Source organism: Neomonachus schauinslandi, chromosome 6 (genome assembly GCF_002201575.2).
Source record: "Neomonachus schauinslandi chromosome 6, ASM220157v2, whole genome shotgun sequence".
In the NCBI taxonomy this organism is placed as follows: Eukaryota; Metazoa; Chordata; class Mammalia; order Carnivora; family Phocidae; genus Neomonachus; species Neomonachus schauinslandi.
This window is the reverse complement of record NC_058408.1, coordinates 145518797-145635302: the sequence shown is the minus strand read 5'-3', so window position 1 is coordinate 145635302 and position 116506 is coordinate 145518797. Positions and strand designations below refer to the sequence as shown.

Genomic DNA, 116506 nt, shown 5'->3' with positions numbered 1-116506 from the left:
TCCAGCAACCCTCAGTTTGTTTCCTGAGATTAAGAATTCCTCATATCAGTGAGGTCATATGATACATGTCTTTCTCTGACTTATTTCGCTCAACATAATACCCTCCACTTCCATCCACGTCGTTGCAAATGGCAAGATCTCATTCCTTTTGATGGCTGCATAATATTCCATTGTGTATATATACCACATCTTCTTTATCCATTCATCTGTCGATGGACATCTTGTCTCTTTCCACAGTTTGGCTATTGTGGACGTTGCTGCTATAAACATCGGGGTGCACGTACCCTTTCGGATCCCTACTTTTGTATCTTTGGGGTAAATACCCAGTAGTGCAATTCCTGGATCATATGGTAGCTCTATTTTCAACTTTTTGAGGAACCTCCATACTGTTTTCCAGAGTGGCTGCACCAACTTGCATTCCTACCAACAGTGTAGCAAGGTTCCCCTTTCTCAGCATCCCCGCCAACATCTGTCATTTCCTGACTTGTTAATTTTAGCCATTCTGACTGGTGTGAGGTGGTATCTCATTGAGGTTTTGATTTGGATTTCCCTGATGCCGAGCAATATTGAGCACTTTTTCATGTGTCTGTTGGCCATTTGGATGTCTTCTTTGGAAAAATGTCTGTTCATGTCTTCTGTCCATTTCTTGATTGGATTCTTTGTTCTTTGGGTGTTGAGTTTGATGAGTTCTTTATAGATTTTGGATACCAGTCCTTTATCTGATATGTCATTTGCAAATATCATCTCCCATTCTGTCGGTTGTCCTTTGGTTTTGTTGACTGTTTCCTTTGCTTTGCAAAAGCTTTTTATCTTGATGAAGTCCCAATAGTTCATTTTTGCCCTTGCTTCCCTTGCCTTTGGCGATGTTTCTAGGAAGAAGTTGCTGCGGCTGAGGTCGAAGAGGTTGCTGCCTGTGTTCTCCTTTAGGATTTTGAGGGACTCCTGTCTCACATTTAGGTCTTTCAGTCATTTGGAGTCTATTTTTGTGTGTGGTGTAAGGAAATGGTCCAGTTTCATTCTTCTGCATGTGGCTGTCCAATTTTCCCAACACAATTTGTTGAAGAGACTGTCTTTTTTCAATTGGACATTCTTTCCTGCTTTGTCGAAGATTAGCTGACCATAGAGTTGAGGGTCCATTTCTGGGCTCTCTATTCTGTTCCATTGATCTATGTGCCTGTTTTTGTGCCAGTACCATACTGTCTTGATGATGACAGCTTTGTAATAGAGCTGGAAGTCCGGAATTGTGATGCCGCCAGCTTTGCTTTTCTTTTTCAACATTCCTCTGGCTATGCGGGGTCTTTTCTGGTTCCATACAAATTTTAGGATTATTTGTTCCATTTCTTTGAAAAAAGTGGATGGTATTTTGATGGGGATTGCATTGAATGTGTAGATTGCTCTAGGTAGCATTGACATCTTCACAATATTTGTTCTTCCAATCCATGAGCATGGAATGTTTTTCCATTTCTTTGTGTCTTCCTCAATTTCTTTCATGAGTTTATAATTGTTTGTATTTCTTTGGTGTTGGTTGTGATCTCTCCTCTTTCATTCATGATTTTGTTGATTTGGGTCATTTCTCTTTTCTTTTTGATAAGTCTGGCCAGGGGTTTATCAATCTTGTTAATTCTTTCAAAGAACCAGCTCCTAGTTTCGTTGATCTGTTCTACTGTTCTTTTAGTTTCTATTTCATTGATTTCTGCTCTGATCTTTATTATTTCTCTTCTCCTGCTGGGTTTAGGTTTTATTTGCTGTTCTTTCTCCAGCTCCTTTAGGTGTAGGGTTAGGTTGTGTACTTGAGACCTTTCTTGTTTCTTGAGAAAGGCTTGTATTGCTATATACTTTCCTCTTAGGACTGCCTTTGCTGCATCCCAAAGATTTTGAATAGTTGTGTTTTATAGTTTTCTGAGTACAGATCCTTTGCCTCTTTGGTTAGATTAATTCCTAGGTATCTTATGGTTTTGGGTGCAATTGTAAATGGGATCGACTCCTTAATTTCTCTTTCTTCTGTCTTGTTGTTGGTGTATAGGAATGCCACTGACTTCTGTGCATTGATTTTATATCCTGCCACTTTACTGAATTCCTGTATGAGTTCTAGCAGTTTTGGGGTGCAGTCTTTTGGGTTTTCCACATAAAGTATCATATCATTTGCAAAGAGTGAGAGTTTGACTTCTTCTTTGCCAATTTGGATACCTTTGATTTCTTTTTGTTGTCTGATTGCTGTGGCTAGGACTTCCAATACTATGTTGAATAGCAGTGGTGATAGTGGACATCCCTGCTGCGTTCCTGACCTTAGGGGGAAAGCTCTCAGTTTTTCCCCATTGAGAATGATATTCGCTGTAGGTTTTTCATAGATGGCTTTTATGATATTGAGGTATGTACCCTCTATGCCTATACTCTGAAGAGTTTTGATCAAGAAAGGATGCTGTACTTTGTCAAATGCTTTTTCTGCATCTATTGAGAGGATCATATGCTTCTTGTTCTTTCTTTTGTTAATGTGTTGTATCACGTTGATTGATTTGCGGATGTTGAACCAACCTTGCAGCCCAGGGATCAATCCCACTTGGTCGTGGTGAATAATCCTTTTAATGTACTGTTGGATCATATTGGCTAGTATTTTGGTGAGAATTTTTGCATCCATGTTCATCAGGGATATTGGTCTGTAATTCTCCTTTTTGATGGGGTCTTTGTCTGGTTTTGGGATCAAGGTAATGGAGGCCTCATAAAATGAGTTTGGAAGTTTTCCTTCCATTTCTATTTTTTGGAACAGTTTCAGAAGAGTAGGTATTAATTCTTCTTGAAATGTTTGGTAGAATTCCCCTGGGAAGCCATCTGGCCCTGGGCTTTTGTTTTTTGGGAGATTTTTGATGACTGCTTCAATTTCCTTAATGGTTGTAGGTCTGTTCAGGTTTTCTATTTCTTCCTGGTTCAGTTTTGGTAGTTGATACATCTCTAGGAATGCATCCATTTCTTCCAGATTATCTAATTTGCTGGCATAGAGTTGCTCATAATATGTTCTTATAATTGTTTGTATTTCTTTGGTGTTGGTTGTGATCTCTCCTCTTTCATTCATGATTTTGTTGATTTGGGTCATTTCTCTTTTCTTTTTGATAAGTCTGGCCAGGGGTTTATCAATCTTGTTAATTCTTTCAAAGAACCAGCTCCTAGTTTCGTTGATCTGTTCTACTGTTCTTTTAGTTTCTATTTCATTGATTTCTGCTCTGATCTTTATTATTTCTCTTCTCCTGCTGGGTTTAGGTTTTATTTGCTGTTCTTTCTCCAGCTCCTTTAGGTGTAGGGTTAGGTTGTGTACTTGAGACCTTTCTTGTTTCTTGAGAAAGGCTTGTATTGCTATATACTTTCCTCTTAGGACTGCCTTTGCTGCATCCCAAAGATTTTGAATAGTTGTGTTTTCATTTTCATTGGTTTCCATGAATTTTTTAAATTCTTCTTTAATTTCCTGGTTGACCAATTCATTCTTCAGTAGGAAGCTCTTTAGCCTCCATGTATTTGAGTTCTTTCTGACTTGCCTCTTGTGATTGAGTTCTAGTTTCAAGGCATCGTGGTCTGAAAATAGGCAGGGAATGATCCCAATCTTTTGGTACCGGTTGAGACATGATTTATGACCTAGGATGTGATCGATTCTGGAGAATGTTCCATGGGCACTAGAGAAGAATGTGTATCCATTGCTTTGGGATGCAATGTTCTGAATATGTCTGTGAAGTCCATTTGGTCCAGTGTGTCATTTAAAGTCTTTATTTCCTTGTTGATCTTTTGCTTAGACGATCTGTCCATTTCAGTGAGGGGGGTGTTAAAGTCCCCCACTATTATTGTATTGTTGTCGATGTGTTTCTTTGCTTTTGTTATTAATTGCCTTATATAATCGGCTGCTCCCATGTTAGGGGCATAGATATTTACAATTGTTCCATCTTCTTGTTGGATAGACCCTTTAAGTAGGATATAGTGTCCTTCCTCATCTCTTATTACAATATTTGGTTTAAAATCTGATTTGTCTGATATAAGGATTGCCACCCCAGCTTTCTTTTGGTGTCCATTAGCATGGTAAATGGTTTTCCACCCCCTCACTTTCAATCTGGGGGTGTCTTTGGGTCTAAAATGAGTCTCTTGCAGACAGCATATCGATGGGTCTTGTTTTTTAATCCAATCTGATAGTCTGTGTCTTTTGGTTGGGGCATTTAGCCCATTTACATTCAGGGTAACTATTGAAAGATAGGAATTTAGTGCCATTGTATTGCCTGTAAGGTGACTGTTACTGTATATTGTCTGTGTTCCTTTCTGGTCTATGTTGCTTTTAGGCTCTGTCTTTGCTTAGAGGACCCCTTTCAGTATTTCTTGTAGGGCTGGTTTCGTGTTTGCAAATTCCTTTAGTTTTTGTTTGTCCTGGAAGCTTTTTATCTCTCCTTCAATTTTCAATGACAGCCAGCTGGATATAGTATTCTTGGCTGCATATTTTTCTCATTTAGTGCTCTGAATATATCCTGCTGGTCCTTTCTGGCCTGCCAGGTCTCTGTGGATAGGTCTGTTGCCAATCTAATGTTTCTACCCTTGTAGGTTACATATCTCTTCTCCCGAGCTGCTTTCAGGATTTTCTCTTTGTCTATGAGACTCGTAAGTTTTACTATTAGATGTTGGGGTGTTGACCTATTTTTATTAATTTTGAGGGGGGTTCTCTGTGCTTCCTGGATTTTCATGCCTGTTTCCTTCCCCAAATTAGGGAAGTTCTCTGCTATAATTTGCTCCATTATACCTTCTGCCCCTCTCTCTCTTCTTCTTCTGGGATCCCAATTATTCTAATGTTTCGTCTTATGGTGTATCGCTTATCTCTCGAATTCTGCCCTCGTGATCCAGTAGTTGTTTATCTCTCTTTTTCTCAGCTTCTTTATTTTCCATCATTTGGTCTTCTGTATCACTGATTCTCTCTTCTGCCTCATTTATCCTAGCAGTTAGCGCCCCCATATTTGATTGTACCTCATTAATAGCCTTTTTGATTTCTACTTGGTTGGATTTTAGTTCTTTTACTTCTCCAGAAAGCGTTTCTCTAATAACTTCCATGCTTTTCTCAAGCCCAGCTAGTATCTTTAAAGTGATGATTCTGAACTCTAGATCTGACATCGTACTAATATCCGTATTGAGTGGTCCCTGGCAGTCGGTACTACCTCTTGTTCTTTTTGTTGAAGTGATTTTTTCCGTCTTGTCATTTTGTGCAGAGGAGAATAGATTAATGAGAGAACAAAATGCTAGCAGAGTAACAACATCCCCAGAAAATATACTCTAAACAAATCAGAAAAGACCTGAAGTAGTGGGAAAAGAAAGGGAAAGAGAGAAAAAAGAAAAAGAAAAAAAAAAAGATAAAGATAAAGATAAAAACAAACAAAAACAGAACAAAACAAAACAACAACAAAAAAAACCAGAATGTGATCAAATATGATTAGGCTGGTATATAGATCAGTGCCTGACACACTAGATTTTGGGTGTATTTTGGTCTGTTAGAAGAAAGTGCCTCCCAAAATTTTAAAGAAAGAAAAACTTATATATATACAAAAATAAGGGTTGATATGATGAAGGGATGGAATATGACTGTAAAGATGGAAAGTATAAAAAATTTTATAAAAGGAATTGATAAGAAGTTGTTTGAAAAAAGAAAGGATTTAAAAAAAGAAAAAAAAGGGAGAGAATGTGATCAGGCAGGGGAGTAGAAAGAAAACCATATACTAGAGATTTAGCGTATATTTTGATCTGTTAGAAGAAACTATCTCAAATTTTTAAAGAGAGAACAACTTATATATATATATGCCAAAAATACGGGTAACTACTATGAAGGGATAGAATATGACTCTAAAAATGAAAAATAAAAATGTTTTTTAAAAAAGGGATTGATAAGATGTTGGTTGAAAAAGGGAAAAAGAAAAATTAAAAAAAAGAAAAAAAAAGAAAAAAAGACAGTTAAAAAAAAATTAACTTTGAAAGACTAAAGAATCATGGTAAAAAAGCCATGAATTCTATGTGTAGTATTCCCCTAGCGCTGGAGTTCTGCCGTTCTCATTGATCGGTAAACTTGGTCTTGGCTGGCTGTTCTCGCTGATCTTCTGGGGAGGGGCCTGTTGCCGTGGTTTCCAAATGTCTTTGCCGGAGGCGGAATTGCCCCGCGCTTGCCCCCTCCCGGCTAAGTAATCTGCTCCGGTTTTCTCTCCGGAGCTTTTGTTCCCTGCGAGCTTTCCGTACAGCTTTGGAGGCGGAGAGTGAAAATGGCGGCTTCCAATCTCTGCCCCGGAGGAGCCGAGAACTCGGGGCCCTGCTCCTCAGTGAGCCCCAGAGAAAAGCCGTCAGTCACTCCCGTCTCCCCGGTCTCCGGCCGCACTCCGTGCTCACCCGGCCTGTGATCGAGCGTTTCTATCTCTGGCACCCGACCCCGTGTGGAGTCTCCAAACCCAGCAGATCCCTGCGGTGCACTCCCTCCTGGGGGAGGAAGGTGAGTCTCCCCGGATCTGCCGCTTGTTGGGCCCCTGCTGGAGGAGCAGGGGCCCGACTGTGCCACGGATCACGGTTTATGGCAACCCCGAGCTGAGAGCCCGCGCCTGGGCTCCGCCTCTGCAGCCGGCTTCCCTGTTCCGTTACCTGGGAGCTCTGCCACACTCAGGCACCCCCGGTCTTTCTGTGACCCCGGGGGTCCTGAGACCACACTGTCCCGGAGGGTTCCACCCCCTGCTTAGCCACCAGAGTGACGTCCCTCAGTGGAGCAGACTTTTAAAAGTTCCGATTTTGTGCTCCGCGGCTCTATCACTTGCCAGAAGTGGCCGACGGAGGCCCCTCCCCCGCCGTCTATCCTCCCAAATATCGCCTCGGATTCACTTCTCCGCACATCCTACCTTCCAGAAAGTGGTCGCTTTTCTGTTCAGAGAGTTGTTGCTATTCTTTTCTTCAGTCTCCTATTGAGTTTGTAGGTGTTCAGAATGGTTTGATCCCTATCCAGCTGAATTCCTGAGAGGAGACGAAATCCAGGTCTCCTACTCCTCCGCCATCTTGCTCCGCCCCCTCTTTCTTTTTTTTTAATTTTTTTCCTCTCTAAATTTTTATTTAAATTCTAGTTAGTTAACATATAGTGTAATATCGGTTTCAGGAGTAGAATTTAGCGATTCATCACTTACACAATGCACCTGATCTCATCTGATCTCAGAAGCTAAGCAGGGCCAGGCCTAGTTTGTACTTGGATGGAAGACATTTTTTTCTAGAGAAAGTTTTGACCCATGAATCACACCATTCAGAGAAAACTTTGTATCCTCTCTTTTCAATATTGAAAAGACCAAACTGTGAATTTTCTAAATGTGCCATAAATTCTGTTACAGATGTAATCAAGATGAGACTTGTAAGATGTATCCCTTATCTGGACACTATGGAAGATTCCAATTTAATGCCTTTAAATTCTTGAGAAGTCTGGGCTCCGTATATCTGCAGTGTAAGATTTTGATATGTGATCATAGTGACCCTCAGTCTCGCTGCAACCAGGGTTGTGTCTCTCGAAGGAAACGAGACATTTCTTCATACAAATGGAAGACTGATTCTGTCATAGGACCTATTCGTCTGAAAAGGGATCGAAGTGCAAGTGGAAATCCAGGTAAGAAAAAAAGCTATTTCATGATCTAAGAACACCTCATGGTTCATTAAATTCTGCTCAAATGTATTCCTTCTTAAGCATGTACAGTTTAGAGATTTATGATATTTTTAACAAAGCCCTAAATAAGGTGAGCACACAAGATTAATTTTTCTTTCTATTAGTTGATAAAATGAAAACCATGTACCTTTTAAGCATATGATGCACTGATAATTCACCATTATTCACATGGCTTTTGAGTATAAATGTAATGTCCTCACTTCTAAAAACAATAGTTTCTCTTAGCTTCCTGACTTATAGACACACCATGGCAGATAACAGAATCAAAAGCAATGTATTTTAATTCCTAAATGAGTAAAATCAGATGAACCAGCGTCTCACACAAATCACCTTTTGGGGGAAAAAAAGCAATTTTTTCTAAAACAGAAAATACTATATTTTCAACACAGCCCCGCTTCTTTTTTAAAGGATGGAAAAATGAGCCCTGCCAGGTCCCATAACAGAGTGATAGCGAATGCCCAAGGACAAGCCACGGCTGAATGGCTTCGATAGACTATAATTACATGAAAACTGTTTATAAGAATTTATCTCATATGAAAATGACCCTGGCATAAGAGAATCTTATGACCTCTGTCTTTATTATTATTTGAATGGTTTGGGGAGGAGTAGGAGTCTAGTTTGTAGCAAAATATTTCTATGACAAAAACAAAAGACACAAACAAAAATTAAATCCAGTAATTTTATAAACACAGTCACTAAAAAGATGATGCATCTATGGATATTAGTCTAAATTAGTTGAAAATTTGTGAACGAAAGTTATAGAAATATCATGCACATTAGAAGAGTACCCTTTTCCTGTTTGAAGAGAAGAAACTAGTTGTTTCTCCATCGATCAAATATATTTTGGTGACTATGGGAGATAGTGACTATCAATAGATGAACCTGCAGTTGTTTTGATTTTGATACTTGAATTCCACAAGTTTCTCACCTTATGTCAGGGAAACAAATTAACTATTTAAACAAACAAATGTAAGGACATCTTGGCTTTTAAATTAAACAGAAACATAAACTAATTGAAATAGTTGCTAGAAGTTCCTGTATGTTGTTTTGGCATTAAATAGCATATATTCATGGATGCCTAAGATTTGTAGGCTATGGAGAGATACACATTCATGAAAATTTTGTAATGCCAAGTAATACTTTTCTTTAAATGATTTTTGTCTGGTTTCCAATTACAGGATTTCAGGATCAAATACACAGAGAAGAAACTCAGAATCAACCTTTCGACAGTCTGCATCTGTTTTCATTCATGGTCCTTGCTCTGAATGTTGTGATTCTGGTGGTGATCATAGCGAGGCATTTTGTGAATCAGGGAACAGACTACAGATACCAGAAGCTTCAGAATATTAACTAACCGGTTCAGCCTTCAGTGAGACACATTTCTCCCGAATGCCAAAGGAAATGCTGCCTCATGGCTACACATTATGAATAAATTAGGGAAAACCCCATAAAAATGACACACAGGTCCTGCTGTCACCGTGTTCAGAGTGTGCTGTCTTGCAGGGGTGATTGAAATGAACAAACATTATGTCCATGCTAAAGAACTGAAGCCACCAACATATTAAATGAATTAGAAGTGTCCTTTGTCACAAGCGTGAAACATTCTCAGTAAACATTAGGTGAAAAGAAGAAGGTTGTTTTTACTTAAATCTTCAACATTAGATGTATTGGTTTCCTAGATGCAAATAGGCTACCTTTTGAAACATATACAAGGGTTATAGTTGCTGAAACTAAGTGTGATGGAGAGAATTGCCATCTTGTTTATTCACTATAATGCAGAGCTTTAGCATTTTACAACTTATTCACATCTCAGAAAGGGCTTTGGAAAGAAGAAAGCTATTTCATGATCTAAGAACAGGGGAGAAGAACCTGACTATAAAAGGAGAGCCTTCTGTATAGTTTCTAGGTTAATGAATGAAAACAACAATTCTCCTCCCATTTACCATCAAACACCAAAGCCAAATGTAATCCTAACAAGGAGTAGTCCGTTCTGACTGACACTTTCCTATCTACGGTATCAAGGGCCTCGATGGGCACTAATCTTACCCATACCAAACATCATATTGAATTCTTTGTCTTAGATGGACAATACAACTCTACCCCATCACCCAACACCACCACGGATGTATATCAGGTTCTGATATAAGAGGCAACCACATTTCTGAATGCCCAAGAATGTCCCAGATGCATGGATTGGCTACACAGTGTGCCCAGGGAGTATGCCACGAGTAAGACAGCATCTCTGCCCTCATCAGACAAGTTGTTAGGGGCCTGCTGGGTTTCCAGCTCCAAATGAAAACAGATCTTCCCCATTTTTTTTTTCAATATTTCCATGTGGATCTTCCAAGCGCTTGCCCCAAGTGGCCATGCAGTTGAGTCCCCTCCCTATTCATCTGTATGACTAAAGGGAGCTACTGCAAAGCTCTTCTCTAACCTAACGTGAAAGCACTTAAGAACGTAATTAGAATGGGCAAATCAAATTCAGTCGACAGCATTTAAAAACTGCCTGGTGCCTGGCCCACCCACCATCTTTCTGCCAGGAGCTGGCTGAGCCTGTGCAGGCGGCCGGGCGTGGGGGCTGCTCAGAGGCACGCCAGGCACGACAGTGTAACACCAAGAAGACTGTCACATAGTGTGACTCAGGAGACCGTGTAAAACTACATCACCATGAGTCAGAAAACCCTTTGCAGTGCAGCTATTGAGTTACACCAATGCATCGGAGCTATCAAATAATACACAGCAGAAAGGTTTTTTCTGCAGGAGAAACTGCAGTAAAGTAAGTAAAGGTCTGGAGTTGGTGGCCTGGGCTTTAGTCCTTCCACTTACCTGGTGGGTTACCTTGGCCAGGTCACCTTCAGCCTTGATCTCCACAATTTAAAACGGGGAAGGTAGCAACTGCCCCCCCTCCCCTCGCCAAGTGTTGAGGTTGTGAGGATTAAATGAGGAAATGAGCTGCGGTCAGGGGCTACCTGTGTTCCACTCCCTGCTGGTGATGAGTCCCCACGGGCAGCCCCCAAGTTCTGTTTGAGAATTACTGCTCCCTCAGACCATACCTGGTACTGACTGTCATGCGTTGGGTCCCGGGAGGAAACCTCTGGTAGAGAGGTTTGTGGGCGGAAGGATTCCTGGGGCGTGTGCCTAGACTCCAGTCCTGGAAGTGGGGAGGGAAGCAGGCCTGGGCAGGGGGTGGTGGACGATGAAGCGGCGACAGCAAAAAGCCCGGCCACCCCCCGGAGCCCTTCAGAGATGCCCCCGCACCGGGGCGTGGTGTCCTGGCCACATGAGTGCCTCAACCGACCAGTCATCGGTTGAAGGCTGCGAACGTGTACAGGGCAGCTGCCTTGAGCTGAGGGAATCCCTGCAGAGCAGGGGGCTGGGAACCAGCAGCCCCCGACACCGCCGGCAGCCTGAAGAACCACTGCTTCCGCGGGGCGGAGATGTGGGCGTCACACCAGAGCGGTCATCATGCTCACTTCCTAAAAGTGCAGGATTTTCAGAAAGTCTCACGGTGTTCAACTCTGACTCCATGTGGTATTCAAGAGACATACTTTTTTTTTTTTTTTTAAGATTTTATTTATTTATTTATTTAAGAGAAAGAGAGAAAGGGCATGAGGGAGAGGGGGAGGGAGAAGCAGATTCCCCGCGGAGCAGGGAGCCCAAGGCAGGCTCGATCCCAGGACCCCGAGATCACAATCTGAGCTGAAGGCAGATGCTTAACCGACTGAGCCGCCCAGGCGCCCCTCAAGAGACATGTTTAACGAAGCATTTCAGCAAGGCTAAAAGCAAAATGGGCAATGGAGTACCAGCATGTTCGAACAAGATGGGAGGGTCACCTCATTTCTACTGAGCAGGGTGGAAGCCAGGCTACCCTCGTGGCCTCTGCTGTCCCTCCCCCCGGGAAGGTGGAGTCACCTCGTTACCTCTGGGTTGGGGGGGTAGAGGTCTTGGCTCTCTACGAGGTCTCCTCTGACACCATCCCAGAGTAGTCTCAAAGGGGTGGCTTATACCTGCCCACTGGGGTTGGAAGCCCAGGCTCCCTACCTGGTCTCCACCTGACCTGGGGGGTGTTGGGGAGGCCCCGGTTACTGCGCAGAGGTGATAGCACCCTGGGGAGGGGAAGGAAGATGGAAGGGATCCTGGGGGCAGGTGGAAGTCTAGGCTCCCACTTCACCTTTGTTGGCTGGGCTGGAGGTAGGGCCACAGTTTTACCCATGGCTCATGGTCTCGCCTGGCTACCACTTTACCGGTCCTTTGGCTAGAGAGGGCAGGCTTCTCTTGGGGCTTTTTTTGTCTCCACCCATTGGTGTTTCTGGATTGCAGGTTTCTCCCTGTTAAGTGCGTTTTGATCCATAAAACATGGAATGCTCAGCAGTAGCCATGGCGTTCACACTTCAACGTTCCTCAGAATCACCTGGAGTGCTATTGGAAAGGGCAGCTTCCTGGCTCCCATGTGCTGAACTGCACCCGGAGAAGCTCCCTGGAAGTTCACTGGACACTTATTTATTTATTCTTAAAAGGTCAGTCCTTTCCTTGTCAACACTTTTCACGTTAGGCGTTTGTTAAAAATAAGATTCTAACTTTGGAAGCTGTTAGCCTCCCACTTCCTCAACACATATGGGATAGATGCAGTTAATGGGTAGATAAGCTTCGGAAAGGAGAAGCTCTAGCAGCTCAGAGCTCCTTGGAAAACTCCTTAATTCATCTGAGGCATTCCTGTGAAATAGATGCCCGATGCTCAAATCATGTGACTGAAGATGAAGGTATTTGGTGACAAATGATTAACTTTTGATTTAAAGATGCTGTCTTCACCAGATTGACCAGCAACTATATTTCATCAACTTCTACCAGGTATAAACAGAGAACACCACCAAAATACCCATCAGCATCCTATTTTTATCAAGATGGCTATCGATGAAGGTCATGTTTGACATGAGACAGATGTTCCCCTTTAGGGGCAATGCCCACCCTCGGGTCATGTGTCAGATTTTCATCTCTTAGGACTTCAGGGTTAGCTCTCAGGCTCCCCAAAACCCTGTCCTCCTCCCTGGGAGACTTGATCATACTGTATTCTCATCTCATACATGCTCTTAAATGACAGAGATGGGAACAATTTCTTGGACTTGAGAACTCATATTTTAAATGTTACTATTGAATATTTCTTGACAAGCAAAAAAAAAAAAAAAAACTGACTATGTCCAAGACTCTTTCTTTCTTTCTTTCTTTCTTTCGAGAGGGAGAGAGAGAATCTTAAGCAGGCTCCATGTCCAGCGCAGAGGACTTACACAACCCTGAGATTATGACGTGAGTTGAAATCAAAAGTTGGGTGCTTAACCAACTGAGCCACCCAGGCGCCCCAAGACAGTTTCTTTAAAGATAGCTTTGAGATAACCGAGTGCAGCCCAGGCCTCTTTCTGTTAAGATACAAAGAGAACTTGGATAAAGTGGGTGCTGCCCGCCTTTTCCATGAGGGTGTGGGATATGTGAACCTTCCTTTCTGTGTTCCTCAGGTTTCCTGTGTACTTCCCAGGTTTCCTATAAAGCTTGGAGGATCTGGGACACAGACTGAGTGTGTGGTAGCTCAGAAAGCAGTCACACGATTGTGTCTCCAACTCTCATTTGCCGTCAATGTCAAAGCTGTCACCCAAACCCAACAAAGCAGAGGCACGATGTGTTCCCTCTGAAACAGGCAAGAAGAGCTTGTTTCGAGTAAGTGACAATGAGTAAATGAGCAAGTGACATGTTCAATTCAACTAGCCAGTTATTAGGGTTTAAAACAAAAAAGAACAGTGACTTCCCAACACTTAGTTTATTTTTCATAAGACTCTTTGCAAGATCTGAAAAGAAATTCTCACACCACCCAAAAGACAGAAACAAAAAGATCCATTTACTAGCATATGAATGTTAAGGAGTCAATTAAACAAAATCTTTAAATTATCAATCTGGTATATAGAGAGAACTCTGTTCTTTAGAACATGTACAGTTGAAGACAATGATCAAGTTCTTGGAAGTGAAGAATTAGAAAACACAGCATCTCCAGCCTGCAAAGTGACTGCCTTACAACTTTAATAATCAGAGAAGGTTTATGTAGCAACAAACCTCAGAGAGAACCTCCTTAGCTGTTTCTTCTACCTGTCACTCTGGGGACAACTTCTGATTTGTCAAACTTATGACTTTGCTGCAGGGAAATAGGCTTTGCTTTCTAATAACAGATTCGTGTGAAAAGTGAAGAAATCACACAAGGGTCTTACTCCGACCAGTCCCTCTGTGGATTTCCAGTGGCCCCACCACTTGGAAATGTTCAGTCTGCTCTTCTGGGGTCTCCACAGGGCCTGCATCCCTCCTACTCCGCTCTACACAGCCCTGGGAGCAGCGGGAAGAGTGGTCCCCCACTTTGCACACAGCGACCTCACACTGCAGGTAGACGACATCATAGTTGCTGAGAAAGTTGAAGGCGTTGAACTTGAACTGGGCCGTGTTCTTCTGCTGGGAGTGCAGGTTGACATAAGTATTGTCTTTGATGCACCTGATAGAAGAAAAACCCTCAGCCACAAGGATTAACTTGAAGTATGGTGGGAATTCACTCTGACTGGAATAATCAGACTGATGAATTCCAAACAGAGTTCTTCCCACTACCCACTCTTTCTTTTATAAACTTAAAACACTAGCATGAGTAGAAAAACCACTGTTCCTGAGCAGAAATAGAAGGTAATAGTAAAATAACCATAATAAAAAACGAACAAGGTAATTAAATTCTAGCTAGAGCTGTTGCCTTCTGAAGGCCTACTCTATTTTGCCCAAAGGGGAGATTAAAGGTAGTGGTTGTATTATTTGAAGGTGAAACTTAGATTATTTTAAAATGTGTTAGTCGGGGTGCCTGGGTGGCTCAGTCAGTTAAGCATCTGCCTTTGGCTCAGGTCATGATCCCGGGGTCCTGGGATTGAGCCCCAAATCAGGCTCTCTGCTCAGCGGGAAGCTTCCTTCTCCCTCTCCCTCTGCTGCTCCCCCTGCTTGTGCTCTCTTTCTCTCTCTCTCTGTCAAATAAATAAATAAAATCTGTTTAAAAAATGTGTTTTGTCAATCCTAACATAACTATGGAAAAAGTTAAGGAAAGAAGTATAAATGATCCATCAAGAGAGGAGATAAAACGGAATAATATAAAATGTTCCATTAAAACCAGAGAAGGCAGCAAAAGGAGAGTGGGGGTAGAAACAAAGAACAAATTCAACAAATAGAAAACAGTTACCAAGATGGTAGATTTTCATCCAACTATATCCATAATCACTTTATTTTAAAAAAATATTTATGTATTTATTTGAGAGAGAGAGAGAGAGAGAATGAGAGTGTGAGCTGGGGGAAGAGGGAGAGAGAGAATCTTAAGCAGGCTCCATGCTCAGTGTGGAGCGCAATGTGAGGCTCAGTCTTATGACCCCGAGATCAGGGCCTGAGCTGAAATCAAGAGTTTGATGCTTAACCCACTGATCTACCCAGGTGCCCCTCAATAATCACTTTAAGTGTGAGTGTTCTAAATATGCCAATTTAAAGATACAGACTGCCAGAGTAGATAAAATGAAAACAACAAGAAAACCCAAGATCCAACTACTGTTGTCTATAAGACATCCACTTTAAATATAAAGACCTAGAAAAGGGATGGAGAAAGATTTACCATGCTAATACTAATCAAAAGAAAGCTGGAGCAGCTACATGAATTTGAGACAAAACAGAGATCAGAGCCAGGACAGCTATCAGGAATGAAGAGGGGTATTGCATAATAATAAAGGGATCAACCCTCCAAAAAGACAGAACAAGCCTTAATGTATATACAGGTAACAACAGAGTGTCAAAATGCGTGAGACAAAAAGTAATGGAACTGCAAAGAGAAATCTACAAGCCCACTGTGTTGGCTGGAGACTCCAGCACCCCTCTGTCTGTAATGGACAGATCCACCAGAAAATCAGGAAGGATACTGTTGATCTGAAAAGCACCACTGATCAGCTAGACTTAGGGATATCTATAGAACACTCCATCCAACAACAGCAGGATACAATCCTTCTCAAGCCCATGTGGAACATTCACTGAGACGGACACCTTCTGGACCATAAACTATACCTTAGCAAATTTACAGAAAAGAAATCACACCAAACACATCCTCTGATCACCACGGAATTGAACAGGAAATCAGTCACAGAAATGTTGCTGGAAAATTCTTATTCGGAAATGAAACAACACACTTTTAAGTGGCCCAGAGGTAAAAGAAAAAGTCTCAAGAGGAATTTAAGAAATATTTCAAACTGAGTGAAAATGAATATACAATTTACCAAAATCAAATGCATGAATTGGAAAAGAAGAAAGATCTATAATCAATAGTCTAAGACTCCACCCGAGGAAATTAGAGAAAAAAAGAGCAATTTAAACCTAAAGCAAGCAGAAGAATAAAGTGTTGGCTGTTACATTCTGGCACCAAACCGTGCCTCCCTCCTTGATCTATTTGTAAGGAGAATTGAAAGGGAAGAGCTTTCTCGTTCGGAGACTCAGTGCAGTTTAAAGCCTCATCTGTACACCTCCCCTGCTATGGCTCACGCCACCTCTGCACGGTGCTGTGTCTTGCCCATCTCCGGGCTTTTGGAAGCAGGTACCACGATGATGCTTCCCATGTGGCTCTCACCACTTTAAAGCTCCCATCCGTAAGTGATGGGATTTTTGTCCTTTTGCACTGGTTGCCAATTGCCTGTCCATAATAAGTGTTTTGCTCCTGTGAGGGGGCAAAGGAGCTACAAAGGCAAACAACATCCCAAAATTCTCATTTGGTGAATCCTTTGTTTAACCAAAGGAGCAAGAATAAATCTCACCACTCTAAGAGTTCAGGCTGAGAAAACCCGCCAGCCCATTGAGGTAGGACAGACGCCCTGAGAGCCTGAACCATGAATGCGGAGTGTAATAAAGTCATAAAACACAAAGGGAAGGGAGGCACGGGTAAGAAAGGGTAAGATAGGAAAACAGGGTCCCGGACAACAAGGGCTCTGCCCAGTTGAGAAGCCACAGGTCCCCCAAAGGAATGTCATGTGAATATAACAGCCAATGCTAGAGTGCTTTCTATTTTCCTTACCCATGCCGGATCAAATCATACGTGACAGTCGTAAAATCGTGGGGATCTGGAGAAGCCATGCAGGTATCCACGAAGAGCCGCAGGCTGGGGTTGGGGCTATGGAGCGTGGCCTGGAGGAAGACCGCTTTCTTCTGACTGGCATAGTATGGCCCCATTTTCCTCACATACTGGGACGTGGGCAACTCAAGGAAGGATACGGACACGTCATAGCCAACGTTGTCCCTGGGGACATCAGCCCCTGGGATGATTTCAACTTCAGATGGGCCATCCATCCTGCAGGTGAACTTGAGCTGAGGCACCCTATGCCGCATGAAGACTCGGCCGGGGTGGCCCTGGATCCGGCCTCTGATGGAGTTGGAGTAGCTGAGGGAGCCGAGCCCTTCCTGGGAGGACGAGAAGGGAGTTTCTGGCCAGTGCTCCCAGCTCCTTTACAAACACCTTTCTGCATGGGCAGAGGCCTCTCCTTCACACCCCTGCTTGGTGCCAACTCGCCGATGAGTTGGAAGCCAGAGGCCTCGGGCCCGCAGTCTGTGGTCCCTCATGCCCTGATGGGGTGACGTTATGTCCTTGCTGCCTGGAGTTCAGGTGCATGCCAGGAGCCCCCAGTGTGTGAGCCTGGACTCCCTTCTTCCCTCTGTGAGGGCTAAAGCTGCGCTGGTGTGAGGTGGGGCAGGGGCTCCATGCTAGCTACTTGGTGCTCTCTCTGCCAAAGTCCTCCCCCATCCCATCCCCTCATCCCGTGGTAGTCTCAGGCAAGCACAGACCATGGCCCACTGGTGCTCTTCTCCTCTCTTCCGGCTCCTTCCTCTGCTTGGCTCCAGACCCGTTCTGGCTCCTTGTGAGCTGTGGGCCTGGCCCTGCTCAGCTTCAGTCTTAGCCGTGCTCCTTCAAATCCAGCATGACTTGAAGGGCTAAGGGGGTGCTGAAGGCCACCATGCAGAGTGCCATAGTCTCTGGTAGCCCAGTCCACACAGCCCTGTGTGCTGTCCAGAGACTCAGCCTCTATTCCTTAACCACCAGCTTATTTCACAGAACAATGTCACTGAAGTTAAAGAAACAAGTAGACCAGGGATATAGGAAGAGTGTCTAACTACAAAATCCTTGTTTTCAGTACATCTAACAATGTAACCTGTTCCACGACAGGATCTCCACGTTGTTCCTCTCTTCTTTTGTATCCGTATTTAGACAAACACACCTTGAACCGTGACGCTGGTTCAAGGAAGCCTCTGTTTGTGTGACTCAGATCCTTGACGTTCTGCCTTGGAACCTCCGAGGACCTCCCCGTCAGCTCAAACCAGGTCTGCCTTTCTAGGCCTTTCCTTTCCTGCTCATCCCCCGCTGCCCCTTCCCAGTCCCATTATGAAATTTTTAATACAACAAAGACACTCTTTATGTTCTGCTTGAATAACTGCTTTATCCATAAAAACAGATTTTTTTTTTGCCCCTAAGAGCAAGTATCTCCCTTGCCCCTTGAAGCAGATCTAGCCCTGAGGCACAGCTTAGAGAAGTCAACTCCTTGCCCACACGGCCCTGCCCCTTCCCAGGGGACCTAGCGCTTCCCGGTGCTGACGGCCTCTGGCCTCTTCCTCGAGCCCTCCGAACTTGCTGCTGCGGGGCCTGGGTGCTGGCTGCCCCCTGCCGGGAGCGCCCCTCCCGCTCCACTCTACCTAGTGCCATCTCCTTCTTCAGGTCTCGGCTCCTTGGCCACCCGATTCCAAGTGGCCTTCCTCCCACCCCACATCATTTCCTCTTCCCTTCCTTGTTTTGCTGTCTTCTGAGCGTCTGTAAAATGATTCTCCAATGTGCACTTGTTCAGTGCCTGTCTCCCTTTTCTCGAATGTGAGCACTGTGGAGCAGGACCCCGTCAGTCTGGTTGGCCACTGTGTCCTCAGCACCTAGAAGGTTGCTCAGCCACTCACTGAAATCACGCGTTCTGTGGCGGTGTGTTCGCCGTGGGTGGCCTGGGACCGGCCGTCACCCTGAAGGGTTCCTGACCTGCTGTGTCCTCTCTCCCCCGGGAGGTGAGAGCTGGGCCAGCCAGGGCCACAGAGGACAGCAGCAGGGTCCTCTCTGATGGCCTAGAAGCTTCCGTGGTGCCTGCCTCCCCAGACACTGGGGGGCTTCCGGCATGGCCCCTGGGGCAGAAACTGCTGAGTTAAAAACTAGATGTTTCAGAGCAAAAAGGGTAAGAATGACCGTGACAATGGATCGTGGATCACCACATCAAAAACCAATGATGTATTGTATGGTGACTAACATAACATAAAAAAAAAAAAAAAAAAAAAAAAGAATGACCGTGATCTGCATAACCAAATAGACAAAATGTGAAGTAGGGAATCGAAGTGGTCACTCGGCATCACACAGACTGTTTGAATGAATTAACCTCCAACCACTCCAAAGGTTTGCTGTTTTTGTGTGTGTGTCTAAATACAGATACAAAAGAAGAGAGGAACAACGTGGAGATCCTGTGTGGAACACGTTACATTGTTAGATGTACTGAAAACAAGGATTTTGTAGTTAGACACTCTTCCTATATCCCTGGTCTACTTGTTTCTTTAACTTCAGTGACATTGTTCTGTGAAATAAGCTGGTGGTTAAGGAACAGGAAATAAACATAAGCATTTCAGTATCCCCACCTGTCCTGGATATGTGCTTTCTAGATTGGGAAATACAGCTAGTTGCCTGGTTAGAACACAGCAGTCAGATAGATCATCTATCCTCCCCCATGCCCAGCACTGTGGCCTGCCCAGAGGACGACGTGTGCACTGAAGGTGAATAAAGAAGCATGTGGTGGAAAATGCTTGGCTTTGGAGCTAAGAGAACAGCATCCATCATCCATCCATCCGTCGGTTGTTTACCCATCCATCAGTCCATCAGCACTCAGCACTTAATACTGTGTATTCCAAATTCAGTATGTATTCCAAATTCCCAAAAGGAAGGAAGATTTCAGACAAATGAGTGAGTGCTCCAGGTCTCACTGAACTCAGAAACAAAATCAGGGTGGTGCCTTTCCTCTCTCCCTACCAGGTTTTGAACAGGTGGTTGAATTTTCCAAATAGCTCTCCTTGGCCTCCATCCACAGAAGGGTACCACCAACTCGCAGCAGTTTCTCACCTGTCTGACGGTGCCACAGCGACCATAGGGGATGCTGAAGATCAGGTAGCGCCCGGTGACTTGGGGGTGGCACAGCGCATCATTTAAGCGGATGTCCCAAGAGGAGTAGCCCAGCCTCCGGAGATAGCCTCGGTCAATGGTGACTTGGAAGAGGTGAGGCAAGCAGGAGAGCTGGGCTGCAGGAGGAGGGGCATGGGGAGAAACTCACAAAGGATTTGGCACACTGGATGTGTAGGTCTGGGATGTTGGTGTGTGCTTACTTTATAAAGCATGGGCGGTGCCTTGGGTGGGGGCTGGCTCAGCTCTCATCACCCCTTGACTTGACTTTCACTGACTTTATTATGTCCCTCCTTTTCCAGGACAGGTGGGGATACTGAAATGCTTATGTTTATTATGTCCCTCCTTTTCCCTCCTGTTCACCACATCATGGGAATCCTACCCACGGCACATGTCCCACGGTCTGAGTCAGAGCCTTGTCTAAAGATTTGAAGGACAGCCCACTTCCCATGTTGAGGACACCCGAGGTTGAACGTACATCTATCTGAGGCTTTGTATGAGAGGTAGTTTGGGAAAAGAGAGTGGAAGCAAAGCGGGAGGGAGCATGGGTATTAAGGGGTTTCTTCCCCAGCCTCCTAAAGCCCACAAGTAGATGGAGATGCCAGAGTTCTCAGCAGAGACACAGAAAAGCCCATTCTTTCTCCCCGGGACAGCTGCCCTCTGAGCTCCCCCTTCCCGCAGCCTGGAGGGGCGGGCTTACCCTTGTCCTTGGGCATAGCAGAGGCAGCGGGACCTGGTGAGGGGAGATGGGTGAGAAGCCAGTGTCAGCTGGGCAGACACACCGGATGAGCAGGCCGTAGCCGGCAGTAGACAGGCAGTGGGGGGAAATGGGCTCATTCGGTTTAGCTATTACAGCTGGGATACAATGGCTTGAAAATACTCCAGGGCGACCGGGAGGGAAAGAGGGCCCAGGGCCTCCTGATGGAGCTGTGGGGGAGGGATCTCTGCGTGTGTCAAGTAGTGTTGAGAACACTGGTGTCATCGATGCCAAGATTTGTTAGAGCAAAGGGAAGAGTCAATACGGACTTTGCAGGTTCTAAGCACTGTCGTCTGTGTGAATCTGGCTGATGTCCCTTCCCATGCACGTGGCATGCTTGGGATCTCAGGCTGGGACATAGGCAGTCTGTGGCCCTCAAAGGCCTCCCTAGCCCAGAAGCAAGGCAGGACAGTAACCCAGGGCCAGGGCCCAGCCCAGGGAGCATGGCTGGCCACATTCACTCAACCCCTTAAGATACGCTTGGCCCCAGACCTCTGGTCCTTCTGTCACTATACCCAATGGAAAGGAAACTCCTTGGTGTATAATCCAAGAGTGGAAAATGAATTACTCTTTCTAGTGGGCCTGCTGACAGCAGAAGGGATGGCTGGAACTGTGAACAGACACAGCGAGAAAGTGAGGATCCTGGAGATAAGGATCCCAAGACCCCAGGCCGACTCTTACTCATAAGGCTCTCTGCGGGATGGTTTGTCTCTGGGGGACTCTGGTGGTTTTTCTATTTATGATCCATTTCTACTTAAAACAAGAGTACCTCCCACATAAAGATAAAAGCACTGGGAGTGATTCCTTTGTTTACCTGTAAAGAACTAAGTATGGAACAAAGAAGCTCTGACTTGTTCACCAAATCTTACAATTCCGTCATTTTTTGAGATTTATCTGGGTAAATTTAGGACAAATATAAGAAAGTACTACTCCACACAGGAGAGGGTCGACTTCTGGAGGTCAGAATGCCAAGACGGGTATCGGGTAGTAATAAAAAGTACTCCAGGAAAGGGATAGGCCAAATCTTGGATGAAAGGAACACAAAGGGAGCCCAGGATATTGTGGGGTTCGGACTCCTGAGGACTGGGTCAAGGGTGTCCACCTAGGATAGTGCCCTTGATGACCTTGTCAGAAACTGAAAAAGGGTCTTTGTCGTCTGACTGATAGCCTCAATTTCTGTGTCCTTAATCACTGCATTATACTGGTACTTCTTCCTTCGACCTCAGAATCTCGTAGCCCTATTTCAGAACAAATACTGCCCTGAATTGGAATTGGACAAAACCGATGAATAAAACCACAAAGCTGTGCCATGAAAATATTCAGCACAGCGGTTGTGTGGCAAATACGCCCTTGCTATCCTAGCAGAGGGCGCCTTGGCTGACGTGCTGTCCCTTGACCTTAGGAGCGCTGGCAGGGGACGAGGCACGGAGCCCGGGGACACACCTGCGCAGATCACGCCCGCGTCCTCCCGGTGCTGGCAGTTGTGCCGGGCCCAGCCCGAGTGGCCGCAGTGGCCCAGCGCATCCTCGGTGCCCGCGCAGCGCACGTTGTCCAGCAGGATGGGCCCCAAGCCCGGGCCGAAGCGGCAGCGCCCCGGGGCAGCGAGCGCGCGGCCACAGCCCAGCAGGCGGCACACGACGCGGGCATCCCTGATGTCCCAGTGGTCGTCGCACACCGTGCCCCACACGCCCTGGTGGCGGACCTCAACCCGGCCCTCGCAGCGGCTGCGCCCGTCGGCCAGGCGCAGGGGTGGGTCTGCGGGAGGACAGAGAGCGAGTCAGGGGACAGCGGTGACAGGCGCGACCGCCGTCCTCCACTGCCCCGCATCGCTGGGTCGTGCGTCATTTGCCACGGAAGAAATGACACTGCAGTGAGAGCCACCATGCCTGGTGGTGCTGCCCTCTCTCTCTGTCTCTCTCTCCTTCTTTCCCTCCCCCTCCACCCCTGACGTAGCACTCCCTCTCTCATAAAAATTCAAACCTGCATTAACCGAAGCCCTCAAAGAACATCGGATATTGTCAGCCTAGTTGCCCAGATACCCAAGAATTTAATCCTTAAACAAAAACACTAAAAACCAAAAGAAAACAAAATGGCAAAAAACTCCAATCTTGGGAGAAGTGTTGAGGCACTGGCTTGACTTAGCGAACAAATCTATCCTATAAAATTTCTTTTACTCCTGATGAATAAAAACCCACATCTGAACTGTAAAAAGTGTCTTCTGTGACCTCGCTCTTCCACTTCCAGGTGTTTACTCTGGATAAATGAAAACTGCTGTGCACTGAAAGATTTGTACGTAGCAGAATCCTCCACTGGAGACAAAAACTGGGTAGCACCCTTATGTCCCCCCGCAGGAGAGGGGATAAATTGCAGAAGATCCACCCAATGGAATATTAGTAAGCAATAAAAAGGAGCAAAGTACCAATATAAGGAACCATCTGGACAAATCTCAAAAACAATTTGTTAAGCAAAAGAAGTCAGACACAAAAGAGCACATATTTGATTGCATTTATATGAGATTCTAGAAAAACTAATCTAATCTACAAACAGAAAGCAGACCAGTGGTTGCCTGGGGGATTTACTGCAAAGGGACATGAAGGAACTTTTCTGGGTGATGGGAACACTCCATGTCTTGATTGTGTTGGTGGTTGCACAGTTGGCTACATTAAAAAAATCTCATAGACGTTTGCAATTCAGTGTATATAATTATACTTCAAAACAGGGGATTTAAAAAGTAAAAATTGTTTTAAAAATCTATATTATGTTGGTGGTGCCACACCCATAGATGTGTGTAAAATGATTTGTCTTCGTATAAAGTGGTTGCTGATGACTGTTTCCAACTTCCTGCTCTCTTTGGTCCATAGAAGATGTTTAGTGAATGCTAATAAATACCACTAGCTGTGGTTTCTCTGTGGCTACAGTATCCTGGTTTAGGATAGTTGTTTGCTCCTCATCTAATTTGTTGCTGTGATATTGGACCAAGATAACCATGTTTGTGGGAACCATGAATAAAGGCAAATATCTCTTTGGTGAGGTCCCAGGAGATGAATGTGGGGCTTCCAACCCACAGAGGTGTGTGTGTGTGTGTGTGTGTGTGTGCACACATCTGTGTGCACATATCTACTTGTTAGCTCATAAAAGTTTTCTGTAAAGAGAAGCAACTTTGAAAAAAAAAATACGACCCTAACGGTATTAGAAATGATTTGATAATTTAAGTGCTTAGAACACTTAGCTTAAAAAGAAAAACTTAGCTTAAAAAATGCATATCCTCAAAGTCATATATTTATATTCAGAACCACACATTTTCTCGAGGTTTAGACACTAGTCGTTTTGTTTGAGTTTCTGCTTAGGTTTAGGTGCAGAAATACTGTCCACTAAGTTTTATTTTCTTATCAAAACATAGCAAGTGGTGTGTCCTGTTTATTCTCCAAAAAGAAAATAATTTGATAAATGGTCAGAAAAGAAGCCTTATAAATATACAGAATTTTTATAGGAAGAATATAAAAGCATTAGATTTTGTAGGAAAAATGTTTATTGGGGTGGCCTATGTGAGTCAGGTCAATATAAACATATTTAAAAACTCTAAGGAATAAAATAATTTGATCAGGACAATTAAATGAAGAAAACCAATCAGATTTCTCAGAAACATTTTTAGATAAGAAGAAGATCATATCTGAGAGATGTAATTCCATGTGAAATATACAGAAGGAAGCAAGGTAGGAAAAGTAACAATGGATTTTATGATAGAGTACGGTTGTATAAATTACTATACAGCTAAGGGTTACTGTAGCAACAGGCATATGATCTTTACCAGGTGATGATGTCACTTTTGTTGAAATCATATTTATGGCTGCCAAAAAAAAAGAGAGAGAGAAAAAAATTGTTTCCAGTAAAAAAGAAAGCCTTAATATTGCATGTCATTGAAATTTTATACTGTACACTTATAAGTTTATGAAAATGAGCCTGATCCATAAGCTGCATAGAATAGAATCCACCCTGCTTATTTATCTTGTGGACTTACACATCCAGGAGTAAAATGGCAAATGAGAAGTTGGCATTTTGCCAGATAGGTGAACAACTCCCATTTGGAGCATCCATGCTATGTCCTATAATTTACATCTTGAATCCCTACAACAGCTGTGCCAGGGAAATATTGTCAGTGTTTTAGAGATAAGGAAGTCTGAGACTCAGCTTGTAAACATGCCTGGGACATTTTCAGCTCTGACCTGAGAGGCCCCAAAGCATACACCCTTTCTACAGCACTCTGCCTTTCAGGAGCATAAAATGTGGGTGTTGCATTCATTCTGTGTGCTGTGAGGGGAATAGGGATAAGGGGGAAGGAAGGTAATGGGCTAATAATGGCCACCACATCTACCCTTCACTCTGCGAGGCAGGAAGTGATTTTGCTGTGATGATTTCATAAAGGAAGTAAAGTGTGTGAGTGACTCCTAATCTGCGTGACCATCAACACAGCTACCATCAACCAGGTCTGCAAAGAAAAGCTCACCTCATGTGACGTCAAGAGCCAGTGAGAATGACAAGGGAAGGAATCTTCTGCCAAAAATGAGGTCATGGTGGGGCCAGGGAAAGAAGGAAAGGAGGGAGGGATGGAAGGAGGCAGGAGGGAGGCAAACAATCCTTAAATATAAGTAAGAGGAAGTTCTAAACTTGGTTTCACTGCTTTTTACACCATTATGTCTTCAAAGTAACGAGGACTTGAAAAGAAAGGAAAGAAATAAAATACAAGAAAGCAGTAGGCCTCGCTACTGAAGAGCTCAGTATCCGCTCCATCAGATGGAGTCACATAGACAGGTTCATCAGCAAAGCCTGGGAGCAGAGAGGAAGTTGCATGGGAGCTGGGAGACCCAGCTTGCCTTGCTCTGTGACTGTTGTGGACTGAATTATGTCCCCTCAAAATTCACGTGTCAAAGCCCTAACCCCCAGCGTGGCTGTATTTGGAGATGGGGTCTCTGAGAAGTAATCATGCTCAAGTGAGGTCATAAGGGAGACCCCCATCTGATGGGACTAGTATCCTTATAAGAAGACATACCAGAGTGCTCTCCCCCGCCCCCCGCAGAGAGCATACACTGAGGAAGGGTCCTGTGAGCACTCAGTGAGAAGGTGGCCATCTTCAACCCAAGAGAAGACCCTCACTAGGCACCAACCCTGTTGGCACCTTAATCTTGGACTTCTAGTCTCCAGAACTGTGGGAAATAAATTTCTGTTGTTTAAGCCACATGGTTTGTGATATTTAGTTATGGCTGCCTGAGTTAAGACAGTGGCAAGTTTCCTCCTTCTCTGGGCCGCATTTTCCTCCAAAATGAAGGTAGTGGTTCAGCATTTTACTCCTTGAATGTGGCCCATGACCAGCAGCATGGGCATCACCTGGGAGCCTGTGAGAAATGCAGAATCCAGGCTCCACCTGGAGCCACGAGATCCGAAGCTGCATTTTAACAAGTTCTCCAGGCCGTCCACTTATACATTGACATTTGAGTATCGCTGCCATGGGGCATCTCTATGGTATCGTCCAGGGTTGACACTTAATGCTATTTTATCCTACTCATCCTGTCCCCGCATCTGCCTCCACCATGTTCAGAATCATTACCACCGTTGGCTCCAGGGGCCTGGAACCAACCAGACCTCCCTCTCCTCTCTCCTGACCTCTCTTGGGGAAATAGGAAGTGTTTTCTCTGGGTGTGTCCACTCCTGCTGGGCTGCAGTTTCTCAGTCACTCACCAAGGGCACCGCAAAGAGCAGAGAGCGTACCTGGTGAAGGCGCCTCTTCTCCTGGAGTGGGGGTTATATCTGCAAACAAAGAAGAATCAAACTCAAATATCAATGAAAAGACAATGGAATGTTTTGGTTTGAACGACAGTGTGGTAGAAGATGGAATTGCAAATGGGTAGAACCAACACTATCACAATACAGTTCTCTTGCATTTGGGTGTGCGGGATGGATCAAAGCATCACCTGTAACATAACACAGACCACCAAGCGAGTGGACGTGTGGAGCCCCTGCCCTTGCCTCCCATGGGCACATCTGATTAAGACCAGGGCAACAAGCAGAGGGTGTTTCCTAGCGGAGGGACCACTCCTGTGACTATGGATGCATGAAGAGAACATGAAGCTTCATTTCTGTGAAAAGGATGCTGGGACTTCTGTTTCCATCAGCACTTCTGCGACAGACAAAATATTCAGTATCTATGTTCATTTGCCCAACAGAAAGAGGGAGAGTTGATCATATTTAACTTAAGAAATGTGACAGGCAGAGAATATTACCAGAGGGCATGTCTGCTTCTGCTGAAGTTGAAGATACATCTGTTTAGGGACAGAGAAAATAGGATACTTAAAAATGGGAGAAAGGACACTTCAGTGTGTCTTTTCATTCAGTCTACTTTGTGGTCAACATGGTCATCACATGGGCTCATTTCCTAAATAGAACATGGCAAGTGAGAAACTGGTCTCATTGATTTAAACCACACAACAAGAGAGCATTTACCAGAGGGAGAGGTCACTTCTGCTGAGGTTGAAGAGGTATCTGTAGAAAAAGAGAAGAAAAGACCTAAACACCAACAGAGAGGAGAGGACTCCTGGGGGTCTGTTCTTACTGAGGCTGTGCTGGGGATAAACTTTCCATAGAACAGCCTAGCCTGATGAATGGAACTCTAAGAAGAGGCACTTAATGGGGCAGGAGACAGTGTCTTACCTGGTGTGGAGGTCACAGCGGTTGCTACTGAAGCTGCAGATGAACAAAAATAACAAGGCAGCAAGAAGACACCCATATCAGGCATACATGTTTGTAAGATACAGGAGACGTAAAGGTGGCCATCCTAGATCAGTATGACCTGTCTTGTCTTCTTGCTTTCCAGACAGGGGCTATGGCAGGACATCCCTAGATCCTCCATTGCCTCTAGGCCACCCCTCCACTCCTTGGGTCTCCATTCCTCTTGCCCACCCTTTACTTCTCCCCTCAGAGAAGGTGGACATTACCTACTCAGAGGGCAACAACCATTGGTCCAAGTTTCTCCCAATATGGGCTAGTCTCACAAAGATTCTGTAATTGGAAGCATTCCTTTGCCTGGTCTTCTCTCCTCTCCTCACATGGTTGGAAGACAGTGACAGAGGAAAGGGCGAGCTCTATAGACCAGAGCTTTCTCTAGGTGGGCTGTCCCAAGACCCAGACTGAGGGTAAGGAGGGGGTGGCAGGTCCATTCGCCTCTTGTACTAAGAGTTGCCCTCCAACCAAACCTTCTCAGTAATAAAGGCCATATTTTGGTATTGACTCTGGTGTTTTATTTAATTCTTTAGCACTTAGAGTAGGGGAGAGCACCCTCTTTATTGTCCTCCTCATAAATAAACCTCTAACACTCTATTTGTAAAACTATTCACCCCAAAGTCACATCAGGAACTCCTCAGATAATTGCAACCAGCATCACTCAAGATTATCGTACAAGACTAAAGTTACTTGTTACCGTGGTTGACTCTGTATCCCTCAATATCTTGGCACAGAGCCTGGCACGTGACCATCCTCATCGAATGCTGGATGAATGTCTGAGGAGGATCAATCAAAGCCATGGCTTGACTCCCCACCATCTTGCCAACACCCACACTGTGGTTGGTCTCCAGGAGAAACTCCCACCATGGGCAGTTGACGATAGACCACCAGTCAGTCCAGTGAGCGACTTATTTTTGAGTTTGGGAATTGGCTGAACTATTTTCCCTTGGCCCATGCATTTAGCTGGGCTGCCCAGAATTCATTCACCATCAGGGGGTACAGAGGTGGCCTATGTGAGTCAGGTCAGTATAAACATATTTAACAATTCTAAAGAATAAAATAACTTGATTGGGACATAAACAATTGCATAATGAGCTCCCTGGAAAATCAAATAAGATAATTTATAGCAAGTAAGATGGATAGAGCCCACAATAACATAAAAATTACCTGTTGAGGTGGTTACAGTAATACTAAAAGATTCTGGAAATGAGAAAAGGCAATTGGTCAAAACCTGCTAAATGGCAAAAATACTTGTTTTATAGTTAACTCGTTTTCTTCTCTCCATCCCTGGAGCATAGAAATCAAAGACTTCATTTATTTAATCAACAGCTTTTGATTCATCAATCTCCTCTATGGCAGACACTGTGTTAGATGCTGGAGTCAAACAATAAAGACAGCAAGACAGGGCTCCTGTTCTGTCAAAGTGCAGCTGTGACCAGCGCTATGAAGGAGAGATATGTGATGCTCTGAGAACCTATGACAGGTGATCTCACCTGGCCAGTGAGTTCCCCTCTCTGTCTTCCTGAGAGGCACCACCACCACCTCATGCCTGGCACAGGGTCTGGCCCAGACTGGGCACTCCACTCAAAGACTGTGACAACCTGACACTCCTTCCCTCCGCACCCCACCCCCCCAAAGCTGTCTTGGTTTTGGCCCTGGTGACATGGCGCAGGCAGTCTTGTTGACCCTACATTTGCAGAGGGCAGAGGGCATTACCAGGTGAAGAAGTCACTTCTGCTGAAGTAGAAATTATGCCTAAATAGGAAACACAAACAGGAAAACCAGTCAATCGATGAGAAAGTTTTTATGCATTTTCTAGTTCTACACAATTCTGCCTTTCCTAAGATCTCTTCTACCTGGTTTTGTTGTTGGAAAAATTCAAGTGTGAGGACTAGTCATTTCCCAACCTCCTGAATAAAAGTTAAGGCACCCAAAGCAAAACATGAACTGTTATAAATAAAAACTTTCCTGAAATGGAGCACATTTCCCTGCCCTGTCCTTTTATTTTAATTTTTTTAAAGATTTTATTTATTTATTTGACAGAGAGAGACACAGTGAGAGAGGGAACAAAAGCAGGGGGAGTGGGAGAGGGAGAAGCAGGCTTCCCGCTGAGCAGGGAGCCTGATGCGGGGCTGCCCTGTCCTTTTAAACAGAAGACATAGTCCACCCTGCATGATTCAGGCTCATGGGGAAGAAACCACTGTGACTCAGGGCTGTCATACAGGGGTACCTCAAAGGATGTTGAGGTTAGTGGGGACTTTGGGTCCATATCGGAATATTTAGAAAGTCTGGTGACATTTACTGGGTTTCTGAACACTTCTCTGGCTATCAGATGATCTGTTAGCATTTCCTGCAGTTGCCACTGTGGCTGTCGTATGAGCATCTCTTCTCCTTCCCCAGTTTGTTGTCTTTCATAATATACAGTCAGTGGGGAGACCAGATAGCCAGTTGTTACTCGTGTGTAAGAAGTAAAAACAACAGGCTCTGTGAATACTTTCATGTGAGCTTGAATGTTGGGACCTAAACTTGGCTGTGTAAAGGCCCTCGGTGTCTATTTCTGGATTCGAGTCTATTTTCCAAAGAATTGATTCAGCCAAGCGACCCCTGGACAAATAGTATAAGTGTACTATCTAGGTAGAATTTCAACACAGCAATAACCCCTAAAGACAGGGAGAGGACAAATCAGCAGAAAAGTTGTTGCCAGTTCCAAGGACCAAATCTGTGGCTGCAGTGGAGTCAGGAACTGTCAAAACAAGCACAATTCAAGGAAATTTTAATTAAATACGTTCCTTGTCCAACAAGTTCATTGGTAAATAATATTTTTTTTAAAAAAATCACCCTGTTTACAAATTCTGCCCCAACGGTGTTCATATTTGATTATGCTCTGTTCCTCTTTGATTTTCCTGTTCTCTGTATCATTGAGCTAAGGGAAATAAATAATGAGGAAAGTGGTATTTAGGTTTGGGACCCAAGAGACCTGGGTTCTAGTCTCTGCTCTTTGTGTAACCAAGTATATGACTTTGGACAAGTCCCTTTGCATCTCTCAGCTTCCTCTGCTGTATCTGAAGGGCTAGTCCATGGACTAGCAGCATCTGCATCACCTTGTTAGAAATGCAAACCCTCAGGACCCACCCCAGAACTACCGAATCAGAGTCTGCATTTCAAAAGATCTCCAGGTGGGGCACCTGGGTAGCTCAGTCTGTTAAACCTTTGACTCTTGGTTTCCGCTCAGGTCATGATCTCAGCATCGTGAGATCCAGCTGTGAGTCGGGCTCTGCTCTCAATGGGGAGTCTGCTTGAGATTCTCTCTCCCTCTCCCTCTGCTCCTCCCACTCATGCTCTCTGCTCTCTCTCTCTTCCTCTAAAATAAATAAATACCCAGTAGTGCAATTGCTGGGTCGTAGGATAGCTCTATTTTTAAATTTTTGAGGAACCTCCACACTGTTTTCCAAAGTGGCTGTACCAACTTGCATTCCCACCAACAGTGTAAGAGGGTTCCCCTTTCTCCACAACCTTTCCAACATTTGTTGTTTCTCTCCCTGTCCATTTTTGCCATTCTAACTGGTGTAAGGTGGTATCTCAATGTGGTTTTGATTTGAATTTCCCTGATGGCTAATGATGATGAACATTTTTTCATGTGTCTGTTAGCCATTTGTATGTCTTCTTCAGAGAAGTGTCTTTTCAGCCAAGATGTCCATCGACAGATGAATGGATAAAGAAGATGTGGTATATATATACAATGGAATATTATGCAGCCATCAAAAGGAATGAGATCTTGCCATTTGCAATGACTTGGATGGAACTGGAGGGTATTATGCTGAGCGAAATAAGTCAGTCAGAGAAAGACATGTATCATATGACCTCACTGATATGAGGAATTCTTTTTTTTTTTTTTAAAGATTTTATTTATTTATTTGAGAGAGAGACTGAGAGAGAGAGAGCATGAGAGGGGGGAGGGTCGGGAGGGTCAGAGGGAGAAGCAGACTCCCCGCTGAGCAGGGAGTCCGATGCGGGACTCGATCCAGGGACTCCAGGATCATGACCTGAGCCGAAGGCAGTCGCTTAACCACTGAGCCACCCAGGCGCCCTGATATGAGGAATTCTTAATCTCAGGAAACAAACTAAGGGTTGCTGGAGTGGGGGTTGGGGTGGGAGGGATGGGTGGCTGGGTGATAGACACTGGGGAGGGCATGTGCTATGGTGAGTGCTGTGAATTGTGCAAGACTGTTGAATCACAGATCTGTACCTCTGAAACATATAATACATTATATGTTAAGGAAAAAAAAAAGAAGAAGATAGCAGGAGAGGAAGAATGAAGGGGGGAAATCGGAGGGCAAGACGAACCATGAGAGACGATGGACTCTGAAAAACAAACTGAGGGTTCTAGAGGGGAGGGGGGCGGGAGAATGGGTTAGCCTGGTGATGGGTATTAAAGAGGGCACATTCTGCATGCAGCACTGGGTGTTATGCACAAACAATGAATCATGGAACACTACATCAAAAACTAATGATGTAATGTATGGTGATTAACATAACAATAAAAAAATTTAAAAAAATTAAAAAAATAAAACAAAAAATAAAAAAATAAAAAAAACAGAGAAGTGTCTTTTCATATCTTCTGCCCACTTTTTGACTTGATTATTTGTTTTTTGGGTGTTGAGTTTGAGAAGTTCTTTATAGATCTTGGATACCAGCCCTTTATCTGTAGTGTCATTTGCAAATATCTTCTCCCATTCTCTGGGTTGCCTCTTTGTTTTGTTGACTGTTTCCTTTGCTGTGCAGAAGTTTTTTATCTTGATGAACACAGATGTAGTGAAAAGAAGGGCCATATGCACCCCAATGTTCATAGCAGCAATGTCCGCAATAGCCAAACTGTGGAAAGAGCCGAGATGCCCTTCAACAGATGAATGGATAAAAAAGATGTGGTCCATATATACAATGGAATATTACTCAGCCATTAGAAAGGATGATATCCAACTTTTACAACATGGATGGGACTGGAGGAGATTATGCTAAGTGAAATAAGTCAAGCAGAGAAAGTCAATTATCATATGGTTTCACTTATCTGTGGAACATAAGGAATAGCATGGAGGACATTAGGAGAAGGAAGGGAAAAATGAGGGGGGGGAATTGGAGGGAGAGATGAACCATGAGAGACTATGGACCTGAGAAACAAACAGGGTTCTAGAGGGGAGCGGGGAGGGGGGATTGGTTAGCCCGGTGATGGGTATTAAGGAGGGCACGTACTGCATGGAGCACTGGGTGTTATACGAAAACAATGGATCGTGGATCACCACATCAAAAACCAATGATGTATTGTATGGTGACTAACATAACATAATAAAATTTAAAAAAAAAAATAAATCTTTAAAAAAAAAAAAATCTCCAGGTGATTTATTTGAACATTGATGTTTGGGAGGCACCAAGCATCCAAATGGAGATGCCTCTAGCCCTAGAAATAATTGGCACAGGCCAGGAAGAAACCAGACAGCAATGCCCATGTAAAGGGTCCCTTTTCTGCTCAACCCCAGACAATTGGTGCCTTGACAAAATTCATGCTAGCACTTCCTATCCTCTGGATTCTCCAAAAGAGCTTGAAATCTGGACTTTTATATGAAATTGCTCATTTGTAAAATGTGGTATTAAAAGAAAATTAAACATTGCATAGGCAAAACTCTATTTAGTCTGAATCAAAACCTCTCCCTGCGTTGAAACTGGCCCAATGGGCTGCCTGTTTGTGATTTCAGATCTGAACAGTCTCTAAGGTTTCTTGCAAATCTTGAAAAAAAATGTTATACGGTGATGGTGCCATATTGAACTTGACCTTGCCCGAGAGAGCTAGCAGTTGATTCTCACAAATCCAACCACGAAGAGACAAATTGATTTCATTGTCTGATTTTCTTAGAGGTCAGTTTCTCCCAAGCCTGGCAGAGGGCTCTGAGATTTTGGAAAAATGGACCAAGAACTACTTTCATGAGTGTTTACTGTCGGAGAAAACTTGACTTGAATTGATTTGTTTTGAGATGGTATTTCTCCAACTTACTTAGCCATATATTGATCAACTCAAGCCCTAGGATGGTCCCCAAAGTCCCCAAGAGGGAAGTTTACAAAAAGACACATGTGTTGCTTAAATCAGAGCCAAGTCGGACTCAGCAGACATTAGCTCACACATCCCTTAGTGGTGTGACCACCAAGCTCCTGTGACCGTGTGCTTGCACTGGTGTGTGCCACCTAATCTCCAGGACAAGCTTCCTTATCCTGTTCTACAGATGAAGAAAGGAGGCTCTGGGAGGTAAGGGAACTTGCCCACTGTCACCCAATTGGTTAAGGCTAGAGCCAGAATATAAGCCAAGATTCTTGGGCTCCAAATTCTGTGATGCTGCATTTCTACTATAAAAGTTTCAGTGGTCAAAGAAATTTGAGAAACACTGGGTCAAGCCAAGTGTTAAAAAAGATCCTTTACCACAGGTCTTGTCCGAGACTTTAATGGACTAACAGACTGTGAATCTTCAAGACAAAGATATGGTATTTCCCCAACTTATTTAGTCATGTAAATTATATCTAAAAATTTGCATTTGACTGGGTTGATGTACTGTGTTGTGAAACACACATGGGAGATGTGCTACTCTACTATTTTCTGAAAATGCAGATTACAGGGATAACTTTGCCCATGATGCCCAAAGTCCTGTGCTGTTAAAAAAATGAACTCATTGAATTCCCAAATGTGTGAATCTGAAGGAGGCTCATGTCACTATAACTTGATCTCAGAGACCTGCAGGTACACCAAGGGCCAAGGGTGCACACTGGGCAAATGATGTCTCCATACAGAAGGGATGTAAGCCCTATCTGTCCAAGTTACTAAGCATCCAATGAATATGTGAGAACCTTATATTAGTTTGATATGAGCTTGATATTTAGTTTCTGGTGATGTATAAACTTTAACCCTAACCATATGCAAGACCATCCGGCCATCTATGATATATACAAAGCAAGAACGAAAATAAAATTATCAGGGGAAGTGGTCATTTCTGTGGCTGATGCTGAAATTGTAAAACAAAAACAAAACCAAAATAAGAGAAAATCCAGACAAAAATCCCACCCATGAACAGAAAATTTAGAAGATACCTTTTTACTTAAAACATTTATGCTCCAGATGTACTAAAATTAGACACAAAAATGACTTCTGAAATGTGAAATTACAAATAAGAAAGGCCTCTTGGATGAGATTGAATTGGAGCTAGGGCTTTGTGAAGGTGGAGGTGAGAATCATCATTGGTTGTGAGGACAGTATCATCTCCCTGCATGAGTCAGAATGGTTGTTTCTCTGATGCTGTGCAGAGCAAATATTTCCTAGGGTTGAAAAGTATAGAAATCTTTCTAATTCTGACCTTAGGTTTCCAACACTGATTGCTCATTTTCACCAACCTAACATCTAGTTTACACCATAGCACCAAGGTCTGACTACGAAAGGAGAGTGACTCCTCAACATAATCAAGCATACTATGACTCCTGATTCAATGTTACCTTTGTGAATGACCTATTGTGGTTAAAATGCACAAATGATCCTGACCCCTCGCCCTGGTAAGGAAGCCCAATGAGGGCAGGATTGTCATCTGTTGTGCTCACTTCTATGTCTCCACGTAGAGTTGTGCCTGGCGCAGGGAAAGAGCTCAAGAACTGTTATATAAATGGATGTATTCACTGAATCCTACCATTCTTGTCTTTGCTCTATAAAATTAAGATAAGCCGGGCAGTGGGTATTTTCATTTCATCTGACCTGCTTTTGTAATCCTACTTGTTTGGCAGCCCGAGATAACGTGTATGTGGGCTGAATTAAAAAAAGGAGAAAGGGAAACCATCTCAAACCACTGAGGCCCCAAGGCCTCACTGATGGTTTCACAAAGGGTCTAGGTGAGAGGGACTGGGTTTTGTTCATGGAACTCTCCAAAGCAGCACCACAAAGGCACTTTTAAGGCTCAAAACATAATTTTAAGCCAAAGACTAGGCAGAGCAATTACGCCAGTGGGTGGGTAACAGGGAATCTGGTAAATCCTTGACGAGGGCAGAGACTGAGGGCTCTAAAGTGAACTCCTGAGTGTAGGTTCAAGCACTGGGTAGGTCAGCAAATTAAGAGGGGCTAAGAAGGACCCGGAGGCTTCTTGGAGCCAAAGTTGAGAACGGACAGTAAGCAGGTGTTTGGAGGACCCCGAGGGGACATGAGCTTCCTCACATTCATTTCCAGGTCCCCCTCGCCTACCCCCAGAGCCATGGCTCTGGCAACGTCAGGAGAAAGTCAAAAGAGTGAGTCCTTGAGCCAATGACCCCGGCATCCTCACGGTGCTCACAGTTGTGGATATGCAAGCCCGGGTGCCTAGCATGGCCTCATTGCCCCGGGACTGCACATCGTCCAGGAGGATGCTCCCCACACCCTCCCCAAAGCGGCCATTCCCCAGGGCTCCAATGCCCTCCCTGCAGTCCAGCTGCCGGCACATGACGTGGGCCACACTGGTGGCCCAGAGGTCATCCCACACGGTCCCCCACCTGCTGTTGTGGTATACCTTCAGCCAACTTGATGATGGGCAAGTCTGGGGAAGACTCAGGGTTGCTACCAGAACAGAATTGGCTCTTGTGGCAAGTAATTCCTAATAGGACTTTTCTGCAGTTTTTACCATAGCCAACCCTGAAGTCCAGTACTCTACCATCTCTCCCTTCCTCTTTCCAAGCCCCATAGGGACAAGTTAAATTAGTGCTTACAAATGTAGCAACTGGTTTTTCCAGGCTAGCTCTGATTTCAGATACTTCATTCCTTCATTCCTTATCTTTGCATTTGAAATAGGATAATTGCAAAGGTAAAGATAGATACTGATTTTAGAACTGGGTCATTAAATTGCTAAGCAACGGCATGGAAATGGGTCAAATTCAACCTTTCATTATTTTCTTTAGGCCAAACTCATACACTGGCCCAGATTCACAGTTGGATAAATTTTAGAAGCAGAGACTAGACCAGGAGCCAGCCCTGCTTGCAACCTCTCCCTCTGTGTCCGGCCCAAATAACCCGCAGGCACTGACATTCCTGGCTGTAGCCTCAGGGAATCCACTAGAAAGAGTCAATAGCTAGCAAGCCCTGAAAGAAGCAGTAAAAGGGTTACGACTGTAGGATCTGTTTCTGTTGGTTCTGGGACAGCTTCCGTAGCTGAAAGAGATAACCCAAGGCCCTCATGTTAGCGCAGGTGCACATTTGCAACACACTCGCGGGCACACCAGCTGAGTGGTGTGTGAACCCACATCTGTGCCAGTGTGCGGGTTCAGGATGGCCTGGCAGAGGCAACTGTATTTCTAAGACTAACTTTCCCCCAACTGGTGAGACCCCGGCTTATGGACACTAATCGGAAACATCTATCTGAGCTTTTCCAGGGAGGAGCCATCGATAGCCACTCAGACCTGAAGCTACAAAATAGGTCAGATGAGCATCTGATGCCGTTTTGATTCAGTCTCATTGAGAGACACCATGACTTGTTTGTAGCACCAAAGGCTCACTCTATGGATTAAAAAAACTACCCAACGGGGCACCTGGGTGGCTCAGTCGGTTGCGCGTTTGCCTTCGGCTCAGGTCCTGATCCCAGGGTCCCTGGATCGAGTCCCGCATTGGGCCCCCTGCTCAGCGGGGAGTCTGCTTCTCCCTCTTCCCCTCCCCCCTGCTTGTGTGCACTCTCTCTCTCACTCTCACTCCCTCTCTCAAATAAAAAACAAAAAACAAACAAAAAAACTACCCAACAACAGGGTGGGATAGAGCTATCCTCACCTCGTCTGCATCTTTACCCATCTGGGGACCTTGTCTCCTGGAACCCTCTGAGGAGGGGGTGGCTCTGGGCCGTGGGGTGGGGGGTCACAGACGTTTGCTGCATACACCAGTTACTAGCAAAAGGTAACCAAGCAGGGTTTTTAAATGTTCATTCAGCTTTTTTGAACGGTTGCATAAAACTGTCCCTAATGGGAAGAAAATCCCCACTTGGGCAATCAGCGAATCAGGAGAGCATTCATATGTAGCTCTCTCTGAGAAATACCTTCATGAGAAATTTGTGGGATTGACACACATCGGAAAATCATTCCTGGAAATTAGAAACCGTCGGGAGCAGGGGCGCAACTTCCTGTTCTCCGGGCACGTTTTTGCTCTTCGTTTCTCTGCTCTTCTTAGGAGCAGGGGAAGAGGCTGTGATACCGGGCACACCTGAGGCTGGCGTGACCAGTGTCCTGGGTTAGCTGAATCTGAGCGGGTTCCCGGGACAGGGGACTTCCAGCGTTACAACTGGGAAAATTCCAGGCAAACGGGACCGGCTGTTTTCAGGACCTGGAAGCCCAAGCCTTTCAGGGTTGGCCTGCCTGGCAGGTCCGGCTCTGCTGCTTGCGGAGGGAACCCGGGCTCGGGGAGAGTTCAGGTACCTGAGCACACGGCCCCGGCATCCTCATGGTGTCCGCAGTTATGGACCGACAGGCCGAGGTGGTGGCACTGCCCCAGGCTGCTCTCGTTGCCCGTGCAGCACACTCGTCCAGGAAGATGGGGCCCGAGCCGCCACCAAACAGACTGCCCCTCGGGGCCGCCAGGGCCGGCCCGCAGCTCAGCTGCCAGCACACCACCTGCGCGGCGGGCAGGCCCCAGAAGTGGTCACACACCGCCCCCCAGGTGCCGTCGTAGAGGATCTCCACGCGGCCCTCGCACCTGCTCCTCCCGGCCGCCAGCCGCACCACGGGCAGATCTGCAGGAGCCAAGGGCAGAGAGGCTTGAGAAGGTTCCCGCGACTCTCCAGCATTTCCAGCTAGAGAAGTCTACCCCAGCCTGCAGCCCGCTGTCCGCGGTCCGGGCAGCCTGTGTCCACCGGCAAGTGATAGCTGCAGAGGAGACCATAGGACTGCTTCTGGTTTCTGAAATTTAGCGCAAACTCTACAGCGTTTTACCCTCACTGGGGCCGTTTCTTTATGGGAATCCGGGCCTCATGGTGACTTGGCAGAAGACACACTTGAAAACAGCTTTCTGCTTTCTTCCTGTCTGGGGTGTCATTTTGTCTTTCTCCAAAAATTCAAAGCCATTCAGCAGAATGCTTGAAGTTCAGACTTTACATTTCTTACGCAGGCCTCTCGAAGAATGTTATGGAGTTCTCAGAACAAAATTAATTTCACCTTACTTGAATTTAAAAAGGATGAAGTATTTATTGGAGGATGAGGGAGAAGGTTGGGGCTGGGAAAGAGAGCAGAGGAAGAGGGGGTGTCGCTCCTATAAGAAGGTAAGGTGCCGACTGAGTGAAATTTGCCCTTGAACCAAAAGCAGATGAGGTTGGTTCTCAGATTCTGAGCCTCAGGGATTGGGCTGGGTCATGGGGTCCCCTTAGAGAAGGGCCTCCAAGAGCACTGTGTGGGCCAGGGCCTTCCTACGGGCCTTTCAGTGATGCCACTGAGGATGGGTGGGTGGCTGGCTCTCCCTGAAAAGGTCCCCGTGCGGGGACAACCCACCATCTCACCAGCTTGCCTCTGATGAGCACAGCTTTTATTCCCTACAGCACCAGGGCCAGGAAAATTACGTTGGCTACATTTCTGTTGGCCACAAATGTCAGCCTAGGAAAAGAAGTTATAAAATGTAAGAATGGAAAAGATACCTATTGGATGGAAAACAGGTGGCTGTTCCCCAGGAGCTGAAGAAACTGTACATGTGAAAAAGAAAACAGTCACCATAAGGACATTCCAAATCAACAATGCAATTGCATAATCTTCTCAATACCATCTGCCTCACATGCATGAGTTTTCCTTTAAACAACCCCCATCTAATCTCTAATCGAATAGTTAGCATTTAAAATGTGATGGTAGCTCACACATGTGTACATACTATTCTGGTGAAGAGTAAGACAATAAAAGACATAAAGTGGCTGTTGGGTTTGTGAGGGTTTGGCCCCATCGGCCCAGAGAGCTTCTCAGAACCACCAAGTTCAGCCGCAGCATCCAGGGGCCCAGGTGGGGTTGCAGGTAGAGTCTGGAAATGTCTGCCACCAGGCCTGCCTGCCCCCAGAGCCTCCCGTCTTCTCTGGCCTGCCACCACCTCTGTGGCACAAGCCACCACTTCGGGTCAGGAGCCGGGGTCTCAGTCCTGCTGACTCGCAGATCTCCTATATGGGGAGGATAACTTCAAACCTGCTAACACCCAGAACGGCTTTTCCCCTGGGGGCAGAGTAGAGCCCCTTGGGAATGGGAGACAGCTCCAGGTCTCCACCTTCTGGGAAAGGTCTGGAGCTAAGAGCATTGTCAGGGAAAGTGGAGGGTGCTAAGGGAGACCCAGTGTGGGGGCCCCAGCACTAGATGGCTCATCACCAATCAGCAGATAAAATGGAGGTGAACTCACAGATCCCTGGATGCCCAGCAGCTGCAGAATCTGCTGAGATAAAGGAAGATATGAGGGTGGTTTAATTATAGAAACAGAGTGGGGCACCTGCGGGTGCAGCCTGATAAGCATCTAACTTTGGTTTCGGCTCAGGTCCTGATCTCAGGGTCGTAAGATCGAGCCCCACATCAGGCTCCATGCTGAGGGTGGAGTCTGCTTGAGATTCTTTCTCCCTCTGCGCCCTCCCAAATTAATTAATTAAGTAATTAATTAATTAAATCTTTAAAAAAATAATAGAAATGACGGTGGTTGAGTGGTTCAAAGATCATTGTCTCAATTTAAACTCGACTCAGCAAGCCCGTATAAACAGTTGTTCTTACACCTCTAGGACTGTCCCACCTGCATTTTTACAGCCCGGCCCAAACCTCTGAGACAGTGATTCTGAAAGAATTTGCCTTAGGAACTAAAATACCACCACCAACAAAATAGTTAACGCGTTGTTCATTTACACTGTGTCATATGCTTGACTAAGGGTTCATGTGGGATGTCTTGTTTCATCCTCCCGACAACTTTGTAAGTATTTTACTTACTTACTTACTTACTTACTTACAGTAAGTAATTACTGATTATTTTCTAGACCTTTAGAGTCACTCAAGTTGAATGGGGTCCTCCCATATCTTAAGCAGCAGGCAACTTTTCCAGAGTGAAAACGGAAATCTGTCCTGGACATGGGGAAGCTTTAAAGTGCAGAGACGCTGCTTACAGGGTTTGTTGGATTTTTCCTGAGAAGCTAACATGCACATACCACTTCGGGTGTGTGTGTGTGTGTGTGTGTGTAAAATATTCTCTGTGTGCCCTTGCACACATTGGTCAACTGACCACAGCGTAGCTTCCATCAGTGTTGTTCTCAGGCTCAGGTACCACCACATATGTGTGGATGCTCCTGGGAGCATACAGGGTGGTCATTCCAGGCCGCCCCTCATGTTCAAAGGGCAGGGTTGCAGAAGGGAACAGAAACCGGGTATGCTCAGAACACAGCCAAGGACAGCTCATGGTGGGAGTGGAGGGGGGAGATTTGGGGTGAGCGGGCCACCCTCAGCCCTCCAGACCAGTCCCCAGAAGCTGTTCGTGCATCTCATAGCTTCTTGCCGCTCACCTTCCAACCACAGATTTTCCAGGCGAGCCCAGGCATCCTGAGCCCTGCCCCCAACAGCTGCCCCTGTGTGCCCACCTGAGGCTGCGGAGGCGTGTTTGCAGCGGGGACACTTCCTCCCACAGCAGTCATGCTGCAGCGTTTCTGAGCTAAAACTCGAGTCAGGGAAGGCAGCTGAGGGGAGAGGAACGGCTTACCTGCTGATGTGGGTACCTCTGTCGGCTTCGGGAAAGATGCTAAGGACAGAGTGAAACACAAAAGAACAGGATACAACATCTTAAGTGTCAAACATATTTAACTCTCAGTTAACTGTTGGCGGGCCCTCCGCCTTGTGGGTTATGTACAGTTTCTGATTCTAGATCGATTCCCTTCCCCAGTCCTCGCTTGGTGGGGGCGCACCTCTCATCGCCCAGCTAGCTGGTGTGTGCCCCGGGAGGACGCAACTGATGCACATTCCAGAAAATCAGAGTATGGTGGTTGATAGATTTTTTTTAAGCAGATAGATTTTAAAGAAAGTATTCTTTGGGCATCCCTGCTGTTCAGTATAACCTACTTTGGTGCTTCCTTTGAGGGTTTGGGGTCATTCCTTTTTTTCTAACTCCCCTGCATATTGTATTTACTCTTAAAGATTCTGCCACAAACAGGCTGCTGACCTAATTCAAAATGTGACAATTATTGAGCCGGTCACAGAATCAGGGAAAGACCAAGTTACATGTTCAGCTTCTTCATTCTTTGTAATTGTGGTCAGGTAGAAAGTAGTACATGCAGAGATGAATCCTTGCAGTGCTTGGAAGGAGCTGGCTTCCTCTAAATAGTGTGCCCCACACGGCGGGTACTGCTCCACCCCCTCCACACAGAGAGAGCACTGAGTCCCAGCATGGCTTTAGGAGGTAAGTGCTATTCTCCTCCTCATCATCCTTATCTACAGGAGGAGGCACGAGGCGGTTCAGAGATTTATTCAAGCTCCCACAGTTCCTAACTGATGAAGCCAGGATAACAGATCCAGGGCATTTGGCCCCCAAACCGCTGCCCTACTGCCCAGAGTGACTTTGCCAAGATAAGTTACAGTTACTCAAAAGAGAATAATCGAAATTACCTGAAGTTGGGTAACTCATAGCAGCTGATGGTGTTGAGTAAGGCAGAGAGCCTAGGAGAGACATAAATCAAAAGGTGAACATATGTCATGTCCCTTCATTCTTCTCAAACCCGAGAGGTTGATCTGCTTATTTGAAACAGAAAGGTCCATGTCTTGTTCTGGGGAGAAATTGCACCCAATCTGGGCATGTGAGAATGGCCCTGAGTTGCCGTGATTACAACCACTAGGTGTCCTGGGTCACTGGGTTCATTTTTGTCCAGCTGCTGGACATTGGCAGTGTCTCCCCCCGACCCCCAACTGGCCACAGTGATGGTTGCCTTATGTAGAGTGCTTATCTTTCCAGTTGGTTTGGTTTTGTAATTCTTCCAGGGTGTGTGGATCTTGCCTCCCAGAGCAAGTGTCAGTTTGCAAAGTGCAGAACTATGTTTGTGTCAAGGACACACACCGGCAGCGTCAGTGCCTGGAGGGAGCCCAAGGGCCAGGGTGAAGGTGAACTCGGTCCCCATCGCTTCCCACCCACCTCGCGTGGCTCTGTCCAGGGTTCTGGTTCCACACCTCCCTGCTCCTTCGGCCCCCAGCCACGTCCTCAGATGTCCTATTCAGCAGGTGGCTTCCACTCCTGCTTTGCTTCAACACTGACTCTGCCCCTTGACTTCTCTCTTATCCTCTCAGAAGCTCCTAGTACCCCCACCCCTGCTTGCTCTTCCAACCTCTGGTCATTGTTTGGCCAGGTCTAGCTGATAAACAACTTTGCCTCTTCCCAGCCAAACCCAGAAGGATGCAGAGAGAAATGGGGGCTTTTGAATTCATTTGCAGAAACTCAACTGGGATAAAACTGAGGAATAACAGCCCTGGGCTGGGGCCTGGGTTCCCAGCTCTGTGACTTTAAGAGCCATCTCTGTGTCACCTGGGCAACAAGGGGGATGAACCAAAGAGATGTTTCCCAGAGGCATGGCTCATCGCTGGTAGGACGCGATGTAATTTGAGATGGTGCATCTTCTCTTTTAAGAGTTACATATTTATAAAGCATTACAATTTAAAATTTTAAACTGAGTTCCATCCTGCTTGAGGACATTTTCAGATATGCATGGGCATGAGTTGTTCAGATTAGACAGTTCATTGTGTAATTTTTCAACGTTTTGACGTTGCTTTATTGCCACTGCGTCTGGTGGTATGTATTGTCTATTTTTGGTCAGTGATCCTGGCTGTCCAAGTATGGTGGGGATATAGAACTTCCTTGTAAAATGATTTCCTGAAAATGAAAGAAGAAGAGGCCACGTAAAAGAAAGTATTGGGGAAAGCAGAGTGTGGGGGGGGGGGGAGGAAACCCTGCGGGGGCGTCCGAGTGTCTGAGGCTGGGTCCCCCCTGCTCTGAGTACAGTTGGGAACGCCATTTCGCCCGCCCGCTTGGGTCGGAATGAGACCCACCTGAGCAGATGACGCTAGCACCTTCGTGGCGGCCGCAGCTGTGGGAGAACCAGCCACCGTGCAGGCATTGCCACAGCCTGGCCTCTGTCCCCACACACTCCACGTCGTCCAGGGCAATGGGGCCCAGGCCTCGGCGGAAACGTGCCCTGCCGGGGGCCGACACCACCCCGCCACACGACAGCTGCCCGCACACCACCTGGGCGTCACGCAGGTCCCAGCGGTCATCACACACTGTCCCCCAGGTGCTGTTGTAGCGCAGCTCCATGCGGCCCTCACACCGGTGGCCGCCGCCGGCCAGCCTGAGGGCCACATCTGGGGAAGGCAGACACGCCCGGGTCACGCTCTGGGCGCTGCCCCTTTGCCCCTGCCTTCGAGGAAGGGCCTGGGCCTCTCCTGGGAGTTGACCAGCTTTCGAGGGCTCTCCTCCCACGTGCGGAGAGAGCCACTGAGGGAGGGCTAGAGTGGGCCGTAAAGGGTACTTTGGGTTCCATCTCTTACATCTGTGTGATTTTCTGAGGGGTCTTTCTAAAAGCTTTTCCCCAGACAGGATTGTCTACTTGGCAGAGGCAAAAGGAGGCCCCGGAAAGCCCAGCGTGGGGTGGGCAGCACGAGGCGTGCTGACTGGTTGTGGCCGCTCTTGGTGGGCAACATCTTGAAGCAGGTGCAAAGAGACTACACGCATGTGTTGAATGAAACAGGCTCAGAGGCAGCACCAGGCGAGACCCTTCCTTGGCACCGTGTGATGAGCTTTGATATCGGAAGATGTGCGTGTTGCTCCGTGACCCACAAGTGGGTGTTCCACCATTTCCCCCAATCAGATCTCGGGGGTAAACGAGGGAGGGGGGGACCCCTGCCCATCCCTGGTGCCCGGTCAGAGTCGGCCACCCACCCTCACTTTCATCACCAGGCAGGGCCAGGACCAAAACAACCAAAGGACCTACCGGTATTGTTCTCGTCTTGCACAACAGACTCATAGGATGCATAAAAGCCCGTGTTGGTGAGGATAGCATCACTGTGGAAGACCACCATCAAGCGATTTGAGGAGGAGGTGAATATTGGGATTGTACCAGAACAGAACCTTCCCAGAGAAAAAGATTCACTCTGCGGGCCGTCGAAGACTTCAATGAAGTCGTATGGACAGCCGTAGAAGTTTTCCAACCTGTGAAGTAACGATATCACTCAGACTCCGTCCGCTGGGACTTTTCCTTCACCAAGCACTGCACAGATGGGTTCAGGAAGGGAGGGTTCTGGAAGAGCCACCTGAAACCCACATCTTTTCACACAGATTGGAAGGAAATATGACCCTGCTGACAGGCAGTATGTAACTTCCTGTTTATAAAAACCTTCCAGGGGCGCCTGGGTGGCTCAGTTGGTTAAGTGTCTGCCTTCGGCCCAGGTCATGATCCCAGGGTCCTGGGATCGAGCCCCACATCGGGCTCCTGGCTCAGCAGGGAGCCTGCTTCTCCCTCTCCCTCTGCCTCTCTCCCTGCTCATGCTCTCTCTCTCTGTCTCAAATGAATAAATAAAAAACAAATAAAAAAAAATAAAAACCTTCCAATTTGTAAAGTTTCCATGTAATTGCATTTCCTGGACATGCATTATAAGCACAGAGAACAGAATTTAAGTGGTATGGACAGGTATTTGGTGAAAAGTAAAATTTTCTCCCACCCCTGACTAGTCCCTCTGGCTTCATTCTACTTCTTGGAAGCAGCTACTATGAACAGTTTCCTTTTGTTTCCTTCCAGGCATCTGGCACAGATGTCAGCTGCTGCCCTGTTGTCCGAGGCTTTCCTGTAGACCATTCCATGGCCATACCCCTGGGTGTGTGATGGATCCCCTACTGATGGGCAATTAGACTGTTTCTAATCTAGTGCTCCTACAAGAAGGCTGCCATGATTATCCTCAGTGCATGAGACTTTGTCAGTAGACTCATCTTCTGGAACTAGAATTGCTGCATTAAAAGACTTGTGCCTTTAAAATTTTGATCAGTGTTACCCAACGGGCCTCCAAGGCCTTCCTCACTTTGGAGAGTTAACTATGGAAGGTGGCTTTTATTTATTTGTTTGTTTGTTTGTTTATTGGTGGGCGTAGGGGCGGTGGGCAGGATAACTGTGTTTATAAAACTGAGCAGAGTGGGAGATAGTTACTCACTTCACCACTTCAAATGTGAGCTTGACACGAGCCCTGGCGTCCACGTGTATGTCCCAGGCGCACACCACATTTACAGGGTATTTTTTAGGATACCAAGGGCTGGAGAAGGAGCCCGAATTATCTGTGAGCAAACCGCCACAGGGGAAGTTTTCATCTGCAAGAAAGGGCAAGAAACCCCATCAGAAGGAGGTGCTGACCCGTGCTGGTGTTTTCTGAGGGGTCAGAGGGCATGGGGAGCAGGAATGAGTTCTCTCCAGGGCTGCTTTGCCTGATAACAAAAAAGTTGGCTTTGGGGACCCCTCTGAGTTTTTGACGCTGTTCTCTGTCAGATAAGAGCATTACACCTGTCCTGTCGAGCTTACAGGGCTTCGTGAGGAGAAATGACCGTGCCATACGGTTGACAGGGCTTTCTGGATCCACATGCATAGACAGGGCTGAGCACGTGTTTTCATGGAAAGACACAAGGACAAGGCAAGCCTAAGCGTCCTTTCTCAGGACACGTCACCGGCCAGTTGTGTTGGCAGATTCCTCGTATTACATACAAATCCCAGCTGAAGTCAGCACCAACGTCCCGTAAAGCATCCGTTTTATGGCTGAAATATTGGATTTGGTGTGGAATTTAAGTTAAAGTCTCCTCTGTGCTGCAGCTTCTTATGTATAAGTGGAAGAGAGCATCATCTAGCTGCTGGAAGCGCTAACACTGCAGATAAGGCGAATCTAAAACCACGCGAAGGGTTTAAGTAAAGCTGACACACCTGTAGTGGGGCTGTCACCAGCCGAGTCTGTGAAAATATGCAGAGGAAAAAATGATACTGTGAGCAAGGACTTTTATCCACATATTCCTCTAAAACACTCAAAAATATTGACACTCAAAGCTGTGACTTCTCTGGACAGAGATGACTGGCCCTTTAAGAGTTGGGACGCCCGCCCACTAAATGTGCAGCTAGGAGTGCTTTGATAGAGCTTGTTGAGGGCTGACCTGCGGTTCCCATTTCCTTGCTTTCCACGGCTTCCGTGGCATGACCATCCCTGCAAGCAGCTAGCCCTCTATCACGGCAGGTGCCAACTCATGGCATCCCTGGGGCCCAGACACGACATCGCTGGTGAACCTGAATGCTACCCGCCCTCTCCCCGCCCTCCGCAGACCCCCAGCCCCACCAATATGTCAGCACTAGTGGGCTGTGTCGCTCTGGTTCCTTAGCAACAGAAGGTTTATGCTGTCAACTGTGCCCCGGTTACAGGATTAACGAGTAGCCAGGACCACAGATAATCACTCGGAGGCCTGGCAGCCGCTGAGATGCACTGAAGAGCAACAGTACCTGTTGGTCCTACTTTCGGACTGCCATCGACACCTACTCAAAGACCAAAAGAAAGAATGAGTAAGACAGTCATGTGATTCACAAAAGAAAATCAGGTCTTTTTTTTTTTTTTTTTTTAAGGAGCAAACATATTTTTTGTGGACAGTTGGGAGCGTAGTGGCAAAACCTATCAGTGCTGGTTAAAGATTGGCAGCCTACGTCAGGGCCCACTGGGTGCGGGGGCACAATCTGCTTTTCAGCCTCATGATATTTCATCTAATTGCTGGAAATAGTAAAATTGAAAGCAAATAAAAAATATGGTATTTATTTACTTTTGCTCAGTTATGGGCCTGGAGGAGCTTCAGTAACTGAGCCAAGCTCAGTCCTTTCATACAGTATCTTGGAGGTGATACTGAGCAGAGTATGGGCCAGTGTGTGATCTTGGATATGCTTTTGTTGCGTTATCAATAAGATGAGAACGTAACAGTTTCTTTTATTAGAGACTGTGAAGGTCAAATGAGAGTGTGAATGCACTGGTTTCAGCATGGAGCCTGGCACATGCTAAGCCCTCCTGGGACACGAGCTACTACTCCTACTCGGGGGAGAGCGGACCGTCACCAACACCGCGGCATGTCTACCCAGGAATAGGGTGTCTGATCATACAAACCCTCCATCTAATTATCACAACTTTTAAGCGGGTGGGGGGGGGGACCTTGAACATTTTACAGGCACACTAATTTAAGAAAAGGAAAACCAACTCTTAAACAAACAGACTTAAAAAGATGGCTTGAAGCCCTGGATTCCTTTCTGAGTAATTACCTGCTGGCATTGACCTCTCCCTTCCCAGAGGCTGCTGATAGGCAAGACTCTCTACGAGGGGTGCCGCACCCTGTGGGGGCTCACCTGAGCAGATGGCGCCGGCATCCTCCTGGTGCCCGCAGTTGTGGGAGAACCACCCATTGTGCATGCATTGCCACACCTTGGCTTCGTTCCCTGTGCACTGAACATCATCCAGCATGATGCGGCCAGTGCCTCCAGCAAAGTAGCTCTGAGCTGGGGCTGACAAGGCCTTGCCACAGCCGAGCTGCTGGCACACCACCCTGGCGTCTGTCATGTCCCAGCTGTCATCACACAGAGTGCCCCAGGTGCCATTGTAGAAGACCTCCACCCGGCCCTCACACCTGTGACTGCCGTTCACCAGTCTCAGCGATGCACCTGCGGGACAGGAAGACAGAGGCTTCTGAGCCATGGCGCTGTCTCCAAAACTCTAGGACCTTCTGCAGTTACAGAATGCCCAGCACCTGGGCACACTTTTTCCATGTTAGGCTATTGGACTCCAGGTAGGGTGGCCTTATGTCCTGATTTGCTTAGGATAATACTGATTTACAACTGTTGTAGATCAAGTAATGCCTCTTGATTATTTTAGAGTCCCTTTTAAACCCTCAAAAGTATCCTGATTAGAGAATAAATTGCGTGGTCACCCAAGCATAATCCACTGAGAGCTCTAGAATGTTCCCCATGTCCTGCTGCAGAATATAAGAGGTCTGTTCTGGATGGCTTTTGTATGGAATTCAGCTGGAGTCAGGTGGGATGGTAGTTGTAGTTTGAGGTAGGTTTGTTGCAGAAGGATTTGCCCTACTGCATCTTCCCTTCCTTTGGAAAAGGGAGACCCTCATTCAGGTCCTCCATCTATACACACAGTCAATGCAAGGTATGTGATTCAGCCATCTGTTTCTTTAGCCAGGATGTTTTGATGGTAGAAAATGACAGCAAGTGGCAGAGCAGGGTGAGGGGTCAGCTGGGGGCTGTTACTGTCAGAGTGGACATCACTCAGGATGTCTAAATTAATGATGGTGGACTCTGTGGGTCAGATTTAGAAAGCATCTCCTCTCATAAAGGGAAAGGACACAAATTAGATCTAACTTCCCTCCAAGGTATATATCAGGATACCCACCATTTTCCCTTTCCTCTTGCTGAATGGCATTGTACAGAGCATAAAACCCTGTGTTCGTGATCATGGCATCACTTCTGAACACCACAGTCATGACGTTTGAAGAGGAGAGGAACGTGAGCTCTGTCCCAGCACAAAATCTGCCCATGGAGAGTGAGGCAACTAGCCGTCCATCGAACACTTCAATAAAGTCATAAGGGCACCCATAGATGTCCTCTAACCTGAGGAGGTAAAGGCACAGTAAATCTCCCCAAGGAAATCTGCAGAAATGCCTTAAATAAAATCATCATTTGCATCGAATCCAGCCAGAAACTGCAATCATCGCTGTTGCCTCCTTCCAGTCACGCGTCCTGCTCGTGGCCTTGACCCCTTACATGTTGCCTGAATTTGCCCTTCTGTGCTTCCCTCCGGGCACTGGCCCCGGTGAGTCAGCCTTTCTCTGTGTCTCACCGGCTCTAATTCAGCGGCCCCCTTCTGGTCTCTTGGCTTTTGGTCTTTCCCACCATCTTCCTCTCCACCCTGAGTGTATCTAGAATGTCCCCTGACTCTTCATTCAAACTCTGCTACTCCCTGGGGTGGGGGCAAGCATCCATTAGGGTCTCATTGAGTAAAACACTCAATGGGATCTGGGGCAGGGAGAAATGGCGCCTTCTGTCAAAACTCCCAGGGCTTGCTGAGTAGGACCCTTCCTTCCCATGCCCCAAACTGCCTGGTTCCAACCTGGATGATCAGAGAAGCTGTCCCTGACCATCCTACCAAACGCTGTCCTACCCACTCCGTTCTCTATCCTATTACCATATGTGTATAAATACTTTTCTTCATAGCACATATCAACTTATCACTAATGACAAATATCCATTGAGTTACTGGTTTATTCAAGTACTATTTGCCTCTCCATCTAGAATGTAAACTCCACAAGGACAGAGATCTCTCTGTCTTGTTTGGCACCAGAAATCCATTCCTAGACCGGGGCCTGCACAGAAAGTGGGCTCAATAAATATACTTTAAAGAATATCAACATTATTGGGGCTGTGGGAATGCACGCTGGTGCAGCCACTCTGGAAAACAGTATGGAGGTTCCTCAAAAAGTTGAAAATAGAGCTACCCTACTTCCCAGCAATTGCACCACTGGGTATTTACCCCAAAGACACAAATGTAGGGATCCGAAGGGACACATGCACCCCAATGTTTATAGCAGCAATGTCCACAATAGCCAAACTGTGGAAAGAGCCAAGATGTCCATCGACAGATGAATGGATAAAGAAGAAGTGGTATATAAATACAATGGAATATTATGCAGCCATCAAAAGGAATGAGATCTTGCCATTTGCAACGACGTGGATGGAACTGGAGGGTATTACGTTGAGCGAAATAAGTCAATCAGAGAAAGACATGTATCATATGACCTCACTGATATGAGGATTTTTGAGAAACAAGATAGAGGATCATAGGTGAAGGGAGGGAAAAATGAAACAAGACAAAACCAGAGAGGGAGACAAACCATAAGAGACTCTTAATCTCAGGAAACAAACTGAGGGTTGCTGGAGTGGAGGGGGGTGGGAAGGATGGGGTGGCTGGGTGATGGACATTGGGGAGGGTATGTGCTATGGTGAGCGCTGTGAATTGTGTAAGACTGATGAATCACAGGCCTGTACCCCCGAAACTAATAATACATTATATGTTAATAATAATAATAAAAAAGAATATCAGCATTAATCTAACATGATAAAAATAGGAGGTATGCACTTTGGCATTTAAACAGGAGTAAGTGGCCCTTGAAGGAATGCACTGTAAGTGCTCATTGTGTCATACGTACACAACAGACATAATTACTCTTGTGCATGTGTACAAATTTACAGAATTTGAAAATCTGTTTATTGCAGAACACATCTGTTACAATGAAGTAAGAGCCAAGTACCTCAAAACAACCCATTTTTTTTGTGAGAGAGAGAGAGAGAGAGAGAGAGAGAGCTAGTGGAGGGAAGGGGCAAAGGCAGAGGGGGAGAGAGAATTCCAAGCAGACACCCCGCTGAGCATGGAGCCCAACGCAGGGCTTGATCTCAGGACCCTGAGATCACGACCTGAGCTGAAATCAAGAGTCAGATGCTCAACTGACTGAGCCACCCAGGTGTCCCACAGCCTATTTTTAAAGTAAGAAAAAAAGATTACATTTATCTATAGTGTGACTGTAACAGGGGACACTGCCATCTGAGAAATCATTTCATTGGAAGACAGGACACCCTTGACTTAGCAAGAATGAAATAGCATATTTCAAATATGGATATAATTTTTGCAGATCAAGTGTGAAGGGAGTTTCCAAAGAAGCTGAAATAGAAAGAAAACCCCCCAAAAGAAGCAAGCTTCAAGCAGGGGTTCTCAGTCTCAGCGCTATCCACATTTGGGGCTGGAGAATTCTTTGCTGTGGGGGGCTGTCCTGGGAACCACAGGACACTTAGCCGTGTCCCTGGCCTCCACCCGCTATGGGATAGTGGTACTCCACGCCCCCGACTGGACATAAAAAGTGCCTCCAGGCATAGCCAAGTGTCCTGTGGGGTCTGTCATTGCCAGCTGAGCCTCCCTGGGGCAAAATAATTAACTTCATGTTCTGAGACACGAAAGGCAAATTATCAATAAATCTAGACTTAGAAACATCAAAACCTGGAAGTCAGGAACTAAGCTCTGGCTGTAGGCAACTCAGGAAGCAGCTCCTTGACTTGTATACTCTGAAATTATAGTAGGAAATTTATGTTGGGACAGTCACCTTGAGATTGCAGGGAGAGTGGGTCAGTACAGCTGTTTGGAGTAACCATCTTCCAGAAGTGATAAAACGACACCCTGTGCCCCCAAATCATAGAACTGTGACTTTCATAGATTTGAATATATCGTACCAAATCTGCTCACCTTGGTTTCAGTGAATGCATGGGTGTGGAATGAATGAATGAATGAAAAATACATTTTGCTCACAATATACAATGCTGCCTGATATTAGTTTCTCTTCTCCCCATTTGAGAGGAATTTTGTCCATCAGGTAAAATTAATCAGATCCATCCCTTACTCCACTGCTGGCCCATTTCCCCTTTGAAGGCAGCATTTAACCATTCAGCTCCTTGATTCCCAAAACTGATGAACACGGGTAGAAACAGTGGTGGAGGTCTGGCACAGACTGAACAATGTCAGGAAGAGAGAACGACCCAGATGGGACCCGGTGTAGAAAGATGAAACCAGGTTAAACATTATCAGGAAAAGCAATTATTTTCATTAAAAAGCGACTCTGGTATATGTATATGCATATATAAATATGTATGCATATAAATATGCATTAAAATAGGATAAATTCCTTTAAAAATGAGTATGGGTGGAGAAAGAAGTAGGAATGAATGAATGGAGCTGTTTTATCTGTGGAAGAAAACTCTTGTAGGGGCATGAGAGACATTCTTGGAGGGAAGAGGAAGCAGACTTATTTTGTGCAGCATCAGAGGGAAGAATGAAGCTGAGAAAATGGGAATGAAGAAGAACCCGTTTGGGTTCAGCCCAAGGAAGATGCAATGTCCCCGATGTAGCTGGCTGAGAGTGGAGGGGTGAGGCTTTCTTGTGTGTGACCCTAGCTGAGGCACCCTTGGTGGCCTGATGTTAGGGATGCTCATGGGGTATTTGGGATATTCTCCAACTGCATAGGAAGTTGAGCTCAATGATTCTACATCTCCCAAGCTCAGATGACCAGACGAATTTTCACCTACAATGTGAAAGGATGTGTCACTCGGTGCTGAAGGCTGAAAGTTTGTGTCTTCTCAAAACTCATATGTTGAAACCTAACCCCCAACAGGATGGTATTAGAAGGTGGGACTTTTGGGAAGAGATTAGGCTATGAGGACAGAACATTCACCACAGGATTAATGGCCTTACAAAGATTCCTGAAAAAGCTCCCTTGTCTCTTCTATCAGGTAAGACTATTGTGAAAATATGACCACCTCTGAGCCAGGAAGCAGGCCCTCACCAGACCCTGAATCTTGATCTCGGACTTTCCAGCCCCCAGGACTGTGAGAAATAAATTTCTGTTGTTTATGAAGCTACCCAGTTTGTGATATTTTTGTTACAGCTGCCAAGTTGACTAGGTACGTGGAAAGGCCACCTCCTTGAGGAAAGCGTGGATTCCAGTCTAATTTGGCCTTTGAAGTAGAAAAAGGCAAAGCTGCTTACTTCAGGCTTGGGATCGCCAGTTCTATGTGGAACTTCTCAGCCACATGTATCACCCAGATACACTCCACGTCAGTGGGGTAGTTCGTTGGATACCAAGGACTGGAGAAGGAGCCCAAGAGGCCTGAAATTACTCCCCCACAAGAGTTACTTCTTCCTGTGGGCAGACAAGAGACCACTGGTTGGCTTCTTCAGGCATGTACCTTGTCTTTTCCTAGGAGTAAAATCCAGAATTCCATCAAGATCAACAGGGAATCACAAAATGGGAAGGGATCATGGTGGTTTAGGCATCGTTGTAGCTTGGCTGGTGTGTGATTGTACCCCTGAGAGGGAATGAGGGGGAAGAAAAGATGTGTGACTGGTTCCAGGGTGGGACCCTAAGATTGTAGGCAAGAGTGGAAATGGGATGGGACATATATGTGACAGGTGTGGGGTGTCTAGCTGATATCTCATTAATGCTCTGCCCAGCTTCCTGTCATGCAAACCAGCTCAATTCAGATGTAGATGATCCATCCATCTGTGAGGGCTCCATCCCACCAATTCCTTCCCCTCAGGCAGCCAGGACAGGCAGACATCTATTCTGCTTTTATGAATTATCAGAGTGATTCCACCCTTTACAGGTTATACTTTCAATGAAAGAGAGTTACCTCGTGGCGTAGGCCCACCTTGCGGTGTAGGCCCTTGAGGGATGGGACCTGCAAAAAACAAAACCAAAGAAAATCAGGAAAGAGCTCAGCATTGCAAAAGCATCGTATAGTTACATACAAATGAATGAACCTGTTACTACCCTTGAGTCTTGATACGTGGTGTGGGCTCCCTCATTTCTCTTTTCTCTCCTAATGTGGGATGTGGTCTCTCCCCTTCTTTCAGTGTTTCACCAAGAAATCACAGACAACGCACAGCTACGTGACTTGTTTCTCTTCTGCCTTAGGATCCACCAACCCCAGGCCTATCCTGAGATCGATCAGTCACGAGGCATCACCCACAGTAACATCACTGCGCTTATGAGCGCACACCACTGCAGAGCATGCAGAAAGGCATAGGGACAAGGGACAAAAACCAGACAGCCGAGAGCCTGGGTGGGAAAGGCAGGTGGGACAAGCGTTCCATTGGGGTCGACGGGCCCCAGTGGGGAGCTTCCTCCTTTCCTGTGTCCTTTCGGCTTTGATTTCTGTGAGGCATATATTTCTATATTCTAGATGTATCCTTAGGCACCATTGCCTGGAAGGTCAAGGGCAGGGCAGGTTTTGAAAGCCTGTCCAATGGAAAGCTGGTGCTTGTCAGAGTTTCACACCAGGGATTCGTGGGCATGGAGTTTGAAGCAAATGGGTCAGATGCATTCGAGAAATCCCTTGTCTCCATGGTCCTTCTCCTTGGGCAGCACTGACACAAACCGCTGAGCAGTGAGAGCCTATGGCACCTGGGCCTCTCAGTCCTTCGCCAGGAAGGGTGCTGGACAGCGGCAGAGTAAGTTTTCTCTGACCTCAAGTTGTCTCAGAAGCAATTCCCTTTTGGGGCGCTGGGTGGTGCAGTCGGTCAAGCAGCTGACCCTTGGTTTTGGCTCAGGTAGGGATCTCAGGGTTGCGATCTCCGGGTGGTGAGATCAAGCCCCACGTCTGGCTCCATGTTCAGCGAGGAGTCAGCTTATGATTCTCCCTCCCTCTCCCTCTGCCCCTCCACCCCCTCATACTCTCTCTCCCTCTCTCTCTCTCAAATAAATAAATACAGCTTTAAAAAAAAGAAGCAATTCTCTTTTGTTAAAATGTCTGAGATGCAGTGTTTCCCTGGGAGAATTAAATGGCAAAAGCCTTATTTTGTGTGTGTGTCCCTGCAAATATATAATGCTTTATTGAGAAGTCGTTCACCTACTGGTGGATAGTATTTAGACATAAAAGGTTTCATTTTTCCCCCTAGTGTCTTTTATTCCATGATGCATTCTCTTATTTACTCAGTTATGCATCTGTGCCTCAGAAAAGGAATATTGTAGCAGAGAGAAAAGAGAGAAAAGCCTTCTGAGGTTTGCAACCCTAGATCGCAAGTGGGACTTGGCACAGAGCTGTCTGATGAACTGAAAGCCATGTCCTCTCTTCTTCCTCCTCCTCTCCGGCTCTAGGCTAGGGGAGATTACTCACTGGGGAAGAAAGGAAAAGCCAGAGGGCACCAAAGGGAGCTAGCTGCTTGTCAGTCCCCGAGAAATGGTTCTGTGAGCTCTGCCTCCCCTCCACGGCTGCTGCATGCTTTGTTGGTCCCAATGCAAAATGAAAATGTGGGGCCTCAGCTGGAGGTGGGGAAGTCAATCGCCCTTTCCCATAGGTTCACTTCTGCATCCTACATGAGATGGGCAGCCTCCAGGGGATGGCGACCTCAACCTGGGAGCCCTTGGGATCTGGACTAGAGTGGGTAAGAGGCCCCCCCCCCACCAAGTGTCCCTCCAAATGTGCCAAGGTGGTGCCAGCCCCAGGTAGGGAGAGGCTGCTAGCCACCTTGCCTAGCCCCCAAACACTACAGGGTACTCCTCAACCTTGACCTTCCCCACACCCAGGCCCCCAGTGAAGGCAGAGGGTGGAGGTAATCACTGCGCAGGGTTGGGAAGGAGGCCAGGTGGGGCCCAGGGTGCCAGCAGGCAGGGAAGTGGGCAGCTGAGAGCCTGTCCAGAAGAGGTAGGCAGTTGCAGGAGGCAGGACCACACGTGCTCAGATATCACTGGAGTCTTGAGTTTGGAGGTCACTGCCACACACTGACTCTGAGTCGGTTACCAGAACAATGTGTACCCTTTCTCTATTCCTGCGTGGTTGGCAAAGTCCGAAGGCTCCCAGAGTAGCTCCAAATGGCTTTACTTCTCACGCTCAGCCTGTTCTTGACCCACTGGGAGAGTGTGGCATGGACTCATCTGTGTTTTCTCCCACACTTTCAATTTCCAACTCATGTTCCTGGGAAGCAAACCTTCCTACCTTCTCTCCTCCCCATCTTGACCTTCTTCTCAGCCATAGTGATGGAACTTCTTGCCCCTTTCCCCTCTTGCCCTTCCTTGCTCTGCTGTCCAGAGGGGAGTTTTGGCTGCCATCTCATTCGGGAAATGTGGCTGGTTCTCAGCTTGCTACATGTTGGAATCACATGGGAGGCTTTAAATATTACTGATGACCTGGTTGGTATGAGCCCAGAGATTCTGATGTGACTGGTCTGGGTGCAGCCTGGGCATTGGGAATTTCAAAACTCCCTTGGGAGATCAGTGCCTAGGTCACTGTCCACCAGTGTCTAGGTCAAGACAGATTAGATTTCTTATTCACTTTGCAGAGATATTAGAAGTTCACAGTATTGGACCTACCTGGGGACGTAGGGGTCACATCTGGAGCCCAGGCCCCAGCATCTGCATGAATTAAAAAAAAAAAAAAGGTAAATTTAGGAAATCTAAGTTACATTTTATGAAGACAAGTGGTGTTTTCCTAGTGTGAGCAGGTCTCAAGCAGGCAAGGTTCATGTGACATAAACAAGAACAAGGGCACGTTAGGTTCTGGAAAAGGAGCTCGGACCCAGGAAAGGTTGCAGAGAGAAGGACCTGCGTACATTTCTTTAAAGTGGAGTCAGGCTCTCAGCATTCTTTGTCAATCTGGCTGAGGGGACGTTCTTGTGGGGCCACCGTTCTCAGCTCCCCTGGCCCTGCTCTGTGTACACCCTCCATCCATCACTCAAATTCTGCTGGTCCAAAGGTCAGAAAGAACCTGCCATGGGAGGAGAGGCTACCTGAGCAGATGACACCTGCGTCCTCATGGTGGCCACAATTGTGGTCCAACCAGCCAGAGCTAGGGCACTGGCCAAGGTGGTTCTCACTTCCTGAACACTGAATGTTATCCAGGAGGATGTTTCCGGAGCCGGGGCCAAAGTGAGCCTTTCCAGGGGCCGCAACGGCTCGTCCGCACCCCAGCTGTTGGCACACCACCTGGGCTTCGTTCAGGTCCCAGAGGTCATCGCACACGGTGCCCCAGGCCCCCTGGTGGAGGACCTCCACTCGTCCTGAGCACCGTCCAGATCCGCCCACCAGCCGCAGCTGGGGTCCATCTTCTAAATAGAGCAGGGTTTTAGTTTTGAGCTTAGGAAGTTTTAAGTAGGAAGGATTTCAAACTCCTGCATTTGTGTCTAAGGCAAATAAAGGCAAGAACAAAGCCTAAGGCCGTCTCGATTCAGTAACAGGTCTTGCTGTGTGGGTCTCTTGACGCAATACTGGGGTCCTGGGGGAAGGGGTCCACAACTCTGTTTTTGAACATGACTTGGGTAAGTGTGGATTTAATCCCCTGAAGGACTTGGGACACCAGGGTGTCTATGACTTCTTAAAGCCCAGTGGGGATGGCTATTTCTGGGCCGATGGGCGGTGGCCACCTGGAATGGCATGCTGTCTCCTGGAGACCTTCCCTTACTGAGTTCACAAGTTCTGCCACACTCACCTTGGTTTCTGTTTCTCTAGCGTGTCCCCAAGAGCCTTTGTATTTGCTGTTCTCTCTGCCTGGAATGCCCCTTCATTGTCACCCATCACATGTCCCCAGGCAAGGTCTTCTATTCCCACTCAAGCCGCAGGAGCACCCTCCCCACCCAGGCATTCTCTTCTGTCCCCCAGGCTGTCTTCCCAGGCACTACCACTACCCCCAAATCATCTTGTCATTTCAGCCTCACATCACTGCCTGATTTCAATTGCCCATGTGATGCTCTTAGTGGGAAAATCTAACAGCGACACAGCAGGGCTTATGGGGCCAGTTGTGGGGTGTTTTAAAAACTGAATCCCAGGCCTTTGTGAACAGGGGAGTCTCTCAAGATAGAAAACTGTTCTGTCTTTTAAAGACCTGAAGCTTCCTACCTGACTCTCCTTCGCCCTGTGGAATTGCATTGAACAGAGCATAAAAGCCAGTGTTGGTGATCATAGAATCACTTTGGAACACCACGGTCATGATGTCTGAGGAGGAGAAAAATATCACAGCTGCTGAGGCACAGAACTTCCCCATGGACAGCGAGGCAATCCTGGGGCCATCGAAGATTTCAACGGAGTCGTAGGGGCATCCAAGGATATCCTCCAGGCTGGGGGCATTGAAGTGGAGGGTTAGTGGCAGGTTCAAGCTTCCTAGATCTTAAAACTTAAAAAAGTATGACAATCATAGGATTAAATATTTGGATTTACTTTAAACTGCATATTGACATATAAAGTATCAGTTAACTTTTACAGATGTCTTTTTTTTTTTTTAAGATTTTATTTATTCATTCGACAGAGAGACACAGAGAGAGAGGGAACACAAGCGGGGAAGTGGGAGAGGGAGAAGCAGGCTTCCCACAGAGCAGGGAGCCCGATGCGGGGCTCGATCCCAGGACCCTGGGATCACGACCTGAGCCAAAGGCAGACGCCTAACCGACTGAGCCACTCAGGCGCCCCTACAGATGTCTTATTACAGAAGTCTTATTCTGTCTGAGGGTTGTGGGAGGCTTATGGTTACAACTTAGGAACAGAAAACCAAAAATTATAATGGCTCTGGCCAATCACCATCTACACGGAACATTAGAAATGCTAGTGTACATTGCAAATAAATCCTTCCCAGGCCAACACCCCGATGATCATCATGTAATCAACATCACACCCAGATTTTCCTATCTCTGTATTTCACAACATTTTCCACACTCAAATTCTTGGGGAGAAAAAGCTTGATTTTAAAATAAAAATGTCAGCATGTAGAGAGTATCTGCACTTTGGCAGTCACTCATGAGGGATGTGTGTGAGGCTGATTTTGAAGGAACAGATTACCTATGATAAGAAGGACTTTGGAAGTGTGCGTTCAAGGTTCTCACTTCCTTGTGGGCTCTCTGTGTCCTTAGGGTTTTAGTCAACAAAGACAATAGGTTTCTAGGATATTCTTTGGCACAGGGTGTGCCTGACTCCATGGACCGAACAGTAATTCAGTGTATGCTAAAGGTGGATTTTCATAGCATCTCATAGTGTTGCTGTGTTTATAGCAAGCTGAGTGTCATATACAAGAAGGGCTTTGCGCAGACTCTGCCCACAGAATCACAAGGTGGAGAAGAGGTGGAGCTTTGACAGCAGACAGACCCAGCTGGTTAGCCTTGGGCAAGTCAGTTAACATCTCTGAGCCTCAGGTTCTCATCTCTAACGGATATGACAGGGGCATATACCTTCGGGCTGTAGTGATGCTGGAATATTACAAAGCATACAAAACACATAGTACAGAGCATGGATACACAGCCAGCATTAAAAAAATGTCAGTTATTATTTCATGCCATGGAGATAAAAAATGTCAGTGCCTTAGAGAAATGTATCCCCTACATGCCAGAGATAAGGCCATGTGTGCCCTGGCTCCTTTCACTTGGAGGCAGCACTGAGAAGATCCAGGGCCTGGGGCTGGAGCACTCCCCTGGCTCCTTTCACTTGGAGGCAGCACTGAGAAGATCCAGGGCCTGAGGCTGGAGTAGGTGGCTCGTGGGTGTGTATGAAAGCCTTCTACTGCTTGTTTAAAATTTAAATAAAGGAAAAAGAAAATCTAAGAGGGTAAGTATTGGTACCCATTGTATAACAAGGGCCAAGCTGGTAAGGAGGATTTGGGTGACATTCTTAGAAAAAAATAAAAAGAAAAGCTATCATCATAAGGTTGAGTTAAATATGTCAATAAACCACTTACTCAATTTTTCAAACTAGAAGTAACTTGTTGGATAGCGCTACAAAATTAATTTGATCTTCAAATTGGGAAGAATTTCGTGTTCTTCTGTCCCCCCCACCAAATGTTTCCCACTAAAAGAAATATATTTATTCTGAATTCACATTTAGAAAGAATCTTCTCTGAAAAAGTCGTTTTCTTACTTCAAAGTTGGAATCATGAGTTCTATGCGGAACTTTTTATCCACATGAATCTCCCAAACACACTGGATGTCCGTCGGGTAGCTTTCCGGGTACAGTGGACTGGAAAAGGAGCCAGAGAGACTTGACAAGACCCCTCCGCAGGCGCTACTTCCCCCTAAAGCCAGAGGAAAAAGGATGTCAGCATGTGCCCCGAGGCACCGACTATGGGACCCCAGTCATGACCCTCTCACACCTGGTGGTCTGGTGGAGTCAGGCAGTGGCCCACCCGGGGTGCAGGGGGCACACCCAGGTGTCTGGACAGACTTTTAGCCTAAACGTCTCCAGGGAAGGAGGGCCCATTCAATCTCATCCTGATGGGGCAAAAATATTAAAATATGGGAGTTCTCTGCCTTTTCCTCTCCCCTTACCCTCTGCCAAAGAAAATATTATATTTGTCAGGTCTGCTCACTATCTCCTCCTTCTTCTAAGGCAGAAGGATTCTTGCTTGTGGGGAGAGAGGCAGAGAGGATCTACATGGGGGGCTGGGGAGGAGGGACGAAGGGACAGATTCTATTGAGCCCGGGCATGGTGCGAGTTTGGGAAGGTTTGGGGAACAAGAAGCTCCAGAACAACTTTGGGGTCTGAGGAGCCAGAGAGAAGGGGATGATGTGGCCTTCATTGAAGGGGACTATGGCTGGCCACCCCCTTAAGTTCTTTTTCACCACCTTTTCTGGGTAGATTGTGTTTCCTTTAAGTCAGTATCTACTGAGACTGGAACTTACAGGTCTTTGGATTTATAAGAGTTACACAAGTGAAATCTAATTTCTTCCGTATTGTGTTTTACGTCATATTCATATAAATCAATACACAAGCCTATGTACACACGTGCACATACACTTAAAGCAGCATGCCGTGCAAAAAAGCAAAAATCTTAGAATCATCGAATTATTTTAGAGGAAACTTGAAAACATAACATGAGTTGTTGACCCTGTCCCCTAAATTACCAAGCTGCTCAATTTGCTCCTTCCTGTTTTTGCCTAACTAACTGGTAATGCTCCCAGAATTCCAAGATTCTTGGTCTTTCCTGCGACAGATGGCGGGAAGTAGGGACGCGCCCAGTCATCTCGGAGCTATCCTGTTGGCCGTGTTGTAGTTACAACTGGGCCAGGTCAGACAGACACGAGAACCCTGGGACGGGTTTCTTGAAACCTCTACACATGAGCTGGGACCCATCATGGGTGCCCCCTACAGGACCGTACCCGGAGAAGGCAGGCTGGGTACCACCAGGTGTGACCAGCCACAGTCTCTGTCACCCTCCCACCTATTCTGACCTGGGCAGATCCACATACCCCCTTCCCAGCCTGCCCCTTTGGCTAGCAAGTCAGTATTTACAGGCCTTAGCAGTGCAAATGGATGCCCCTTGACCGAGGGGCTGTGTCGGCTGATGTCCTGACTCCCCTGGCGTTCTCACGGAAGGGGCCATGACAGGACTGGCCTGGGAGGTGGGCAAGCAGCCCCTCAGCCGTGTTGTGCCAGCCTCTCTGTGCCACATCCTGGGCACACTGCCTAGCATCTGCTGTGACGGTTCTCTCGGTGTGGAGTTACATCTCAATTTAAAACAAGTGACTACCTGTTATATAATCCCGAGAAGCTGTGGAAAGACCTAGAAGGGGGAAAAAAAAGGGAGGTCATGCTGACGTCCAGGGGAAAAATACTGCATTTCATCTACAAGTTAGTGAAACGTGAAGGGTTTTCTCTGAAGTGTCAAGGTACTTAGTGCCATCTGAGAAAGGTCTGAAGGTGCTGAGTGAATATTTCTACTGTCCTGTGGCAGATTAAAGAAGGCCACACATTCTTGGACATGCCTCCTGTCACGAAGTGGGATCTACGTCTCCTTGCTTGAACCTGGGTGGCCTGTGTTTTGGCCAACAGAATATGGTGGAAGTGACACTGTGCTTTAAGAGACCGAAGCTTCCACTTCTTGTCTCTGAGAACACGGGCTTGTCTGTGGCACCCCGAGCCACCTTGTAAGGAGTCTGATTAGTCTGCTGCAGGAGAGACCGTGTGAGGAGTCCTGAGACCACCTGGAGAGGAAGAGGGCCCTGGCTGAGCCCACCCTTCCAGCAGTCTCCTCCAAGCACAGAGCATGTGAGTGCAGCTGTCCTCAAGTCTCAGGACCACCCTGTAGGCGAGCTCCACCGAGTGACCCTGCTCAGAGCTAGTGGAACAGAAGAATCTCCTATCCCAGCCCTGCCCAAATTCCTGACCCACAACAACATAACATGTCATTAAATGGCTGTGGTGTTAAACCACTCTGTTTTTGGAGTAGCAACACATAACCAGGATGGTTTCTTCCACTCAACATGGTCCTCCTCATTTCCCTGTCATCTATGTAAGCTTCAGTATAGCTGAGTTATATAAAATGAGAACTACAGGTAGGCCTTCATTTTAATATCCACTGCCCTTGACCTCTATCCCTGGCCTTGGAAATTTGGACAGTCCTCCCTCCCACTCATGATCCCACTTCTCTACGCAAGTGTCCAAGAGAGATGCTTCTGCCAATGACTTATGACTTGTGTATGTGGAGGCAGCCAGGTTCATTCAAAGGGCGAGATGGGGTCTGCAAAGTCCAGTTCTGCTACTTTCTTTCTTCTCTCTCTCTCCCTTTTCTGAAGATTTATTTATTCATTTACTTGAGAGAGAGAGAGGGAGAGCATGAACGAGTCGGGGGAGGCGCAGAAGGAGAGGGAGGGAGAATCTCCAGCACACTCCCCGCTGAGCGCAGAGCCTGACATGGGGCTCAATCCCATGACCTTCAGATCATAACCTGAGCCGAAATCAAGAGTTGGATGCTTAACTGACTGAACCATTCAGGTGCCCCTAGTTTTGCTACTTTCTAATTGAGTTATCTTGGGCAGGCTTTTGGATCTCCTTAATCCTCAGCTCTGAGGATGAGATAAATTTATTCATACAGAAACCCCAGCATCATGCCTGCTCCGGTGCAGATGCTCAGAAATGTCTATTGCAATGAAACAAAATGCCTTTTTGTTTACCTCCAGTATCATTTCAGAATTTACATTGCATGTGTTGGTCTGGTTTTTCTAATCTTTGGTTTTTATTACAGATGAATATCACTCAATCCTTAAGTTAGAAAATCTCTGAAAATAGGCAAAAGTCATAAGATCCCCAAGAGCATGTACTTTGTGGGCAGACTGATCAGTGTCAGTACTCGGTTCCACCATTAACTTACTGAGTGATCTCAGGAAAGTTACTCAACCTTTCTGTGCCTCAAATTTCTCTTCTGTAAAATATAAAATGCCTTTTTGCAGGATTAGCAATAGTCTGAGCAAAATGTCTCCCCGTCTTTGTGCTAATTTTACCTTGTCTTTGTGGAGCTGGGGTCAGTGAAAGGATGTGGTCAATGAGACTGGTGGCCAAGGGTTCAAATCCACTGGCTGGCCCTGGGTACATTACTAACTTTCTTTGCCTCAGTTCACCCATCTGGAAAAGTACTTGCTTCAATGCATTATTGTGGGGATTAAATGAGTTATATATGTGAGGGGCTCAGAACAGTGCCTGTTTCTTAGCATTTGCAAGTAAATTTGATATTATTATTATCGGAAAGTTGTCTGGACTAGAAAAAAATATGGACATACCTGGAGGTGTGGGAGGAGGCAGCTCTTCTGCATCTGAATGCAAAAAGAAAGGCAATAGGTCACTCTCTTTAGTGAATCCAAAGCGTGGGGGAGGGGTAACGAGGGTGCAGGTGGCAGATCGAGGGGAAAGGGTGCAGGTGGGGAATAAGGGGAGAGGACCCTTGCCTTTTGGGGCACAAGACTCAGCCCTCCTCTGGCAGGGTCTCTGGCCTTGGGAGGGGTGGGACACAGCAGCTGGGTCATCTCTGCACCACCTCAGGCAGTGCAGGATTACCCTTGGCCCCTCTTATGCTGAATCACCCAGACTACTTATGAAAAGGCAGATTCCAGCAGCCCTGCCCAAATTAGTTAGCCGTGATCTCTGGGGCTGAGGCCCAGGATTCTGCATTGCAATACCTCAGGTGGGGCTGGTATACACAAACATTCGAGACCTCCCGTGTGCAACCTGGCGCTGCCCAAGGGTGTGTGTGAGCCCAGGGCTTGGTGCAGAGCAGACGCTCAAGGATTGTTTTATGAAAGAATGAGCAAATGGGCAGATGGATAAATTCCATCTGGGATGCACAGTTTCAAAATGTCTTCAATAAAAACATTAGAAATTACTGCCCGAGAGGGGAGGGGCTACCTGAGCAGATGACGCCGGCATCCTTGTGGTGGCCACAGTTGTGCTCCGACCAGCCCGAGTGGGCACACTGGCCCAGGTAGAGCTCCACCCCGGAGCACTGCAGGTTGTCCAGGAAGATGTTTCCAGAGCCCGGGCCGAAGTGGGCCTTCCCCAGGGCGGACAGGGCCCGTCCGTACCCCAGCTGTCGGCACACGACCTCGGCTTCGTTCAGGTCCCAGAGGTCATCACACACGGTGCCCCAGGCCCCCTGGTGGAGGACCTCCACGCGTCCTGAGCACTGACCTGAGCCGCCTACCAGCCGCAGCTCTGGCCAGTCCCCTGCAGATAGAGAGCTGGTGATCATTGTCTTCTAGAGACACCGCACATTGCCCATGAGCTGGTTGAGCTCTCCACCCTGACACTACTATTAGGGATGGGGAACTTGATAAAAGAGCCAGTCAACTGCTCAACCTCCTAGTTGGAGGTTAATATGCAATTAAGATTGTCAAAATAACATTTAGCCTAAAGCATTCATTAATCGAGTACCTATTGGGCCAGATGTATGTGCCAATCTATTTTAGCTAAATGCAGACAAAAATTGTAAATAATATTCACAGTAATTTGTGGCTTTGTGGAACGCCTTTGTGTGTGTATGTGTGTGTGTGCGTGTGTATGTATTCATCTTCACCTTTGTAATAACTCAGGAGGCAAGCAGAAGAGCACCAGTATGCCAATTTTATCCATAAGGAGACTGAAAGTTGGAGAGGTGAAATGATTCACCCCAAATCCCACATCTGGGAAGTAGCAGATCTAAAGTCAGCACTTCCAGTTCCAAAGTTCAGTATTTTTCTCTGATATTCCATCTCACTGCCTCTGGAATGGCTTTGACGCTCTACTCACTTTGAAAAAGCCTATTAGTTATGCAGATATAGGTTAACTATGAGCAAGACTGGCCAAATAAAAAAAAAAGATAGAACCCCACTAAAGGCACCTGGAAGCTGCTCAGGCTTTGAAGACTCTGAAAAACACTGAAAAAATGAACTTTGCTCACCCTGGGATGCTAGAGCCAAAGGATCCCAAGAGTTTTGGATGGTCCTAAAAATGTGCATAGAGTCAACTGGCCCATTTTGCAAACAGAGGAACTACTTGCAGTTGGTCCAGTTCCTGCCCATGCAGCACGTACCAATGCAGGTACCAAGAGGAAAGGATAGTTGGTAAATGAATGAATGCATCCCAGGGCTTACCTGGTCTTGCTGTCACTGTCTTGGGTGTTGCTGTTGGGATTGCTGTGAATACAAGATGACACCCTTCAGATAAAAAGGGTCAAGATGGCTATATCCCTTAAACGCCAAGATTCTGGTTGATTCATTCTCCCTAGCATCTTTATAATAAGTGACCTCCCAAGTCAAACTCTGTTTATGTTGCTCCTCAGACGTGTAGGATCCAACAGAAAAAATATTCCCTTCTGTCCAGTCACTGGAAATATAATGACACTTAAATTGTGCCATCCTGTGCCAAAATGCAAACATGCATCGTGCCCTTCTAGGGAAAAAGCCATTTCTTCTACATGCTTCTGTTTTGTTAACTTTCCCTAAGTGTGCAGTGCTTGATTAGGTGTGTCTTACTGTTTTTGATAAAAGCAAGGAATTAAGAAATCAAATTGGCAATTATCAATTTATAGAAACCCAATTATTGGTATATTTAACTTGGTTCCATGGTGAATGGTCATCATGCTTGTGCAAAACCTGGACTGACAGACCTCTCAGCTAGTTGGACTGATGCAGGAAATTAGGAAATGTATAAGACAGAGATCGAACTATGACACTCCAAGCACCAGGAGGGCAGACAGAGGAAGACACACAAATGAGGAATGAAGATAGAGTAGCAACAGTAAATGCGACTCACTGATTAGATGTGGGGTCCTTGAACTTGCCCCTGCAATGACAAAGAAGCCTCGTCAGTAATTGTTCAATCGCAGTGACAGTGACTTCTTCTGATCCACTTTGTGACAGAGTGCCTCCTCTGTGTTTCATAGCATACTTCCCAAGCGTGCTCACTGAGCCGCCCTGGCGCTCGCTAACAGGGTGGGAGACTAGTCTGAACAGCATCTCAGCCAAGGCGGAAGCTAGAACTGCTCATGAGGTCCATGAGGCAGCGTCTTTTCTCTCAGTGGTAAATAGTGCAGGACCCATGACTGGGTGACCTCGGAACAATTACGGAACCTCTCTAGCCTCAGCTTCCCCATCTGTAAAAAGGGAAGAACCATGGGTTCGTGTGAGGATGAAAGGAGGTAACACGTATAAAGTGCTTACAGGGTTGCCTCGCATAAAATAGGCATTCGGTAAATGTTCGTTGCCATTTTGATCACTGTCGCTGTGATTACCCAACCTTGAGTACCTGTGCTTAATCAGAAATCCTTGGCTTAGCTTCTGTCTGCCTTCTCGTCTCGCCACATGTCCTATACTTCCCATCTCTGTGCTCACACTACTCCTTCACCTGTGTGCCCCCTCCCTATTTCTTGACTCACAGCCTGGCTAGGCTTAAAGACAAATCTAAGGCTGTTTCCTCCTATGTTCCCTTCATGTTTATAGCCCGCATGGCTCTTTCCCTTTTCTAATGTCTTTTGCTGAGATGCATGCATGTGTCAATTTAGTATATTCTAGTCTATTCTATTTGTTTGCCTTCATTTAGTATATTCTACTTGTCCTCTAATTGTATCACATGGGTTTGTCTTGAACTCCTTCCAGGTTGTACACGAGCCCCTCTTAGGCTGGGACCACACCTTCTTCTTCTTCTGTAGGTCCTAAAACACCCACCTAGTACTAGATTCAGTGTAACTCCAGAAGTGGCATCCTAATGGGCGGACTGTAATGAGGTATTTATGGGGAACCGGGCCCAGGGTTGAATCTGCCAAGTTCTGAGCACATGATATACCATTACTGTGCAAGGGCTTGTGTCATTTCAGGTAAGCCCCACGACAAGCCTAGGAGGGAAGCTTCTCTTATCCCCATTATACAGGGAATGGTTTGAGGCACAGAGAGGTCGGGTCTCTTATCCAGGGTCACAAAGTAAGCGATGGGGTTCTAACTGGCCCCAAGGCAGGCACTCCAGCTGCAGTTCCAAAGCTCCTGCTTTTAACCAGCGTTCATACCTTTGGCTGCAGAATAATAATAAGCAACGAAGTTTTTCCCTATGTTGTTGAAGCTTCGGAAGTACACGAGGGTCAGTGAGCTGGAGGAGGACGAGTAGGTGAGGTAGGACCCAGAGCAGGTCTTCCCCAGGGACTTTGATGAGGATGGAGGGCCGTCCAGGATTTCAAAATATTCATTGGTGCAATCTAGGCTAGGGAAGCAAAGACCAATGGCTGCCTCTTAGCCTCCCCATTAGCAGATCTTAGAGGTATGCTGTGAGGCAGACTCTTTCTTTCATGACAATGAAACTGGGGACAGATTAAAAGCCTGTCAGCCATTTAAACATAGTATAGAATCCTTTAATCCCACTTTTTCTTGAGGAGATGGGATCTTAACTGGAAGAGGGAATAGGCGGCTGAAGCACTAGGTGGACCCCTGCTGAGGTCTGGGACTGCAGGTAACTGGAAGCCCAGGGCCAACGGCCAGCAATGGCCTGCCTCTAAGACACGGCTTCAGGCTCCAAACAACCTATTTACAAACTCTGCAGGCGACCTGCCTAGAGGGAAGTGCGCTACCAAGTCTGCCCTGCTTGCTTTGTGCAAGTCATCTGATCTGTCAGCTCTTGTTCTTCATTGTGAAGTTTTGTCCAGATGCCCCTAGGGTTAGAGTCAGGAGACCATCTCCATGCCTCAGCCTGATGAGCCGTCCATTCTAAGTCATTTTTTGATTAAGCAAAATTCAAAAGTAATAAATAATTTAGGTTGCTCCTGGGAGTTAATTTCCATAAGACATTCATTTGTGAATGACATCAACCTTGACTATTTACAATATTAAAACCTAAAATTTCTTGATTTGTGAGGTCTGGGGGTTCCCTGAAATCTGCATCTTTAACCAGAGACTGAAACATACATTCTCACTCTCTCTCTCTCTCTCTCTCTCTCTCACACACACACACACACACACAAGTGGATATGGAAAGTAGTGAAACAGAATAAGGTCTATGACCTAGTGCAGTATTGCATTACTTCCTGGTTTGATATTGTCCTACAGTTATAGATGATGCCACCATTGGGGGGAGCTGGGTGAAGGGTACATCGGACTCTGTATTATTTTTGTAACTTCCTGTGTGTCTACGATTATTTCAAAATTCAAAATTAAAAAGGGCATGAAGGGCTCATGGCACAGAAAAATGCTTCGAATTTTAAATTACACAGAATACTTAAATCATGCACTTGTGACTTACTTAAGATATGGAAATGCCAGCAGTATGTGATCAGATGCATTAGCCTTGATTTCCCACACACAGGTTATGTTGTCATGCATTTTGTTCTGTGGGGGATTCCTAATAGCTCCAGATGAGTTGGTAATTACTCTGCCACACCTAGATTTTTCTAAAAGAAGAAAAATATTTTAGAATTTCAGTTTTTTTTCATTGTTCAGTTCACTAATTTTATATAATTCACACTTTCTTTCCCTTTCATTTTTTTTTTTTCCACCGAAAAGGTCTCATTGGTCATTACCTTGTGGGTATGTCTTAGGACATATCAGAGGCATACACCAGTCTAAAAACTCACAAACTTAGGAGATTAGGGCATGAGAGTGTCTGAATTTTGAAACACCTCTCACTTGTTTAGAGAATTCTACCCTGACGTGGCCTTGCTGGGCAGAGCAGTTAGCCAGTATCAACCAGAGTCTTTCCCTCTGGTTGTTATTCTCTAGTGGTGGGTTCTGTAGGTTTGACTTTTGTGAGGCCACCAGTAGTAATGAGTAAATGGCTTCATTTTCCCAAGTAAAGCTGAGTCTACATGGAACCTCTATGTATATGAAGATGTCAGCGTTCCATCTGCCATCTGTTATAATTTATTAAAATTACACTATGAAAAATCCACTACTAAGTGGAGAGAACTTGCCCTGAGTCATCTACCCCTCCAACACTGACATCATTCTGTGTCTGCCTATTCACCACTTGTCTGTTTGTTTTTCCATCTGCTTGTCTGTGTATCCATATGCCCAATATTCAGTACAAAATTAAAGGTAACACCTATGGCAATGGCTTTCTCCATCAGACTATCTGGCCATATGAGAATTGGACCTACACTCGATTGGCTCTGGTCATCTATCTGTGGCTCTTCCACAGAAGGACCAGCCAGGCTCTCCAGGCATCAGTATTATTTTAACGCTTTATCTCCAAGTGGTGCTAAGAAAAGTTTAGTGGAGCTTCTGGAAGCCCAAGATACAGACAAAAACAGAGGGGAAAAAATGGAAGATGCAAAGAAAGCATGAATAAGGAAGATAGAGATTGTCAGAGAAGGGAAAAGGGTGGAGAAGAAGAACATGGTCGTTATGGCGGCAGCCCTCTGAAATGATGCTCTTGGGTAGCTCCATGGCAACACTGCCATGTTAAGAGCCACATGCCTGTCTTTCACATGTAGTGTCCATGCTGGAGACCAAGCATGCTGGTGTCACTTGATTATTTGGACTGCCTTTTTTGACTACATAGAAATGGAATTGGAACCATAAATTCATCTGCCTTCATTATTGGACTCTTCACTCAGAACACAGGTTCAGAGGGGTGACCCAGCCAGGGCAGTAGTATTTTGCTCAACTTCCTTGGAGAATCACTTCAGGGCTTGAGCTAGCAGATGGTGGTCAGAGCAGCCAAGGATACCAAAGTCTCACCTGTGGCCATTGTTCCTGCTATGACAGCCAGTGGGCGATCTGTCAAACACACAAAGGACATGTGGCTCGTCAGCTGGCTCTGAGGTCCCAACACTAGCTGCACATGATACCCTGAGGACCTCATATCAAATACAGTGGGCTCCCCCCACCGAACTGCTGAGTCATCTCTGGGGGCAAGGCCAGAACATGTAGGGGACGTTAATGTGTGGGATGGAAGAAGCACTGATCTAGATCCTCTCCAGATTTTGATAAATTATCCTCTTGTCATACACACAAATGAGATATTTTTAAATTGGGGGTTTAAGAACACTAAAGACATGAAATTCTGCCAACTGTAGCCAATTCTAGTGACCCAAGGCCTGGGAGTTATGAGACTTCCAGGAAAGAATAGGAAGAGGTACCAATTCACCCCTTCCTTTGACCTGGTGTTGCTCAGAGATGGTGAGCCAACATCTAAGGATGCTGTGGATCCTCCTTCATGCCCCCTGCATATCTCCTACCAGTGACACCTGGCCCAGAACCTCCCACTAGAGACCCTTTCCTAGGACCAATCCATTCCCACCTGCTAGAGTTGACAACCCAGGAGGGAATATGCCTGAAGTTTTATCAGACCTTTTCTACTCAGCTTTATTCATGACTCACTCTCTGATCAAGAGCCAGCTGAGGGCAGATCATCAGGGAACCTGGGGATTTGATGAAGGAGAGTGGGCACTGGCATGGAAAACTCTGGGTGCTGGCATTAAGAGCATGTGGGAAAACCAATAGTAAAAGAAGTTCTGTGGGCACCAGGAACAAAGCAGAAGCAGGGAGAAGGTGGGAATGGTCACCTTGACTTTGGCCAGGTCCAGCCCACCAGCCATCTGCTCCTGGGCAAGAAATGTCCTTAACCACCTCTTATGTTTTAACCACCCCCCCCACCCATATCTCATTTCTGTTGCCTTGTAACCCTCGGGGCTGGCAAACTGAAAGTGCTATATACAAGTCTGAGAAATTTAGAATCTGCTTCCTGTGTATAAAATGGGGGAGAAGTTGAAAGTGAGGTTGGATCAAATGATTTCTAAGGAACTATCCATTTCTCCCATTGGACAGTCAGGTGACACTACATGTCCCAGTCACTCCACCGGCCTGGAGGATGACACATCCAACTTCCAGCAGCACTTCTTCCCCAAGATTTTGGGAAACTGCCCATGTAAATATCACCTTCCTTACCCGGGGCTGAGACTGTTGAGTATTCAGCATCTGTAAGCATGAGGGATGAAAATATCTGCTGTGAGCAAGTAAAGTACTGATTCCTTTTCAACAGCTAGATTTACATTGTCTTTTGAAAGGTATTCTCTCAGAAAGAGCTGACGCTGGGCTTTGCCTGGGAGGGCAGGGGTTTACCTGAACAGATCACGCCAGCATCTTCTCCGTGCCCACAGTTGTGGGAAAACCAGCCAATGTGGGAGCACTCCTCCAGGTGCTGTTCATCTCCCCCGCAGTGCACGTTGTCAAGGAGGATCTTCCCAGAGCCTTCCCCAAAGTGGGCCTCACCTGGGGCTAAAATGGCCCAGCCACACCCCAGCTGCCTGCAGATGATGTTTGCTTCTGGCAGGTCCCAGAGGTCATCACACACGGTCCCCCAGACTCCCTGGTAGAAGAGTTCCACACGGCCTGCGCATCTTCCATGGCCACCTACCAGCCGCACAGGGGCCCAGCCTCCTGGGGAAGAACCGTGGGTCACGGGGTGATCATCACTCACTCTGCCTTTTGATGACTGGACTATCTGCTACCCAACCTAGCTTTTCTTATTTTCCATGACTTTGCTATTCACACTCTTCACGAGGTCATGTGAGCTCCCATGCTATTCTCTAGGTAAGTCTGCTTTAAGAAGCCTGTAATGTCTTCCTTATCCACACTCATTTAAGACTGCTTGCCTGTGGCAGAGTATTTACAAAAATGACCACCATGCTTCTCTTCCTGATATCCTCACTCTTTACAATGTGACATTGCTGCTCTGCCTATCAAGAAGTTAGCTTATTTTCCCACTCCTTGATTTTAAGCTGTGGCCTGTGACTTGCTCTGGTCAGTAGAATGTGGCAGAAGTAATGGTGCACTCATGTGGAGCTGAGGCCTCAAGAGGCATGACAGGTGGGCTTCAGTTCATTCCATGGAAACACTGAGGGGATCATGTGAATAAGCTTGAGCTAGCCCATGGGTGATAAAGGATGCATGACCTCATCACCTCTGTCACCTCAGGTAAGAGCTATGGAACTGTAAGACATGTGAGGGAGGCCATCCTAGGCCAGCAGTCTTCAGCTGACCTGTCAGCTAGCCACAGATGCATGAGCAAGCCCTGCTGAGTCAGCCAAGACCAGCCAAGCCTATCCCAGAGTGGCAGAACAACCCAGCTGACCCTTAGACTCATGAGCAGTGGTAGATGGTAGTCATTTTAAGCCACTGTGTTTTGGGATGGTTTTACATGGCAATAGATAATTTATAGACTTGTTTATCCATACTCCCTTCTTAGATAAGTTACTTTTTGTGGTGATCATTTTGCAATATATACAAATGTGGAATCCTTATGTTGTAGTCCTGAAACTAATATTAATGTTATATGTCAATTATACCTCAATAAAAAATTGTATGCAAAGAAGAGAGCTTGGACAGATATATAAACAACGTTAACATAAAAAACATAAAAAAGAAGATGTGGAGTGTGAATTCAGGTGATTGAAACTCACAGAGCCAACAATGGGGCCTTTGGTAATTGCCACACCCCCAAAACCTTGGCCAATGGCTAGGAGCTATGGCACCTGCTGGGCACTATTCTATCAGGGTTGCTCAGATCCCTGGGAGTGATAATGGCTCCATTCTCTCCTCCCTGAATCTTTTGACTATACGGCTAGATTAAGAGACTAAAGGGTCCAATGTTTTATTCCTGCCTTATCTGACCTCAGACTAGACCTAATTTGTAAAAGAAAAAAACAAAACTTAATTCAAGGTCAAATATCCTGAAATATTACTCATCCCTGATCACAGTGGAAAATCATCTTAAAGAGCCACTGCACTGTTCACTAATTCTGTATGGTTATTGGCCAGCCCTATATTCGAATTTGGAACACACGTTAATGTCTCCCATCCTGCAGCCCACAGGGAGTCAGTCTGGTTTCTTCCCTGCCTGGCACAATCCCATTGCCCCCTCACCCTTCAGGTCCTGCCCAGACCCCTCGGCTCTGGATGGAGAGGCTCTTCTGGTTACACATGGCACCCTGTGCTCCCCCATCAGAGTATTCAGCACACTTTTTTGGTAACAGGTTACTCCCCCTCTTCCCCCAGGAACTTAGTTTACTTGAGTTTCAGCTCTGTTTATTGCTGTATATAATCCCAGTGACATATATTCTTAGTGACACATATTCATTCATTCATTCATCCATTGTTGGATGAAAAAAATTGTCCAGAAGACATAATATAAAAAAAAACAGCCTTACCTGGAGGTGCAGAAGAAGGTGGGTGTTGAGCTGCTGATATCACCAATGATGTGGGAAGCAGGTTCTCATAGGCTGTTGGTGGATAAAAAGGAAGGTCATCAAGGAGAAGTCAGAACATTGGGAGAAGATAACAGTTGCTTCAAGGGGCCATCTGCCTCCTCCCAGGATTCACCAGGAATAACCATGACACTGCATTCTAAGGCCAGTGACATCATAGCCCCCAGATCTTCATTTAGGGCAGAACATGGTATTATTGCCCATTGACAAAGGAACATGCACCACATGGCCATCAGAAAAGCAAAGCTCATGAATAATTTGCCCCATGTGGCCTGCCACAGGAGAGGCCATCAGTTGGCCATGATCTCTCTCTTTGCTGCCCTCTCCCCAGGTGTGTCATGACTTCACCTGAACAAAGCAAGGAAATTCACACAGCAGTTTCTGGAAGTGGAGTGGGGGGAGGGAGGAGAGCATCAACCCTGAAACACGCGAGGAAACCTTTCAGGGCAAGGGAACTGTATTATATTTTCACTGCGGTGGTGATTATACAGTGGCACACAATTACCAAAATCCATCAAACTGGACCTGAAAATGGGTGAGCCTTATGGTACACAAATCAAACATTAATAAAAATATGATGGGTTGATGGATGAGTAAAGAGATGATAGAAAGATTGCTAAATTTATCATGGGATCTAGGTAGGTAGGATCTCATTGTTAAATCCTTCAAACTGCGGCCTATTTGAAAATTCTCATAATAAGATGTTAGGTGGGAAAGTGTCCCTCAATTTCTAGTACAAGACCTACATCTCTGTCCTTCAACGACAACCTCTTGCTTTCCACAGTGGCATACACTTCATTCAACCAGTCCATATGGCTGCTTATCCTCTCTGTGTAGTCACTGAATGTCAAAGGCATAGAATTTTAGGGAGCGTGGAATCCCCTGTGCCTATTCTAATGACATGGAGAGTGATGGCCAATGTCATTCATCTGGAGAGAGACCAGCCAGGATCAGATTCCTTCAGCTCAGGGCCCTTTGCACTCCCCACACAACCTCCCTTAGTCAGCATTAGACCAAACGGAGGAACTATGTGAGTGCTTGTCAGGTGCTAGGTGTCTTTGGGCATTGTCATATTCAATTCTCAATCATTCAATTCTCTGTGTTTTTCCTACTCTTGCAAAGAGAAATCCAGATGAAACGGGATCAAGAGATGATATAACTTGGCTGAGGTAACATAACTGAGGGTGATCCTATGCCATGTCTGTCCCTCCCATTAGGGTGCAGACCCAGTGACAGAAGGGAGCTGGGGGGGGCGGTTTGATCACGGCTTGGCCCCAGTGCTTATTGGCACGGAGTAGCACATAGTTCAGTCAGTATCCACTGAATGAACAGATGAGTGAATAAATGAAGCTGGGAATCAAACCAGGATCTGACTTTAAACCTCATGATCTTTCTTATATCATGCTAGGTCTAGTAGATGATGCCAAATGTAACACGGGTTCTACCTGTAGGCTGAGCAGCTGTGGAATCAGCACCTGTGAACATGAAGAGAGATTGTGCATGTTATCATGTCTTATTCAGTGACTGTTTATTGGGAACGTCCTGGATTTAGGGAGCTGGGGGAAGCAGAGAGAGGCAGAGACCCTGCCCTTGAGGGTCTTAGCATTTCCTGGGGATTTGAGACATGAGACCAGGCAGCAAACGCTGAGTGTCCCAGGAGAGCTTCAGAAGGCAGTGCCCCCCCCCCCCCCAGGGGTCTTAGGTGTTGAGAGGCTCAGGAAGGGCCAGGTGCAGCCTGGCAGAGCTTGTCATTTGTAGGTACATTACTCCAGCTGCCAGTGGGATGGAATCAGGAAAGATTCTGTTGTGACATAGAGTCAAATAGAAGGACACATAGGTTTGGGAAGGTCACCCAGTCTAGATGTGGAGGGCCTGGAAAATCAGCTGACAAATTTGGCCCATCACCCGGAGGTTACAAACTCAAAATCTAAAGTTTCCAAGGGCCATGGAAATAAAACAAATAAGGGATTTGAGTGATGGGGACTGTGTGAACTAGAAAGCTGTTTCCTGACCAAAGGGTCAGCTCTTTCTCAGATCCAGCCAGTTAATATAATAAAATAATTTGTTGTTTTGAGCCTGAACTTCTGTTTTTATTTTTTTCACAAATGCAAGAATTTGGATTTTTATGCCAGATATTCTGATTTGGCTGAATTCAAGTTCAGTCTGAATTTTCAAACCAAACAAGCCACTTCTGAGCCTGCATCAGTGATTATGAGCCATACTCAACAATCTTTGCAGTCAAGGGGATGGTCAGGCTGATGCATAACTTTGAAAGGATGTAGACAACACCAGTTGCCTGTCTCAATCCACTGACATTTCTAGGCTGTGCTACATTGTGTGTGTGGAGGAATGAGAAGTGAGGAGATAGGAGTAGCCCTCCAAATGAGGACTGCCAGTCAGCCCCTCACCTGCGCAGATGACGCTGGCGTCCTCCAGGTGCCCACAGTTGTGCCCGGCCTCAGCTCTGTGCACGCATTGCCCAAGGTGGCTCTCACTGCCCACACATTGCACATCATCCAACAGGATCTTCCCAGACCCTGCCCCGAAGTGGGCCCCTGAGGGGGCTGCCACAGCCTGGCCACACTGCAGCTGGCGGCACACCACTGTGGCCTCAGCCAGGTCCCAGAGGTCATCACACACAGTCCCCCACCTGCCCTGGATGAGAACCTCCACTCGGCCTGAGCAACTCCCTGTGCCATTTACCAGCCTCAGGGCCATCCAGGTTCCTGGGGAGATACAGAGCAATGGGAAATTATGAGATTGGCCTTGGTGTCAGCATATTGCCTTGATCCTGTTATAGTGGTCTGATAAACTGCTGATGTCATAATTCCTCTGGGTTGGGCAGATAGAGAGCTCTATGGTCTTAGAACATCAAGGCTAGACTTTCTTCTTCCTGGAAGTGCCCAAAGGGGCTGGAAGACCCCAGGAAGCAGCAACATTTGACTTCTAGAGGGGGAAAGCCAGAGACCCTGGGTTCTCAGCCTTACACATGTCAACTCATCCCACCTACAGCAAAAGAACTTCAGGGAATCCTAGACCTGAGGGTCACATGGATGGGGCCCCTGTGACAGCCTTGCTTTGGTGGATAGCTGACCAGAGTCTTCTTACAGAAGTTGCCCAGTGTGGTGTAATCTGGAGATTACAGAGCACTCTTTTTAGCACTAGAGACATTTCTTTGTTGCCAGCATGGTTGTACTTTCAAACATAGAATTTTCACTTAATGTCTATTAAGGTGCAAAACTGGACAGAGTTCACTCCTCAGGATTTATAACCAGTGACATGATGGAGAAACCACACACACTGCACTATCAGGGCAAATAACAAGGAATACCTCTAGGAGTCTAATAATGCTATCGGTGATGGACACTTCATCTATTTTGGGAGATCAGCCAAGAAATGGCTTTGAAACATGAAGACAATTTCTGCACGTTGATCATAAGGGAAGGGGGCTTGCTCCCAACAGAGTGAAGGGAAGGGCAAGTTCACATAGGAGGGAAATTTGTGGTGCTTCAACTGCAACATGATTTGAATAAATGAGCTCATTTTTTCTTCCTCAAGCACGAGAAAGTCATGCAAATGTTGTGATCTACAAGGACATAGAAAATGGGAAGGATAATAAGAGCTAATGGAAAATTTCAGAACATTCTTTTTAGAAACTAGAGAGCAGACAGAGTGGGTTTGGGGGGATGTTTGCAGAGCATTAATTTGGGCTGTAGTGGGCTAGGCGGGGATGGCTACCCACCAGAAGTGAGCGGACTCACCCCAGAGAAACCTTGCAGGTGATGTGTTTGGAGGAATAGGATGCCAACCAATGTAGGAGTGAGGTGCTGGCAAAGAAGGGGATCATGGTTAATTGTATTTTTGAAAGATGTCTACAAAATATCTCCCATTCCTCAAGCCCTTCTGGAACCTTGACCGTCCCATGTCCCAAGGAGGAGCTTCTGCATCATTCTTCCAAACCTGGGCAGGTTGTGACTTTCTTGACCAATGGAGTATGGTGCGAGTGACACTAAACCTTTTTGAGCCAGGGTGAGGGAAGTGCCATGCACTCGTGTCCTGTTTCCTCCAGGGACTCATGCCTGGGACTTGGCCACCATCCTGGCAGAAAGGCCAGGCCTCATGCTGACATCTGAAAGCTACTTCTCAATGTGTTTAAATTTCTCTGGGCCAATACTCTCACTTCAGCAAAAAGCAAATATTTGATCACAACAATGATGACGACAGTTATGATAAAGTTAACATTTATATAGACTTCCTAGTGTCCAGCACTAAGTAATTGACACCATCAGTTCCTTTAACGTCCACCATGGTCCTCAAACCACATCTATGTATATATATGTGTGTGTAGATGTGTTTATATAAATAATAGTGTGTATACATGCATATACACACACAGATGTATTAGATACAAATATATTCTATTATTATACCCATATTGTGGACAGGGGAATTAAGGCACAAAGCAGTTGAGTAACATGCCCAAGATCACACAGTTCTGGGGAACCAGTATTTGAAATTAGGAACTTTGGTTCCATGGTCCATGCAAGAAATCTTAGTAAGATTTATTTAGTAGAAAACAAAATAAACAAAAACTGGAGAGCAATCCCAAAAAGAATCAGATAAATATTTTGTGGGTATAGAACCAAGGTAGTGGGTGAAGTTGGAGAAGGAAGCCTGCATGACAGTAAGCCTGTTAGCACTGTGTAATTGTTAGTTCATGTGCACAGAACACCGTGATGGAAGGAAGGAAGGGAGGGAGGAAGGAAGGAGGGAGGGAGAGAAGGCAGGGAGAGAGGAAGGAAGGAAAGAAGGAAGGGAGGAAGGAAAGAAGGAAGGAAGGAAGGAAGAAAGGAAAGAAGGAGGGAGGGAAGGAAAGCAGAGAGGAAGGAAGGGAGGAAGGAAAGAAGGAAGGAGGGAGGGAGGGAGGGGGGAAGAGCCCTTTATACTGCAACATTAACTGGCCTAATTTTACAAATGTGCCTCTGTGGGAGAGGGAAAAGATGGCAGAGGAGTAGGGGACCCTATTCCAACCAGTCCCCGGAATTGAGCTGGATATCTACCGGACCACTCTGAACACCCACGAAGTCAGCCTGAGATGTAAGAAGATAGATCTGGATCTCTACAAACAGAATATCGCAGGTGGTTGGTTTCGAGGTATGAAGTGGGGAGCTGTGATTCCACAGGCAGATATTGGAGGATAAATGGAAGGGGGAGAGAGCCGTCAGGATCCTGCACCACCAGTGAACGATAGCCTCCCACACTGGGGACGGGGCACAGACTCGCAGACCAGTAGCAGCAGGGAAAGGACTTTAGGGCAGCCCCCCAGATGGAAACCGGAGTGGCAGGGCTGTGTGTGCAATGTGGGGGCAGCTGGCTGTTTTAGAAGCACAAAGGGCAGAGATGTGCTGTGACCTGCAGGTGAGGACTGGGAGGGAGGCTGAGGGGCACACAATCCAGGACTGCAGTTTATAGCAGCACAGATAGAAATGGAGATAGTGTGGCTTGGAGAGCTCACTGAAGAACAGACAGCAATCTCTCTGCTCTGAGGCAGAGGGTTGGAAACGGTCTCTTCTTCTTTTTTTTTTAAAAATTATTTATTTATTTATTTGACAGAGAGAGACAGCGAGAGAGGGGGAAATGGGAGAGGGAGAAGCAGGCTTCCCGCTGGGCAAGGAGCCTGATGTGGGACTCGATCCCAGGCCCCTGGGATCATGACCTGAGCCGAAGGCAGACGCTTAACAACTGAGCCACCCAGGTGCCCTGGAAATGGTCTCTTCTGCTCTGACTCTCAGAAGAGACACGGAAAGCCACCAGGGGACAAAATCCCCCCAAAACCGGTTTCCACTGAGCCCATCCACCGCCACAGGGGGCAGGGCAACTTTGCCCAAACAGGGTTGCTAGAGTAACAGTGTGGCAGGCCCTCCCCCAGAAGACAGGCTGGGAAAACAAGAGGCCAGCAACCCTAAGGTCCCCATAAAACAGGTGCCTCTTGCTTGGGTTGTGGTCAATAATTTGGACTCTATACATTCCCTCAACCACCCCTCAACAGAATGACTAGGAGGAGGAACCCCCAAAATAGGAGAGACTCAGACTATGACTTATGCCCCAGATTTACAAATGGATTCAGATATAACCAAGATGTCGGAGATGGAATTCAGCCTAGCAATTGTGAAGATAATAGCTTCACAATTTACAGAGACAAACTATAAAAACAGGGTCTCCACAGGCAACATGATGACAATAAATTCATATCTTTCAATAATCACTCTTAACGTGAATGGCCTAAATGCTCCCATAAAACAGCACAGGGTTGCAGATTGGATAAAAAGACAGGACCCATCCATATGCTGTCTGTAAGACTCATTTTGAACCTAAAGGTACATCCAGACTGAAAGTGAAAGGACGGAGAACCATCTTCCATGCCAGCGGACCTCAAAAGAAAGCTGGGGTAGCAATTCTTATATCAGACAAATTAGATTTTAAACTAAAGACTGTAGTTAGAGACACAGAAGGACACTATGTCATTCTTAAAGGGTCTATCCAACAAGAAGATCCAACAATTATAAATATCTACACCCCCAACATGGGAGCAGCCTTCTACATAAACCAACTGTTAACCAAAATAAAGCGTCATATTGATAACAATACGTTAATTGTAGGAGACTTCAATACTCCACTCTCAGCGATAGACAGATCATCTAAGCAGAAAATCAACAAGGAAACAAGAGCTTTGAATGACACACTGGACCAGATGGACCTCATAGATATATACAGAACATTCCACCCTAAAACAACAGAATACTCATTCTTCTCGAGTGCACATGGAACTTTCTCCAGAATAGACCACTATACTGGGTCACAAATCAGGTCTCAACCGATACCAAAAGATTGAGATTATTCCCTGCATATTCTCAGACCATAATGCTTTAAAACTGGAACTCAATCACAAAAAAATTTTGGAAGAAATTCAAACACTTGGAAGCTAAAGACCACTCTGCTCAAGAATGTTTGGGTCAACCAGGAAATCAAAGGAGAACTTAAACAATTCATGGAAACCAATGAGAATGAAAACACATCGGTCCAAAACCTATGGGATATGGCAAAGGTGGTCCTAAGGGGGAAATACATAGCCATTCAAGCCTCACTCAAAAAAAATAGAAAAATCCCGAATTCACCAACTAACTTTACACTTAAAGAACTAGAGAAAAAGCAACAAATGATGCCTAAGCCATGCATTAGAAGAGAAATAATTAAGATTAGCACAGAGATCAATGAAATAGAAACCAGAAACATAGTAGATCAGATCAACGAAACTAGAAGCTGGTTCTTTGAAAGAATTAATAAGATCGATAAACCACTGGCCAGACTTATCCAAAAGAAAAGAGAAAGGACCCAAATTAATAAAATTATGAATGAAAGGGGAGAGATCATGACTAACACCAAGGAAATAGAAACAATTAATAGAAATTATTATCAACAACTATATGCCAATAAATTGAGCAACCTGGATGAAACGGATGCCTTCCTGAAAACCTATAAACTCCCAAGACTGAAACGGGAAGAAATTGACAACCTGAATAGACCAATAACCAGTAACAAAATTGAAGCAGTGATTAAAAACCTCCCAAAAAACAAGAGTCCAGGGCCTGATGGATCCCCTGGGAAATTCTGCCAAACATTCAAAGAAGAAATAATACCTATTCTTCTGAAGCTGTTTCAAAAAATAGAAACAGAAGGAAAGCTTCCAGACTCATTCTATGAGGCCAGCATTACCTTAATCCCCAAACCAGGCAAAGACCCCATCAAAAAGGAGAATTTCAGACCGATATCCCTGATGAATATGGATTCCAAAATCCTCAACAAAATCCTAGCTAATAGGATCCAACAATACATTAAAAGGATCATCCACCATGACCAAGTGGGATTTATCCCCAGGATGCAAGGGTGGTTCAACATTCGCAAATCAATCAACGTGATAGAACACATTAATAAGAGGAGAGAGAAGAACCATATGGTCCTCTCAATTGATGCAGAAAAAGCATTTGACAAAATACAGCATCCTTTCCTGATTAAAACTCTTCAGAGTATAGGGATAGAGGGAACATTCCTCAAGTTCATAAAATCCATCTATGAAAAACCCACAGTGAATATCATCCTCAATGGGGAAAAGCTGAGAGCCTTTCCCTTAAGATCAGGAACATGACAAGGATGCCCACTCTCACCACTGTTGTTCAACATAGTACTAGAAGTCCTAGCAACAGCAATCAGACAACAAAAAGAAGTAAAATGTATTCAAATTGGCAAAGAAGAAGTGAAACTCTCTCTCTTTGCAGATGACAGGATACTTTATGTGGAAAATCCAAAAGACTCCACCCCCAAATTACTAGAACTCATACAGCAATTCAGTAATGTGGCAGGATACAAAATCAATGCACAGAAATCAGTTGCTTTCTTATACACTAACAATGCAATTGTAGAAAGAGAAATTAGAGAAATGATTCCATTTACAATAGCACCAAAAACCGTAAGATACCTCAGAATAAACCTAACCAAAGAGGTAAAGGATCTATACTCTAGGAACTACAGAACACTCATGAAAGAAATTGAAGAAGACACAAAAAGATGGAAAAAACTTCCATGCTCATGGATCGGAAGAATAAACATTGTTAAAATGTCTATGCTACCCAGAGCAATCTATACCTTCAGTGCCATCCCGATCAAAATTCCAATGACATTTTTCAAAGTGCTGGAACAAACAATCCTAAAATTTGTATGGAATCAGAAAAGACTCCGAATCACCAAGAAATGTTGAAAAAGAGAAACAAAGCTGGGGGCATCACGTTGTCCGATTTCAAGCTATATTACAAAGCAGTGATCACCAAGACACCATGGTACTGGTACAAAAACAGACATATAGACCAATGGAACAGAATAGAAAGCCCAGATATGGACCCTCAACTCTATGGTCAAATAATCTTTGACAAAGCAGGAAAAAATATGCAATGGAAAAAAGACGGTCTCTTCAATAAATGGTGCTGGGAAAATTGGACAACTATATACAGAAGAATGAAACTTGGCCATTCTCTAACACCATATACAAAGATAAACTCAAAATGGATGAAAGACCTCAATGTGAGACAGGAATCCATCAAAATCCTAGAGGAGAACATAGGCAATAACCTCTTTGACATCGGCCACAGCAACTTCTTTCAAGATTCATCTCCAAAGGCTAGTGAAACAAAAGCAAAAATGAACTTTTGGGACTTCATCAAGATAAAAAGCTTCTGCACAGCAAAGGAAACAGTCAACAAAACAAAGAGGCAACCCACAGAATGGGAGAAGATATTTGCAAATGACACTACAGATAAAGGGCTGGTATCCAAGATCTATAAAGAACTTCTCAAACTCAACACCCAAAAAACAAATAATCAAGTCAAAAAATGGGCAAAAGACATGAACAGACACTTCTCCAAAGAAGACCCACAAATGGCTAACAGACACATGAAAAAATGTTCAACATTATTAGCCATCAGGGAAATTCAAGTCAAAACCACAATGAGATACCACCTTACACCAGTTAGATGGCAAAAATTAACAAGGCAGGAAACAACAAATGTTGGAGAGGATGTGGAGAAAGGGGAACCCTCTTATACTGTTGGTAGGAATGCAAATTGGTACAGCCACTTTGGAAAAGAGTGTGGAGGTTCCTCAAAAAGTTAAAAATACAGCTACCCTATGACCCAGCAATTGCACTACTGGGTATTTACCCCAAAGATAGAGGGGCCAAAGAAAAGAAGGGGCCCCCAAAACCCCAATGTTCATTATCAGCAATGTCCACAATAGCCAAACTGTGGAAGGAGCCGAGATGCCCTTCAAAAGACGAATGGATAAAGAAGATGTGGTGCATATAGAAAATGGAATATTACCCAGCCATCAGAAAGGGTGAATACCCACCTTTTGCAACAACATGGATGGGATTGAAGGAGATTATGCTAAGTGAAGTAAGTCAAGCAGAGAAAGACAATTATCATATGGTTTCAATCATATGTGGAACATAAGGAATAGCACGGAGGACATTAGGGGAAGGAAGGGAAAACTAAAGGTGGGGGGTGGGAATCAGAGGGGAAGATGAACCATGAGAGACTATGGACTCCAGGAAACAATCCGAGGGTTTCAGAGGGGAGGGGGATGGGTTAGTCCGGTGATGGGTATTAAGGAGGGCACGTATTATAATGAGCACGGGGTGTTATACACAAATAATGAATCATGGAACACTACATCAAAAATTAATGATGTACTGTATGGTGACTAACATAACATAATAAAAAAAATAATGACTAATGCTCTTTTTTTTCTGTTCTTGTCTTTAGTAATAAGATGTATTTTATTTTGAAACATTTAAACATGATAATATATGCAGGATATAAGGTACCAATTTATATTTTAAAAATTATATTACTATACATCTTCATATAGGCTAATCTAGAGCTAATAATTCAGTAGCTAAGGTAAAAATGGAAATACCAAGACACCAAACAAAAAACAACTGAGTCAAAAGGAAAGAAAATGATGTCTCATACTTAAACGAAAGATACTCCTTTTTTTTTTTTGGAGAGGGCTGCTGCCCATGTAATGTAGGAATTTATTAAGCAGTAATGGATTTTCATCCTACAGAATTTTTATAATAAATTTTAATTTATTAGAGATGAAGATCTGTTTCTGTAGATGCAAAACATATATGCTCACATTCCTTTTATCAAAATATTTTTTCTTTTGTTTTCTGATCCTTATTGTAAGTGTGAATTTACTCAGACTTGCTCTTTTCCCTCACTGCTAACCAGAGAGATTCTAACAGCTCCTCACTGCTGCCTGGGAGAAAGATCTCATCAAGGTAAAAAGGAAGAAACTTCCTTCTTTTCAGTTAGACACAGAAAAACAGATACTATTTTGCTTTATCAAGTTATCAAGTTGTCTTTGCAGATGAAATTTTTTTTTATTCTTATGTTAATCCCCATACATTACATCATTAGTTTTAGATGAAGTGTTCCATGATTCATTGTTTGTGCATAACACCCAGTGCTCCATGCAGAATGTGCCCTCCTCAATACCCACCACCAGGCTAACCCATCCTCCCACCCCCCTCCCCTCTAGAACCCTGTTTGTTTTTCAGAGTCCATCGTCTCTCATGGTTCGTCTACCCCTCCGATTTCCCCCGCTTCATTCTTCCCCTCCCGCTACCTTCTTCTTCTTCTTCTTTTTTTTTTCTTAACATATATTGCATTATTTGTTTCAGAGGTACAGATCTGAGATTCAACAGTCTTGCACAATTCACAGCGCTTACCAGAGCACATACCCTCCCCAGTGTCTATCACCCAGTCACCCCATCCTTCCCACCCCACCCCCCACTCCAGCAACCCTCAGTTTGTTTCCTGAGATTAAGAATTCCTCATATCAGTGAGATCATATGATACATGTCTTTCTCTGTTTGACTTATTTCACTTAACATAATACCCTCCAGTTCCATCCACGTCGTTGCAAATGGCAAGATCTCATTCCTTTTGATGGTGCAGATGAAATTTTTGATAAAGGAGAAATAATCTGTGAAATTATGTCTGTCTATTGAAAGGGTCTGCAATTTGGTGGTTGTTTTATTTGTTGCCTTGGCCATGATATTGATATTCTGCATTCTAGAATGTTCTAAAAAAAAAAAACCTGGTGGGTTTCTCTGTTAAGTCAACAGTGATCTTCAGTGTGTCTCAGTTCCCTACATGGAAGAGAGAAGAAGCAGAACTCACTGCCTCACTGTGTTAAACAAAGAGTTTAAAGTTTGTGTCTCTTTGTATGAAGTTCTCTAGCTTACAAAATAGGAGTAGAAATATAATACAGTATAATACAATATAATACAACATAGTGCAAATAAAATAAGTAGTAATATTTCTCTAACACACAGGTTCTTTTGAGATCAGTTAGCATATACATGTGAGTAAAATCGCAGGTGGAAATGTGCACCATTAGTATAATCACAAGAGATTATGCTCAGAAAAGAAGGTGAGGAAGCCTGACAAGAGGTTGTAGGTCAAGCTCAGAATGATATATGCCCAAATCTTGGCTTCATCATATTGTAAGTGGGTGATGCTAGAAAGTGATCCTTTCTGTGTCTCACTTTATGAAACAATGATGGAGTTGTGGGGAGAATAATGCTGGTAGGTTGTTGTGAGTGCTCAATGACTGTCCGTTCTTTGAATGCATCTGATTCTCTGTTTTATCACATTTTGGTTGTTCCACAAACATTACCTCCTTCGTCCATTTTCCCAAGGACTCACCTGCCAGGGGTGTAGGTGTGGATAGTGGGGCTGCAGGCTCTGATGTGACTGTGGTTGCAAATAATCCATCACCTGTCAGTGGGGACAAACAGAAGCATCTCCAGTAATTGGGACATCTCTTAATCTCAACTTCAGAAAGACCAAGGTTCAAACACCACCCCAGCTTGAAGGTCACAGTCAAACATAAATGTCAGTTCCTGGCTCTGCTCCTATGCAGGCAAGGAGTCCTCCCAAAGCTGTGGTCAGCACTCAGCATGGCGTCAGGTCTGGGAAGGGCCAGCCCAGTGTTTGGTCCACAGAGCCCTTCCTCTATTTCCCGTAGAAGAAATGCCAACCGACCTGTCGGAGTAGTTGTCACAGGAAGTGTAGCAGGCTCTGCAGTGGGCACGGCTGCTGTCAGTACGTGTAATGCAAAGAGACGCCTTGTTCACTGCTAGATACCACCCCCACCTCCTCACATCGGGAGAGTGAACTTCTGACCAAAGAGAAGGCTGGCGCAAGTCTGTACTGTTGGGGTTTTTGGTCTGCATTCCCACCTCCTTTCCTGCCACACTCATCCAACCCTGGATCTCAGACTCACTGTGGGATGAAAATGCTCATACTTGGACGGTGTGCCATTTTGCTCAGTGCCCACAGAACCAATTATGGAGTTTTTCCTCTTTTCCTTTGAGGAGCAATCCAGATGTGTTCTACCACAGGGACACGCAATCAATTAAATGGCTGAACGTTTTCCATTTATTTGTAGGGGCTTTATCTGGGCTCTGAATAGCCCAAGCTATGTGAGGCTTCCATAGGGCATTAAGGCAGCCCTATTTTCATCTTATTAACTCATAAAATGGCAATAAAGTGTTGTTTTGTTTCCTTTTAAAAACAGCTTTATCAAGGTATCCTAGATATCCAGAGAGCTGCACATATTCAATGTGTATGGCTTGTTGGGTTGGAACATATGCAATCACTTGTGATACTATCACCACAGCCATGGTAACGAGACACATCCAGCACCTCCCAGAATTTCTCTGTGTTTTTCCCCTCCTTTTTTTTTTTTTTTTTTTTTGGTGTGAACTCTTAACATGATGTGTATCCTGTTTACAAATTTTGAAGTGCACAATACTGTATTGTTAACTATAGGCATTATGGTATATGGCGGATCTCTAGCATTTATTCATCTAGCCTAACTGAAACTTCTTCCCCAGTAAACTCCATTTCCACCTCCCCTCAAGCGCTGGCAGCCACTATTCTATTCTCTGCTTCTGTGAGTTTGACTATTTTAGATACTTCATATAAGTGAAATCATGCAGCATTTATTCTTCTGTGACTAGTTTATTTCACTTAGTATTATGTTCTCTAGATTCACCTATGTTGTTACAAATGGCGGAATTTCCTTCCTTTTTAAGGCTGAATAATATTCCATTGTGTGTATATACCACATGTTCTTTATCTGGTCATCTGTTGATGGACACGTAGTTTTTTTCTATATCTTGGCTATTGTGAATGGTGCTACAATGAACATGGCAGTGCAGATATTTCTTTGAGATCCTGATTTCAATTCTTTGGACATATTACCCAGAAGTGGGATTGCTGGATCATATGGTAGTTCTATTTTTAATTTTTTGAGGAATCTTTGAAATGCTTTCCATAGCAGCTGAACAATTTTACATTTCTACTAACAGTGTACAAGGTTCCAATTTCTCCACAACCTCACCAATACTTGTTATCTCTCTTTTTAAAAATAGTAGCCATCCTGGGGTGCCTGAGTGGCTTAGTCAGTTAAATGTCTGACTCTTGATTTTAGCTCAGGTCGTGATCTCAGGGTTATGAGATCGATCCTCGCATCGGGCTCTCTGCTCAGTGCAGAGACTGCATGAGATTCTCTCTTCCCCTCTCTTTGCCCCTCCCTGTATGCATGCTCACATGTGCTCTCTCTCTCTCTCTCAAAGAAAGAAATCTAAAAAAAACTAGTAGTCATCTAACAGGTGTGAGGTGATATCTTACTGTAGGTTTGATTTGCATTTCCCTAATAATGATGTTGAGAATCTTTTCATATACCTGTTGGACATTTTTATGTCCTCTTTGGAGAAATATCTGTTCAAGTCTTTTGTCCATTTAAAAAAAATCTGGTTACTTGATTTTTTTTTATAAGTCTTAGGAGCTTCATATAGATTTTGGAAATTAACCCCTTAGCAGATGTACGGTTTGCAAATATATTCTCCCATTCCATAGGTTGCCTGTTAATTCTGTTGATTGTTACTTCTGCTATGCAGAAGCTTTTCAGGTTGATACAGTCCCATTTACCTATTTTTGTTTTAGTTGCCTGTGTTTTGGGTGTCATATCCAAGAAGCTATTGCCAAGACCAGTGTGAAAAAGTCATCCCCTATTTTCTTCTAGGAATTTAATAATTTCAAGTGTTATATTTAAGTCTTTAATCTATTTTGAGTTAATTTTTGTGTATGGTATAAGGTAGGGGTCCAATTTCATTTTTTTTGCATATGAATATTCAGTTTTCCCAATATCATTTGTCAAAGAGACCATCCTTTTTCCATTGTGTGTTTTTGGTACCCTTGTTAAAGATCAGTTGACTATATATGTGTGGGTTTATTTCTCTATTCTCTTCCATTGGTCTATATGCCTATTTTTATGCCAGTACCATAGTGTAGGTTTATAATAAATTTTGAAAACAGGAAATGTGATGCCTTCAGATTTGTTCTTTCTCAAGATCACTCTGGCTATTCTGGGTCTTTGTAGTTTCATATGAATTTTAGGGTTTTTTTTTCTATTTCTATAAAAATTGCCACTGGAATTTTGGTGGAAATAGCTTTGAGTCTGTGGATCTCTTTAGGTAGTATGGACATTTTAACAATATTAAGTCTTCCAATCCATGAACGTGGGATGTCTTTACATTTATTTGTATTTCTTTTAATTTCTTTCACCAATGTTTTGTAGTTTTCAGTGTACAGATCTTTCACCATGTTGGTTAAGTTTATTCCTAAGTATTTTATTATTGTTGATGCTATTGCAAATGGGCTTGCCTTCTTAATTTTCTTTTTGGATGGCTCATTGTTAGTGTAGAGAAACACAATTGATTTTTGTATGTTGATTCTGTATCTTGTAACTTTACTGATTTTGTTTTTTAGTTCTAACTTTTTTTTTTTTCCCTCTGTGGAGTGCTTAGAGTTTTCTACATATAGGATCATGTCATCTGGAAACAGAATTTTACTTCTTCCTTTCCCATTTCATTTCTTTTATTTCTTTTTCTTCCCTAATTGCTCTGGCTAGGATTTCCAGTACTATATTGACTAGAAGTGGCAAGAGTGAGCATCCTTGTCTTTTCTTCTAATCTTTAAGGAAAAACTTTAAAATTCATTAAAAGCATGATGTTTGTTAGCTATGGTCTTGTCATATATGGCCTTAATTATGTCGAGGTACATTCCTTCTACACCTAGTTTGTTAAGCATTTTTATCATAAAGGGTGGTAAATTTTGTCAAATGCTTTTTCTGCATCATGTGATTTTCTTTTTTAAAAAATTATTTAATTATTTTTTAAAATTGTAATTCCAGTATAATTAACATACAGTGATATATTAGTTTCAAGTGTATAACATTGTGATTCAACAATTCTATATGTTACTCAGTGCCTATCACAATAAGTGTATTCTTAATCCCCTTCATTGATTTCACCCATTTTTAAAATCCTTGTGTTAATGTGGCTTTTCACATTTATTGATTCGTATATGTTGAATCATCCTTGCATCTCAGGGAAAAATCCCACTTGATCACGATGTATGACCCTTTTAATGTGCTGTTGTATTGTTTTCTTTTAAAAAAGATCTCAAACAATTATAGCAAAATATTAGGATTTGATAAAGCTCAGTAGTGGGTACCAAGGAGTTCATGATACTGTTCTTAACATTTGTCAGTGAGTTTGATACTTTTCATAATATTATTTTATATATGTAAACAATCGACTAGCCACTTCATTATTGTGATCTGTTTAAATAATTTGGAACTAGACTATCTAGAAATTGTTAAGCCATCAAACATGTTATTTAAAATGGGCTGGAATAGAGAAGGGAAAATAATCACATAACCTATTTATTTTTTTTTAGTTGGACATATGGTTCATTGTACATGGTATAATGTAGAATCAGTATGTCAAGAACACCAGAAACTTTACTCCTAATGGTGAAGCAACTGAGACTCACTTCCAATCAGAGCAAAGAAGGGGACCCTGTGAGTGTGTGGCTACTGCCTGTGAGAATTTCACTAGAAACCATTTTATTATGACACCCATGTATCATGTACTTAAGGAAACAGGCTTGACTGCTCTCCTATCAAATATCTACAGAGAGAGGAACTATTCATTTTTATACAGGGTGTCCTCTTCTAACCACTTATTTGTTCCTGTATTTTTCAGATTCTTGAAATTAAAAGGATGCTACATAATGATCACACAAATATCTACTGATATGTGAATCTTTAAGCAGTTTTTGAAATATGTCTTGATCACCATAAACATCACTTGGGAGAAATTAATTCAATCTTAACTGGTTTTATTTTAATAGACTGAACCTCTGAACCCTTTGGAGACAACTAAACATTGTCAATATCTAGGCTTCATTTTAGCAAGGTTAGGAATTATTTAAGAGGTCTAGGTGATGAAATGAGAAACCTGATTCCCCTTCTGCTCTGTGCCCTTCTGTATGATGTGGTACCATGTAGAATGGCTGATAACTATTCCATCCTGGAGTGACTCAACCACTTAGGACTACTGAGCTACACAACCTCAGGAATCACCATTCACATATAATATGTGATGACCTGCATGGGGATTCAATTCAGAGTGCATTCTAGGAGAGGGTACCCCCTGAAGTTGTTCAATGTGAAGACCCTGCTAACTGGCTTAAGAAAGGGACATCATAGGGAGGAAAATCTTCAAAGCAAAAGAACTGAGCAAAGAATGGACTGACCTGACAGTGTGTATGAAGGGGTGACAGTTTCAGGCTCTGTGTTTGGAGTGGGGCCTGATGAATCATCAGCACCTGATGGCCAAAAGAAAACCACATGCTAAGGTCTATGGTGCCATTTATAACATAAGAGTTATTAAAATAATCATTGAGAAATGTCTGAGGGGGGAGTCAAAGAAGTAATGTCATGTTAAAAAACAGCCCCTTACCTGTGCAGACAACACCAGCATCCTCCAGGTGCCCGCAGTTGAGCTCAGCCTCACCCCTGTGCACACACTCCCCCAGGTGGCTCTCAGTGCCAGCACACTGCACATCGTCCAGCAGGATCTTCCCGGAGCCTGGCCCAAAGTGGGCCCCTGTGGGGGCTGCCATGGCCTGGCCACACTGCAGCTGGCGGCACACCACTGTGGCCTCAGCCAGGTCCCAGAGGTCATCACACACGGTTCCCCATGTGCCCTGGATGAGAACCTCCACTCGGCCTGAGCACCTCCCTATGCCGTTCACCAGCCTCACAGCCATCCAGGCTCCTGTGGAGGCACAAGCAAGAGAGATATTGGAGGCCTAGCTCTCTGAGGTCAGGGAGATTTCCTATATTGGGGTATAGTGGTAGGTGATAATTGCTCAAGTTTTCAGAAATTTTGTCACCTACAGTAAACGAATAGCTTTTATAGCTTTCTTTATCTTTTCTGTTTTTTCTTATTGAGAGGACTTGTCTTCTGCCAGTGTAGCCCAATAGACCTGGAAGTCAATATCCCCAGATGATTTTTTTTTTAAAGATTTTATTTATTTATTTGACAGAGAGAGACACAGCGAGAGAGGGAACACAAGCAGGGGGAGCAGGAGAGGGAGAAGCAGGCTTCCGCCGAGCAGGGAGCCCGATGCGGGGCTCGATCCCAGGACCCTGGGATCATGACCTGAGCCGAAGGCAGACGCTTAACGACTGAGCCACCCAGGCGCCCCTCCCCAGATGATTTTTAAAGGAATTGTTCATTGATTACCTGGTGATATATAGGAGATATGACTTATGGAAATGTTAGTTCTGCAGTTGAAGGCAAGGAGGCATTGGCTTATGAGCTAAGGAGAAGGCCTAGATATAGCCGAGGAGATCAATGTTGCTCAACTGGAGCAGTAAAGGGAAAATGGATAATCCAAATTACTAGTTAACATTCTGTCTTTCATATCTTATGTTATAGTAAATTCTCTGTTGTAGGCAGCCTATTCATATACTTAACATGCAACATTTCCACATAATTTTCTCAGATCTTCTTGGGATGAGCAGTTAGTCCTTGTTCACACCTTCCTCCTCTAATACACCAGTGGTAGCATTGATCCATGTGCCCAAGAAAAACACAGTGAAACCAACATGACCCTTGTAGTTGGGTGGGTCTGGGTGATCCAACCTTCATCACGTACGGTTGTGTGACTCTAATCACACAGTGTCTTCTGTTCATGTGTCTTTTCTGAGCCTCTGTTTATGCCTTTGTGAAATGTTGGAGATCACACCTTCCTTTATGGTTATTGTGGAGGAACAATATTGTGAAAGCACGTACTTCTGTGCATGGCACAAACTAGATGCTCACAAAACATGGAGCACAACACTAGGCAAGTCACAGGGAGGCATTACCTGCTGGTGTGAATATAGAGCGAAGAGTAGGAGGGCGTGTTGTGGGTATGGTAGCTGACAGCACATCACCTGTAAAGGGGTGCAAACAGGGACATAACTTGTGACCAAGAGCCTGCTAACGCCATATAGGAAAGAAGATGCTTACAATGAGAACATTCTGAAAATATGACATGGAATCTTCCATTGGTTTCCCCCACAAAGTTTTGGGCAGGGAAGCCCTCACTTTGCCCATCTTTACACTTAGTTCTCCAGTCTCTAAGATGAGGTTTTGTAATATTGCCCATGGCCTGTACACTCTAGCTCTTGAAAGCCCGTGAGTCCATTTCTGGTTCTTTCTGTTGCCATCTCTCTTCTTTCTCTTTTAGGAAACCACCGGCTGTGAGCAATCAGGGGGACATGGCATTTGTATCAGTGACTGGACTTTTTAGGCTTGTTCTAGGTGTTTGGCCAACTTACCTTACAGGATGGGATGCTTACCCATTACCTGGAATGGATTCCTCATTTTGTTCCTCATTTTGTCTCATCAAACATCCATCCAAATGACTTTACTTCCATAACATTTTGGGGTCAGTTGAGTCAAATCAGAGTTTAAAATGTCAAGTAGCAATTAACCCAGCCAACTGGATATTTAATGCGGAAAGCAGATTTGTGGTGTCTTTTTTTCCTTGGCAAAGTGGTGGTGGTAGAGCTGGCTTTAACTTTCAGTAATAACTCACAGGTGCTGCTGCTAGAGGAGATGGAGACCCAGCACACATCAGATGCTGGAGGGACAGTGCCCACTCCGGGTGCCTCAGCTTGGGAGCTCGGCAGCCTTCCTCATTCTTGTAGACTCCACAGGCACCAATTTGAGTGAGTTCGCCCCTCATCTGATAGGTAGTCAGATGTACTGGGCATCATCTACTTTTTATAATGCTTTTAACCTTTTTGGGACCTTTTAAAATTGATTAGATAGCAATGGATTGAGCTCCTGAAACAGTGGAATACAATTTGGATTTCCCAGTAGTAGAGACAGAAAATGAATGTTTTCAGAATTCCTGGTGATGGATAAGCATCCCATCTTGTAAAAGTCTTGCCTCTTTTTATTCTTATCTACAGTGTTTGCACAGTAAAGAGGAATTGGGCAGCTCTGCCATCTCTAAGTACCTCTAGCACAGTGTAGATTGAGGAAGTGTCTTCTAGAGGGTAAGTAGAACCAAAAGCAAATACAGCAAGCAAAGATGACCTACCTGAGAGTATGTACAATGAGGAAGAAGCCTCAGGCCCTGGGGTGGGGTTGGGGGCTGGTAGACCATTCGAACCTGCAGAATGAAAGACATAGACATGGCTTCTAATAATAAGGCTTACAATATGGGGCTTATTCAATACATTGCTTAATGGCTGGTGTGAATGTAGGCTGAGAATGCCTGAAGGGGTATAAAAGCAGTGACATCACGGGAGGTGACAGCCCCTCACTCCTCACCTGCACATATGACACTGGCATCCTCCAGGTGCCCGCAGTTGAGCTCAGCCTCACCCCTGTGCACACACTCCCCCAGGTGGCTCTCAGTGCCAGCACACTGCATATCATCCAGCAGGATCTTCCCGGAGCCTGGCCCAAAGTGGGCCCCTGTGGGGGCTGCCATGGCCTGGCCACACTGCAGCTGGTGGCACACCATTGTGGCCTCGGCCAGGTCCCAGAGGTCATCACACACGGTTCCCCATGTGCCCTGGATGAGAACCTCCACTCGGCCTGAGCACCTCCCTATGCCGTTCACCAGCCTCACAGCCATCCAGGCTCCTGGGGAGGCACAAGGAGGAGGAACACTGGGGGACTGACCTTCCCATCTCTGGAAGGTTTCCTTCATCCTTTTGAATCCTTAGGTGGTCTTATCCCCACTTTATAAATATGCAAGATCACACAGTCCTCATGTATCCACACAGTAATAGCCAGAACAGTCTTCAATTTCAAATCCCTTCCATGAGTCTTTACTAGATCCCCCTTTCAACAATGAAACTCTCTTTAAGAAATTTTCAGAATTCCTAAGTTCTCCTAATCATTTTACCTATATGTTATTCCTCTGCCATGAATAGGGTAGAAATATGAGATGTCAATATATCGATGAAATAGGAAACTAGACTATCCATATGCAGGTCATAGCTAAGTAGACCCCTTGTTGGCCAGACTATATTAGTCTCATAGCAACTTGGTGCCTTTTGTCCCATCATCTTTCTTTATGGCTTTACTATATAAAGGAAACTGAGACAGGAACTATCATTTGTTTTTGGTCAGTGAAGTGCCAAACTTTAGAAAGCCACTAACTTAAACATTTCTCTCTTAATCTTTACAACCCCATGTGGTGGGCATGGCTTCCATTTTACAGATGAAGAAGTTGAGGCACAAGAAAAGGTGAAAATGATTAAGAAAATTGCTCTAAATGCTATGATTTGTAAGTGGGCCATCTCCCACTTTAACTGTGCCTGTGGTTTCTCTCCAGCTTGGAGAAATGCCTCTCTCCGTGTTTTCCATCATCCCTTAATTTCTCAGCAACTACTTCCCATACCTCTAGGTGGAGGTGTCAAGTCCTCAGGGGCTGCGATCAGTGAGGGCTCTGAGAAGCTGTCAACTAGGAGGAACCACAAAGCTAGGTTACCATCAGTCAGTCAAGGAGGAAGAAAGAAAGCAAACACACTGCTGGGAGGATCCATTATAAGACCCTTCTGGAACTTTGTGTTTTCTTTTGATTCATCTAAGTAAGTCACCATCATCACCATCACCATCAAGTAAGATTGTTTAGCTTTGTAGACATGTGTTAGATATTCATGGTAAACTTATCCTTGAATCCTTGGCTCAGTAGAAATAAGTCCTTAAGAAACAAGATAAACTGGGCGCCTGGGTGGCTCAGTTGGTTAAGCGACTGCCTTCAGCTCAGGTCATGATCCTGGAGTCCCTGGATCGAGTCCCGCATCGGGCTCCCTGCTCAGCGGGGAGCCTGCTTCTCCCTCTGACCCTCCCCCCTCTCATTAGCTCTCTCTCTCTCTCATTCTGTCTCAAATAAATAAATAAAATCTTTAAAAAAAAAAAAAAAAAAAGAAACAAGATAAACTTAAGAACATCATACTTAAGGAGATATAAAGGAAATAAAATCAGTTTTGCAAATTAATAATGCTGTGTGTCACCATTCATAACAAATACTTATTCAATGCAAAGAAACTGAGACAGAGTACCTGCATTTAAAAGGCTTATAACTCACTCAGAAGCTAGAATATGTATACATGTAACTGTAATATGAGGTGGATTATGAGGGATGTCAACAGAAAAGACACAAATATACAGGAAATGTCTTCTTGTGGAGACCACGGGAACCTACCTTGAGAAATGCTTAGAAGGGGAAGGGGGAGAGTTCCTTTCATACATTACAGGTATTGGAGGACATTGACCTTGAATTCAGACATTCAGGGACATGAGGGAATAGGCATTTTTTTTAAGATTTTTTTTTTTTAAGTAATCTCTACATCCAACGTGGGGCTCAAACTCACAACCCCAAGATCAAGAGTCGCATGCCCCACTGCTGAGACAGCCAGGTGCCCCGCATTTTAATTTGATTAGAATATTGTGGTAACATATGTATTAATCCCAGATACTTGGATTTTACATTTTACTTACTGATAATATGCAGAAAACTTCCTAAGAGATGATACATAAAGAAAAGGGATTTGGGTCAAGTATATTTCATGAGCGTGGCCTGCTATGACTTCTAGTGGGGATTTTATAGGATTAATTGTATATTAAAGGCTCCTAGATATCCTGTAGTAAAGAATCCTGTTTAATTTGTTTAATGCAATGTTTTCTAAATTCATCAGATCTTTGAACCTCTGTGTGTGTGTGTGTGTGTGTGTGTGTGTGTGTATGTACAATTCATCTTAACATGTTGATCTAGTAGTTCTGGGAGCACATTCTCAGAAATATCTTTAACTATCTCAAGGATTCTGGTAGGGACTGGAGACTCCTAGCAATGTTTGGTATTAAATTTCCTTTTTTTTTTAATCTGTAATTTTATTTTTATTTTTGTATTTTTATTTTCTTCTTATTTCTAGAAATACAAAATAACTTGTAAACCTGAATAAATTATAAGATAAAAGAGTTCAGTATAAACTCAAAAAAAGCTGCATTTTTAAGTACCTATTGGTGTTTGCTCTTCCTCAGAGGTAATGGGTGCCATTGTCATTTCAGCAGCTACAATGAAAAGAAAACATGGATTAGTGATAAACAGCCCCTCTTAGATGCACAACTAAAGCTGAGAAAAGGGAAATTTATCTGGCACACCAAACCAATTTCTAGTATCTCTTGGTGAAATAGAAAAGCCAGTTCTAAAGGGCTTTAGTGAATTTCCAGCCCGAAGACAGGAGTGTTCTAATTTGGAATCTAATTATTACTCCACCACATATTACAAATGAACATCTGTTTTCTGATCTGTAAAACTGGGAATCAAATCTGATAATAGATAGGAAAGAGGTTTATAAACTAAGAAATGAATAAATTCAAAAATTACTATAATATCTCCAATGATAAATACTTCATTGTTTTGGGGAAAAAAATAACTCCCTAGCCACAAAGATAAATATCAAAATAGAAAGTTTTTAAAATATGTTTTACAATAGCATCAAAAATCATGAAATTATTATGGATAAGTCTGATAACTATGGGCAAAATTTGTACATGGAAAAATATATATTGAGATAAATGAAAGACCTCAATAAATGAAGAGATACACTGTGTTGATGATCAGAAAACTCAGTGTTACTAAGATGTCAATTTTCTCCAAATTTACATATAGACTCAATACAATCCAAACTAAAATTCCCAGCAGATATTTTTTGTAGAGATTGACAAGTTGACTCTAAAATTTTATATGAAAGGCCAAAAACCTAGGTTAGCCAAAACAGTTTTTAAAAAAGAAGAAAAAAGAGTAAAGTTGAAGCACTCACACTACCTGATTTCGTGATTTACTCTAAAGCTGCCGAAATTGAAACAATGTGATATGGGCATGAGAATAGTCACATAAATCAGAGGAACAAGAGGGAGTTTAGAACTAAACCCACGTATTAATGATTATTTTATTTTTGACAAAAGTGCCAAGTTATTTCAGTGGAATTAGGAGAGTCTTTTAGACAAATGGCATTGAAATGATTAAAGATCTATATGGAAAAAAAAATCCTTGGAACCATATTAAAAAATCAACAAAAATGGATCATAGAACTAAATGAAAAACCTACAACTATGAAACTTCTAGAAAAAAACAGGGAAAAAAATTTGAGACTTCTGGTCAAGTGAAGATTTCTTAGATAAAACAAAAACACATTTGACTAAAGAAAAAATCTTGGGAAATTGGACTTCACTAAAACTTAAAAAATTCTGCTTTTCAAAAAACACTTTTTTAAAAATTTTATTTTATTATGTCATGTTAGTCACCATATAATACATCATTAGTTTTTGATGTGGTGATCCACGATCCATTGTTTTTGTATAACACCCAGTGCTCCATGCAGTACATGCCCTCCTTAATACCTATCACCAGGCTAACCCATCCCCCCACCCCCTCCCCTCTAAAACCCTCAGTTTGTTTCTCAGAGTCCATAGCCTCTCATGGTTCATCTCTCCTTCTGATTTCCCCCCTTCATTTCTCCCTTCCTTCTCCTAATGTCCTCCATGCTATTCCTTATGTTCCACAAATAAGTGAAACCATATGATAATTGACTTTCTCTGCTTGACTTCTATCATTTAGCATAATCTCCAGTCCCATCCATGTTGATGTAAAAGTTGGGTATACATCCTTTCTGATGGCTGAATAATATTCCATTGTATATATGGACCACATCTTCTTTATCCATTCATCTGTTGAAGGGCATCTCGGCTCTTTCCACAGTTTGAGTATCATGGACATTGCTGCTATGAACATTGGGGTGCATATGGCCCTTCTTTTCACAACATCTGTGTCTTTGGGGTGAATACCCAGGAGTGCAATTGCTGGGCCATATGGTAGCTCTATTTTTAAATTTTTGAGGAACCTCCACACTGTTTTCCAAAGTGGTTGTACCAACTTGCATTCCCACCAACAGTGTAAAAGGGTTCCCCTTTCTCCACAACCTCTCCAACATTTATTGTTTCTTTCCCTGTCAATTTTTGCCATTCTAACTGGTGTAAGGTGGTATCTCAACGTGGTTTTGATTTGAATTTCCCTGATGGCTAATGATGATGACATTTTTTCATGTGTCTGTTAGCCATTTGTAGATCTTCAGAGAAGTGTCTGTTCATGTCTTCTGCCCATTTTTTGACTTGATTATTTGTTTTTTGGGTGTTGAGTTTGAGAAGTTCTTTATAGATCTTGGATACCAGCCCTTTATCTGTAGTGTCATTTGCAAATATCTTCTCCCATTGTGTGGGTTGCCTCTTTGTCTTGTTGACTGTTTCCTTTGCTGTGCAGAAGCTTTTTATCTTGATGAAGTCCCAAAAGTTCATTTTTGCTCTTGTTTCACTAGACTTTGGAGATGAATCTTGAAAGAAGTTGCTGTGGCCGATGTTGAAGAGGTTATTGCCTATGTTCTCCTCTAGGATTTTGATGGATTCTTGTCTCACATTGAGGTCTTTCATCCATTTTGAGTTTATCTTTGTGTATGGTGTTAGAGAATGGTCGAGTTTCATTCTTCTGCATGTGGCTGTCCAATTTTCCCAGCACCATTTATTGAAGAGACCGTCTTTTTTCCATTGCATATTTTTTCCTGCTTTGTCAAAGATTATTTGACCATAGAGTTGAGGGTCCATATCTGGGCTTTCTATTCTGTTCCATTGGTCTATATGTCTGTTTTTGTGCCAGTACCATGGTGTCTTGGTGATCACTGCTTTGTAATATAGTTTGAAATTGGGCAACGTGATGCCCCCAGCTTTGTTTCTCTTTTTCAACATTTCCTTGGTGATTCGGGGTCTCAGAGATGGAATTCAGGCTAGCAATTGTGAAGACAATAGCTAGAATGGAGAAATCAATTAATGATAACATAGAGTCTCTAAGGGCAGAAATGAAAGCTGAATTGGCAGAACTTAAAAATGCTATCAATGAGATCCAATCTAATCTAGATAATCTAACAGCTAGGGTAAATGAGGCAGAAGAACAAATTAGTGACCTGGAAGACAATTTAATAGATAAAAAGGGAAAAGATGAGGCCAGGGAAAAACAACTCAGAATCCATGAAAATAGAAGCAGAGAAATAAGTGACACCATGAAATGTTCCAGTGTCAGAATTATTGGAATCTCGGAGGGGGTGGAGAGAGAGAGAGGACTAGAAGATATATTTGAGCAAATTGTAGCTGAGAACTTCCCTAATATGGGGAATGAAACAAACATTCGTGTCCTAGAGGCAGAGAGGACCCCTCCCAAGATCAAGGAAAACAGGCCAATGCCCCGGCATGTAATAGTAAAACTCCCAAATCTTAGAACCAAGGAAACCATCTTAAGGGCAGTTAGGGGGAAGAGATTCCTTAGGTACAGAGGGAGGAACATCAGAATAACATCAGACCTATCCACAGAGACCTGGCAAGCCAGAAAGGCCTAGCAAGACATATCTAGGGTACTAAATGAGAAGAACATGCCAAGAATACTTTATCCGGCAAGGCTGTCATTTAGAATGGATGGAGAGATGCAGAGCTTCCAAGACTGGCAGAAACTGAAAGAATATGTGACCACTAAGCTGGCCCTGCAAGAAATATTAAGGGGGGTTCTATGAAAGGAGAAAAACCCCAAGAGTGATATACAACAGAAATTTACAGGGACAATCTATAAAAACAAGGTCTTCACAGGCAACAAGATGACAATAAATTCATATCTTTCAATAATCACTCTCAATGTGAAGGCCTAAATGCTCTCATAAAATGGCACAGGGTTGCAGACTAGATAAAAAGACAGGACCCATCCATATGCTGTTTACAAGAGACTCATTTTGAACCTAAAGGTACATCCAGACTGAAAGTGAAGGGATGGAGATCCATCTTCCATGCCAGCGGACCTCAAAAGAAAGCTGGGGTAGCAATTATTATATCAGACAAATTAGATTTTAAACTAAAGACTGTAGTTAGAGACACAGAAGGACACTATATCATTCTTAAAGACTCTATCCAACAAGAAATTCTAACAATTGTAAATATCTATGCCCCCAACATGGGAGTAGCCATCTACATAAGACACTGTTAACCAAAATAAAGCGTCATATTGATAACAATACATTCAATACTCCACTCTCAGCGATAGACAGATCATCTAAGCAGAAAATCAACAAAGAAACAAGAGCTTTGAATGACACACTGGACCAGATGGACTTCATAGATATATACAGAACATTCCACCCTAAAACAACAGAATACTCATTCTTCTCAAGTGCACATGGAACTTTCTCCAGAATAGACCACTATACTGGGTCACAAATCAGGTCTCAACCGATACCAAAAGATTGAGATTATTCCCTGCATATTCTCAGACCATAATGCTTTAAAACTGGAACTCAATCATAAGAAAAAATTTGGAAGAAATTCAAACACTTAGAAGCTAAAGACCACTCTGCTCAAGAATGTTTGGGTTAACCAGGAAATCAAAGAAGAACTTAAACAATTCATGGAAGCCAATGAGAATGAAAACACATTGGTCCAAAACCTATGGGATATGGCAAAGGTGGTCCTAAGGGGGAAATACATAGCCATCCAAGCCTCACTCAAAAAAATAGAAAAATCCCGAATTCACCAATTAACTCTACACTTTGAAGAACTAGAGAAAAAATGCCTAAGCCACGCATTAGAAGAGAAATAGTAAAAAAAACACTTTAAAGAAAATGAAAAGATAGGGGCTCCTGGGTGGCTCAGTCGTTAAGTATCTGCCTTTGGCTCAGGTCATGATCCCAGGGTCCTGGGGTCAAGCCCAGCATCGGGCTCTCTGCTCAGCAGGGAGTCTGCTTCTCCCTCTCCCACTCCCCCTGCTTGTGTTCCCTCTCACGCTGGCTGTCTCTCTCTGTCAAAAAAATAAATAAAATCTTAAAAAAAAAAGAAAATGAGGGGCACCTGGGTGGCTCAGTTGGTTGAGTGACTGCCTTCGGCTCAGGTCATGATCTCAGGGTCCTGGGATTGAGCCCCGCATCAGGCTCCCTGCTCGGCGGGAAGCCTGCTTCTCCCTTTCCCACTCCCCCTGCTTGTGTTCCCTCTCTCGCTGTCTCTCTCTGTGTCAAATAAATAAATAAAATCTTTAAAAAAAAAAAAAAAAGAAAATGAAAAGATAGGTTATAGACTGAGAGAAAATATTTGCCGAACACATATCTGAAAAAATACTTGCATCTAGTATTTTAAAATATATAATATTTGATATATAAAGACCTATCTTACAACTTGATATCTCAGTAAAAAAAAAAAAGATAAAAGATTTGAACACACACTTCACCAAAGAAGAGATGCAAATAAGCACATTAAAATGTACTTAGTATCACTAGTCGTTAGGGGAAGGCAAGTTAAACCACAAAGAGATATCATTCTCATTATAGGAGAGACTATAATGACCAAACAAAAAATAGAAAATCCAAGCGTTGACAAGTATGTGTAGCAACTGTAACTCTCATATGTTTCAGGTGGGAATGCAAAATGGTACGACCACCTTGGAAAATGGTTTGCAATTTGTATATAAAGGTTTTAAGCAGCTTAATTAATAATAGTCAAAAATTAAAAATAAACTCAATATCCATCAAGTGGCAAATGGATACACATATTTGGAACATCCATACAATGGAATACTACTCAGCAATAAAAAAGAATGGATGTCTAATACATGGAGCTATATGGGTGAATCTCAAAAGTATTATGATAAGTAAAGAAGCCCAACACAAAATGCTACATATTGTCTGATTAAATTAGATAGTATTCTGGAAAAGTCAAACCTATAGGGGCAGAAATCATATTGGTGGTTGCCAGAACCTGGGGATTAGAGAGGGGATTGACTACAAAGAGGCATGAGGAAACTCTTAAAGGTAATAGAAATATTTTATATTTTGATGGTGGTGATCGTTACAGAACTTTAACCGTTTATCAAAATTCTTTAAATTATATGGTGATTTTTACTGTAGGTGAATTATATCTCAAAAAGCCTGACTTTTATTTTCTTTTTTTAAAGATTTTATTTATTTTTTGAGAGAGAGAGAATGAGCAGGGGGAGGGAGAGGGAGAAGCAGACTCCCTATTGAGCAGGGAGCCCGATGTGGGGCTTGCTCCCAGGACCCTGAGATCATGACCTGAACTGAAGGCAGAAGCCTAACTGAGTGAGCCACCCAGGTGCCCCCTGACTTTTATTTTTGATAGGTAACTCTGATTGCATGTAAACAATGGACTATAATATTGGGAGCCAGTAAGCAGGGAAACCAGTTAGGAGAATTCTGTGCTCATCCAGGGAAGAAGAGATGATAGGATTTGGATTAGGACAGTGGCTATCAGATGAAGAGGAGGCCATGAATGCAACCTCAGGCTCCTAGCTATAAATGGAAAATGAATCATCCACATAGAGACCTGACTACTTACATACTAATGGATATCCAGATGTTTGCAAATATCTTAATAATTTACTTATACTCTTGTTTGGATGTTCAGCTTTGTATATACATATTGTTAAAAAGCACACAAAGTAAAAACAACCAGAGAAGTGATTCATAAATACGAAGTTTGACTTACTAGATAGAATAGTTTTTGCTGATAATAGTGATGGTGTTGGCGTTGGTAATGAGGATGTGGATGGTGATGGCACTGAGGATGGTGATGACAGTGATGTTGGTGATGATGACAACACTAATGGTGATGATCATAGTGATGATGGCAATGACATAGGTGATGATGACAATGATGATACTGACAATGGTGGTGATGACGATGACAATGGTGATGATGGTGATGGTGACAATGATGTCGATGTTGAGAATGATAATGATGATGAAAATGATGGTAATCCTGCTCCTATTTATTAAGATAAGAAAGACTCCTTCTTTCTTTTAAGACAGAGGTGCTCACAGTGTGGTCCCCAGACCAGCAGCATAAGCATCCAACAAGCATGGACTTGTTGGAAATGCAAATTCTTACACCCCACCCTAGACCCATTGAATCAGAAACCCTGGAGGTGTGGCCCAGCAATCTGTGTTTTAATAGGCCCTCTGGGTAACTATGATACACAATAAAGTAAAACACCAACTGCTTTAGAATGAAAACAAAAATGATTGCAATGGCCCAGGGTTTTTCCTAATGGCAGAGGTACTCTAAAAGCACATAAGGATAAATTTTTAACTGATGTCATTTCTTCACCTGTTGGAAAGGATAAGATCCCACAGACTCCAGAAGGATGATTTTCTGATCTAATCACTCTGGAAAGTGAATGGCAATTTTCTCTCAAATAAGTGGTTTGTGATGACTGATGGGCATAGTCATAGAAAACTATCCTAGGCCAATGACCATTAATCACAGTCCTTCATGGCCCCATAAGAGTGCTGTCTTGCCTGCAACTGCCTGGTAATTTCACTCTGATTTAGGAAGATTCCTACACCTGAGTGATTGGGTAGTTAACTGATTCCCGAACCCCCTCTTTGCTGATATTGCTCTTCACTGTTGAGCTCTCCATCAAGCTGCACCCTAAATTGTGCCTGAGATCTACCCTCAAGCAGCTGCCCAGAAGAAGGGCATTAGGCCATTCAGGATTAGCAGGTTTCCTCGAGGAGAGCCTGAGCGCATGAGAGCAAGATCAGCACCATGCCTGTATTCTGAGTTCCCTGTGTTATGGTGGGGTGAACTATAGACTGGGAAAACCTTTTAGGTTTCAAGCAAAATGGACCAATCAAACCAATTTCTGTGAACTGCTCACAGCTTGATTTAACGGGGTCATTTTCATTCCACTTCTATCACACACATAAATATTAGCTATCCAGGACTAGAACTAAGAATGAGATATAAAAATGGTCGGAATCAGCCTTACCTGGAGGGAAGGGGGTCATCCTCAGAGAACCTGTTAGTGTAAAGAGAGGAAGCCATTACCCTCACTGGATGGGACCACTGGCTCTTTGCTCAGTTTCTGTAATAACCCATTCTGGTCAGAGTCATTCAGACCACACAAAGACCTTCTGTCAGTCGGGAAATGCATAATTTAGTGGCTTATTTCAAAAAACATAAAACTACAGCAGTTAAAAGCAGTGAAGTATATATATATTTCAACATGGGTGAATCTCAAAAACAACTCTGAGTAAGGAATAAGAGGTACTGAATGATATAAAGGGAATAATGTAATTTGTGTGAAAGAAAAACACAACATATATAGAGATCACATAATTCCTATTTGTAAAGATATTAAAACTGAAGATACCTACAAAATTCAAGAGAGTGTTTGTCTCTGAGGAAGAAGGAGAGAACAGAGATTGGGACTGAGGAATTGGGGGAACTTCAAATTTATCTATGATGCTTTATTTCTTGGTAAGACTGGAAAACCAATATAACAAAATGTGAGCATCAGTCATCTGTAGGTAAAGGGCACATGGCTATGTGTTTCTTTATCTCTGTATTTTCTGAACTTTAGAATGCTTTGCTGGAACAACAGGAGAGTGAGAATGATCAGGTGCCAAAGTGGTCGGAGGCCCAGACCCGTCCTGGAGGCTGTGATCTCTCTTCCTCTAACCGTGGTCTTTCCTGGGCACCTCCGAAGCCTCTAACTGCAGCCCCAGGCTCCTTCCCCCATTGTGGTGACCCCCTGTGGTCTTCAAGGGCAATGGCGCATTCTGTGGGGAAGGCTGCTGACCTGATGAGTTGGGCCAAGGAACATTGGCTCTGTGGCTGGAAGACAGTGAGTCAACCACAGGTAGAACTGGAACAGCATAGAAACAGTGATTAGAAATGAAACTCTTAACTCTAGGAAACACACTGAGGGATGCTGGAGGGGAGGTGGGTGGGGCGATGGGGTTAATTGGTGATGGGCATTAAGGAGGGCATTTGATGTAATGAGCACTGGGTATTATATGCAACTGATGAATCACTAAACTCTACCTCTGAAACTAATAATACACTATATGTTAATTAATTGAATTTAAATTAAAAAATCATTGAATACTTACTGAAAAAAAGGAACTGAAACTTCTCTTCCTGAGACAGACACAGGACAACATGTAAGAAAAGGGCTTAACTGGTTGCTATGCCACACCTTTCCAAAACGCCTGGACTGACCACACACTCATGAAGAATGACTTTCTAATGAGATTGAAGTCAAGTTCAGGCTGCTGATAGAAAGCTCCTAAATGTGATCCTGCTGCCCCCAAATGCCTCACTTTCTTTAGCTCTACATCAACTCCACGTTCTGAGTAAGGTGCTCTACAGCAGTAAAATAAGTCATTGTTGAATTGAGCAAAAGTTTTAAAAGGATTATACTTATAAGGATGCTGATTATCTTGGATGACTCCGCATAGGACATCATATAACCTAATGGCATGGCCCATCTGTTTGCACTTCCCATATGGATAGTGAGGACCTGCTGATGGAATCATTGTTCTACTTGATATGATAGTTGGTAGCTTTTCATTATCTGCTGAGGTTGAAAAAAAATATTTGTCAGAAGGGTTTGGCTTCATTTGGCTTCATAGTTTGCTCACCTGTGAAATACTAATACTTCTTTTTGAGGAGGGATATTACTACAAGTAGGGGCTATTGGTGTTTTCCAGAGTGATGCCAGTGCCCTTGAGCAGAGGGATTTGCCTCCACTCTGCCCTCTGCACTGACTAGCAGGATGTTTCTTAGCCAAGACTGAAGTTACCGCAAGAGGGGTTAAGTAGTCCACACATGCACCACTTGCACATTCATTTATTGATTCAATAAACTTTGTTGAGCACTTACGGTGTGCCAACCCCTGTGATAGCTGCTAGAGGTACAGAGATGAGCAAGGCAGACAAAACCCTTGTCCTCATGGAGCATAAAAGCTGGTATTGAAGCTGACACTGGTATCACATTATCATTAGATTCCTTGGTAATGAATTTTCTTTGGCCCTAAGCCTCAGTTCATCCTTCCTATGGGCTCAAATGCTGGAAGTGGCAAATACAAGGTATCATACCCATTCTTGGTGGTTGTAGCTCATAGCTTGTTGGCCTCCCTGATGATGTGGTTGGGTGGTTAACATCTTCTGGGATGGTGGAAGTTGAGAGTGCTGTTGGGAAATGATACAAGGAAAATGATTCCTGATGTTTGACACCAAATGGAAAGAGAAGGACTTTTTTCATCTGCTTCACATTTCCAGGAGAAGAATTCAATTAGCTCTATATGAGCTCGTTCAACATAGAGAATTTTTTTTTTTAAGATTTTATTTATTTATTTGAGACAGAGAGAATGAGAGAGAGAGAGCACATGAGAGGGGGGACGGTCAGAGGGAGAAGCAGGCTCCCTGCCGAGCAGGGAGCCCGATGCGGGACTCGATCCAGGGACTCCAGGATCATGACCTGAGCCGAAAGCAGTCGCTTAACCAACTGAGCCACCCAGGCGCCCTCAACATAGAGAATTTTAAAGCAAACAGCAGCCTTGAAAATATTATGCCAGACACAAAAGACCACATATTGCATGACTCCATTTATGTGAAATATCCAGACTAGGTAAATCTGTAGAGATAGAAAGCAAGTTGGGGATTGCTGGGTGCTGGGGAGGAATTTTGACAAAATGGCCATGACTACTAACAAAGAGCAGAAATGCTGTACCCTGTTTACCCAGCTTAGCAGTCATGGAGCAGAACCCTTCTTCCTTGAACAGTGCTGCTCCACAGGACACACCTGAAGGCACAGAAGTCTACACTCATGTCACATGGTGGCACCACACTCTCCACCAAGTACTTTACACAAATTCACTGATTTCCTCCTTACAACTCATTGAAATGCATAGTTATTACTCCCATTCCTAATAAGGAAACTGAGTGCAAAGAGGCAAGGAAAAACTGGTGAGGACCACACAGCTGAGAGGTAGGAGAGAGTATCCCCAAATCCAGTGGTCCAGCGCTTGGCTCTGAGCATTGTACTGGCAAGTGAATGGAATATGTCACTCAGGTTTCAAAAGAATCCTTAGTCACTTAGACATAAGACCTAACAATTTAATGTGTTTGCTCTCTCTTTCATTAATATTTGAAAGTAGACACAGATACGCAAACTGGGGAGCCAGATGGGATTCATTTATCCAAGCATTTACTTATTTCTTCATTTAACAAACACTGAATGCCTGTCAGAGAGCGGGCATTGTTCTTGAGACTGTGTGTCTGTGGCAGGGGGCGGGGGGTGGGGTGGACAATGTCATGGATGAGAAACATATGGATTCTGCTCCAAGAAGCTGACCATGTTATTGGAACAACAAATGGATACAAACAACAATCAAGAAAGGAATGGGAGATAAAAGTGAGGACAGATACAGAGCTGGGAATCTAGAAGAGGGGAGCGCTGCTGCCAGCTTGGGGTGGAAAGATTGGACCAGGTGTGCAGAGGGGGTAGACACTGGTGTCCTAGTGGACCACCAATAGGCAATGGACATGTGAGTGTGGGAGAAATGGAAGAATACAAAAATCAATGCAGGCCTGGCTCAGAGATTAGCCCATCTTTTAACTCTTAGCTTCCCTTGCCTCAAATTCTAAATAGGTTACATGCCCAGTCAGAATTTTTTAGTAGTTTAAGGATTTTTTTAAAAGATTTTATTTATTTATTTGAGAGAGAGAAAGAGAGAGAGAATGAGCAGAGGGGGCAGATAGAGAGAGAGGGAGAAGCAGACTCCCTGCTAAGCATGGAGCCCAATGCGGGACTGGATCCCAGGACCCTGGGTCATGACCTGAGTCAAGGGCAGATGCTTAACTGATTGAGCCACCCAGGCTCCCAGTAATTTAAGGATTTTAAAGTGGTTTAGAGAGTTAAGATAGTTCAGAGTGGTAGTGGGTGGGGCTGGGAGTCCTACCTGGTGGTGGCGAACGTGCCACAGTCATGGGAGAGAGCTGAGTTGAGCTGGCAGCCGGTAGAACTGTAATAAAGAAACATCTGTTAGCAGTAAGTAACTGCTCACAATGACTGGAGATGTGGCTGACCAAGGGCTCCCTGTGGTCTCACAAAATGTCATTTTGCTTCAACTCTGAAGTGACCACTGCATAAGTGATAGAGAGCCTAGGTCACCTCTCAGCTGCTGACCCTCAGCCCTGTGGATCCTCAGCTCAGTCAACTGCATCCCCTCTCTCCCAGCCTCAACGTCCAGGTGCAGGTGTTTGGTGTTTTGTGACACAAATGATGTGATTTGGATCTGAATATTCTCCCTAAGAGTTGGTTTGGTCTGGACCTTCAAGACCCCCTGGTACTTGCATTCACTTGCTCTGCTTATTTCCTTCCTCAGCCTGTTTCCTTACGGACGTGTGGCTCTGTGGCTGTCATAGGTATTGCCCTAGCATGAGAACTCTCCATAAATCCACACAATCCCACATTCTCTCCTTTCTCCGGACCTGACTCTGCACCCTACATAGACCTGGGAATTACTTGCAATATCCCTTAGGAACACTCACAGAAGGAACAACAGTGGATGACAATATTACTTTTCGTTTTGTATTGACTCGGGTAGATGCTACCCCTTTTTTATAACACCCTTCCTCTCTGCTTGCTTTTTGGGTCACCATATTTCAGCGTACATCCTGAGAGATGTGTCCATCTCTGTGCCACTGAGTGTGGCAACTACAGAATTTAAGTGTGGGAGGCAGAATACTGGGCCCCCAAAAATGTCCACATCCTAATCCCTGGAACCTATGACTATATCATGTACAGGGCAAGGGGAATTAAGGCTGCAGATGGAATTAAGGTTGCTAATCAGCTGTCTTAAGAAAATGGACAGAGAACAAGCCAGCATTCCTGGAATTTGGGGTCCCCTGCCTGTTCAGGGAAGTGGTCCCAACAAAGAGTAAGCAGGAGGACCATGGCCTATCTGTATCTGACCTGCTTTCCCAGCTCATGGTTCCCACAGGAACTAGTTGCATGATATATTCTTCCTGGACCTTTGGTGAACATTTCTATTAATCTGAGTAAATATACCCTGCCACAGATTTCCAATAACTGACAGTAAAACATATGTATCTGCATAGGAAAACCAGAGAAATAGGAATACAAGTTTAATGACAATATGGACGAAAGAGAAATTAATAGAAAAACAATCAACTAACTAATACAACCAATAATTGACCAAGAAAACTCTTGGCTAATTATTAGGACTGATTATTCAGCTAAACTCTGAACTTTCTGGAATTTGAAGGGAGATGGAAATCATGGTGCACAATGGGATTATACTTAATAAATAATTTGTAGGAGGCAGAACTGTTTGATAAGTGGTATCTTCCTAAAGGGAGTTATTGCTTTTGTTTGGGGACCACTGAGCATGTTAGTGACTAATACATTGTCTTCAACACCAATTTTATAGGAGGGGCAGAGTGCTAGCATGTGTCTATTGTTTTTTCATTCAATAGGTATTTGTTTAGGGGGAACCTGGGTGTCTCAGTCATTAAGCATCTGCCTTCAGCTCAGGTTATGATCCCAGGGTCCTGGGATCGAGCCCTGCATCGGGCTCCCTGCTCGGCAGGAAGCCTGCTTCTCCCTCTCCCACTCCCCCTGCTTGTGTTTCCTCTCTCGCTGTGACTCTCTCTGTCAAATAAATAAATAAAATCTTTAAAAAAATAGATATTTGTTTAGAACCTATTATGTACCAGGAACTGCCCTTGGCTCTGACATAAACTTGCCAAAATTCCTGCTCTCATAAAACTTACATTCTGGAAAGTAGAGTGGAAAGGGCACATGATGAGCAGGTGAACAAAAGAAAACTCTGAAGACAATATCAGATGGTCTAAGTACTACAAAGAGATAAACAAGAGGTTGATAAAATAGAACATGATTAAGAGGGGTCTATTTTGGATTGTATATTCAGGGGAATTCTCTCTGAAGGAATGATATCTTAGTTGAGACTTGATTACAAGGAGTCAGCTGAGGAAAAATCTGGGAGAAGAGCATTCCAGACAGAGGGAAGAGCCAGGGCAAAGGCCCTAAGGTGAGTACTATCTTGTCAGTTTCAAAGGATGGCAAAATAAAGTCCAATAGGGAGCACAGCACAAGATGAGGCATTTTCCCAGTCAGAAACATAGACAAGGATTAGATCATGGAGTCTTGCAGGTCACTATAAAAGATCTGGGCATTGTTCCAAATATAATAGAAAAACTTCGGAGGGTTTTGAGTTAAGAGGAATGGTCTGATTTATGATTTACCAGCCAGGTCTAATTTCTGTGCCAGGAAAAGATTCCATGTGTGATGGAGGGGAGAGACAATGCAGAAGACTACTTAGAAAATTGTTCCAGTAATTTGAGATGCTGAAGGTTTGGAGAATAGAGTAACAGTGGAGTTGGGAGATGCTAATGGGTCTAGCATACATTTCGGAAGTAGAGCCTGAGAATTTTCTGATGCATTGGTTGTATGGAGTGAAGGAAAGGAAGCAGGTGGGGTGGCCTCTGGTTCAAGAAACTAACTGAATAGGAAGAATATGTCTATTTTTAACATCAACCCTCCATAAAAGCCAAGCTTATCAAGGTATCATAATCTAACAGACCAGCAACTGTGCCTCTTGCTAACTTCATGGCCTTGGGCGAGTTGATTAACTTCTCTATGCTTCAGTTTTCTTGTCAAGATAAAGCAGGAATTACAACCATACCTACTTCATAAGGTTGTTGGGAAAATTAAATAAGTCATGTATGCAAAGTGCTTCGAATTAATTCATTAAAGCAGGAGTCAGGACAATGAAGCCTGTGGTTCAAATCCAGCCCAGTGCCTATTTTTGTAAGTAAATTTTTTAGGAACACAGGTGTGCCCAGCAGCTTACAAATTGTGATGGCTGCCGCTTTCATTCTACAGAAGCAGAGCTGAAATATAGCAGTGACCATCTAGCCACAAAGCCTAGTAGATTTCCTGTCTGACCCTTATAGAAAAGGTCTGTTGATCCCTGAATTAGAGAATCAAATAATAACTGTGCGAGCAAAGGTCTAGAGAAATGCCTAGGATATCCTTAACACTCTATAAAAATTGGCTCTTATTTTCATTCCATGTATGTGACCTTATTTTAACCCAAATGGAGCTCTGTGAAGTGTTTTTACCTCCTTTTAAAACAAAGATAGTAGATTAACATAACAATAAAAAATTTAAAAAATTAAAAAAATAAAAAATAAAGAAAAATAAACTTCTATGCCCACAAAAATAAAAACTAAAAAATAAATAAAACAAAGAGAGTAAGTGGCTTGCCCAAGGTCATACTAAGTAAGGGGTAGAGATGGAAATTAAACTCAAATCTCCTGTTGCCAAACCTATTGTCCTTCCCTCATCCCAAGGCCCACCGGGGCTAGTACACAGGCCTATCTTGAACATGTTTCCACCAGGTTTACTAGTTTCAGAACTCACCAGTTTCCTAGTACACCGATAAATTGATTGTTTATGTACAAAATATGTGATATGTTCCTCCTTTCAAATTTGGCTCAGCAATCCCAACAAAAAAACTTCGGTTTTAAACCAAAAGGGAAGTTTGCATTAAGACAGGACAAATACTGCAAATTCAACATGAAAATACTTCCTACCTTGGGGTGTTGGCAGTGATTCTTCTGCGTTCTCTGAAGGGAGAGGGGTTGAGAGTTCAGTGGCTGTTAGCATGTAAAGGTATTCATCCCCTTCTACAGCCATATAAAACACACAGTAGGAAGGAACAGATGCTGAACAGTTGTGCAAGCTATACAAATAATTTACCAAGGTATTTCCTTAACAATGCTTTTAACAGCAATTCCACTGGATTGAAAAAGATCGATACCAGAGAAAAACTTAAAACTCTCATGACTGAAATGAAAATAAGGCTAACTCTTGTGGAAGGGAGAAAGTGGCCCAACCACATTTTCACCTTTAAGATCATCTTTAATAGCCCAGGAATGTGCAAATGGCAAATAATGATTGTTAAAATATGTCAATCCAAACCCTCCCCCACCATTATTCCCTTTTTTTCCCCTTTATGATCTACCTATACCTGCCCAGGTAGCACATAGAATGAAAAATGTCATGTCGATAAAACAAAAGCATGCACTTACCCAATGCAGCCTTGAAATACTCAGTCTCTGTGAATGTGTGGGAAAAGAAAGACTTACAGTTGGAAAAGGGAAGTTGTTTCTAGAGATACTCAATTCAAAATGAATTTTAAAATGAAAATGTGTTTCTCAGATATAAAAATTTTGATTCTCCCTGCCTTAGTTCAGATGACTTTAATTAACCATCGAACATACAAACGTTTGCTAATACACTGTGTCTAACAATACATCTTCACCCAGCTGTGCCTGTGCTGTTTCTTACCTGCAGACTCTATAACACCTCCAAGTAAGAGGCAAACACTCATCACACACACACACATGAGACAGGTGGGACCCAGTCGCTTTACAGAATAGACATGCTTTGATGGAATTCTAAACCAAAAATCCAACTAAACAACCAAAATAAAACAAAGGCAAATCAAAGGGAAAAAAAGAGATACAAAAAATAGATGAAAACGAAACAAAACACCCCCCCCCAATATTTATGCTGTTTGAATTAACTTACTAATTACCTTAGTGTAATACGAATACAGTCTTTCTACTTGAATATGATTGGAATTTTTAGCAAGTGACTAAGTTCACTGCTTTAGACCCACTACATTTTCTCCTTTATTTCCCACTGGCATACGCATTTATGTCTTTAACATTGGTAGTATAAACCCATTATACTAGTCATGTATTTGGTGGAAATTCATCTGTATGTCTAGACCAGTGGTTCTCAATGAGGAGTAATCCCCCACCCTCCAAGGGACATTTGACCATGTCTGAAGACATTTTTGGTGGCCATAGCTGGGGGATGTGTGTGTCATTCAGTAGGTTCAGGTGAGGGATAATGCTAAATAGCTTATATGCATGGGAAAGCCCCTTCCACAAAGAATTATGCGTCCACAAACATCAATAGTACTGAGATTGAGAAACCCTGGTTTAGAATGATCACAGTCATTACTAACTGGTTGAAGACTTATGATTAGAAATACATAGCCTGGACTCAACAATCAACAGGACAAAACTCAGTGCTATTCTGATTTATAAACCCCCGTTTTCTTCACTTTCATTAGACTGCAAACTTTTGGTGGGAAAAACTACCTTTTAGTCCCACAGTGTCTTGAAGAAAGGTAGATTGCATTCAGTGAGTGATTAATATCACTGTTGACTTATGTTGTCTTTTACCAGTCATTTTGAAATCTAGTCCTTGTAATGGATCTAGATCCATCTAAGATCTTCCACTATTTTTCTCTTTTTAAAAAAATCCATTTCGGTCTGGTCCCAGGAATTCAGCTGGATAGGGATCAAACCATTCTGAACACCTACGAACTCAACAGAAGATCGAAGAAAAGAATAGCAACAACTCTCTGAACAGAAAAGCGACCACTTTCTGGAAGGTAGGATGTGCAGAGAAGTGAATCCAAGGCAATATTCGGGAGGATAGATGGCAGGGGAGGGGGCCTCCGTCGGCTGCTTCTGGCAAGCGATAGAGCCGCGGAGCACAAAATTGGAACTTTTAGAAGTCTACTCCGCTGAGGGACGTCGCTCCGGTGGGTAAGCGGGGGATGGAACCCTCATGTGACAGTGTGGTCTCAGGACCCTCAGGGTCACAGAAAGACCGGGGGTGCCTGAGTGTGGCAGAGCTCCCAGGTATCGGAGCGGGGAAGCCGGCTGCAGAGACGGAGCCAAGGCGTGGGCTCTCAGCTCAGGGTTGCCATAAACCGTGATCCACGGCACAGTCAGGCAACTGCTCCTCCAGCAGGGAGCCAACAAGCAGCAGATCCGGGGAGACTCACCTTCCTCCCCTGGGAGGAGCGGCACGGGAGCGCACCGCAGGGATCTGCTGGGTTTGGAGACTCCACATGGGGTCGGGTGCCAGAGATAGAAATGCTCGGTCACAGGCCGGGTGAGCACGGAGTGCGGCTGGAGACTGGGGAAACAGGAGTGATTGACTGCTTTTCTCTGGGGGCACACTGAAGAGTGGGGCCCCGAGTTCTTGGCTCCTCCGAGGTGGAGATTGGAAGGCCGCCATTTTCATTCTCGGCCTCCAAAGCTGTACGGAAAGCTTGCAGGGAACAAAAGCTCCCGAGAGCAAACCGGAGCAGATTACTTAGCCTGGACCTGCAAGGGTGGGGCAATTCCGCCTCCGGCAAAGACATTTGGGAACCAGGGCAACAGGCCCCTCCCCCAGAAGATCGGCAAGAACAGCCGGCCAAGACCAAGTTTACCGATCAATGAAAACGGCCAAACTCCAGTGCTAGGGGAATACTGCACATAGAATTCATGGCTTTTTTTCCCTGATTCTTTAGTCTTTCAAAGTTAATTTTTTTAACTGTCTTTTTTTTTTTTTTGACATTTTCTTTTTCCCTTTTCAACCAACATCTTGTCAATCCCTTTTTAAAAAAAATATTTTCTGTTTTCCATTTTTAGAGTCATATTCTATCCCTTCATAGTAGTTACCCTTATTTTTGGTATATATATATAAGTTGTTCTCTCTTTAAAATTTTGAGATACAGTTTCTTCTAACAGATCAAAATATACCCTAAATCTCTAGTGTATGGTTTTGTTCTAGTCTCCTGCCTGATCACATTCTCTCCCCCTCCTTTTTTTTAAAAATCCTTTTCTTTCTTTTTTCAACCAACTTCTTATCAATTCCTTTTTAAAATCTTTTATAATTTTCATCTTTACAGTCATATTCCATCCCTTCATCGTATTAACCCTTATTTTTGTGCATATATGTTTTTCTTTCTTTAAAATTTTGGGAGGCACTTTCTTCGAACAGACCAAAATACGCCCCAAATCTAGTGTGTGGCACTGCTCTATGCACCAGTCTGATCATATTTGATCATATTCTGTTTTTGTTTTGTTTTGTTTTTGTTTGTTTTTATCTTTTTCTTTTTCTTTTTTCTTTCTTTCCCTTTCTTTTCCCCCGGTTTCAGGTCTTTTCTGATTTGCTTAGTGTATATTTTCTGGGGACTTTGTTACTCTGTTAGCATTTTGTTCTCTCATTCATCTATTCTCCTCTGGACAAAATGACAAGATGGAAAAAATGACCTCAACAAAAAGAACAAGAGGCAGTACCGACTGCCAGGGACCTACTCAATACGGACATTAGTACGATGTTGGAACTAGAGTTCAGAATGATGATTTTAAAGATACTAGCTGGGCTTGAAAAAAGCATGGAAGTTATTAGAGAAACGCTTTCTGGAGAAATAAAGGAACTAAAATCTAACCAAGTTGAAATCAAAAAGGTTATTAATGAGGTGCAATCAAATATGGAGGCTCTAACTGCTAGGATAAATGAGGCAGAAGAGAGAATCAGTGATATAGAAGACCAAATGATGGAAAATAAAGAAGCTGAGAAAAAGAGAGATAAACAACTACTGGATCACGAGGGCAGAATTCGAGAGATAAGCAATACCATAAGATGAAACAATATTAGAATAATTGGGATCCCAGAAGAAGAAGAAAGTGAGAGAGGGGCAGAAGCCATATTGGAATAAATTATAGCAGAGAACTTCCCTCATTTGGGGAAGGAAACAGGCATCAAAATCCAGGAGGCACAGAGAACCCCCCTCAAAATCAATAAAAATAGGTCAACATCTAATAGTAAAATGACATCTAATAGTAAAACTTACGAGTCTCAGAGACTAAGAGAAAATCCTGAAAGCAGCTCAGGAGAAGAGATATGTAACCTACAATGGTAGAAACATTAGATTGGCAACAGACCTATCCACAGAGACCTAGCAGGCCAGAAAGGACTGGCAGGATATATTCAGAGCACTAAATGAGAAAAATATGCAGCCAAGAATACTATATTCAACTAGGCCGTCATTGAAAATAGGAGAGATAAAAAGCTTCCAGGACAAACAAAAACTAAAGGAATTTGCAAACACAAAACCAGCCTT

At 44.3% G+C, this 116506-nt stretch overlaps 2 protein-coding genes and 1 long non-coding RNA gene across 3 annotated transcripts in view; 1 reads left to right on the top strand and 2 right to left on the bottom strand.

Annotated features, from left to right (window-relative positions):
• CUZD1 (CUB and zona pellucida like domains 1) overlaps window positions 1-9294 on the top strand; it is a 19224-nt gene extending 9930 nt beyond the window's left edge. Inside the window, exons 8-9 of the mRNA XM_021703772.1 lie at window positions 7359-7627; window positions 8863-9294. Coding sequence (XP_021559447.1) covers window positions 7359-7627; window positions 8863-9038 — 445 coding nt within the window. The 3' untranslated portion in view covers window positions 9039-9294. The remainder of the gene's footprint in view (window positions 1-7358; window positions 7628-8862) is intronic.
• A 37144-nt stretch (window positions 9295-46438) lies between these two features.
• Window positions 46439-47924, bottom strand: LOC110592691. The gene is made up of 3 exons (XR_002481121.1): window positions 47880-47924; window positions 46998-47030; window positions 46439-46460 (listed from the first exon to the last, which is right to left on the bottom strand). It is a non-coding gene; the product is annotated as an uncharacterized LOC110592691 (long non-coding RNA).
• A 5196-nt stretch (window positions 47925-53120) lies between these two features.
• Window positions 53121-94105, bottom strand: LOC110592739 (putative DMBT1-like protein). Its single transcript, XM_044916227.1, is given in 18 exon segments — window positions 53121-53274; window positions 55148-55181; window positions 56863-57180; window positions 57968-58185; window positions 59969-60122; window positions 61578-61610; window positions 63604-63636; window positions 64226-64612; window positions 65449-65490; window positions 66110-66139; window positions 67356-67546; window positions 68579-68726; window positions 70015-70053; window positions 73485-73556; window positions 75950-76267; window positions 91036-91353; window positions 92451-92519; window positions 93910-94105. Coding segments are annotated over 18 exon segments (2754 nt in total).
• Between the last annotated feature and the right edge of the window lie 22401 nt (window positions 94106-116506).